The sequence below is a fragment of the Mustelus asterias genome, chromosome 27 (genome assembly GCF_964213995.1).
Source record: "Mustelus asterias chromosome 27, sMusAst1.hap1.1, whole genome shotgun sequence".
NCBI lineage: Eukaryota > Metazoa > Chordata > Chondrichthyes > Carcharhiniformes > Triakidae > Mustelus > Mustelus asterias.
Window position 1 is genome coordinate 1,461,943 of NC_135827.1, and position 121,469 is coordinate 1,583,411.

Below are 121,469 nucleotides of genomic sequence, written 5' to 3' on the forward strand. Positions count from 1 at the left end.
CAGTGCGGACACTGGGAGGTCAGTGCAGACACTGGGAGTTCAGTGCGGACACTGGGAGTTCAGTGCGGACACTGGGAGGTCAGTGCGGACACTGGGAGTTCAGTGCGGACACTGGGAGGTCAGTACGGACACTGGGAATTTGGCGCGCGGCATATTTCCCCCAACCCTCCAGTTTGAAAAGTTCCATTCCCGGTGAATCGCTTACACAGCAAACTCGAGATGATAAAATAACAGTATAGGTTTATTTTACAGACACAGAAAATGCAGGATGGGGTTTCACAACATCTGCCTGTTGGACATTCGCTAATTAATGGAGGGTTCAGGGAAAGGAAGGGGTGCAGGCGCAGAGCATGATAAAATACAAGCTACGGTTTTATATGAGTCTAAATCCTGAATCAAACCTCGAATGGAGTGTTCCCTCAGAGGGTCGATCATCTGATCCGCCTTTCCAGCAATGAGGACTTCCACAAAGGGAGAAGTTGAATTAATCTTGAGGACATCATTCCCAACGTTTGAATCTTTGATGGTGAGGATGAGGACGCGGTGATTTTACCTGGACAGAGCTGCTGCCACCTGTTTGATGGTGAGATAATAGCAAACAAAGGCTGCTGCCTGCAGTCTTGTTGGTTTTCAGGGGACTCCAGATAAGATTCAGACAGCTCAAGTTTTAGTCATATGACTGTGTGGTTTTGGCTTGGCCTGTGAGAGCCCTGGTTCAAACCCATTGTGTTTGGGAACAGGTAATGCTTGAGGCAGTACCACATTGGAGATTAGTCATAAACAACTGCTTTTCCCCTTGGAGTCACAGCATTTCTGGTGACTGGAATTCTTCTTTAGAAATGTAATGAAGATTTGTGCAGCTCCAGGTGGGGTCTTTAGCATCTAGTTTACAGATAATAAGACTCTCCTGGTTTGTCAGCAGGTTAGAAATTCCTCTGGTGTGAGTCATGTCTCGTAAGGGGTAAAACCTTGTCCATTTTTAAAAATAAAAATGATAATTTTACAGAGTAGTCTAGTGAACATTGGTATGCATTTGTTTTACCAAACGGGACGCTCCTATTAAAAATACCTTTAGATAGGCAAGTTTTGAGATTGGGTTTCCTGAAAGCTGTGTGCAGTGTAACTGGATCCCGTCTTGTAGCTTTCACTGACGAGAAAGTGACCTCAGTGAAGGAGTCTTCACCTCACAATTGTTTTTTTTTGGGTAGGTCCAGTTGCGTAGAAACATAGAAAAACTACAGCACAAAAACAGGCCCTTCGGCCCCACAAGTTGTGCCGAACATATCCCTACCTTTTAGGCCTACCGATCACCCTCCATCCTATTAAGTCCCATGTACTCAGTTCTTGACCATCTAGTGGTGATTCCCAATGCGAATATTAGAAATATTTAGAAGGATGAAAATTATAAATGCAGCAGCTGCAGTTTCAGGCCAGGAAGGTTTGGGATAGGGGAGCGGAGACCCTCACTCACCTAATGAAGGAGCGGCGCTCCGAAAGCTCGTGATTCCAAATAAACCTGTTGGACTTTAACCTGGTGTTTGTGAGACTTCTTACTGGAGGGGAGTGGAGAAAGATGAAAATTTGGAACACTGTTTCAGATTATTACTGGGGTTTACTTTTGCCTTTTATCAGAAGTTAGGGCATTTATTTGAAAACAATAAGAATTCTGAGAATTTCCAGCCAGATTCTGAAAGTACTGAAAAAACATAAGGGGTGACAACATGTTCTTTACATAACACTGGAGTTCATGAAGTATGGAACCACGACAATAAATTAAACATCATTAAAGTGTTTGAACTGAAACAAAGATACGAGAAATCAAATCCTTCTGGAAGTTTCCTCGCTGCTGTACCTGTCCAGTGAAAGGTAATGCTGGCCTTCACACAGAGCTTAGCAAATTTTGAATTAAAAGGTGACAATATTTATTCGGAAAGGAAATGTATCAGTTTGTATGAGGATGAAACGGGTCACGGGTCTATTGACCAGGGATGGAACCACCACAAGGTTTGACCTTATGGAATGAAGCTCGAGATTCAGACGGTCTCCTGGCTGATTTTAACACCAGTTACATTTCTAGTTCACCCAGAATGTTACCATGATACAGACGTCAGACATCCAAGTTCTGTGCTGTTCCTGTACATCAGTTCCCAGTAGGCAGTGCCATGCCACTGCTGGATTATCCCTTCCGCTCATTCCCACTCCCTCCCCACAGCAATAAGAAATTTTGCAATAAAGCAGGTGATAAAGTTCACAGTTAAAAAGATTTGAGCCAAAATCATCAGCTTCTCAACATTGACTGAGGAAAGTGTGAGAGTTTCGCCTCACTCGCTATTCAATCCTCATCAGAGCTATGCAGCAGATGGACTTGTGAGTTCCTCTCCGAGCTCTTCAACTGCCCCAGCTCCATTACACCCGATCTCTTCGACTTTAGCTGGACGAGCCTGCAACACAGCAGAGAGAGCGGTATCGGGATGTGTGGAATAGCAAAGGTTAATGTGGGGCTGGACAACATAGAGTCACATGACAAGAGACCTGCACACACATGTTAGTAAGAAGTTTAACAACACCAGGTTAAAGTCCAACAGGTTTATTTGGTAGCAAAAGCCACACAAGCTTGGCTTCTTCTGTGGCTTTTGCTACCAAATAAACCTGTTGGACTTTAACCTGGTGTTGTTAAACTTCTTACTGTGTTTACCCCAGTCCAACGCCGGCATCTCCACATCACACATGTTAGGACATGGAGCAGACATGATCTAGAGATTTGTGTAGAAGTAAGCACGGAGTTAGCTCCGAATAAATAGGCTGGAAATTTGGGCAAAGAAATGGCAGATGGAGTTCAATCCTGATAAATGCGAAGTGATGCATTTTGGTAGAAATAATGTAGTGAGGAGCTTTACGATAAATGGCAGAACCATAAAGGGTGTAGATACGCAGAGGGACCTGGGTGTGCAAGTCCACAGATCCTTGAAGGTGATGACACAGGTGGAGAAGGTGGTGAAGAAGGCATATGGCATGCTTGCCTTTATAGGACGGGGCATAGAGTATAAAAGTTGGGGTCTGATGTTGCAGATGTATAGAACGTTGGTTCGGCCGCATTTGGAATACTGCGTCCAGTTCTGGTCGCCACACTACCAGAAGGACGTGGAGGCTTTGGAGAGAGTACAGAGGAGGTTTACCAGGATGTTACCTGGTATGGAGGGGCTTAGTTATGAGGAGAGATTGGGTAAACTGGGGTTGTTCTCCCTGGAAAGACGGAGGATGAGGGGAGACTTAATAGAGGTGTATAAAATTATGAAAGGCATAGATAGGGTGAACGGTGGGAAGCTTTCCCCCAAGTCGGTGGTGATGTTGACGAGGGGTCATAGGTTCAAGGTGAAGGGGGGGAGGTTTAACACAGATATCAGAAGGACATATTTTACACAGAGGGTGGTGGGGGCCTGGAATGCGCTGCCAGGCAAGGTGGTGGAGGCGGACACACTGGGAACGTTTAAGACTTATCTAGACAGCCATATAAACGGAGTGGGAATGGAGGGATACAAAAGAATGGTCTAGTTTGGATCAGGGAGCAGCACGGGCTTGGAGGGCCGAAAGGCCTGTTCCTGTGCTGTATTGTTCTTTGTTCTTTGTTCTTTGAATCTGCGCGACACCGTACATATTTAAATAATTATGTGTTACCAATAAACGGTTAATGTTCAACATTATCAGCCTCTGAATTCTGTGAAGCCTTACGTACAATATGGTGGCAGCGAGTGAAATCACTCAAAACCTCAAAGAAGCTGGAGCGGGATCCTGGAGTTCCCATAGCTCAGCAGCAGCTGCAAATTCCCTCCTTGCAGCAGCATTCTTCAGCTGAATGCCCTGGCTTCACACATTGGTGAGAAGTTTCCAAACTCTTAGCTATCAATTCAGCTGATATTTTGTGTAATTGAGAACAGAAACCCAGTTGTTGCGTCTTTTGAAGCCAGTTTCATCCAAACAGCAATTTCCACGGCCATTTGCAGAGTAAGGCTACGCTTGGTTAGCAAACATTTCTATATTGCCTCAGTTTGCAGACCAATCTGTCCCAAATTGTATCATTTAGCACATCCCCAAACTCACAATATTCTGCAAGTCTGTTTAACACAGACACAAATTGTGGAACTGACTCTCCCTCTTCTCGATTTCTTTGTGGGATCTGAAGTGCTTTGCAAGTCATAGGCCAAAAATGTGCTTGTGAATTACCTCTGATTTGTCCATGTTTTTGTACCTGGCTTCTTCAGTTGCACTAAACGTCTGAGGAGATTAAAAGTTTTTTCCCCCCATCAGGAACGGGGACACCCCAATATGTTCTGCTGTTTTGTTTGCCTGTGCAAAATAATCAAACCGCTCAGCATAGAAGCTCCATCGTTCCATATCTTCATCAAAAATGATTGCTAACCAAGAGTAGCCTTACTCTGAAAAGGGTCCTGGAAATTGCTGTTTCAATGGAACTGGCTGCAAAAGACACTCAGCAACTGAGTTTGAACCATAGAAAATTACAGCTCAGAAACAGGCCTTTTGGCCCTTCTTGTCTGTGCCGAACCATTTTATGCCTAGTCCCACTGACCTGCACTTGGACCATATCCCTCCACACCCCTCTCATCCATGAACCCGTCCAAGTTTTTCTTAAATGTTAAAAGTGACCCCGCATTTACCACTTTATCCGGCAGCTCATTCCACACTCCCACCACTCTCTGAGTGAAGAAGCCCCCCCTAATATTCCCTTTAAACTTTTCTCCTTTCACCCTTAACCCATGCCCTCTGGTTTTTTTCTCCCCTAGCCTCAGCGGAAAAAGTCTGCTTGCATTCACTCTATCTATACCCATCAAAATCTTATACACCTCTATCAAATCTCCCCTCAATCTTCTACGCTCCAGGGAATAAAGTCCCAACCTATTCAATCTCTCTCTGTAACTCAGCTTCTCAAGTCCCGGCAACATCCTTGTGAACCTTCTCTGCACTCTTTCAACCTTATTTACATCCTTCCTGTAACTAGGTGACCAAAACTGTACACAATACTCCAAATCTGGCCTCACCAATGCCTTATATAACCTTACCATAACACTCCAACTTTTATACTCGATACTCCGATTTATAAAGGCCAATGTACCAAAGGCACTCTTTACGACCCTATCCACCTGTGACGTCACTTTTAGGGAATTCTGTACCTGTATTCCCAGATCCCTCTGTTCAACTGCACTCTTCAGAGTCCTACCATTTACCCTGTACGTTCTACTTTGATTTGTCCTTCCAAAGTGCAATATCTCACACTTGTCTGCGTTAAATTCCATTTGCCATTTTTCAGCCCATTTTTCTAGTTGGTCCAAATCCCTCTGCAAGCTTTGAAAACCTTCCTCACTGTCCACTACACCTCCAATCTTTGTATCATCAGCAAACTTGCTGATCCAATTGACCACATTATCATCCAGATCATTGATATAGATGACAAACAACAATGGACCCAACACCGATCCCTGCGGCACACCACTAGTCACAGGCCTCCACTCAGAGAAGCAATCCTCCACAACCACTCTCTGGCTTCTTCCATTGAGCCAGTGTCTAATCCAATTTACTACCTCCCCATGTATACCCAGCGACTGAACCTTCCTAACTAACCTCCCATGATGGACCTTGTCAAAGGCCTTGCTGAAATCCAGGTAGACAACATCCACCGCCTTCCCTTCATCCACTTTCCTGGTAACCTCCTCGAAAAACTCTAATAGATTGGTCAAACATGACCTACCACGCACAAAGCCATGTTGACTCTCCCTAATAAGTCCCTGTCTATCCAAATATTTGTAGATCCTATCCCTTATCACACCTTCCAATAACTTGCCCACCACCGACGTCAAACTTACTGGCCTATAATTTCCCGGATTTCTTTTGGAACCTTTTTTAAACAACGGAACAACATGAGCCACCCTCCAATCATCCGGCACCTCCCCCGTGAATACTGACATTTTAAATATGTCTGCCAGGGCCCCTGCAAGTTCAACACTCGCTTCCCTCAAGGTCCGTGGGAATACGCTGTGCGGTCCTGGGGATTTATCCACTCTGATTTGCCTCAAGACAGCGAGCACCTCCTCCCCTTTAATCTGTAAAGGTTCCATGGCCTCCCTACCAGTTTGCCCTATTTCCGTAGACTCCATGCCCGTTTCCTCAGTAAATACGGATGCAAAAAAACCATTTAGTATCTCCCCCATCTCTTTTGGTTTGTGTTCTCAATTACACAAAATGTCGACTGAAATGACACTGAAGAGTTTCAAAACTCAACGCCAAGAACTCCCACCATTTCCTTCCTAACGGAGGTTCCCCGTTAGCAACTTTACAACATCTTTTCAGCAGCTACCTTGATTTTTTTTCTTTTAATCCAGGCAAGAACCCAAGCTTTATAAACCCACCCAGCCTCTCTCATTGCTCTGCAGATGATCGTTACTCATGTTCACCTCACCTTGAACAAGATTGTAACACATGGAGACTCAAACTAAGCTCTGCAAAAACAGTATCCAGCTCATTCCACCTTCACAATGCAAAAGCCAGTAATGAGCTCAGCATCCAAATGAGTGGCTGCAGGTTAAAGCACCACCCAACTTCCACCTGGACAAATGAATGGGAATCATTGGACACGACAAGCAAGTCCCTGCTCTCAAACCCAACCTGCCTGGTTTCAACCTTCTGAGGAAAGAGTGGTCCACCCTCAGCAGGTTCAGGACTGGCCACAGCCCCTGCCTGGCCAACCTCCACAGATGGAGCATCAATGCCAGCCCCTGTGTGCCTGTGGGGGAGAGTAAATTCTGCACCACATCATAGAAGAGTGTCCCATCCACAGACCCAGCGGAGGCCGGTCCGCACTCAACACAGCAGGACCGGAAGAAACTGCCTGGCTTAGGAACGTTGCATTCGCTAAATGAATAAAAGCTTTGTCTGTTACGTCCATAACACATATTGCAAAGAACTTTTCAAGTCTTCTTTTCCTGACTTTTGTGGTAATCCGCCACTCTGGTGGTGAGCAAGCTCCATTTGAAGTCCTCATCGCCAGTTTGTATGTTGCATATTTGAGAATTGATGCCAGGAGAGAGCACGGAGAGAGCACGGAGAGTGCACGGAGAGTGCACGGAGAGAGCACGGAGAGTGCACGGAGAGAGCACGGAGAGAGCACGGAGAGAGCACGGAGATTGCACGGAGAGAGTACGGAGAGTGCACGGAGCGAGCACGGAGAGAGCACGGAGAGTGCACGGAGCGAGCACGGAGAGAGCACGGAGAGAGCACGGAGAGAGCACGGAGAGAGCACGGAGATTGCACGGAGAGAGTACGGAGAGTGCACGGAGCGAGCACGGAGAGTGCACGGAGAGAGCACGGAGAGTGCACGGAGAGAGCACGGAGATTGCACGGAGAGAGTACGGAGAGTGCACGGAGAGAGCACGGAGATTGCACGGAGAGAGCACGGAGAGTGCACGGAGAGAGCACGGAGAGTGCACGGAGAGAGTACGGAGAGTGCACGGAGAGAGCACGGAGAGTGCACGGAGAGTGCACGGAGCGAGCACGGAGAGTGCACGGAGAGTGCACGGAGAGAGCACGGAGAGAGCACGGAGAGTGCACGGAGAGAGCACGGAGAGTGCACGGAGAGAGCACGGACAGTGCATGGAGCGAGCACGGAGAGAGCACGGAGAGAGCACGGAGCGAGCACGGAGAGAGCACGGAGAGTGCACGGAGAGTGCACGGAGAGTGCACGGAGAGAGCACAGAGAGAGCACGGAGAGTGCACGGAGAGAGCACAGAGAGTGCACGGAGAGAGCACAGAGAGAGCACGGAGAGAGCACGGAGAGAGCACGTAGAGAGCACGGAGAGAGCACGGAGAGTGCACGGAGAGAGCACGGAGAGTGCACGGAGAGTGCACGGAGAGTGCACGGAGAGAGCACGGAGAGAGCACGGAGAGTGCACGGAGAGTGCACGGAGAGAGCACGGAGAGAGCACGGAGAGTGCACGGAGAGAGCACGGAGAGTGCACGGAGAGTGCACGGAGAGAGCACGGAGAGAGCACGGAGAGAGCACGGAGAGAGCACGGAGAGAGCACGGAGAGAGCACGTAGAGAGCACGTAGAGAGCACGGAGAGAGCACGGAGAGAGCACGGAGAGAGCACGGAGAGAGCACGGAGAGAGCACGGAGAGAGCACGGAGAGTGCACGGAGAGTGCACGGAGAGAGCACGGAGAGAGCACGGAGAGAGCACGGAGAGAGCACGGAGCGAGCACGGAGAGAGCACGGAGAGTGCACGGAGAGTGCACGGAGAGAGCACAGAGAGTGCACGGAGAGAGCACGGAGAGAGCACGGAGAGAGCACGGAGCGAGCACGGAGAGAGCACGGAGAGTGCACGGAGAGTGCACGGAGAGAGTACGGAGAGAGCACGGAGCGAGCACGGAGCGAGCACGGAGAGAGCACGGAGAGAGCACGGAGCGAGCACGGAGAGAGCACGGAGAGTGCACAGAGAGTGCACGGAGAGAGCACGGAGAGAGCACGGAGAGAGCACGGAGAGCGCACGGAGAGAGCACGGAGAGAGCACGGAGAGAGCACGGAGAGAGCACGTAGAGAGCACGGAGAGTGCACGGAGAGTGCACGGAGAGAGCACGGAGAGAGCACGGAGAGAGCACGGAGAGAGCACGGAGAGAGCACGGAGACTGCTCGGATACAGTGAGCAGTAAAAGCATCACGGCGGAACCACACATCAACGGGTTCTCAGGCTGCAGAGTGTGAGCCCAGGCTACGGAGTGCAGGCCCAGGCTGCGGAGCACGGGCCCAGGCTGTGGAGCACGGGCCCAGGCTGCGGAGCACGGGCCCAGGCTGCGGAGCGCGGGTCCAGGCTGCGGAGCGTGGGCCCAGGCTACGGAGTGCAGGCCCAGGCTGTGGAGTGCGGGCCCAGGCTGCGGAGCGCGGGTCCAGGCTGCGGAGCGCGGGTCCAGGCTGCAGAGTGTGAGCCCAGGCTACGGAGTGCAGGCCCAGGCTGTGGGGCGCGGGTCCAGGCTGCGGAGCGTGGGCCCAGGCTGCGGAGCGCGGGCCCAGGCTGCGGAGCGTGGGCCTAGGCTGCGGAGCGCGGGTCCAGGCTGCGGAGCGTGGGCCCAGGCTGCGGAGCGTGGGCCCAGGCTGCGGAGCGTGGGCCCAGGCTGCGGAGCGCGGGTCCAGGCTGCGGAGCGTGGGCCCAGGCTGTGGAGTGCGGGCCCAGGCTGCGGAGTGCGGGTCCAGGCTGCAGTCTATGGGCCCAGTTCATTCATTTTCCAGGATTCGATGGACTCTGGAACAGTCCCTGCAGATTGGAGGGTAGCTAATGTCACTCCAATTTTCAAAAAGGGAGGCAGAGGGAAAACAGGGAATTATAGAGCAGTAAACTTAACATCGATTATAGAATCCTACAGTACAGAAAGAGGCCATTCGGCCCATCGAGTCTGCACCGACCACAATCCCACCCAGGCCCTATCCACATATCCCTACATATTTACCCACTAACCCCTCTAACCTATGCATCCCGGGACACTAAAGGGCAATTTAGAATGGCCAATCAACCTAACCCGCACATCTTTGGAATGTGGGAGGAAACCGGAGCACCCGGAGGAAACCCACGCAGACACAGGGAGAACGCGGGCTAATTGTTCCTTGTTTCTCGTTTCAAGGCTTCATTCTATGATCATCTTGCTGGTGCCAGTACAGAGCGAGACTGCGGATAGTTGGGAACCTGTCTCGGGGGCAGGGAATTCATATGGTGTTCGTGGAAGTGGAAATGACGGGTTGGGAAGCATTTTCCGATCAGGGCCATTGTGATCTCCTGGACTCGTTTCGATCGCCTCAGGGGGTCGGAGAGGAATTTCCCAGATTTTTTTTTTCCCCATATTGGCCCTGGGGTTTTTCACTCTGGGTTTTCGCCTCTCCCTGGAGATCACATGGTCTGGAATGGGGGGGTGGGGGTAAGTTAATAGGTTGTAATGAACAAAGCATCGTAGCTGTGAGGGACAGCTCGGTGGATAGGATATTGGTATGTAGATAGGCTGGAAAATTGGGCGGGGATCCTGGATTCAGGATTCAATCCTGGACCGGGGAGCGGCGCGGGCTTGGAGGGCCGAAGGGCCTGTTCCTGTGCTGTATTGTTCTTTGTTCTTCGTTCTTTGAACGCGCAAACTCCACACAGACAGTGACCCAAGCCGGGAATCGAACCCAGGTCTCTGGAGCTGTGAAAGTTCTTCAAAGAATTCCAGCAGATTTGTCAAGCATGATTTTCCCTTCATAAATCCACACTGACTCTGTCTGATCCTGTTACTGCTTTCTAAATGCTCTGCTATAAAGTCCTTGATAATGGATTTGAGAATTTTCCCCACCTCTGTAGAGAGAAAGAACATGTCTGTGCATTGTTGCCTTTTTCAACCAGAGAAAAGCCTGCGAGACAACCATTCCTTGGTTCTTTTCCTGTGGCAATGCCTTGACCAATCAGAATTGATCAACCTGGTTTGAGTTCAAACAAAAGCTTGGCGGTTAACTGTTCCCTGGTGCATTCTCAACAAGAACACCTCTGCCAATCAGAGTTCACTTGCCAAACAATCTCATGCAGCATGAATCGTTGCTCCCTTTGAAATTTGAGTATTCTTGCAAATGTGTCCTAATGAGTGCAGGACCAAAAGATTCAACAGTGTGTCTGTTTTTATCAGCAATCTAGTCACCTTAATTCTTTGTTTCCTTTCTGTCTTTATAGCAGAGCATTTAGAAAGCAGTAGCAGGATCAGACAGAGTCAGTGTGGATTTATGAAGGGAAAATCATGCTTGACAAATCTGCTGGAATTCTTTGAAGATGTAACTAGTGGAGTTGACAAGGGGGAGGCAGCCGATGTTGTGTGTTTGGACTTTCAGAAAGTGTTTGACAAAGTCTCGCACAAGAGATTATCGTGCAAGATTAAAGCGCATGGGATTGAGGGGTAGTATATTGAAATGGATAGAAAACTAATTGGCAAAGAGGAAATTAATGGGTAGGAATTAATGGGTGCTTTTCAAATTGGCAGGCAGTAACTAGTGGGGTGCCACAGGGATTGGTGCTGGGTCCCCAGCTATTCACAATATATATTAATGATTTGGATGAGGGAACAAAGTGTAACATCTCAAAGTTTGCAGATGATACCAAGTTGGGTGGGAGGGTGAACCGTGACGAGGATGCAGAGATCCTTCAGAATGATCTGGACAGGTTGGGTGAGTGGGCTAATCAATGGCAGATGCAGTATAATTTGGATAAATGTGAGGTTATTCACTTTGGAACCAAAAACAAGAAGGCAGATTCCAACTGAATGGGTGTAAATTGGGAGAGGGGAGTGCGCAGCGGGACCTGGGTGTCCTTGTGCACCAGTCACTGAAGGTAAGCATGCAGGTGCAGCAGGCGGTAAAGAAGGCAAATGGTATGTTGGCCTTCATTGCGAGAGGTTTCGAGTACAGGAGCAGGGATGTGTTGTTGCAATTATACAGGGCCTTGGTGAGGCCACACCTAGAGTATTGTGCGCAGTTTTGGCCTCCTTTTCTGAGGAAGGATGTTCTTGCTCTCAAGGGAGTGCAGCGAAGGTTTACAAGGCTGATTCTGGGGATGGCGGGACTGATTATGAGGAGAGATTGACTCGGTTAGGATTGTTTTCGCTGGAGTTCAGACGAATGAGGGGTGAATCTCATAAAGACTTATAAAATTCTAACAGGGTAGATGCAGGAAGGATGTTCCCGATGGTGGGGGAGTCCAGAACCAGGGGTCACAGACTGAGGATTCGGGGTAGACCATTTGGGGCGGAGGTGAGGAGACATTTCTTCACCCAGAGAATGGTGAGCCTGTGGAATTCATTACCACAGGAAGTAGTTGATGCCAAAACATTGAATGTATTCAAGAGGCGGCTTGGGGCGAATGGGATCAAAGGTTATGGGGAGAAAGCAGGATTGAGTTGGACGATCAGCCATGATCATGATGATCAGCAGAGCAGGCTCGAAACGTCGAATGGCCTCCTCCTCCTCCTATCTTCTGATATCTTGTGATTTATATAAATGATCTGGAAGAAGGTGTAACTGGGGTGATCAGTAAGTTTGCGGACGACACAAAACTGGCAGGACTTGCAGATAGTGAGGAACATTGTCAGAAGCTACAGAAGGATATAGATAGGCTGGAAATTTGGGCAAGGAAATGGCAGATGGAGTTCAATCCTGATAAATGCGAAGTGATGCATTTTGGTGGGAATAATGTAGGGAGGAGCTACACGATAAATGGAAGAACCATAAAGGGTGTAGAGACGCAGAGGGGCCTGGGTGTGCAAGTCCACAGATCTTTGAAGGTGACGTCACAGGTGGAGAAGGTGGTGAAGAAGGCATATGGCATGCTTGCCTTTATAGGACGGGGCATAGAGTATAAAAGTTGGGGTCTGATGTTGCAGATGTATAGAACGTTGGTTCGGCCGCATTTGGAATACTGCGTCCAGTTCTGGTCGCCGCACTACCAGAAGGACGTGGAGGCTTTGGAGAGAGTACAGAGGAGGTTTACCAGGATGTTGCCTGGTATGGAGGGGCTTGGTTATGAGGAGAGATTGGGGAAACTGGGGTTGTTCTCCTTGGAAAGACGGAGGATGAGGGGAGACTTAATAGAGGTGTATAAAATTATGAAAGGCATAGATAGGGTGAACGGTGGGAAGCTTTTCCCCGGGTCGGTGGTGACGTTCACGAGGGGTCATAGGTTCAAGGTGAAGGGGGGGAGGTTTAACACAGATATCAGAAGGACATATTTCACACAGAGGGTCGTGGGGGCCTGGAATGTGTTGCCGGGCAAGGTGGTGGAGGCGGACACACTGGGAACGTTTAAGACTTATCTAGACAGCTATATGAACGGAGTGGGAATGGAGGGATACAAAAGAGTGGTCTAGTTTGGAATTTTCCGATCGGGGCCATTGTGATCTCCTGGACTCGTTTCGATCGCCTCAGGGGGTCGGAGAGGAATTTCCCAGATTTTTTTTTCCCCATATTGGCCCTGGGGTTTTTCACTCTGGGTTTTCGCCTCTCCCTGGAGATCACATGGTCTGGAATGGGGGGGTGGGGGTGAGTTAATAGGTTGTAATGAACAAAGCATCGTAGCTGTGAGGGACAGCTCGGTGGATAGGATATTGGTATGTAGATAGAACATAGAACATAGAACATTACAGCGCAGAACAGGCCCTTCGGCCCACGATGTTGCACCGACCAGTTAAAAAAAAAAACTGTGACCCTCCAACCTAAACCAATTTCTTTTCGTCCATGAACCTATCTACGGATCTCTTAAACGCCCCCAAACTAGGCGCATTTACAACTGATGCTGGCAGGGCATTCCAATCCCTCACCACCCTCTGGGTAAAGAACCTACCCCTGACATCAGTTCTATAACTACCCCCCCTCAATTTAAAGCCATGCCCCCTCGTGCTGGATTTCTCCATCAGAGGAAAAAGGCTATCACTATCCACCCTATCTAAACCTCTAATCATCTTATATGTTTCAATAAGATCCCCTCTTAGCCGCCGCCTTTCCAGCGAAAACAATCCCAAATCCCTCAGCCTCTCCTCATAGGATCTCCCCTCCATACCAGGCAACATCCTGGTAAACCTCCTCTGCACCCTCTCCAAAGCCTCCACATCCTTCCTGTAATGTGGGGACCAGAACTGCACACAGTACAGATAGGCTGGAAAATTGGGCGGGGATCCTGGATTCAGGATTCAATCCTGGACCGGGGAGCGGCGCGGGCTTGGAGGGCCGAAGGGCCTGTTCCTGTGCTGTATTGTTCTTTGTTCTTTGTTCTTTGTTCTCTGTTTCTATAGGAGGCAGCAAAAGGCATCTGCACCATTAATTTCCACTCGAGAGACAATAAAGACTTCCCAAAGGTGTTTGAACGTATAGATCTGTCCACTGCAATGTGGATTAGCCCCAAATGAGCTCCTGACGGGTCAGAAACTCCCCAAGCTGCCGGAGAAACTAATCCCCGGGTTGGTAGTCAAGGAAGAATACAACGTTCAGTGTCGAGAGCAGTCCTACAGACAGAGGCAAGCTTTCACCTACAACAGGAGGCACTCCTAAACCTGTGCCCCAGTGATACCGAGCAATAAGGATCAGGGACTTTCAAAAGAGAGAGGGTCATCATCTGGAGAAAGGATGATCAACAAAGATCATACCTGATACCTACCCTGGGCAGGACTGGAGGGGGTCTCCTCCTCACCCCTCGAGGTGAGCCTCCGATTATACTGACATTTGGGTTTCCAGTCTCCTGTCACTGACACATTCGGTAGTTTGCGGTGTCGATGGTAGTCATGATGTGGAGATGCCGGCGTTGGACTGGGGTAAACACAGTAAGAAGTTTAACAACACCAGGTTAAAGTCCAACAGGTTTATTTGGTAGCAAAAGCCACACAAGCTTTCGGAGCTCTTAGCCCCTTCTTCAGGTGAGTGGGAATTCTGTTCACAAACAGAGCTTATAAAGACACAGACTCAATTTACATGAATAATGGTTGGAATGCGAATACTTACAACTAATCAAGTCTTTAAGAGACGAAACAATGTGAGTGGAGAGAGCATCAAAACAGGCTAAAAAGATGTGTATTGTCTCCAGACAAGACTTCCCAAAGGTGTTTGAACGTATAGATCTGTCTGGAGACAATACACATCTTTTTAGCCTGTCTTGATGCTCTCTCCACTCACATTGTTTCGTCTCTTAAAGACTTGATTAGTTGTAAGTATTTGCATTCCAACCATTATTCATGTAAATTGAGTCTGTGTCTTTATAAGCTCTGTTTGTGAACAGAATTCCCACTCACCTGAAGAAGGGTCTAAGAGCTCCGAAAGCTTGTGTGGCTTTTGCTACCAAATAAACCTGTTGGACTTTAACCTGGTGTTGTTAAACTTCTTACTGACACATTCAGCAGAAGTTGGGACCATTTTGAACCCATGACCGATATTTAACATTTTCACTCAGTATCATAGGGAGCAGAACGTGTGTTGATCTGGTGAAGCCTCGTATCTCAGTGCGTGTGTCAGATTAAACTCACCAGTACATCAGTGTGTAACTGATAACCAAGATAGTCAGGGCGATTGCAAAATGCCAGCAGAAGCACATTGTAGTAAACATGATATTTCCATGGTCAGTTTCATTCCACTTGGGTCCACCACTGGGAGGGTACAAGACAAAACCAATCTGAAAGAGAACAGACATTAAAACTTGACTTACTGTTAAACTTTTTTTCTTAGTGTCACAAGTAGGCTTACATTAACACTGCAATGAGGTTAATGTGAAAATCCCCGAGTCGCTACACTCCGGCACCTGTTCGGGTCCACTGAGGGAGAATTTAACATGGCCAATGCACCTCACCAGCACGTCTTTCAGACTGTGGGAGGATACTGGAGCACCCGGAGGAAACCCACGCAGACACGGGGAGGACGTGCAGACTCCGCATGGGCAGCGATCCAGGGCTGGAATTGAACCCGGGTCCCTGGCACTATGAGGCAGCAGTGCCACCGTGCCACCTGAAACTTCACTTGCACCCAGAAACTTCGGGCTGGGTTATTCCCTCCGTAAAAGACTGAATGGGGTGTGGATGGGACTGAAAGATTTGTGCTGTTGGCTGCTTCTGTCCCAGGGACACTTCTCCAGATGTGCGTCTGGGGGGTGGGGAATGGGGAGGGGGAGGGGGTGGGGAATGGGGAATGGGGGTGGAGGGGGGAGGGGGAAGGGGAGGGGGATGGTGGCGGGTGGAGGTGGGGGGTGGAGGTGGGGGGGAATGGGGGGTTGGAGGGGATGGGGGAGCAGGGTGGGGGGTTGGAGGGGGTGGGGGAGTGGGGTGGGGGGTGGAGGAGGAGGGGGAGGGGGAGGGGGAGTGGGGTGGGGGTGGGGAATGGGGGAGGGGGTGGGTTGAAGATACTTATTGCTCTATTGAGGCTTATTGTCAGAGGCTGACCTTTTCCAGCTGCTGTGGATCTGGGCCTGCTGCCTGGAGGAAGCCTCCATGTGGCTGAGCAAGGGGCCAACTCTCCGGCTTTGAGGTCTGGCCTCTTTGCCGATCCTTGGCTGTATCCGCAGCCTGGTCTCTGCAGCAGTGCCCTCTCATTGGTCCCCTGATCACTGAGGCCGCTTTTTAATTAAAAAATCCCTGAGAGGGGGGTGCTTCAAGATAGAGACTCCTCCCTCCCTCGCTCCCTCTCTCCCTCACTCCCTCTCTCCCTCACTCCCTCTCTCCCTCCCTCACTCGCTCCCTCCCTCCCTCGCTCCCTCTCTCCCTCACTCGCTCACTCCCAAACTCTCTCCTTCCCTTGCTCCCTCCTTGGCTCCCTTCTTCACTCCCTCCCCCTTCCATCATTACCTCCCTCGCTCCCACCTCGCTCTCTCCTTCCTCCCTTGCTCCGTCTCTCCCTCACTCACTCTCTCCCTCTCTCCCTTGCTCCCTCCCTCTCCCTCCCTCCCCCTCCCTCCCCCTCCCTCACTCCTTCCCTCGCTCCTGCCTTGCTTCCTCCCTCGCTCCCTCACTCGCTCGCTTCCTCCCTTGCTCCCTCCCTCTCTCCCTCCCTCCCTCGCTCCCTCCCTCCCTCCCTCTCTCCCTCCCTCACCCGCTCCCTCCCTCCCTCCCTCGCTCCCTCCCTCCCTCGCTCCCTCCCTCCCTCGCCCCCTCTTTCCCCGGCTCCCTCGCTCCCTCCCTCCCTCATCCCCTCTTTCCCCGGCTCCCTCGCTCCCTCGCTCCTTCCCCTGCAGGACACATCCTTTAAATCTGGAAGGAATCATGAGGAGAATCAGTCCATTCCCTCCTTCCCTATCCCACCGACATTGACTATTGGTCAATGAGACAAACCCACTGCCAGGTCTCTGTAGCCCACTGTGGTGAACCATAGATGGTGACCACTATGGGTACTTGTACATATGTTACTCTTGTTACTGTTGGGGTTAGGGTTTGGGTGTTCCACCTGTTATTATTGTTTATGTGGTACACTCCGTTCGGCTCCGCCTTCTTACAGGGGTATAAAGGTCACTGCTACTTCCGAGCAGTCTTTAGTCTGGGATAATATTGTTAAGTAGTGTGCTCCTATTTGTCGTGAATAAAAGCCTTTATTCCCGGGTACGTTCCAGCCTCCCGTGTGAATGAATCGTGCACCACCCACACAGTGTGGGGTTGTGACCCCCATTTAATCCCAGCATAAGGGTGGCAGACTGTCCCTGGAGTCAGAGAGGGGGGAGGAGAGGAGATGGGGAGGGGGAGGGGGAGATACTGACTTGCCAGAACCAGGTTCCCTGTAGGATTGCCAGACTGGCCCGGAACAGCTCAAGGATGATGTTATCGCGCAGAAACACCTCCAGCATTATGACTAACGAGCCTCCAAAGATGGCGGTGAGCAGGAGGGAGTGGATGTGCTGGTCCAGGGGGGGCCTGTTCTGGACGTGGAAATAAAAGAGGAAACCTGCAGAAAGAAAACCTCCATCAGTGACCAAACTCCCGTGGTTGGTGTGTCACCTGCCAATCACACACATGCTGATTTCTGTAACATGAACTACACGTGTTGGGTAAAGCTGTGACTGCCTTCCTTCCAATTCATTAGCCCTTGTTCCAAATACCTGATCCAGCTATTCCAGATTGAATGTGAACAGCCAGCGGTGGAAACAATGCTTTTCATTCTGGATCTGTGACTTTAACTGAACAGGTTGGGTAAGGTTTAAATGTGGATCTTTTGTCCTTGCTTTGAGAAATTGCTGTAATATCTCTGGAACACCCAGACAGGCAGAACTTTCCTCCTACACTCTGCCCATGAACTCCTGTCCACTGTCCCGGGTCAGGAGATGGAAGGATGGATCCTGTGGGATCACGGTTAACTGGAGCAAGTTGCTGCAGATGGAATTCTGCTGGTGTTCCTGGGAGTTGAAACAAAGTGGGAAAGAGGGTTTTGTTTATGCCTGGTGTGTGTGAGAGCCTGGAACATCAATGTTAATTGAGATTCAGGAGGACATTTCTAGACCTTCACAGGCTGGGGGTTAAGACAAGTTACACAGAATGGCAGAGATGAGAAGTGACATTTCTCATGGATTGGTTACTGAGAGTACCGTGTACACTAGTGTGTACACACTGTGTATACTATATATTGTCTACCCTGTTTACATAAATATTTGGACCCAGGAAGTAAAAATACAATTTCAAGGGTATTGAAGGAAGTGAGAATGGGAATTGCGGGGGTGCTGGACATAATCTTCCCCAGACTCAGGGGAGGTTCCAGAGCTCTGGGGAATTGCAAACGTTACGCTCTTGTTCAGAAAAAGTTGTACGGATAGGCCAGAAATTACAGAGCAGTCAGTTTAACATCAGTAGTGGGCAAGCTTCTAGAAACAATTACTCAGGATAGGACTTGTGGTCACTTGGAAAAATGTGGGTTGATTAGGAAGAGCCAGCATAGATATCTAAAGGAGAAAGTGTTCATCTAACTTGCTGGAGTTTTTTGAGAAGGTAACAGGGAAGATTGATGAGGGTAATGCTGTTAATGTGGTGGACATGGACCTCCAGAAGACACAACAGACACACAACAGAAGAGAAGAGTTATAGTTCATGGAATAAAAGGGACAGTAGAAATGGAGATACAAAATTTGCTGAATAATAGGAAGCAGAGAGTAATGGTCAGTGGGTATTTTTGGGCGGGAGGAAGGTTTGTAGTGAACTTCCCCAGGGGTCGGTATTGGGATCCTTACTTTTCCTGATATATATTAACGATCTAGATCTTGGTATGCAGGGGACAACTTCAAAGTTTGTGGATGACACAAACTTGGAAGTTTTGTAAACTGTGAGAAGGACAGAGTAGAATTTCAAAAGGACACAGACATGTTGGTGGAATGGGCAGATCGGTAGCAGATGAAGTTCATAGAATCAGAGCACGGTAGCACAGTGGTTAGCACTGCTGCTTCACAGCTCCAGGGACCTGGGTTCCATTCCCGGCTTGGGTCACTGTCTGTGTGGAGTTTTCACATTCTCCTCGTGTCTGCGTGGGTTTCCTCCGGGTGCTCCGGTTTCCTCCCACAGTCCAAAGATGTGCGGGTTAGGTTGATTGGCCATGCTAAATTGCCCCTTAGTGTCCTGAGATGCGTAGGTTGGAGGGATTAGTGGGTAAAATATGTAGGGATATGGGGGTAGGGCCTGGGTGGGATAGTGGTCGGTGCAGACTCGATGGGCCGGATGGCCTCTTTCTGTACTGTAGGGTTTCTATGAATCTCTGGTGCAGAAGGAGGCCATTCAGCCCATTGAGTCTGCACTGACCACAATTCCACCCAGGCCCTATCCCTGTAACCCCACACATTTACCCCGCTGGTCCCCCAACACTAAGGGGCAATTTAGCATGGCCAATCAACCTAACCCGCACATCTTTGGAGTGTGGGAGGAAACCGGAGCACCTGGAGGAAACCCACGCAGACACGAGGAGAATGTGCAAACTCCACACAGACAGTGACCCAAGGCTGGAATTGAACCGGGGTCCCTGGCGCTGTGAGGCAGCAGCGCTAACCACTGTGTCACTGTGGAGAAGTGTGAGGTGATGCATTTAGATAGGCAGGACATCGAAACTATATTAAACGATGGGTAATATTCCAAAAAGGGTGCAGGAGCAGAGGGACCTGAGTGTATATATATGTATAAATCATTGAAGGTGGCAGGACAGGTAGAGAGAGCAGTTACTCCACTGTGTGGAGTTTGCACATTCTCTTCGTGTCTGCGTGGGTTTTCTCCGGGTGCTCCAGTTTCCTCCCACAGTCCAAAGATGTGCGGGTTAGGTTGATTGGCCAGGTTAAAAATTGCCCCTTAGTGTCCTGAGATGTGTAGGTTAGAGGGATTAGCGGGTAAATATGTGGGGATATGGGGGTAGGGCCTGGGTGGGATGGTGGTTGGTGCAGACTCGATGGGCCGAATGGCCTCTTTCTGTACTGTAGGGTTTCTATGATTCTATGATAAGACATATAGTATTCTGGGCTTTATTAATAGGGGCACAGAGTACAAGAGCAAAGGAGTTATGCTGAACTTATAACTTAGACCTCAGCTGGAATACTGTGTACAGTTCTGGGTGCCACACTATAGGAAGGATGTGAACACATTGGAGAGAGTGCAGAAGAGGTTTACAAGAATGGTTCCAGGGATGAGAAACTTCAGTTATGCGGACAGAGTGGAGAGGTTGGGACTATTCTCCTTGGAGAGAAGAAGGCTAAGAGGAGATTTGATAGAGATGTTCAAAATCATGATGAGGCTGGACAGAGTAGATAGAGAGAAACTGTTCCTGCTCGTAAAATGATCGAGAGTGAGAGGACGCAGATTTAAGATGACTCGCAAAAGAAGCAAATGTGACGTGAGGAAAAATGTCACACAGCGAGTGGTTGGGGTCTGGAATGCTCTGCTGGAAGTGTGGTGGAGGCAGCTTCAATCGAGGTTCTATGATGATTTGAATAGACACAATGTGCAGGGGTACGGGGGAAAGACAGGGGAATGGCACTAAATCAGGATGCCCGTTTGGAGAGCCGGGGCAGATACGATGGGCCAAATGGCCTCCTTCTCCACCGTAACAATTCTGGTGATTCTGTGAGGATGTTGGACAGATAGTTAATACTGGGCAGGATTAGGAGTAATTGCAAGATTTGCACGATGGGTGTGTAATTGGGAATGAACTTCACTAAGGAACGGTGATGGGAGAAATGGAGAGGTACAGAGGAGTGAGTGAGTGAGTGAGTGGAGGAGCTCACAGTTACTGTTGGAGGAGAAAGTCACATTCTCAGTGACGAAGAAAGAATTTTAACTCCAGGAAAATTGGAGGTTCAATTGAACCCCCAAAACTGGACAGTGATTGGTTACTAACTGGACAATGATTGGTTACTAACTGGACAGTGATTGGTTGCTAACTGGACAATGATTGGTTACTAACTGGACAGTGATTGGTTACTAAGCGGACTGTGATTGGTTACTAAGCGGACTGTGATTGGTTACTAAGCGGACAGTGATTGGTTACTAAGCGGACTGTGATTGGTTACTAAGCGGACAGTGGTTGGTTACTAAGCGGACTGTGGTTGGTTACTAAGCGGACTGTGATTGGTTACTAAGCGGACAGTGGTTGGTTACTAAGCGGACAGTGGTTGGTTACTAAGCGGACTGTGATTGGTTACTAACTGGACAATGATTGGTTACTAACTGGACAGTGATTGGTTACTAAGCGGACAGTGGTTGGTTACTAACTGGACAGTGATTGGTTACTAACTGGACAGTGCTTGGTTACTAAGCGGACAGTGGTTGGTTACTAACTGGACAGTGATTGGTTGCTAAGCGGACTGTGATTGGTTACTAAGCGGACTGTGATTGGTTACTAAGCGGACAGTGGTTGGTTACTAACTGGACAATGATTGGTTACTAACTGGACAGTGATTGGTTACTAAGCGGACTGTGGTTGGTTACTAACTGGACAGTGATTGGTTACTAAGCGGACTGTGATTGGTTACTAAGCGGACTGTGATTGGTTACTAAGCGGACAGTGGTTGGTTACTAACTGGACAATGATTGGATACTGACTGGACAGTGATTGGTTACTAAGCGGACTGTGGTTGGTTACAAAGCGGACAGTGATTGGTTACTAAGCGGACTGTGATTGGTTACTAAGCGGACAGTGGTTGGTTACTAAGCGGACTGTGGTTGGTTACTAAGCGGACTGTGATTGGTTACTAAGCGGACAGTGGTTGGTTACTAAGCGGACTGTGATTGGTTACTAAGCGGACTGTGATTGGTTACTAAGCGGACAGTGGTTGGTTACTAAGCGGACAGTGGTTGGTTACTAAGCGGACTGTGGTTGGTTACTAAGCGGACTGTGATTGGTTACTAAGCGGACAGTGGTTGGTTACTAAGCGGACTGTGGTTGGTTACTAAGCGGACTGTGATTGGTTACTAAGCGGACAGTGGTTGGTTACTAACTGGACAATGATTGGTTACTAACTGGACAGTGATTGGTTACTAAGCGGACAGTGGTTGGTTACTAACTGGACAGTGATTGGTTACTAACTGGACAGTGCTTGGTTACTAAGCGGACAGTGGTTGGTTACTAACTGGACAGTGATTGGTTGCTAAGCGGACTGTGATTGGTTACTAAGCGGACTGTGATTGGTTACTAAGCGGACAGTGGTTGGTTACTAACTGGACAATGATTGGTTACTAAGCGGACAGTGGTTGGTTACTAAGCGGACAGTGGTTGGTTACTAAGCGGACTGTGGTTGGTTACTAAGCGGACTGTGATTGGTTACTAAGCGGACTGTGTTTGGTTACTAAGCGGACAGTGGTTGGTTACTAAGCGGACAGTGGTTGGTTACTAAGCGGACTGTGATTGGTTACTAAGCGGACAGTGGTTGGTTACTAAGCGGACAGTGGTTGATTACTAAGCGGACAGTGATTGGTTACTAAGCGGACTGTGATTGGTTACTAAGCGGACAGTGGTTGGTTACCAGGCGGACAGTGGTTGGTTACTAAGCGGACTGTGATTGCTTACTAAGCGGACAGTGGTTGGTTACTAAGCGGACAGTAGTTGGTTACTAAGCGGACAGTGGTTGGTTACTAAGCGGACTGTGATTGGTTACTAAGCGGACAGTGGTTGGTTACTAAGCGGACAGTGGTTGGTTACTAAGCGGACTGTGATTGGTTACTAAGCGGACTGTGTTTGGTTACTAAGCGGACAGTGGTTGGTTACTAAGCGGACAGTGGTTGGTTACTAAGCGGACTGTGATTGGTTACTAAGCGGACAGTGGTTGGTTACTAAGCGGACAGTGGTTGGTTACTAAGCGGACAGTGGTTGGATACTAAGCGGACAGTGGTTGGTTACTCAGCGGACTGTGATTGGTCACTAAGCGGACAGTGGTTGGTTACTAAGCGGACAGTGGTTGGTTACTAAGCGGACAGTGGTTGGTTACTAAGCGGACAGTGGTTGGTTACTAAGCGGACTGTGATTGGTTACTAAGCGGACAGTGGTTGGTTACCAGGCGGACAGTGGTTGGTTACTAAGCGGACTGTGATTGCTTACTAAGCGGACAGTGGTTGGTTACTAAGCGGACAGTGGTTGGTTACTAAGCGGACAGTGGTTGGTTACTAAGCGGACAGTAGTTGGTTACTAAGCGGACAGTGGTTGGTTACTAAGCGGACTGTGGTTGGTTACTAAGCGGACTGTGATTGGTTACTAAGCGGACAGTGGTTGGTTACTAAGCGGACTGTGATTGGTTACTAAGCGGACTGTGATTGGTTACTAAGCGGACTGTGATTGGTTACTAAGCGGACAGTGGTTGGTTACTAAGCGGACAGTGGTTGGTTACTAAGCGGACTGTGGTTGGTTACTAAGCGGACTGTGGTTGGTTACTAAGCGGACTGTGATTGGTTACTAAGCGGACAGTGGTTGGTTACTAAGCGGACTGTGATTGGTTACTAAGCGGACTGTGATTGGTTACTAAGCGGACTGTGATTGGTTACTAAGCGGACAGTGGTTGGTTACCAGGCGGACAGTGGTTGGTTACTAAGCGGACAGTGGTTGATTACTAAGCGGACAGTGATTGGTTACTAAGCGGACTGTGATTGCTTACTAAGCGGACAGTGGTTGGTTACTAAGCGGACAGTGGTTGGCTACTAAGCGGACTGTGATTGGTTACAAAGCGGACTGTGATTGGTTACTAAGCGGACAGTGGTTGGTTACTAAGCGGACTGTGATTGGTTACTAAGCGGACAGTGGTTGGTTACTAAGCGGACTGTGATTGGTTACTAAGCGGACTGTGATTGGTTACTAAGCGGACAGTGGTTGATTACTAAGCGGACAGTGATTGGTTACTAAGCGGACAGTGGTTGATTACTAAGCGGACAGTGGTTGGTTACTAAGCGGACTGTGGTTGGTTACTAAGCGGACTGTGATTGGTTACTAAGCGGACTGTGATTGGTTACTAAGCGGACAGTGGTTGGTTACTAAGCGGACTGTGATTGGTTACTAAGCGGACAGTGGTTGGTTACTAAGCGGACTGTGATTGGTTACTAAGCGGACAGTGGTTGGTTACTAAGCGGACTGTGATTGGTTACTAAGCGGACTGTGATTGGTTACTAAGCGGACAGTGGTTGGTTACTAAGCGGACTGTGATTGGTTACTAAGCGGACAGTGGTTGGTTACTAAGCGGACTGTGATTGGTTACTAAGCGGACTGTGATTGGTTACTAAGCGGACAGTGGTTGGCTACTAAGCGGACAGTGGTTGGTTACTAAGCGGACTGTGATTGCTTACTAAGCGGACAGTGGTTGGTTACTAAGCGGACTGTGATTGGTTACTAAGCGGACTGTGATTGGTTACTAAGCGGACAGTGGTTGGCTACTAAGCGGACTGTGATTGGTTACTAAGCGGACTGTGATTGGTTACTAAGCGGACAGTGGTTGGCTACTAAGCGGACTGTGATTGGTTACTAAGCGGACAGTGGTTGGTTACTAAGCGGACAGTGGTTGGCTACTAAGCGGACTGTGATTGGTTACTAAGCGGACTGTGATTGCTTACTAAGCGGACTGTGATTGGTTACTAAGCGGACTGTGCTTGGTTACTAAGCGGACTGTGATTGGTTACTAAGCGGACTGTGGTTGGTTACTAAGCGGACTGTGATTGGTTACTAAGCGGACTGTGATTGGTTACTAAGCGGACTGTGATTGGTTACTAAGCGGACTGTGGTTGGTTACTAAGCGGACTGTGATTGGTTACTAAGCGGACTGTGGTTGGTTACTAAGCGGACTGTGATTGGTTACTAAGCGGACTGTGATTGGTTACTAAGCGGACTGTGGTTGGTTACTAAGCGGACTGTGATTGGTTACTAAGCGGACAGTGGTTGGCTACTAAGCGGACAGTGGTTGGTTACTAAGCGGACTGTGATTGGTTACTAAGCGGACTGTGCTTGGTTACTAAGCGGACTGTGATTGGTTACTAAGCGGACAGTGGTTGGTTACTAAGCGGACTGTGATTGGTTACTAAGCGGACTGTGCTTGGTTACTAAGCGGACAGTGGTTGGTTACTAAGCGGACAGTGGTTGGTTACTAAGCGGACTGTGATTGGTTACTAAGCGGACTGTGCTTGGTTACTAAGCGGACAGTGGTTGGTTACTAAGCGGACAGTGGTTGGTTACTCAGCGGACTGTGATTGGTTACTAAGCGGACTGTGATTGGTTACTAAGCGGACAGTGGTTGGTTACTAAGCGGACTGTGATTGGTTACTAAGCGGACAGTGGTTGGTTACTAAGCGGACTGTGATTGGTTACTAAGCGGACAGTGGTTGGTTACTAAGCGGACTGTGATTGGTTACTAAGCGGACAGTGGTTGGTTACTAAGCGGACAGTGGTTGGTTACTAAGCGGACTGTGATTGGTTACTAAGCGGACAGTGGTTGGTTACTAAGCGGACAGTGGTTGGTTACTAAGCGCACAGTGGTTGGTTACTAAGCGGACAGTGGTTGGTTACTAAGCGGACTGTGATTGGTTACTAAGCGGACAGTGGTTGGTTACTAAGCGGACTGTGGTTGGTTACTAAGCGGACAGTGGTTGGTTACTAAGCGGACAGTGGTTGGTTACTAAGCGGACAGTGGTTGGTTACTAAGCGGACAGTGGTTGGTTACTAAGCGGACAGTGGTTGGTTACTAAGCGCACAGTGGTTGGTTACTAAGCGGACAGTGGTTGGTTACTAAGCGGACTGTGATTGGTTACTAAGCGGACAGTGGTTGGTTACTAAGCGGACAGTGGTTGGTTACTAAGCGCACAGTGGTTGGTTACTAAGCGGACTGTGATTGGTTACTAAGCGGACAGTGGTTGGTTACTAAGCGGACTGTGGTTGGTTACTAAGCGGACAGTGGTTGGTTACTAAGCGGACAGTGGTTGGTTACTAAGCGGACAGTGGTTGGTTACTAAGCGGACAGTGGTTGGTTACTAAGCGGACAGTGGTTGGTTACTAAGCGCACAGTGGTTGGTTACTAAGCGGACAGTGGTTGGTTACTAAGCGGACTGTGATTGGTTACTAAGCGGACAGTGGTTGGTTACTAAGCGGACAGTGGTTGGTTACTAAGCGCACAGTGGTTGGTTACTAAGCGGACTGTGATTGGTTACTAAGCGGACAGTGATTGGTTACTAAGCGGACTGTGGTTGGTTACTAAGCGGACAGTGGTTGGTTACTAAGCGGACAGTGGTTGGTTACTAAGCGGACTGTGATTGGTTACTAAGCGGACAGTGGTTGGTTACTAAGCGGACTGTGGTTGGTTACTAAGCGGACTGTGGTTGGTTACTAAGCGAACTGTGATTGGTTACTAAGCGGACAGTGGTTGGTTACTAAGCGGACTGTGATTGGTTACTAAGCGGACTGTGGTTGGTTACTAAGCGGACAGTGGTTGGTTACTAAGCGGACAGTGATTGGTTACTAAGCGGACAGTGGTTGGTTACTAAGCGGACAGTGGTTGGTTACTAAGCGGACTGTGATTGGTTACTAAGCGGACAGTGATTGGTTACTAAGCGGACTGTGGTTGGTTACTAAGCGGACAGTGGTTGGTTACTAAGCGGACAGTGGTTGGTTACTAAGCGGACTGTGATTGGTTACTAAGCGGACAGTGGTTGGTTACTAAGCGGACTGTGGTTGGTTACTAAGCGGACTGTGGTTGGTTACTAAGCGAACTGTGATTGGTTACTAAGCGGACAGTGGTTGGTTACTAAGCGGACAGTGGTTGGTTACTAAGCGGACAGTGGTTGGTTACTAAGCGGACAGTGGTTGGTTACTAAGCGGACAGTGGTTGGTTACTAAGCGGACAGTGGTTGGTTACTAAGCGGACTGTGATTGGTTACTAAGCGGACAGTGGTTGGTTACTAAGCGGACAGTGGTTGGTTACTAAGCGGACAGTGGTTGGTTACTAAGCGGACAGTGGTTGGTTACTAAGCGGACAGTGGTTGGTTACTAAGCGGACAGTGGTTGGTTACTAAGCGGACTGTGATTGGTTACTAAGCGGACAGTGGTTGGTTACTAAGCGGACAGTGGTTGGTTACTAAGCGGACAGTGGTTGGTTACTAAGCGGACAGTGGTTGGTTACTAAGCGGACAGTGGTTGGTTACTAAGCGGACTGTGATTGGTTACTAAGCGGACAGTGGTTGGTTACTAAGCGGACAGTGGTTGGTTACTAAGCGGACAGTGGTTGGTTACTAAGCGGACAGTGGTTGGTTACTAAGCGGACTGTGATTGGTTACTGTTCAGAAGAGTCACCAACAGCTCAAGAACCTCCAGGTAACTGGGAAAGTGACAGAGTGTGTGGAGGGAAGGGATCATTGCGGAGGAGTGGGGCAGTGTGGGGGAAGGGGGGAAGTGATGGGGAGGGTGGAGTGCTTAAGATTATTTATTACTCACAGGTAGGCTTACATTAACACTGCAATGAAGTTATTGTGAAATACCCTAGTTGCCACAGTCCAGCACCTGTTCGGGTACGCTGAAGGAGAATTTAGCATGGCCATTGCTAAAGGGGGAGGGGGGTCGGTGCGGGGGGGAGGTTGTCGGGGTGGGGGAGGGGATTGGTGGGGGGGGAGGGGGTTGGTGCGGGGGTGAGGGGGTCGGTGCGGAGGGAGGGGGTCGGCGTGGGGGGAGGGGGTCGGCGCAGGGGGGAGGGGGTCGGCGCGGGGGTGAGGGGGTCGGTGCGGGGGAGGGGGTCGGTGCGGGGGAAGGGGGTTGATGCGGGGAGAGGGGGTCGGTGCCGGGCGCGGGGGTCGGTGCGGGGGGGAGGGTGTCGGAACGGGGGGGGGAGGGGGTCGGTGCGGGGGGAGGGGGTCGGCGTGGGGGGAGGGGGTCGGTGCGGGGGGGACGGTGTCGGTGCGGGGGAGAGGGGGTCGGTGCGGGGGAGGTGGTCGGTGCGGGGGGGAGGGAGTCGGTGTGGGGGGAGGGGGTCGGTGCGGTGGGGGGAGGGTGTTGGTGCGGGGGGAGGGGGCCGGTGCGGGGGGGAGGGTGTCGGAGCGGGGGGGAGGGGGTCGGTGCGGGGGGGGGGGGAGGGGGTCGGTGCGGGGGGGGGAGGGGGTCGGTGTGGGGGGAGGGGGTCGGCGCGGGGGGGAGGGTGTCGGAGCGGGGGGGGGAGGGGGTCGGTGCGGGGGGAGGGGGGAGGCGTGGGGGGAGGGGGTCGGCGCGGGGGGGAGGGTGTCGGAGCGGGGGGAGGGGGTCGGTGCGGGGGGAGGGGGTCGGCGTGGGGGGAGGGGGGAGGGGGTCGGCGCAGGGGGAGGGGGTCGGTGCGGGAGGAGGGGGTCGGCGTGGGGGGAGGGGGTCGGCGCGGGGGGAGGGGGTCGGTGCGGGAGGAGGGGGTCGGTGCGGGGGGAGGGGGTCGGCGTGGGGGGAGGGGGTCGGCGCGGGGGGAGGGGGTCGGTGCGGGAGGAAGGGGTCGGTGCGGGGGGGGGGTCGGCGTGGGGGGAGGGGGTCGGCGCAGGGGGAGGGGGTCGGTGCGGGAGGAGGGGGTCGGCGTGGGGGGAGGGGGTCGGCGCGGGGGGAGGGGGTCGGTGCGGGAGGAGGGGGTCGGTGCGGGGGGAAGGTTGTCGGGGTGGGGGAGGGGATTGGTGGGGGGGGAGGGTGTCGGAGCGGGGGGGGAGGGGGTCGGTGCGGGGGGAGGGGGTCGGCGTGGGGGGAGGGGGTCGGCGCGGGGGGGAGGGTGTCGGAGCGGGGGGGTGGGTGTCGGAGCGGGGGGGGAGGGGGTCGGTGCGGGGGGAGGGGGTCGGCGTGGGGGGAGGGGGTCGGCGCGGGGGGAGGGGGTCGGTGCGGGAGGAGGGGGTCGGTGCGGGTGGGAGGGGGTCGGTGCGGGTGGGAGGGGGTCGGTGCGGGGGGAGGGGGTCGGCGTGGGGGGAGGGGGTCGGCGCGGGGGGAGGGGGTCGGTGCGGGGGGAGGGGGTCGGCGTGGGGGGAGGGGGACGGCGCGGGGGGGAGGGTGTCGGAGCGGGGGGGTGGGTGTCGGAGCGGGGGGGAGGGGGTCGGCGCGGGGGGGGGGGTCGGCGTGGGGGGAGGGGGTCAGCGCGGGGGGAGGGGGTCGGTGCGGGAGGAGGGGGTCGGTGCGGGAGGAGGGGGTCGGTGCGGGTGGGAGGGGGTCGGTGCGGGGGGAGGGGGTCGGCGTGGGGGGAGGGGGTCGGCGCGGGGGGGAGGGGGTCGGTGCGGGGGGAGGGGGTCGGCGTGGGGGGAGGGGGTCGGCGCGGGGGGGAGGGTGTCGGAGCGGGGGGGTGGGTGTCGGAGCGGGGTGGGAGGGGGTCGGTGCGGGGGGAGGTGGTCGGCGTGGGGGGAGGGGGTCGGTGCGGGAGGAGGGGGTCGGCGCGGGGGTGAGGGGGTCGGTGCGGGTGGGAGGGGGTCGGTGCGGGGAAGGGGGTCGGTGCGGGGGAGGGAGGGTGTCGGTGCGGGGGGTAGGGGGTCGGTGCGGGGGGGGGAGGGGGTCGGTGTGGGGGGGGAGGGGGGAGGGGGTCGGTGCGGGGGTGAGGGGGTCGGCGCGGGGGGGGTGGGTGTCGGCGTGGGGGTTAGTGGGTCGGTGCGGGTGGGAGGGGGTCGGCGCGGGGGGGTGGGGGTCGGCGTCGGGGTTATGGGGTCGGTGTGGGTGGGAGGGGGTCGGCGCGGGAGGGAGGGGTCGGTGTAGGGGGTCGGTGCGGGGGAGGGGTTCGGTGCGGGGGAGGGGGTCGGTGCGGGGGAGGGGGTCGGGGCGGGGTAAGGTGGCGGTGCGGGGGAGGGGGTCGGTGCGGGGGAGGGGGTCGGTGCGGGGGGGAGGGTCGGTGCAGGGGAGGGGGTCGGTGCGGGGGAGGGGGTCGGTGCGGGGGAGGGGGTCGGTGCGGGGGAGGGGGTCGGTGCGGGGGAGGGGGTCGGTGCGGGGGAGGGGGTCGGTGCGGGGGAGGGGGTCGGTGCGGGGGAGGGGGTCGGTGCGGGGGGGAGGGTCGGTGCGGGGGAGGGGGTCGGTGCGGGGGGAGGGTCGGTGCGGGGGAGGGGGTCGGTGCGGGGGAGGGGGTCGGTGCGGGGGGGAGGGTCGGTGCGGGGGAGGGGGTCGGTGCGGGGGAGGGGGTCGGTGTGGGGGAGGGGGTCGGTGCGGGGGGGGAGGGTCGGTGCGGGGGAGGGGGTCGGTGTGGGGGAGGGGGTCGGTGCGGGGGAGGGGGTCGGTGCGGGGGGAGGGTCGGTGCGGGGGAGGGGGTCGGTGCGGGGGAGGGGGTCGGTGCGGGGGAGGGGGTCGGTGCGGGGGAGGGGGGTCGGTGCGGGGGGAGGGTCGGTGCGGGGGAGGGGGTCGGTGCGGGGGAGGGGGTCGGTGCGGGGGGAGGGTCGGTGCGGGGGAGGGGGTCGGTGCGAGGGATGGGGTCGATGCGGGGGAGGGGGTCGGTGCGGGGGAGGGGGTCGGTGTGGGGGAGGGGGTCGGTGCGGGGGGGAGGGTCGGTGCGGCGGAGGGGGTCGGTGCGCTGGAGGGGGTCGGTGTGGGGGAGGGGGTCGGTGCGGGGGGAGGGTCGGTGCGGGGGGAGGGTCGGTGCGGGGGAGGGGGTCGGTGCGGGGGAGGGGGTCGGTGCGGGGGAGGGGGTCGGTGCGGGGGAGGGGGTCGGTGTGGGGGAGGGGGTCGGTGCGGGGGGGAGGGGGTCGGCGCGGGGGGAGGGGGGTCGGTGCGGGGGAGGGGGTCGGTGCGGGGGGAGGGGGGTCGGTGCGGGGGAGGGGGTCGGTGCGGGGGAGGGGGTCGGTGCGGGGGAGGGGGTCGGTGCGGGGGAGGGGGTTGGTGCGGGGGGGAGGGGGTCGATGTGGGCGAGGGGGTCGGTGCGGGGGAGGGGGTCGATGCGGGCGAGGGGGTCGGTGCGGGGGGAGGGGGGTCGGTGCGGGGGGAGGGGGGTCGGTGCGGGGGAGGGGGTCGGTGCGGGGGAGGGGGTCGGTGCGGGGGAGGGGGTCGGTGCGGGGGAGGGGGTCGGTGCGGGGGGGGGGGTCGATGCGGGCGAGGGGGTCGGTGCGGGGGAGGGGGTTGGTGCGGGGGAGGGGGTCGGTGCGGGGGGGAGGGTCGGTGCAGGGGGGAGGGTCGGCGCGGGGGAGGGGGTCGGTGCGGGGGAGGGGGTCGATGCGGGGGAGGGTGGCGGTGTGGTGGGGGGAGGAGGTTGGTGTGGGGGGAGGGGGTCGGTGCGGGGGAGGGGGTCGGTGCGGGGGAGGGGGTCGGTGCGGGGGAGGGGGTCGGTGCGGGGGAGGGGGTCGGTGCGGGGGAGGGGGTCGGTGCGGGGGAGGGGGTCGGTGCGGGGGAGGGGGTCGGTGCGGGGGAGGGGGTCGGTGCGGGGGGGACGGTCGGTGCGGGGGAGGGGGTCGGTGCGGGGGAGGGGGTCGGTGCGGGGGAGGGGGTCGGTGCGGGGGAAGGGGTCGGTGCGGGGGAGGGGGTCGGTGCGGGGGGGAGGGTCGGTGCGGGGGAGGGGGTCGGTGCGGGGGAGGGGGTCGGTGTGGGGGAGGGGGTCGGTGCGGGGGGGAGGGTCGGTGCGGGGGCGGGGGTCGGTGCGGGGGAGGGGGTCGGTGTGGGGGAGGGGGTCGGTGCGGGGGAGGGGGTCGGTGCGGGGGGAGGGTCGGTGCGGGGGAGGGGGTCGGTGCGGGGGAGGGGGTCGGTGCGGGGGAGGGGGTCGGTGCGGGGGAGGGGGGTCGGTGCGGGGGGAGGGTCGGTGCGGGGGAGGGGGTCGGTGCGGGGGAGGGGGTCGGTGCGGGGGGAGGGTCGGTGCGGGGGAGGGGGTCGGTGCGGGGGATGGGGTCGATGCGGGGGAGGGGGTCGGTGCGGGGGAGGGGGTCGGTGTGGGGGAGGGGGTCGGTGCGGGGGGGAGGGTCGGTGCGGGGGAGGGGGTCGGTGCGCTGGAGGGGGTCGGTGTGGGGGAGGGGGTCGGTGCGGGGGAGGGTCGGTGCGGGGGGAGGGTCGGTGCGGGGGAGGGGGTCGGTGCGGGGGAGGGGGTCGGTGCGGGGGAGGGGGTCGGTGCGGGGGAGGGGGTCGGTGTGGGGGAGGGGGTCGGTGCGGGGGGGAGGGGGTCGGCGCGGGGGGAGGGGGGTCGGTGCGGGGGAGTGGGTCGGTGCGGGGGGAGGGGGGTCGGTGCGGGGGAGGGGGTCGGTGCGGGGGAGGGGGTCGGTGCGGGGGAGGGGGTCGGTGCGGGGGAGGGGGTTGGTGCGGGGGGGAGGGGGTCGATGTGGGCGAGGGGGTCGGTGCGGGGGAGGGGGTCGATGCGGGCGAGGGGGTCGGTGCGGGGGGAGGGGGTCGGTGCGGGGGAGGGGGTCGGTGCGGGGGAGGGGGTCGGTGCGGGGGAGGGGGTCGGTGCGGGGGAGGGGGTTGGTGCGGGGGGGGGGGTCGATGCGGGCGAGGGGGTCGGTGCTGGGGGAGGGGGTTGGTGCGGGGGAGGGGATCGGTGCGGGGGGGAGGGTCGGTGCAGGGGGGAGGGTCGGCGCGGGGGAGGGGGTCGGTGCGGGGGAGGGGGTCGGTGCGGGGGGGAGGGGGTCGGTGCGGGGGGGGAGGGGGTCGATGCGGGGAGGGGGTCAGTGCGGGGGGGAGGGGGTCAGCGCGGGGGGAGGGTGGCGGTGTGGTGGGGGGAGGAGGTTGGTGTGGGGGGAAGGGGGTCAGTGTGAGAGTGGTGGTCAGATTAACGTGTTACCCTGGACACAATACTGACATTGTGTGTTGGTGTGTAACATGGAGAGAGTGCCGGGTTTGTGTCGCGTGCTGTGTCGAGCCGGCGATGCACGAAGCCACTCACCCTCATTAAAGACAGCCAGTGAAAGCAGCAGGCGGTCAAAGCCAATGGGGATCCTGCGTGTGGAGTGTGTGAGGATGTCCACAATGCCAGACATGGTGAAGAACAGGTACATGGTGCTGTGCTGCCAGTTCATCAGCTTCACCCAGGACCCCCCGTCCTCACTCAGCAGGTGCAGGTGCGGTCCGTCAGGCACAAACTGCTCAGCCAGAATTCCTAGAAATAAAACCCTCCGAGATTCACCAAGTTAACCATGGAACACCTTCACTGTGAGCAGAGAGTGCTCTGGCATTCTCACTCTGGGGAGAAGCCAAGGCTGTTTCAGTATGTCAGTGTGTGTGTCCGTGTGTGTCCGTGTGTGTCCGTGTCCATGTATGTCCGTGTGTGTGTCCGTGTGTGTGTCCGTGTGTGTGTGTCCGTATGTGTGTGTGTGTCCGTGTGTGTGTGTGTCCGTGTGTGTGTGTCCGTGTGTGTGTCCGTGTATGTGTGTCCGTATGTGTGTGTGTGTCCGTGTGTGTGTGTGTGTGTGTGTGTGTGTGTCCGTGTGTGTGCCAGTGACTGTGCATGTCTGTCAGTGTGTGTGTGTGTGTGTGTGTGTGTGTGTGAGAGAGTGTTTGTGTGTGTTTGTTAGTGTGTTGGTGTGTGTGTGTGTGTTTGTTAGTGTGTCGGTGTGTGTGTGTTAGTGTGTCGGTGTGTGTGTGTGTTTGTTAGTGTGTCGGTGTGCGTGTGTTAGTGTGTCGGTGTGTGTGTGTGTGTGTGTTTGTTAGTGTGTCGGTGTGTGTATGTTAGTGTGTCGGTGTGTGTGTGTGTGTGTTTGTTAGTGTGTCGGTGTGTGTGTGTTGGTGTGTCGGTGTGTGTGTGTGTGTTTGTTAGTGTGTCGGTGTGTGTGTGTTAGTGTGTCGGTGTGTGCGTGTGTGTTTGTTAGTGTGTCGGTGTGTGTGTGTTAGTGTGTCGGTGTGTGTGTGTTAGTGTGTCGGTGTGTGTGTGTGTGTGTTTGTTAGTGTGTCGGTGTGTGTGTGTTAGTGTGTCGGTGTGTGTGTGTTAGTGTGTCGGTGTGTGTGTGTGTTAGTGTGTCGGTGTGTGTGTGTGTTAGTGTGTCGGTGTGTGTGTGTTAGTGTGTCGGTGTGTGTGTGTGTGTGTTTGTTAGTGTGTCGGTGTGTGTGTGTTAGTGTGTCGGTGTGTGTGTGTCGGTGTGTGTGTGTGTTAGTGTGTCGGTGTGTGTGTGTGTTAGTGTTTCGGTGTGTGTGTGTGTTAGTGTGTCGGTGTGTGTGTGTGTTAGTGTGTCGGTGTGTGTGTGTTAGTGTTTCGGTGTGTGTGTGTTAGTGTGTCGGTGTGTGTGTGTGTTAGTGTGTCGGTGTGTGTGTGTGTTAGTGTGTCGGTGTGTGTGTGTGTGTGTTAGTGTGTCGGTGTGTGTGTGTGTTAGTGTGTCGGTGTGTGTGTGTGTGTGTTAGTGTGTCGGTGTGTGTGTGTGTTAGTGTGTCGGTGTGTGTGTGTGTGTGTGTTAGTGTGTCGGTGTGTGTGTGTGTTAGTGTGTCGGTGTGTGTGTGTGTGTGTTAGTGTGTCGGTGTGTGTGTGTGTCTCTGGTACATTGCAGCTTTCTCACGATCACATCAGGCAGTAAACGATGCTGGAAGGTCTCGAGTACTCACCCACCAGAGCGAACACAGTTTTGACGATCCCCTCAGCGATTTCCACTCGCTCAAAGCACAGTCGCGATGACTTATTCTTCTTCATTAAGAATTTGAGTGGATACTTTGCTGACCACCAGAGACCAAAGAGCAGGAAGAAGCTGCCAGGTAGGGCATGTCCTTTGAAATTTGCCATGGCTGAATTGGATTCGAACCCTGTGCAGAAACATTTCAAAACTCTGCTCACTGTAACAGTCCAGAGCTGAATTCTATCTTTTCACTGTGTCCACTTCTGAGGTTAGTCATCAATAATAACAACATTCATTTGTATAGCACCTTAACACAGTAACATGACAAAACACCCCGAGGTGCTTCACCATAAAATCTTGTCTCACAAATTTGATTGAGTTTTTGAAGGGGTAACCAAGAAGGTAGATGAGGGCAGGGCAGTTGATGTTATCTCCATGGACTTTAGCAAGCTCTTTGACAGGGTACCGCATAGTAGGTTGTTGCATAAGATTAAATCTAACGGGATCCAGGGTGAGGTATCTAAATGGATACAAAATTGGCTTCTTTCCAGTACAGTAAGAAGTTTAACAACACCAGGTTAAAGTCCAACAGGTTTATTTGGTAGCAAAAGCCACACAAGCTTTCGAGGCTCTGAGCCCCTTCTTCAGGTGAGTGGGAATTCTGTTCACAAACAGAACTTATAAGACACAGACTCAATTTACATGAATAATGGTTGGAATGCGAATACTTACAACTAATCCAGTCTTTAAGAAACAAAACAATGGGAGTGGAGAGAGCATCAAGACAGGCTAAAAAGATGTGTATTGTCTCCAGACAAGACAGCCAGTGAAACTCTGCAGGTCCACGCAACTGTGGGAGTTACAAATAGTGTGACATAAATTCTGATTCTAGGATCGCATGATAAAGACTCAGGAGGAAAAAAGCAGAAATATTTATGTGAAATAGTGTGACATAAACCCAATATCCCGGTTGAGGCCGTCCTTGTGTGTGCGGAACCTGGCTATCAGTTTCTGCTCCGCGACTCTGCGCTGTCGTGTGTCGCGAAGGCCGCCTTGGAGAACGCTTACCCGAATATCAGAGGCCGAATGCCCGTGACCGCTGAAGTGCTCCCCAACAGGAAGAGAACAGTCTTGCCTGGTGATTGTCGAGCGGTGTTCATTCATCCGTTGTCGCAGCGTCTGCATAGTTTCCCCAATGTACCATGCCTCGGGACATCCTTTCTTGCAGCGTATCAGGTAGACAACGTTGGCCGAGTTGCAAGAGTATGTACCGTGTACCTGGTGGATGGTGTTCTCACGTGAGATGATGGCATCTGTGTCGATGATCCGGCACGTCTTGCAGAGGTTGCTGTGGCAGGGTTGTGTGGTGTCTTGGTCACTGTTCTCCTGAAGGCTGGGTAGTTTGCTGCGGACAATGGTCTGTTTGAGGTTGTGCGGTTGTTTGAAGGCAAGAAGTGGGGGTGTGGGGATGGCCTTGACATGTATGCCCAAGCCGTCAGGAGGTGCGTCAACACCAAATTCATCAGCCGCACTCACAAGACAGCCCCGAACATCACCCAAGCACAACGTAACGCCATCCACGCTCTCAAGACCAACCGCAACATTGTCATCAAACCAGCAGACAAAGGAGGGGCCATCGTCCTACTGAACAGAACGGATTACTGCAAAGAAGTGTACCGACAACTCAACAACGAGGAACACTACAGACAGTTACCTGCAGATCCGACCAAAGAACACACCCGTCAACTCAACACTCTGATCAAGACCTTTGATCCGGACCTTCAGAACACCCTCCGTGCTCTCATCCCACGTACTCCCCGCGTTGGAGATCTCTACTGCCTCCCGAAGATACACAAGGCAAACACACCCGGCCGTCCCATCGTATCGGGCAATGGGACCCTGTGCGAGAACCTCTCCGGCTATGTCGAGGGCATCCTGAAACCCATTGTACAAAGAACCCCCAGCTTTTGTCGCGACACGACGGACTTCCTACAGAAACTCGGCACACATGGAGCAGTTGAACCAGGAGCGCTCCTCGTCACAATGGATGTCTCAGCACTCTACACCAGCATCCCCCATGACGATGGCATTGCTGCAACGGCCTCAGTGCTCAGCGCCAACAACTGCCAGTTTCCAGATGCAATTTTACATCTCATCCGCTTCATCCTGGACCACAATATCTTCACCTTCAACAACCAGTTCTTCATCCAGACACACGGAACAGCCATGGGGACCAAATTTGCACCTCAATATGCCAACATCTTCATGCACAGGTTCGAACAAGACTTCTTCACCGCACGGGACCTTCAACCGGTGCTATACACTAGATACATCGATGACATTTTCTTCCTTTGGACTCATGGTGAACAATCACTGAAACAACTCTATGATGACATCAACAAGTTCCATCCCACCATCAGGCTCACCATAGACTACTCTCCGGAATCGGTTGCATTCTTGGACACGCGCATCTCCATTAAGGACGGTCACCTCAGCACCTCACTGTACCGCAAGCCCACGGATAACCTCACGATGCTCCACTTCTCCAGCTTCCACCCTAAACACGTTAAAGAAGCCATCCCCTACGGACAAGCCCTCCGTATACACAGGATCTGCTCGGATGAGGAGGATCGCAACAGACACCTCCAGACGCTGAAAGATGCCCTCATAAGAACAGGATATGGCGCTAGACTCATTGATCAACAGTTCCAACGCGCCACAGCGAAAAACCGCACCGACCTCCTCAGAAGACAAACACGGGACACAGTGGACAGAGTACCCTTCGTTGTCCAGTACTTCCCCGGAGCGGAGAAGCTACGGCATCTCCTCCGGAGCCTTCAACATGTCATTGATGAAGACGAACATCTCGCCAAGGCCATCCCCACACCCCCACTTCTTGCCTTCAAACAACCGCACAACCTCAAACAGATCATTGTCCGCAGCAAACTACCCAGCCTTCAGGAGAACAGTGACCAAGACACCACACAACCCTGCCACAGCAACCTCTGCAAGACGTGCCGGATCATCGACACAGATGCCATCATCTCACGTGAGAACACCATCCACCAGGTACACGGTACATACTCTTGCAACTCGGCCAACGTTGTCTACCTGATACGCTGCAAGAAAGGATGTCCCGAGGCATGGTACATTGGGGAAACTATGCAGACGCTGCGACAACGGATGAATGAACACCGCTCGACAATCACCAGGCAAGACTGTTCTCTTCCTGTTGGGGAGCACTTCAGCGGTCACGGGCATTCGGCCTCTGATATTCGGGTAAGCGTTCTCCAAGGCGGCCTTCGCGACACACGACAGCGCAGAGTCGCGGAGCAGAAACTGATAGCCAGGTTCCGCACACACAAGGACGGCCTCAACCGGGATATTGGGTTTATGTCACACTATTTCACATAAATATTTCTGCTTTTTTCCTCCTGAGTCTTTATCATGCGATCCTAGAATCAGAATTTATGTCACACTATTTGTAACTCCCACAGTTGCGTGGACCTGCAGAGTTTCACTGGCTGTCTTGTCTGGAGACAATACACATCTTTTTAGCCTGTCTTGATGCTCTCTCCACTCCCATTGTTTTGTTTCTTAAAGACTGGATTAGTTGTAAGTATTCGCATTCCAACCATTATTCATGTAAATTGAGTCTGTGTCTTATAAGTTCTGTTTGTGAACAGAATTCCCACTCACCTGAAGAAGGGGCTCAGAGCCTCGAAAGCTTGTGTGGCTTTTGCTACCAAATAAACCTGTTGGACTTTAACCTGGTGTTGTTAAACTTCTTACTGTGTTTACCCCAGTCCAACGCCGGCATCTCCACATCATTCTTTCCAGTAGCCAGAGGGTGGTTGTAGAGAGTTGTTTTTCAAACTGGAGGCCTGTGACCAGCGGTGTGCCTCAGGGATCAGTGCTGGGTCCACTGTTATTTGTCATTTATATTAATGATTTGGATGAGAATATAGGAGGCATCGTTAGTAAGTTTGCAGATGACACCAAGATTGGTGGCATAGTGGACAGTGAAGAAAGTTATCTCAGATTGCAACGGGATCTTGATCAATTGGACCAGTGGGCTGACAAATGGCAGATGGAGTTTAATTTGGATAAATGCAAGGTGACAGGGAGGTGTTGGTCGGTTAAAGGAACAGACCAGACAGGGAGGTGTTGGTCGGTTAAAGGAACAGACCAGACAGGGAGGTGTTGGTCGGTTAAAGGAACCGACCAGACAGGGAGGTGTTGGTCGGTTAAAGGAACCGTGGTGCACGAAAGCTGTGCGGGATCTAGTCGAGAAGAAAAGGAAAGCGTACAAAAGGCTCAGAGAGCTTGGCGAAGATAGGGATTTAGAAGAGTATACGGCTTGTAGGAAGGGACTAAAGAAGGAAATTAGGGGAGCCAGAAGGGGTCACGAGAAGGACCTGGCAGGTAGGATTAAGGAGAACCCTAAGGCGTTCTATAAATATGTGAAGAGTAAAAGGATGAGACGTGACGGAATAGGGCCTATAAAAGGTGAAGGCGGGAAAGTCTGTACGGAACCAGTAGAAATGGCAGAGGTGCTCACTGAGTATTTTGCTTCGGTTTTCACAGAGGAGAAGGACCTGGGTGGATGTACTGCGGGCGTGCGGTGGACTGAAAGGATTGAGTCTGTGGACTTTAAGAAAGAGGTTGTGCTGGAATCTTTGAATGGCATCAAGATAGATAAGTCGCCGGGTCCGGATGGGATGTACCCCAGGTTACTGTGGGAGGCGAGGGAAGAGGTTGCAGAGCCTCTGGCGATGATCTTTGCGCGTCGATGGAGACGGGAGAGGTGCCGGAGGATTGGAGGATTGCGGATGTGGTTCCTATTTTCAAGAAGGGGAATAGGGATAGCCCAGGAAATTACCGACTGGTGAGTCCAACCTCAGTGGTTGGTAAACTGATGGAGAAGATCCTGAGGGACAGGATATATGAGCATTTAGAGAGGTTTAGTATGCTCAAGAATACTCAGCATGGCTTTGTCAAAGGCAGATCGTGCCTTACGAGCCTGGTGGAGTTCTTCGAAAATGTGACTAAACACATTGACGAAGGGAAGGCGGTAGATGTGGTTTATATGGATTTTAGCAAGGCGTTCGATAAGGTCCCCCATGCAAGGCTTCTAGAAAAAGTGAGAGGGCATGGGATCCAAGGGGCTGCTGCCTGGTGGATCCAGAACTGGCTTGCCCAAAGGAGGCAGAGAGTGGGTATAGATGGGTCTTTTTCTAAATGGAGGTCGGTCACCAGTGGTGTGCCCCAGGGATCTGTTCTGGGACCCTTGCTGTTTGTCATTTTCATAAATGACCTGGATGAGGAAGCGGAGGGATGGGTTGGTACGTTTGCCGATGACACGAAGGTTGGTGGGGTTGTGGATAGTCTGGAGGGATGTCAGAAGTTACAGAGGGACATAGATAGGATGCAAGACTGGGCGGACAAGTGGCAGATGGACTTCAACCCAGATAAATGCGTCGTGGTCCATTTTGGCAGGTCAAATGGGATGAAGGAGTACAATATAAAGGGAAAGACTCTTAGTACTGTAGAGGATCAGAAGGACCTTAGGGTCCGGGTCCATAGGACTTTGAAATCGGCCCCGCAGGTGGAGGAGGTGGTTAAGAAGGCGTATGGTGTGCTGGCCTTTATCAATCGAGGGATTGAGTTTAGGAGTCCGGGGATAATGATGCAGCTATATAAGACCCTCGTCAGACCCCACTTGGAGTACTGTGCTCAGTTCTGGTCGCCTCACTATAGGAAGGATGTGGAAAAGATTGAAAGGGTGCAGAGGAGATTTACAAGGATGTTGCCTGGATTGAGTGGCATGCCTTATGAGGATAGGCTGAGGGAGCTCGGGCTTTTCTCCTTGGAGAGACGAAGGATGAGAGGAGACCTAATAGAGGTATATAAGATGTTGAGAGGCATAGATCGGGTGGACTCTCAGAGGCTTTTTCCCAGGATGGAAATGTCTGCTACGAGAGGACACAGGTTTAGGGGGGTAGGTACAGGGGAGATGTTAGGGGTAAGTTTTTCACACAGAGGGTGGTGGGCGAGTGGAATCGGCTGCCGTCAGTGGTGGTGGAGGCGAACTCAATAGGGTCTTTTAAGAGACTCCTGGATGAGTACATGGAGCGTAATAGGATGGAGGGTTATAGGTAGGTCTAGAAGGTAGGGATGTGTTCGGCACAACTTGTGGGCCAAAGGGCCTGTTTGTGCTGTAGTTTTTCTATGTTCTATGATGCATTTTGGTAGATTGAACCAGGGCAGGACTTACTCAGTTAATAAGAACATAAGAAATAGGAGCAGGAGTAGGCCATCTGGCCCTTCGAGCCTGCCCCGCCGTTCAACAAGATCATGGCTGATCTGAAGCGAATCAGTTCCACTTACCCGCCTGCTCCCCATATCCCCTAATTCCCTTATCGATCAGAAAACTATCTACCCGTGATTTAAACATATTCAACGAGGAAGCCTCCACCACTTCAATGGGCAGAGAATTCCAGAGATTCACTACCCTCTGAGAGAAGAAGTTCCCCCTCAACTCTGTTCTGAACCGGCCCCCCCTTATTTTGAGGCTGTGCCCTCTAGTTCTGGTTTCCCTTCTAAGTGGAAAGAATCTCTCCACCTCTACCCTATCCAGCCCCTTCATTATCTTATATGTCTCTATAAGATCAACCCTCATCCTTCTAAACTCCAACGAGTACAGACCCAATCTGTTTAATCTCTCCTCATAAGCTACACCCCTCATCTCCGGTATCAACCTGGTGAACCTTCTCTGCACTCCCTCCAAGGCCAATATATCCTTTCGCAAATAAGGGGACCAAAATTGCACACAGTACTCCAGTTGCGGCCTCACCAGTGCCTTGTACAGTTGCAGCAAGACCTCCCTGCTTTTATATTCTATCCCCCTCGCGATAAAGGCCAACATTCCATTCGCCTTCTTGATCACCTGCTGCACCTGCAGACTGAGTTTTTGCGATTCGTGCACAAGGACCCCCAGGTCCCTCTGCACAGTCGCACGATGTAATTTTTCTCCATTTAAATAATATTCCAATTTACTATTATTTCTTCCCAAGTGGATAACCTCACATTTGCTAACGTTATATTCCATCTGCCAGATCCTCGCCCACTCGCTCAGCCTATCCAAATCTCTCTGCAGACTTTCCGCGTCCTCCACGCAATTCGCTTTCCCACTCACCTTCGTGTCATCAGCAAACTTGAATACCCTACATTCAGTCCCCTCCTCCAGATCATCTATGTAAATGGTAAACAATTGAGGCCCCAGCACCGATCCCTGCGGCACGCCACTGGTCACCAACTGCCAACCAGAAAAGCACCCATTTATCCCAACTCTCTGCTTCCTGTTAGATAGCCAATCCCCAATCCACGCCAACACCTTACCCCTAACTCCGTGTACCCCAATCTTCTGCAGCAACCTTTTGTGAGGCACCTTATCGAACGCCTTCTGGAAATCTAAAAACACCACATCCACCGGTTCTCCTCTGTCAACCACACTAGTGACATCTTCATAAAAGTCCAGTAGATTCGTCAAACACGACTTTCCCTTCATGAATCCATGCTGCGTCTGCTTGATCTAACCATTCTTATTCAGGTGCTCTGTTATTTCCTCTTTAATAATGGACTCTAGCATCTTCCCAACTACGGACGTTAAGCTAACCGGCCTATAGTTACCCGCCTTTTGTCTACTTCCTTTTTTAAACAGCGGCGTAACAGTAGCTGTTTTCCAGTCAGCCGGCACTACCCCAGAGTCCAGCGAATTTTGATAAATTACTACTAACGCATCTGCTATTACCTCAGCCATTGGGCATTGGGGAGAGTTACAGAACAAAGAGATCTAGGGGTTCATGTTCATAGCTCCTTGAAAGTGGAGTCACAGGTGGACAGAGTAGTGAAGAAGGCATTTAGCATGCTTGGTTTCATTGGTCAGAACATTGAATACAGGAGTTGGGACGTCTTGTTGAAGTTGTACAAGACATTGGCAAGGCCACACTTGGAATACTGTGTGCAATTCTGGTCACCCTATTATAGAAAGAATATTATTAAACTAGAAAGAGTGCAGAAAAGATTTACTAGGATGCTACCGGGACTTAATGGTTTGAGTTATAAGGAGAGGCTGGATAGAGTGGGACTTTTTTCTCTGGAGCGTAGAAGGCTGAGGGGTGACCTTATAGAGGTTTATAAAATAATGAGGGGATAGATCAGCTAGATAGTCAATATGTTTTCCCAAAGATAGGAGAGTCTAAAACTAGAGGGCATAGGTTTAAGGTGAGAGGGAAGAGATACAAAAGTGTCCAGAGGGGCAATTGTTTCACGCACAGGATGGTGAGTGTCTGGAACAATATGCCAGAGGTAGTAGTAGAGGCGGGTACAATTTTGTCTTATAAAAAGCATTTAGACAGTTACATGGGTAAGATGGGTATAGAGGGATATGGGCCAAATGCGGGCAATTGGGATTAGCTTAGGGGTTTAAAAATAAAGGGCAGCATGGACAAGTTGGGCCGAAGGGCCTGTTTCCATGCTGTAAACGTCTATGACTCTATAAGACTATCAGAAATCGGAACAGGAGAGGCCATTCAGCTCTTCAAGCTGCTCTGCCATTTAATGAGATCATGGGTGATCTGACACTCACTAAGTTCACTTTCTTATCTCCGTAACCTTTAATTCCCCGACTGATAAAACCTATCGATCTCAGCCTTGAAAATTGTGCAAGGTCTCAGCCTCCATCGCTTCCTGGGGTAAAGAATTCCAAAGAATCAGCACTCTCTGAGAAATTCTTCCTCAAATCCGTCTTAAATCAGCTCCCTCTTATTCTGCGACTGTGCCCTCTGGTCCTACACACTCTCCTAAGTGGAAACATCCTCCCAACATTTACCCTATCTAATCCCCTAAGAATCTTATATGTCTCAATCGTATCACCTCTCATTCTTCTGAACTGCAAGGAGTACAAACCCAACCTGTTTAATCTGCCTGTGTCTGCGTGGGTTTCCTCCGGGTGCTCTGGTTTCCTCCCACAGTCCAAATATGTGCAGGTTAGGTGGATTGACCAATACTAAATTGCCCCTTAGTGTCCCGGGATGTGTAGGTTAGTGAGATTAATGGGGCAAATGCATGGGATTACGGGGACAGGGTAAAGGACTCTGTTGGAGAGTCGGTGCAGACTCGATGAGCCAAATGGCCTCCTTCTGCACTGTAGAAATTCTATTCTATTCTATGGACCTGTCAATATTTCTGTAAACTATTTATACCCTCCTTATAATCTGCCTTTCCTCCCACATTTGCATCATCCACAAATGTGGCCACAGTGCACAATGTTCCTTCATTAATATATATTGTGAAAAGAGCTGTGGTCCCAGCACTGATCCCTGTGCCAATCCACTGGTTAGTGCCCTTTAAGCTGAGAAAGACACCCTCCCGCTTATCGCTACTCACTGCTTCCTGTTCGTTGGCCAATTCTCTATCCATGCACAAATATTACCTCCAACACCACGAGCTCCGATCTTGCACAGTAGACTTTTGTGTGACACCCTGTCAAATGTCTGTTGAAAATCCAAATATACAACATTGACTGGTTCTCTTCTATCTACTCTGGGTGATACCTCCTCACAGAACTCGAGTAAATTTGTCAGGCATGATTTCCCCTTTATGAAACCACGCTGACTCTGCTTGATCAGATTATGACTTTCCAAATGCACTGCTGTTATCTCCTTGATGATCAATTCTGGTGGTTTTCCAATAACTGAAGTTAGACGAGTTGGCCAGTGATTCCCTAAATTTTGCCTCTTTCCCTTTTTGAACAAGAATACAACATTGGCAGTTTTCCAATCCTGTGGCACAGTTCCAGAATCTAAGGATTTCTGGAAAGTGACTACCAATGCATCCACGATCTCTATAGATAGCAACTTGTTAAAGATCCTGGGGTGAAAACCATCAGCTCCAGGGAATTTGTCAGCTTTTAACCTCATTAGTCTGCCTAAAACTAATTCTCTGGTGATGGTGACTATTTAATTCTCCCCCATGTTTACTGTTACTGGGATGTTTGTAGTATCACCTACAGCAAAGACTGATGTAAAATATCGATTTAACTCCTCTGGCGTTTCCTTGTTCTGATGTGGAGATGCCGGCGTTGGACTGGGGTGAACACAGTAAGGAGTCTAACAACACCAGGTTAAAGTCCAACAGGTTTATTTGGTAGCAAAAGCCACTAGCTTTCGGAACAGGCTGTCCCTTTGTCAGGTGGGTGGGAGTTCTGATCACAAACAGGGCACAAAGACACAAACTCAATTTACATGAATAATGATTGGAATGTGAGTCTTTACAGCTAATCAAGTCTTAAAGGTACAGACAATGTGAATGGAGGGAGCATTAAGCACAGGTTAAAGAGATGTGTATTGTCTCCAGACAGGACAGTTCGTGAGATTTTGCACATCCAGGCAGGTTGTGGGGGTTACAGATAGTGTGACATGAACCCAAGATCCCGGTTGAGGCCATCCTCATGTGTGCGGAACTTGGCTATCAGTCTCTGCTCAGTGACTCTGCGCTGTCGTGTGTCGTGAAGGCCGCCTTGGAGAACGCTTACCCGGAGATCAGAGGCTGAATGCCCATGACCGCTGAAGTGCTCTTCCTGTTGGGGAGCACTTCAGTGCTCACGGGTGGCACGGTAGCACAGTGGTTAGCACTGCTGCTTCACAGCTCCAGGGACCTGGGTTCGATTCCCGGCTTGGGTCACTGTCTGTGTGGAGTTTGCACATTCTCCTCATGTCTGCGTGGGTTTCCTCTGGGGGCTCCGGTTTCCTCTCACAGTCCAAAGATGTGCGGGTTAGGTTGATTGGCCATGCTAAAATTGCCCCTTAGTGCCCTGAGATGCGTAGGTTAGAGGGATTAGCGGGTAAAATATGCAGGGATATGGGGGTAGGGCCTGGGTGGGATTGCGGTCGGTGCAGACTCGATGGGCCGAATAGCCTCCTTCTGTACTGTAGGGTTTCTATGATTTCTTATCTATGCCTCACATAATTTTGTATACCTCTATCAGATCCCCCCTCAGCCTCCTCTGCTCCAGGGAAAACAAACCCAGCCTATCCAGTCTCTCCTCATAGCCGAAACTTTCCATCGCAGGCAACATCCTGGTGAATCTCCTCTACACCCTCTCCTGTGCAGTCATGTCCTTCTGATAGTGTGGCATTTCCACTAGCATAATAAATATGAAAACTTCCGATTAGTAATATAGTTACCAAAATTGTGCTTTATTGTTGTGGAATTAAATTGCAGAGTTTTAACTGATTCCCTTAAATAAACAATCAACTTGCAAACTCAAGAGCGAAGTGCCCTGGGACAGACCTCACCTCATCAGGACCAGGAATCTGGCTCAACATTAACCTCATACCGAAACTCCCTTCATTCCTTCAGAGCCGAACAAATCCCTGTGGCTCAGGATTGAATCCACTCATCGACAGAGCACTGAGAGCCACTGGCCAGAAAGAGTTCTAGAAATTCACAACCCAGTGTGGCAACTACTCGCCAGCTCAGTCTTGACTGGCTGATCCCTGAGACAATGACCTTTTATTTTAGATTCTCAGCCAATGGAAATATCCTCTCAGCTTCCATCCTGTCAAATGTGCAAAGAATTTTATACATTGAGGTGAGATTTTCTAAACTCCAGTTTCTTTTAAACTTGTAAGTTATAAATAATGAGAGGACAATCCTCAGATCCAGGGATCAATCGAGTGATTTTTGTAAGTATATCCACCCTTCGGGGAGGAGACCAAAACTGCCCACACAACTCCAGATGTGATCTCATTAAAGCCCTAAATATTGCAGTTAGACTCTCCTACTGATATATTCCAACCCCTTTCAAATAAATATTAGCAACTATTAGTCTTGCAAAGATATCCTATTTCCATTGAGTTTAACGTTTATTTGTTAGTGTCACAAGTAGGCTTACATTAACACAGCAATGAAGTTACTGTGAAAATCCCCGAGTCGCCACACTCCGGCGCCTTTTCGGGTTCACTGAGGTAGAATTTAGCATGGCCAATGCACCTAACCAGCACATTTTTCGGACTGTGGGAGGAAACCCACGCAGACACGGGGAGAACACGCAGACTCCGCACAGACAGTGACAAGCCGGGAATGGAACCCGGGTCGCTGGCGCTGTGAGGCAGCAGTGCTAACCCTCTTGTGGTTGTGATAGTAACTAATCTCTGGGAATCTTCATCCAACTCCAGCTGCTGGCAGCTGTGACTAAGGTGTAATTTGTTATATTTTAAACCCTAGTTTGACGTAGAGGTTCTCAATTCTCGGAATTGGGTATCTGTCCATCTGAGCTCCTGTAATGACTGTTAATTTATAACCTCCACAAATTAGGGTTTAAAATATAACAAATCGGTTACGGTTTTGGGACGAGTGAGAGCGGGAAATCCCAGCCAGAGTTTTCCGAGTTGATAATTTAGTCATGATCAGAAATTTTGCAGCTGGACCGATGTGGGTGCCTGGAAAGATTGTGGAAAGAACAGGATTAGTCTCCTGTGTTGTAGAAATACAAAATCGTCATGTCAAGAAACATATAAACCACTGGAGAAGGAGAGCTGGGCCTGATCCGGGGGATTTACAGGTGATCCGTGCAGTCGATCCGGCTTCACCAGTGCTGGATACAGGGATCCCAGTTGTAAGTGTGGTATCGGAGCAACCAGCGATTTCTGTTGCTGTGGAGACAGCAGCGACAGAGAAGGGTGAAGGATCCCGACCCCGGGCTGATGAGTTTACCTTTCGCAAGAGCCTGTTCAGATCCCATCATTTCCTGAGGAGAGTAACACCGGATTGAGATGTTTAACCAGGGTCTGGAAATCTCCGGACCAAATGAATTTGTGAGAAGTATTTCCTGGGGTATTCCTGATGTCTTGTTGAGTTGTGCAGGCCTATGTTTAATGATGTTCCTTTCATAGTGAGTTCAGGAGTTGCGGGGGTGGGGTGGGGTGGGGCGGGGGTGGGGGGGGGTGGGGGAAGGAGTATGGTAGCGTGGCCCCTTTAAGAGGGCGATCCCTGAGGACCATGTGATCGGGCTGGACCCTATGGAGCGGCAGCATGGGAAGCTGAGCCAATCGGGTAAGCGCACGCACCTTGGGTTGGGGAGGAACCTCAGTCAGAATGAGGGAGGGGAGTAGTCGTGTATTTAATTCTGTCAGACACTTGCTTGTAAATATCTAACTATCGTTGACAATGCATCCTTTATAACCTAAAGCCACAACGAGTTACCTTGGAAGTTATTACACTAAATACGCTGCATCCATTGGCTCCCTTTTATCTAACCTCATTAATTACGCCCTCAAAAAACAAATGACTCATCACAGGGATTTCCTTTTGGAAAGCCACGGTGACTGTATACTCACAATCTGATTTTCCAAATTACTGCTACCACTTCCTTAACACTCGCATGTTTCACAACAATGTTTTCTTTCCTGCTGGGGTCAGGCTGACATTCTACGCTCTGTTTCTGGACAACAGCTTGACATTTGCCACTCTCCAATCCGTCAGGATCATTCCACAAGCCAGGGAATTCTGGAAGATCAAAACCAATGGATCCACTTTCTCTGTGGCCACCTCTATTAAAACGCTAGGATACAGGCATCAGCTCCAGGGGATCTGTAATTTTTTCCAATTCTTTCCCTTTTATTACTTTAAGTTCCTTAGTCTCAGTTGGTTCGAATGTGTCCAACTATTTCCAAACACAAAATATTTATTCAGTGGCCCTTCCCCATTGTAATTTCTCCTGCCTTTGTTTCTATGGATCTGGCTTTAGTTTTTCTACACACTTTAGGAAGCTTTTAATACCCCATTTTTAAAATATTTCTTGCTAGTTTACATTCAAATTATATTTTCCCCTCTTTAACAAATTCTTGGCCATCCTTTGGTGATCTTAATTTTCAGATTTATTAATCTTTTAGCAACACTGTAGATGAGTTCCTCACACGGTGTGCCCTAGGCCCAATCATCTTCAGCTGCTTCATCAATGACCTTCCCTCTACCTTAAGGTCAGAAGCGGGGATGTTCGCTGATGATTGCACAATGTTCAGCACCATTCGCGACTCCTCAGATACTGAAGCAGTCCGTGTCCAAATGCCGGCAAGATTTGGACAATATCCAAGCTTGGGCTGACAAGTGGCAGTAACATTCGCGCCACACAAATGTCAGGTAATGACCATCTCCAACAGGAGACACTCTAACCATCACCCCTTGATATTCAATGACATTAGCATCGCTGAATCCCCCACTTCAACAGCCTGGGGGGTTACCATTGATCAGAAATTGAACTGGACTAGCCACATAAATGCGCTGGCTACCAGGGCAGGTCAAAGGCTCGGAATCCTGCAGCAAGTAACTCACCTCCTGACTCCCCAAAGCCTGTCCACCATATAAGGCACAAGTCAGGAGTGTGATGGAATACTCCCCACTTGTCTGGATGGGTGCAGCTCCAACAAAACTCAAAGAGTTTGACACCATCCAGGACAAAGCAGCCCGCATGATTGCTACCCCATCCACAAACATTCAATCCCTCCACCAGTGGCAGCAGTGTGTACCATCTTCAAGATGCACTGCAGGAACTCTCCAAGGTTCCTTTGGCAGCACCTACCAAATCCACAACCACTACCATCTAGAAGGGCAAGAGCAGCAGATAGACAGGAACACCAGCACCTGGAGGTTCTCCTCAAGGTAACTCACCTGGAAATATATCGCCATTCCTTCACTGTCGCTGGATCAAATCCTGGAATTCCCTCCCTAACAGCACTATGGATGTACCTACACCTTAAGGACTGCAGCAGTTCAAGAAGGCAGCTCACCACCACTTTCTGAAGGGGAAAAAAGCTTGGGTAATAAACGCTGGTCGAGCCAGCGACACCCACATCCCATGAATGAATTTAAGAAAGTTTTTCTAGTTAGCCTTGTCTACCATTTTTTCAGCGGAGCTTGTTCAAGATAATTCCTTGAGAATTATTATTTCTTTAAATCTTTGCATTGCTTATCATTCTTTTACTCAATCTATCTCAGCCAACTCACTCCTCATGCCCCTGTAATTAGCTTTGTTTTAATTTAAGACCCTAGATTCGGACTTAAACACATCCTTCTGAAAGTTAACATCAGATAAAACTCTGGAAAGATTATGAATGAATCGAGCTGATTGTGGATTCAGCTCCTCAGCGACCCTCTTCCCACCAATCAGCATTTCACTGTGACTGCACAGAATGTATCGTGATTACATCACCACACGTTAATTGCATGGACTGAGGTAAGAACCTCTTCCCCTCTCACATTCCATTCACAAGCTGAACTGTTCCATTTGTAAATTAAAGCTATCTTTATCATATAATTAGGCAGCTTTTCAACATTTAATTTTATCTTAATTAATAATCAGTGGAAAAAAGTTTATGTACTCAAGTACGTATACCCTCCCTGCTGAAAATGTGTATCCACATACACATACCCCCCACTGCGAACACATGTATACTCACACACATATACCCTCCCTGCTGAAAATGTGTATCCACATACACATACCCCCCACTGCGAACACATGTATACTCACACACATATACCCTCCCTGCTGAAAATGTGTATCCACATACACATACCCCCCACTGCGAACACATGTATACTCACACACATATACCCTCCCTGCTGACCACATGTGTACTCACGTACGTATACTCTCCCTACTGACCGTATGTGTACTCACATATGTATTCTCTCCCCACTGACCGGATGTGTACTTACACATGTATACCCTCCCTGCTGTTGCTGTCCTGCAGCCAATAACTCAAAGGGCTTCAATTTACTTTGTACGGAATTCTTGTTTCCATTTCTTTTGACTAAATTAATTATTGTTCTAATTTCTGAATCAAAAGAAAGCTGGTGGAGTTGATAAACTTACAGCGACTCAAAATACTTAAATACTTTAATACTTTTAGTTCCTTGTTCTGTTTGGTTCAATAACCTTTGGTTCACACATTTGTGTGAAACCCTGTGCAGGTTTTGACAGACAGGCTTCCCACACCAAACACACACTCTCCACGCTGCAAACTTACCAATTTCTATCGAGTTTATTGAACTTTGGTGTATTTCCCGTCCTCTCCGATCTGTTACCTTCCTCGCAGCACTCCAGATCCACCCAAGTTTCACAATAACAGGTGTAAGTTCCACCTGTTTCCCAGGCACGGAGGTTGGGTGTTACATTGCCACTCCCCGAGGCCAGTCTGATAGAACATCACCACCTTTTGGATCTGGCTGGCATGACAGCAGCTCCGTCTTAAAGTGGAACTCCAGCCAGTACATTCGCATTCACTCATTGGAATTCAGAAGAATGAGGGGAGATCTTATAGAAACATATAAGATTATGAAGGGAATAGATAAGATAGAAGCAGGGAAGTTGTTTCCACTGGCGGGTGAAACCAGAACTAGGGGGCATGGCCTCAAAATAAGGGGGAGCAGATTTAGGACTGAGTTGAGGAGGAACTTCTTCACACAAAGGGTTGTGAATCTGTGGAATTCCCTGCCCAGTGAAGCAGTTGAGGCTACCTCATTGAATGTTTTTAAGGCAAGGATAGATAAATTTTTGAACAGTAAAGGAATTAAGGGTTATGGTGAGCGGGCGGGTAAGTGGAGCTGAGTCCACGAAAAGATCAGCCATGATCTTATTGAATGGCGGAGCAGGCTCGAGGGGCCAGATGGCCTACTCCTGCTCCTAGTTCTTATGTTCACTCACCCAGAGTGGCTCCATCATGTTATCCAACCGAATCTTTAGCAAATCACTTTTTTTCTCTACTATCTCACTCAGGATTAATAATCTTTGTCAGGGAATTCACTTTGGCACCTTCTTTAATTTGTTCATTGTAGAATGATAGAAGCTGCGAAAGGGTGGTCCATCGTGCCCTGTCTCAGCTCTTTGTTTTCCCCGGGCATCTATAATTTTTTCTCTTCATCTCTTAATCCAATTCCAAAGTCTGTGACTCTGTCCACCACATAGCTTTCTGCAGTATTCTCCTCACATTTGGTTGTCTCTAAGTCACCATCCTCCTCTGCCTTTTCACAATGACAGGCAAACAGTGGTGCTCACTAACAGAACCCTGCGTGGAGACTGGGGCTGTATCATTGCAGGAACTCTTCCTCACCTGGGACTATGGTGAATCTACAGAGAGCCGGTAGGATTCAAACCAAAATCACTCCAGCTTCAGTTTCTAGATGGTGTTTGTGTGTGCAATCACTTAGAACAACGAACAAAGAAAATTCCAGCACAGGAACAGGCCCTTCGGCCCTCCAATCCTGCACCGACCTTGCTGCCCTACCCTTCCGGGGACCATATCTCTCTATTCCCATCCTATTCATGGATTTGTCAAGGCGCCCCTTAAAAGTCACTATCGCATCTGCTTCCACTATCTCCCCCGGCAACGAGTTCCAGGCACCCATCACCCTCTGTGTAAAATATCTGCCTCGTACATTGATGCGCGATTAAATCACTCGGGAGGCTGGATCGTACCCGGGAAATAAAGGCTTTTATTAGTAACAAGAATGGAGCATACTGCTTAACAATACAATCCCAGACTAAAGGGTCACTAGGCAGTGCAGTGACCTTTATACTCCTACAGGTAGGTGGAGCCAACTGGAGTGTACCACAGAACAATACCAACAGGTAGAACACCCCAACCCTAACCCCAACAGTGACAACAGTAACATATGTACAAGTACCCATAGTGCTGACCATCTATGGTTCAGTACCCAGAGTGGTAACCATCTATGGTTCACCACATGCATCTCCTTTAAACCTTGTCCCTCACACCTTAAACCTGTGCCCCCTAGTAATTGACTCTTCCACCCTGGGAAAAAGCTTCTGACTATCCACTCTGTCCATGCCTCTCATAATCTTGTAGACTTCTATCAGATCTCCCCTCAACCTCCATTGTTCCAGTGAGAACAAACCAAGTTTCTCCAACTTCTCCTCATAGCTGATGCCCTCCATACCAGGCAACATCCTGGTAAATCTTTTCTGTACCCCCTCCAAAGCCTCCACATCCTTCTGGTAGTGTGGCGACCAGAATGAACACTATATTCCAAGTGCAGCTAACTAAGGTTCTATAAAGCTGCAACATGAATTGCCAATTTTTAAACTCAATACCCCAGCCGATGAAGGCAAGCATGCCGTATGCCTTCTTGACTACTTTCTCCACCTGCATTGCCATTTTCAGCGACCTGTGTACCTGTACACCCAGATCCCTTTGCCTATCAATACTCTTAAGGGTTCTGCCATTTACTGTATATTTCCTATTTGTATTAGACCTTCCAAAATGCATTACCTCACATCTGCCACCTCTCTGCCAAGTCTTCAACGATCTATATCCTGTTGTATCCTCTGATGGTCCTCATCACTATCCGCAAATCCGCCAACCTTTGTGTCGTCTGCAAACTTACTAATCAGTCCAGTTACAAATCATTTATATATATTACAAACAGCAAAGGTCCCAGCACTGATCCCTGAGGGATGCCACTTGTCACAGCTCTCCATTCAGAAACGCACCCTCCCAATGTTACCCTCTGTCTTCTTTGACCGAGCCAGTTTTGTATCCACCTTGCCAGCTCACCTCTGATCCCATGCGACTTCACCTTCTGCACCAGTCTGCCGTGAGGGAACTTGTAGACAACATCCACTGCCCTACCTTCATCAATCATCTTCGTCACTTCCTCAAAAAACTCGGTCAAGTTAGTGAGACACGACCTCCCCTTCACAAAACCATGTTGCCTCTCACTAATACGTCCACTTATTTCCAAGTGGGAATAAAATCCTGTCGCGAAGAATCCTCTCCAATACTTTCCCTACCACTGATGTAAGGCTCACCAGCCTGTAATTATCTGGATTATTCTTGCTAAAAGGAACAACATTGGCTATTCTCCAATCCTCTGGGACCTCCTCCCCTGTAACAGTGAGGATACAAAGATATCTCTCAAGTCCCCAGCAATTTCCTCCCTTGCCTCTCTCAGTATTCTGGGGTATATCCCATCAGGCCCTGGGGACTTGTCTACCTTAATGTTTCTCAAGAAACCCAATAACTTCTCCTCCTTTTTGATCTCAACATGACTCAAACTATCTCCACATCCTTTCCCAGACTCATCATCCACCAAGTCCTTCTCTTTGGTGAATACTGACGCAAAGTACTCATTTAATACCTCGCCCATTTCCTCTGGCTCCACACATAGATTCCCTCCCTTGTCCTTGAGTGGGCAAACCCTCTCCCTGGCTACCCTCTTGCTCTTTATATATGTATAAAAAGCTTTGGGATTTTCCTTAATCCTGTGGCCAAGGCTTTTTCGTGACGTCTTTTAGCCCTCCTTACTCCTGTTTTTCTACTTTCCTTGTATTCCACACTTGCTTCGTGTGTTCCCAGCCTCCTAGCTTTGACAAATGCTTCATTTTTCTCTTTGACTAGGCTCACAATATCTCCCATTATCCAAGGCTCCCAAAACTTGCCACACTTATCCTTCATCCTTACAGGGATGTGCCAGTCCTGAATCCCTATCAATTTACACTTGAAAGCATCCCACATGCCAGATGTTGATTTGCCCTCAAACATCTGCCCCCAATCTACATTCTTCAGTTCCTTCCTAATATTGTTGTAATTAGCCTCCCCCCAATTTAGCACCTTAACTTGAGGACTACACTTATCTTTATCCATCAGTACATCAACACTTACTGAATTGTGGTCACTATTCCTGAACTGCTCCCCTACTGAAACATCATTCCCCAAAACCAGGTTTGCATTTGTCAAAGCTAGGAAGCTGGGAACACACGAAGCAAGTGTGGAATACAAGGAAAGTAAAAAGAAACTTAAGCAAGGAGTAAGGAGGGCTAAAAGGGGTCACGAAAAAGCATTGGCCAGCAGGATTAAGGAAAATCCCAAGGCTTTTTATACATATGTATAGAGCAAGAGGGTAGCCAGGGAGAGGATTGGTCCACTCAAGGACAAGGGAGGGAATCTATGCGTGGAGCCAGAGGAAATGGGTGAGGTATTAAATGAGTACTTTGCGTCAGTATTCACCAAAGAGAACTGGTGGATGATGAGTCTGGGAAAGGATGTGTAGGTAGCTTGAGCCATGTTGAGATCAAAAAGGAGGAGGTATTGGGGTTCTTGAGAAACATCAAGGCAGACAAGTCTCCAGGGCCTGATGGGATATACCCCAGAATACTGAGACAGGCAAGGGAGGAAATTGCTGGGGCCTTGAGAGAAATCTTTGTATAGAAGAAATCATAGAAATCATAGAAACCCTACAGTGCAGAAGGAGGCCATTCGGCCCATCGAGTCTGCACCGACCACAATCCCACCCAGGCCCTCCCAGGAGAAGTATCCTCACTGGCTACAGGGGAGGTCCCAGAGGATTGGAGAATAGCTAATGTTGTTCCTTTGTTTAAGAAGGGTAGCAAGAATAATCCAGATAATTATAGGCCGGTGAGTCTTACATCAGTGGTAGGGAAATTATTGGAGAGGATTCTTCGAGACAGGATTTATTCCCACTTGAAAATAAGTGGACGTATTAATGCGAGGCAACGTGGTTTTGTGAAGGGGAGGTCGTGTCTCACGAACTTGATCAAGTTTTTTGAGGAAGTGACGAAGATGATTGATGAGAGTAGGGGAATGGATGTTGTCTACATGGATTTCAGTAAGGCCTTTGACAAGGTCCCTCATGGCAGGCTGGTGCAGAAGGTGAAGTCGCATGGGATCAGAGGTGAGCTGGCAAGGTGGATACAAAACTGGCTCGGTCAAAGAAGACAGAGGGTAACATTGGGAGGGTGCGTTTCTGAATGGAGGGCTGTGACAAGTGGCATCCATGATGTGGAGATGCCGGCGTTGGACTGGGGCCTGGTGTTGTTAAACTTCTTACAAGTGGCATCCCTCAGGGATCAGTGCTGGGACCTTTGCTGTTTGTAATATATATAAATGATTTAGAGGAAAATGTAACTGGATTGATTAGTGAGTTTGCGGACAATACAAAGGTTGGTGGATTTGCGGATCGTGATGAGGACCATCAGAGGATACAGCAGGATATAGATCAGTTGGAGACTTGGGCGGAGAGATGGCAGATGGAGTTTAATCCGGACAAATGTGAGGTAATGCATTTTGGAAGGTCTAATACAGATAGGAAATATACAGTAAATGGCAGAACCCTTAGGAGTATTGATAGGCAAAGGGATCTAGCTGTACAGGTACACAGGTCACTGAAAGTGACAACGCAGGTTGAGAAGGCAGTCAAGAAGGCATACGGCATGCTTGCCTTCATCGGCTGGAGCATTGAGTTTAAAAATTGGCAAGTCATGTTCTAACTTTATAGAACCTTAGTTAGGCCGCACTTGGAATATAGTGTTCAATTCTGGTCGCTACACTACCAGAAGGATGTGGAGCCTTTGGAGAGGGTACAGAAAAGATTTACCAGGATGTTGCCAGGTATGGAGGGCATTAGCTATGAGGAGAGGTTGGAGAAACTTGGTTTGTTCTCACTGGAACGACGGAGGTTGAGGGGCGACCTGATAGAAGTCTACAAGATTATGAGAGGCATGGACAGAGTGGATAGTCAGGAGCTTTTTCCCAGGGTGGAAGAGTCAATGACTAGGGGGCACAGGTTTAAGGTGTGAGGGGCAAGGTTTAAAGGAGATGTACGAGACAGATTTTTTACACAGAGAGTAGTGGGTGCCTGGAACTCATTGCCGTGGAAGCGGATACGGTAGTGACTTTTAAGGGGCGTCTTGACAAATCCATGAATAGGATGGGAATAGAGGGATATGGTCCCCGGAAGCATCAGGGGTTTTAGTTCAGTCGGGCAGCATGGTCGGTGCAGGCTTGGAGGGCTGAAGGGCCTGTTCCTGTGCTGTAATTTTCTTTGTTCTTTGTTCAGGTCCAGTATGGCTCATTCCCTAGTTGGACTATCTGCATATTGTTTCAAGAAGCCCTCCTGGATGCTCCTTACAAACTCTGCCCTATCCACGCCCCTAGCACTAAGTGAGTCCCAGTCAATATAGGGGAAGTTAAAATCTCCCACCACAACAACCCTGTTACTTTTACACCTTGCCAAAATTCACCTACATATCTGTTACATATGGATGATATTGGAATAGTGTAGGTTAGATGGGCTTTGGATTGGTTTCACTGGTCGGCGCAACATCGAGGGCCGAAGGGCCTGTACTGCGCTGTAATGTTCTATGTTCCACTATCTCCCGCTGGCAGTTGGGTTGCCTATAGTAAACCCCCAACATTGCGACTAATCCTTCCTATTCCTGAGCTCTACCCATATTGCCTCGCTGTATGAGCTCTCCGAGGTGTCCTCCTGCAGCATAGCTGTGATATTCTCAATCTGAGCTCCAGGTCATTGTCGACTCCTTCATGAAGCAAATAGGAAAATGGGTCTTCCGCTAAACATCTAGAAACCAAGGTCCTCTTCCAACTTGCTACCCCAGCACAACAGCTCCCTCAGTTGATGAATTCGATGAGAGGATTCTGGAAAATGTCACCCATTTTCATTACCTTGGGAGCCTCTTCTTGATGAAGGCAGACAGGCAACAAAATTCATCGTCGCCTTCAGTGTGCCAGCTCAGCCTTCAACTGACTGAGGAAAAGAGTGTTTGAGGACCAGAGTCTCAAATCAGAGACTAAGGTCATGGTTCACAAGGCAACAGTCATTCCCGTGCTTCTGTCTTGCTTCAGAGAATTAGATAACCAACAGCCGGCACCTCAAAGCACCGGAGAAGTTCCACCAGCCGGATCCTCCAAATCCAGTGACAAGAAAGATTGTCCAACAACAGCATCCTCTCCCAGGCCAACATGCCCAGCATTGAGGCGCTAATCACTCAAAACCAGCTCCAATGTATGGGACATGTTGCTTGTATGATTGACACCAAACTCCTGAAGTAACTACTTTACTCAGAACTCAGTCATAGCAGGAGACTCCCAGGAGGACATCTTTAGGGATGTCAGCAAAACATCACTGAAGACGTCAAACATCCCCATTGAATCATGGGAGGTCATGCATTTAAGGAGGTCAAACAGTTATAGGGAATAGCCAATAAATGTGAATATGCTAAGAAGAGTTAGATGAAATGAGAGATCTTGGTGTACAAGTACACCGGTCCCTAAAGGCAGCAGTGTTCAAGTAGACAAGGTTATAAAGAAGGCACATAGAATGCTCTCCTTCATTGGCAGAGGGATAGAATATAAAAGTAAGGATATAATATTGGAATTGTATAAAACACTGGTGAGGCCACAACTGGAATATTGCGTGCAGTTCTGGTCACCCTATTACAGGAAGGATGTAATTGGTCTGGAGAGAGTGCAGAGGAGGGTTACAAGAATGTTCATGATGTGGACATGCCGGCGTTGGACTGGGGTAAGCACAGTAAGAAGTCTCACAACACCAGGTTAAAGTCCAACAGGTTTATTTGGTAGCAAATACCATAAGCTTTCGGAGCAGAGCTCCATCTGACGAAGGAGCTCTGCTCCGAAAGCTTATGGTATTTGCTACCAAATAAACCTGTTGGACTTTAACCTGGTGTTGTGAGACTTCTTACTGTACAAGAATGTTGCCAGGGCTGGAAAAGTGTAGCTATGAGGAGAGATTGGATAGGTTGGGTTTAGTTTCCTTGGAACAGAGAAGACTGAGGGGTGACATGATTGAGGTGTGCAAAATTATCAGGGGAAGAGATGGAATGGACAGGATAAAATTGTTTCCCTTGGGGGAGAATTCTGGAACCAGTAAACATTGATTTCAGATAAGTGGCAGAAGATGTAGAGGGGACATGAGGAAGAATGTTTTTGCACAGAGGGTGATGGGTGTCTGGAATTCACTGCCCGAGTTGGTGGTGGAGGCAGAGACCCTAAACTCTTTTTAAAAAAAATACCTGGATTTGCACCTTAAGTGCTGTAAGCTACAGGGCTCTGGGCCAGGTGCAGGAAACAGGGATTAGAACGGGCACCTGGATGTCCTTGGGCTGGCATGGGCAAAATGGGCTGAATGGCCTCCTTCTGTGCTATATCTTTTCTGTGGTTGTACGGAATGGTGAACTATTATGGGAAATTTATTCCGAATCTTTCTACAGTGTTGGCACCTCTACACACACTGCTCAATAAACACCAGAATATTGGAGGGAGAAAGAAGCCTTTGAACAGGTTAAACTGCCATTGCCGTCATCCACTCTCTTAGGACCAGAGAATCCTACAGAGAGGCTCATTTTAGTTCATTCTGACCCCATTAAACAGCATCATTCTTACCTGTCAGGTGTCTCCTGTGGAATCGGAGCGGCTTTATCGCATAAGTTGGAAGATGATGCAGAAAGGCCTATCGCCTACACCTCGAGGACTCTGATCAATGCTTAAAAAGCTTACTGTCATCGAAAAAGAGGCATTCGCCAACATTTCCGGAGTGAATAAGGTCCATCAGTGCATTTAGGGACAGCATTTCACAATAGTAACTGACTGCAATCCCTATTGGGCCTATTTAAGGAGGAGATGGCCATTCCTCCCAGAGCTTCACTGAGGGTCCAATGCTGTGAGGATACTTTTCAACACAGGCCAGGCACACACATTTCAAACACGGACACCTTCCTCTACCAAGAGCACACCCCCCTCCTTGGGTACCACAGGAAGCTGTCCTTACTCTAAACCTTCTGCCCGTGTTGGTGCCACAGCTCAAGTTTTGGACCCAGTAAGACCCCATATTATCTGGAGTTAAACACGTGACCCTCCATGGCTGGCATTATGATAACATTGGATAACAATTCCAACCCTTCCAGATAAGAAAAGATGAGTTAAATTGTGAGAATGGCGTATTATAACGGGGAACAAGGGGGCTATTCCCACTCCCACTGGAAAATGATTCTGTGTTTGAAATCTACTTGTTGCATAATATTGTGAATAGTTCAGTTGTTATTGAAATTTGTTAATCGGGAACATAAGGGGGGAGGGATGTGGTAATGTGCGTCTTTAAAGGAAAAGCTTTCAAAGGATCATGTGACTTGTTCAGCCAATCAGATCGGAGAATTTGAATCCTGGAGCTGAGCCTTGGTGTTTCCTGCAGTTAGGAGTCGGGAGTGTGGAGTACGGTAACCTTTATATCGCTCTCTGTACACAGTTACTCACCTTAATAAACTGTTCAGCATCAGTCCACTTGGTTGTCGCTCAACTTGCAAGATTGTGCTACATCATTAATGTTGCAGTTCTATTGAAAGGCCATTAAGTTAAAATGTTCACTCTATCTCCTGCTTGCTGAATTGCTGAGAATTTCAGCTTTTTTCTGTTTTTATATCACTTTTCCAGAAGCCACATTAATTATCCGGGATAGTTTGTTTCTTTCTGTTGTATCAGGATTGAGACGGTCAATAGCCATTCCTGGATGGGGGGGGCTGTCACAAAGTTACACTCAGGAACACACAGCAGAACATGCTTTTCAGAGAGCCCCACCGTGTGGACATGCCTAATACAGAGCTTCACCATGTGGACATGCCTATCAGAGAGCCCCACCGTGTGGACATGCCTAATACAGAGCTTCACCATGTGGACATGCCTGTCAGAGAGCCCCACCGTGTGGACATGCCTAATACAGAGCTTCACCATGTGGACATGCCTAATACAGAGCCCCACCATGTGGACATGCCTAATACAGAGCTTCACCATGTGGACATGCCTAATACAGAGCTTCACCATGTGGACATGCCTAATACAGAGCTTCACCATGTGGACATGCCTAATACAGAGCCCCACCGTGTGGACATGCCTAATACAGAGCTCCACCGTGTGGACATGCCTAATACAGAGCTTCACCATGTGGACATGCCTAATACAGAGCCCCACCATGTGGACATGCCTAATACAGAGCTCCACCGTGTGGACATGCCTAATACAGAGCTCCACCGTGTGGACATGCCTAATACAGAGCTCCACCGTGTGGGCATGCCTAATACAGAGCTCCACCGCGTGGACATGCCTAATACAGAGCTCCACCGTGTGGGCATGCCTAATACAGAGCCCCACCGTGTGGACATGCGTAATACAGAGCTCCACCGTGTGGGCATGCCTAATACAGAGCCCCACTGTGTGGACATGCATAATACAGAGCCCCACCGTGTGGACATGCCTAATACAGAGCCCCACCGTGTGGACATGCGTAATACAGAGCCCCACCGTGTGGACATGCCTAATACAGAGCTCCACCGTGTGGGCATGCCTAATACAGAGCTTCACCATGTGGACATGCCTAATACAGAGCTCCACCACGTGGACATGCGTAATACAGAGCTCCACCGTGTGGGCATGCCTAATACAGAGCTTCACCATGTGGACATGCGTAATACAGAGCTCCACCGTGTGGGCATGCCTAATACAGAGCCCCACTGTGTGGACATGCATAATACAGAGCCCCACCGTGTGGACATGCCTAATACAGAGCCCCACCGTGTGGACATGCGTAATACAGAGCCCCACCGTGTGGACATGCCTAATACAGAGCTCCACCGTGTGGGCATGCCTAATACAGAGCTCCACCGTGTGGGCATGCCTAATACAGAGCTCCACCGTGTGGACATGCCTAATACAGAGCTTCACCATGTGGACATGCCTAATACAGAGCTCCACCACGTGGACATGCGTAATACAGAGCTCCACCGTGTGGGCATGCCTAATACAGAGCTTCACCATGTGGACATGCCTATCAGAGAGCCCCACCGTGTGGACATGCCTAATACAGAGCTTCACCATGTGGACATGCCTAATACAGAGCCCCACCGTGTGGACATGCCTAATACAGAGCTTCACCATGTGGACATGCCTAATACAGAGCTTCACCATGTGGACATGCCTAATACAGAGCCCCACCGTGTGGACATGCCTAATACAGAGCTCCACCGTGTGGACATGCCTAATACAGAGCTCCACCGTGTGGACATGCCTAATACAGAGCCCCACCATGTGGACATGCCTAATACAGAGCTCCACCGTGTGGACATGCCTAATACAGAGCTCCACCGTGTGGACATGCCTAATACAGAGCTCCACCGTGTGGACATGCCTAATACAGAGCTCCACCGTGTGGACATGCCTAATACAGAGCTCCACCGTGTGGGCATGCCTAATACAGAGCTCCACCGCGTGGACATGCCTAATACAGAGCTCCACCGTGTGGGCATGCCTAATACAGAGCCCCACCGTGTGGACATGCGTAATACAGAGCTCCACCGTGTGGGCATGCCTAATACAGAGCCCCACTGTGTGGACATGCATAATACAGAGCCCCACCGTGTGGACATGCCTAATACAGAGCCCCACCGTGTGGACATGCGTAATACAGAGCCCCACCGTGTGGACATGCCTAATACAGAGCTCCACCGTGTGGGCATGCCTAATACAGAGCTTCACCATGTGGACATGCCTAATACAGAGCTCCACCACGTGGACATGCGTAATACAGAGCTCCACCGTGTGGGCATGCCTAATACAGAGCTTCACCATGTGGACATGCGTAATACAGAGCTCCACCGTGTGGGCATGCCTAATACAGAGCCCCACCGTGTGGACATGCCTAATACAGAGCCCCACCGTGTGGACATGCCTAATACAGAGCTCCACCGTGTGGGCATGCCTAATACAGAGCTCCACCGTGTGGGCATGCCTAATACAGAGCTTCACCGTGTGGGCATGCCTAATACAGAGCTCCACCGTGTGGGCATGCGTAATACAGAGCCCCACCGTGTGGACATGCCTAATACAGAGCTCCACCGTGTGGGCATGCCTAATACAGAGCTCCACCGTGTGGGCATGCCTAATACAGAGCTCCACCGTGTGGACATGCCTAATACAGAGCTTCACCATGTGGACATGCCTAATACAGAGCTCCACCACGTGGACATGCGTAATACAGAGCTCCACCGTGTGGGCATGCCTAATACAGAGCTTCACCATGTGGACATGCCTATCAGAGAGCCCCACCGTGTGGACATGCCTAATACAGAGCTTCACCATGTGGACATGCCTAATACAGAGCTCCACCGTGTGGGCATGCCTAATACAGAGCCCCACCGTGTGGACATGCCTAATACAGAGCTCCACCGTGTGGGCATGCCTAATACAGAGCTCCACCACATGGACATGCGTAATACAGAGCTCCACCGCGTGGACATGCCTAATACAGAGCTCCACCGTGTGGGCATGCCTAATACAGAGCTTCACCATGTGGACATGCCTAATACAGAGTTCCACCGTGTGGGCATGCCTAATACAGAGCTCCACCACATGGACATGCGTAATACAGAGCTCCACCGCGTGGACATGCCTAATACAGAGCTCCACCGTGTGGGCATGCCTAATACAGAGTTCCACCGTGTTGAGGACTTTGGTTTTGCCTTCACAAAGCAGGACAGCAATGTACCAGAAATGTTGGGAACATAGGATTTAGCCAGAGGGAGGAACTGAAGGAAACCAGTATTAGTGGAGAAATGGTGCTCGGGAAATTACTGGGACTGAAGGCTGATAAATCTCCAGGGCCTGATAGTCTAAACCCCAGAGTACGTAAGGAAGTGGCTCCAGAAATAGTGGATGCATTGATGGTCATCTTCCAGGATTCTATAAACTCTGGAACACTCCCTGCAGATTGGAGGGTAGCGAATGTAACCCCACTATTTAACAAGGGAAGTAGAGAGAAAATGGAACGATAACCAGTAAGGCTGACAGCAATAATGGGGAAAATTCTAGAATCCGTTATCAAAGATTTTATAACAAAACACTTGGAAATCAGTGGCAGGATTGGACAGAGTCAGCATGGATTTATAAAAGGGAAATCATGCTGGACAAGTCTACTGGAATTATTTGAGGATGTAACTAGTAGAGTTGATGAGGGGAGCCAGTGGATATGGTTTATTTGGGTTTTCAGAAGGCTTTCGACAAAGTCCCACATTAGAGATTGTTATGTAAAATTACAGCGCATGGGATTGTAGGTAGTGTATTGAGATGGATAGAAAATAGGTTGGCAGGCAGGAAACAAGAGTAGGGACAAAGTATTTTTCCAAGTGGCAGGCAGTGACTAGTGGGGTACTGCAGGGAACAGTGCTGGACCCCAGTTATTCACAATATATATTCATGATTTAGATAAGGAAATTAAATGATATCTCCACATTTGCAGATGACACAAAGCTGGGTGGGAGGGTGAGCTGTAGGATGATGCAGAGATGTTTCAGTGTGATTTGGACAAGTTGAGTGAGTGGACAAATATATAGCAGATGCAGTATAATGTGGATAAATGTGAGGTTATCCACTTTGGTAGCAAAAACAGGAAGGCAGATTATTATCTAAATTCGAAGCGTGAATGTGCAGTGGGACCTGGGTGTCCTTGTGCACCAGTCACTGAAGGTCAGTATGCAGGTGCAGCAGGCGGTAAAGAAGGCAAATGGTATGTTGGCCTTCACAGCGAGAGGATTCGAGTGCAGGAGCGGGAATGTCTTGCTGCAATCACACAGGGCCTTGGTGAGGCCACACCTGGAATATTGTGTACAGTTTTATTGTCTTTATCTGAGGAAGGATGTTCTTGCTCTGGAGGGAGTGCAGCGAAGGTTTACCAGGCTGATTCCTGGGATGGCAGGACTGATGTATGAGGAGAGATTGAGTTGGTTTGGATTATATTTTCTGGAGTTTGGAAGACTGAGGGGGGATCGTGTAGAAAGCTATAAAATTCTAACCGGACTAGCCAGGATAGATGCAGGAAGGATGTTCCCGATGGTGGGGGTGTCCAGAACCAGGGGTCACAGTCTGAGGATACAGGGTAGCCTATTTAGGAATGAGATGAGGAAAACTTTCTTCACCCAGAGAGTGATCAGCCTGTGGAATTCACTACCACAGAAAGTAGTTGCAGTCAAAACATTGTATGTTTTCAAGATATAGTTCTTGGGGTTAAAGGGATCAAAGGATATGGGGGGAAAGCAGGAATAGGCTATTGAGTCAGATGATCAGCCATGATTGTAACGAATGGCGGAGCAGGCTCAAAGTGCTCTTATTGTCTAACTTTCCATATTTCTATGACATACCCACGGTCCCACCACAGAGTTCCATAAGACCATATGACAGAGGAGCAGAATTAGGCCACTCGGCCCATCGAGTCTGCTCCGCCATTCAATCATGGCTAATATTTTTCTCCTCCCTATTCTGCTGCTTTTTCCCCTTAACCCCTGATCTACTCACTAATCAAGAACCTATCTATCTCTGTCTTAAAGACACTCAATGACCCGGCCTCCACCACCTTCTGCGGCAAACAGGTTCCACAGATTCACCACTCTCTGGCTGAAGAAATTCCTCCTCATCTCTGTTTTAAAGGATTGTCCCTTTAGCCTGAGGTTGTGCCCTCTGGTTCGAGTTTTTCCTACTCGTGGAAACATCCTCTCCACGTCCACTGATTCCAGGCCTTGCAGTATCCTGTAAGTTTCAATAAGATCCCCCCTCATCCTTCTAAACTCTAACAACTACAGACTCAGAGTCCTCAACTGTTCCTCATACGACAAGCTCCTCATTCCAGGGATCATTCTTGTGAACCTCTTCTGGACCTTTTCCAAGGCCAGTACATCCTTCCTTAGATATGGGACCCAAAACTGCTCACAATGCTCCAAATGGGGTTTGACCAGAGCCTTGTATAGCCTCAGAAGTCCATCCCTGCTCTTGTACTCTCGCCCTCTCGACATGAATGCTAACATTGCATTTGCCTTCCCAACTGCCGACTGAACCTGAACGTTAACCTTAAGAGAATTTTGAACAAAGGCTCCCAAGTCCCTTTGTATGCTTTTTCCTTTGCTTTGATGCTGTCCTTGACTTCCCTCATCAGGCATGGATGCCTCGTCCTCCCCTTAGCATGTTTCCTCCTCCTTGGGATGAATTTCAGTTGTGCCTCCCGAATAACCCCCAAAAACTCCTGCCATTGCTGTTCCACTGTCTTCCCTGCTAGTCTCCCTTTCCAATCAACTCTGGCCAGCTCCTCCCTCATGTCTTTGTAGTTACCTTTATTTAACTGTAATACCATTACATCTGATTCCAGCTTCTCCCTCTCAAACTGCAGGGTAAATTCTATCATATTGTGGTCACTGCTCCCTAAGGGTTCCTTCACCTTAAGTTCCCTAATCAAGTCTGCCTCATTACACATCACCAAATCCAGAATTGCCTGTTCCCTAGTAGGCTCTGTCACAAGCTGCTCCAAAAAACCATCTCTTAGCCATTCATCGAACATAGAACAGTACAGCACAGAACAGGCCCTTCGGCCCACGATGTTGTGCCGAGCTTTATTTGAAACCAAGATCAAGCTATCCCACTCCCTATCATCCTGGTGTGCTCCATGTGCCTATCCAATAACCGCTTAGATGTTCCTAAAGTGTCTGACTCCACTATCACTGCAGGCAGTCCATTCCACACCCCAACCACTCTCTGCGTAAAGAACCTACTTATAGACATTGTGACATTCCACAAATTCCTTTCCTTGGGATCCACTACCTACCTGATTTACCCAGTCCACTTGCATATTGAAGTCCCCCATGATTATTGCAATATATGCCTCTTCTATCTCCACAGTGTAGACATTCTTGCCAGAGATCTGGACAATGTGGACATTATTTCTGCAGAGCTCCACAGCCTGGACATGTCTACCAGCAAGCTTCCCCATGTGGAGAGACCCACAACAGAGCTCCACAATGTGGACATGCCTACCACAGACCTCCATGGTGTAGACATCCTTACCAGAGGCAGGACAATGTGGACATTCTTTCCACAGAGCTCCACAGTGTGGACATGTCTATCATGGAGCTCCAGCATGTGGACAACACAAACATGGAGCTCCTCAGTGTGGATATGCTAAACACAGGTCTCCAATGCAGACATCCTTACCACAGAGCCCCACCATGTGCAAGTTCCTAGCACAGAGTTCCACAGTGTGGACAAACTATCAAGGGACTTCCACGGCATTGAGATCCCCACCACAGAACTCATTGTGTCGACAGCCCTACCACAGAACTCCATTGTTTGGACAGCCCTATCACAGAGCTCCATAGGGGAGGCAATGGCCTAGTGGTATTATCGCTAGACTATTAATGGGCGGCACGGTAGCACAGTGGTTAGCACTGCTGCTTCACAGCTCCAGGGACCTGGGTTCGATTCCCAGCTTGGGTCACTGTCTGTGTGGAGTTTGCACATTCTCCTCGTGTCTGCGTGGGTTTCCTCCGGGTGCTCCGGTTTCCTCCCACAGTCCAAAGATGTGCGGGTTAGGTTGATTGGCCAGGTTAAAATTGCCCCTTAGTGTCCTGGGATGCGTAGATTAGAGGGATTAGCGGGTAAAATATGTAGGGATATGGGGGTAGGGCCTGGGTGGGATTGTGGTCGGTGCAGACTCGATGGGCCGAATGGCCTCTTTCTGTACTGTAGGGTTTCTATGATTTCTGTGATTGATGTTCTGGGGACCCGGATTCGAATCCCGCCACGGCAGCTGGTGGAATTTAAATTCAATAATAATATCTGGAATTAAGAGTCTACTGATGACCATGAAACCATTGTCGATTGTCGGAAAAACACATCTGATTCACTAATGTCCTTTAGGGAAGGAAATCTACCGTCCTTACCTGGTCTGACTTGTGACTCCAGAGCCAAGCAATGTGGTTGACTCTCAACTGCTCTCTGAAATGGCCAATCAAGCCTCTCAGTTCAAGAGCAACTACGGATGGGCAATAAATACTGGCCAGCCAGCGACACCCATGTCCCATGAGTGAATATAAAAAAATTATGCTTACCAGAGTGCTCCACCATGCCTCATGCCTACCACAAGTGTGTGGACATCTTTACCACAGAGCTCCTCACAAAGTCAGAAATAATCATGGACAAATCAGATCCATTCCAGCTCCTGAACCACCTCACAGTCCTATTGCATCAAGGACGGGATCCCAGATGCAACGAGGAGCCAAGAATGACAATCCTACAAACCATAGTGAATGATTAAAGACATGTCCAGACAAAGTTACTGTTGCAGGATGTGGCGATACCAGCAGATTACCACCAGGTTTTATAGACTCATAGAAACATTCGTATGGGTCACTAAACATGAACAAATATTGTGAACAATAGTGCTTCTTTGGAAGAGGGGAAGAGTATTTAAAAAGAAAGGGGGAATGTTGTAATTTGCCTATAATGGATAGCAGAATGTCATCACCAGTGAGGAAGTGTGTCATGTGATCCAGTTTCAGCTTCACTTTTGTTTTTAAGCAGAGCACACGCAGACGGATCTGCTGCTTCAAGCCTCATAGCCATGTATAACTTTCCCTGTGCCCGGAATTAATAAATGAACCATAACATATTTACCTAATCCTTTCTGGGTTATTGGTGCTTGTATATCATTACAATACACAATACATCTGCCATTCTACTCACCATTTCTCCCACTTCCTCTTCCCTCTCTGAGCCTAATTCCTAATTTTCTGAGCTAAGATCCTTTTTTATCAGGCCTCCACCTATTCCATTCTCTCTGTCTTTCTGATACATCACCTACCTGGAATATTTAGGCTGGAATGTTACTGCCACGCACGCTGGTGGGATTTTCCCATCTCACTCCAGTGAATGGAGGTTTGGCTGGGCTCCAAATTCCCTGACCTCACTGCAGCGGGAGCGTGGTGTGAACAGCTGGTAAGATTGCATCCTTAGTCTCCAATATTTCTCACTCTACAATCGCTTCACTATTAGATAAATAAGCCGGGATTCTCCCCAAAAAATTCTAAGTTTACAACTTGTGGAAAAATGGGAGTAAATCCCACCGTATTTTTTATCATAATTTCCAGAATGAATCTCCGACACCCTGTGCATCACAGAGTGCCCTAGCAGGATTTGCTCTGGAAATCTGATGGCGGGGCCCATTCCCACCCAGGAGGCCGCCAGCAGAGTGCTGAGTGGGCCACTGCGCATGTGGGACTGGGATAGACTGGGGGAGTGGGACTGGGATAGATTGGGGGACTGGGATACTGGGATAGACTGGGGGAGTGGGACTGGGATAGACTGGAGTTGTGGGACTGGGATAGACTGGGGGGGTGGGACTGGGATAGACTGGGTGAGTGGGACTGGGACAGACTGGGGGAGTGGGACTGGGATAGATTGGGGGAGTGGGACTGGGATAGACTAGGGGAGTGGTATTGGATAGACTGGAGTTGTGGGACTGGGAGAGAAGGACTGAGATGCTGAAATAGATTTGAGGAGAGTGACTGAGATACAGGAATGAACTTGGGGGATGTGGGATGATCTGGCTGGCTCTTCAAAAGAACCTGTGCCAATTCAATGGGCCGAATAGCCTCTTTCTGTGCTGTTTCCCAGACACTCATCTACAAAGAGCTCATAGAACTGGGAGACTTTGTGTCAGTGAGCTACTGTTTCGTCACTAGAAATAGAATCACAGAATCCCTACAGTGCGGAATCAGGCCATTTGGCCCATCAGGTCTGAACCGCCCCTCCGACAACAATCCCACCCAGGCCCTTTCCCCGTAACCCCACATATTTACCCTGCTAATCCCTCTAACCTACATGTCCTGGGACACTAAGAGGCAATTTAACATGGGCAGTGCACCTCATCCACACATCTTTGGACTGTGTGAGGAAACCGGAGCACCCAGAGGAAACCCATGGGATTTAGGGATGAATGCTTACAAAATGATAGAAATTTACATGATGCTTAAAAGTGAGCGAGTTCAATCTGAAGGCAGAGTGTTTGAGTTGAATAAAGGAAATTATGAAGGCATGAGGGACATTTTGGCTCAGGTGGATTGGGAAAATACATGAAAAGGTATGATTATGGATAGACAATGGACTGGACAATGGTCTTCAAAAAACTATTACATATCATACAGCACTGATACATTCCTTCAAGCTGCAAACACCCCAAAAAAGTCAGTCAACCATGGCTGCCAAAGGAAATAAGGATTGTATAAGATTAAAAGAAAGGCTGATAAAGATGCCAGAAATAGTGATAAACCTGAAGATTGGGAGACTTTTAGAATACAGCAAAGGAAGGCCAAGAAACTGATAAAGAAAGGGAGAATAGAATATGAACACAATCTAGCAAAAACATATAAACAGACCGTAAAAACTTCTATAGATGTGTAAAAATGAAAAGAAAACATTTGACTAAGACAAATGTGGGTCCATTACAGGCAGAGTCAGGAGAATTCATAATGGGGAATAGAGAAATGGCTAAATGATTACTTGGGTCTGTTTTCACTCAGGAAAATACAGGAAATCTCCCAGATGTAGCCTTGGGAGAATGTGGAGCTGAAGGAGATTATAATTAGTAAGAAGGCTGTATTGGAGTCCCAGGACCTAATACTCTACATTCCAGAGTTTTGAAAGAGGTTGCTATGGAGATAGTGGATGCATTGGTGATTATCTTCCAAAATTCTGTAGATTCTGGAATGGCTTCTGAAGGATTGGAAGGTAACAAATGTTACCCCCACTGTTTAACAAGGGAGGGCGAGAGAACTGGGAACGACAGACCTGTTAGCCTGATATTAAGGTAGGGAAAATGTTGGAATATATTATAAAGGATATGATAAATAGACACTTGGATAATCATGATCGAAATGGACATTGTCAGCCTGGATTTACAAATGGGACATCATGTTTGACAAATTTGTTGGAGTTTCTTGAGGATGTTACTCACAAAACTGACAAATGAACAAAGTATATCTGGACTTTCAGAAGCATTTGATAAAGTTCCCCACAGAATAGAAGCTTGGTTAGACCACACCTGGAGTACCGTGGGCTGTTTTAGTCCCCTCACCTCAGAAAGGATACTATTGTCATAGAGGGCGTGTAACAAAGGCTCACCAGACTAGTTCTGGGGATGGTGGGCCTGTCCTATGAAGAGAGATTGGAGAAGCTGGGTCTGTAGTCTCGAGTTTTGCAGAATGAGAGGTGATCTCATTGAAATCTACAATATTCTTAAAGGAATAGACAGAGTAAATGCGAGTAAGATGCTTCCCCTGGTTCTGGACTCCCCAACCAGGGGACACAATTTCAAAATAAGGGGGAAGCCACTTAGTACCGATATGAGGAGAAATGTCTTTATACAGAGTGTTGTGAATCTTTGGAATTCTCTACCCCAGCGGGCTGTGGAAACTCAGTCACTGAGTGTGTTTAAAGCAGAGATTGATAGATTTCTGATTCACAATAATGTGAAGGGTTTTGGGTAAAAGATATGGAAGTGTCCGATCAGCCATGATTATATTAAATAGTGGAGCAGGCAGGATGGGCTGAATGGCCTCCTCCACTTCCGGTGATTCACCAGGACACTGGTTACAGCCCAGTTTAAGTGGAGCCCATCCCAATGGAGGTGTCTTCCCTGTTTGCTGAATATTGGTGCCAGTGCGACATGTTGGAAACTGCTTCGTCCCACACCAGCAGTGCCGGATTTCGGCATAAGCTAAACAAGCTACAGTTTAGGGCCTCACAATCCGCAGGGGCCTCACAAAATTTCAGAAGGTTTACAATGAAGGGAACATTTAAGAGCGGATACCGGAAAAGAAAAAGAAAGCACCAGTTTGAAGAGCAACTCAAAAAATTACCAAAAGTTGACAGTTACTTTACTCCAGAAACAGATAAAATTATTTTAAAAATTACATTTAAGTATTGTTTCCAGGGTATACTATATTATAATCTATGAGAGAGATGAAGCCAGCCAAATGATAAATATGTAACCAGTAAATGCATTCATTTGAAAATAATTTGTATTTTTCACTTTCAATACCTCGCTATTAAATAATTAAAAGGCATAATTATGTTTTCAATGTTTTTGTGGCGACCCAAGGTCCTGTTTTGGGATGCACCTTTGTGAGACCTTTTGGTGTAACTTTTTAACAAGGGGCCTCCAAGCTTTATACAGCTTCGGGCCTCACCAAGTCTAAATCCGGCACTGCTCACCAGTCTTTGTGACATGCATTCAGCTCTTTGGTCCACTTGACCCGATGCCAATTTAGACGTGGCCCAGGTAGTAATCCAGAGATTAGGACTATTGTAATCCCCTTCACTCATTTAGATTGGAGATTTCCTGATGTGAGGGAACACAGTGAAGAGGCTCGAGGGGCTGGAGTTCCTCTCCTTCAGAATAAGAAAGTTCAGGAGAGCTTTGAGAAAGGTGTTTACATCACGCACGGCTCAGATAGGATCAATAAGGAGAAATGGGTGAAGCGTCAGTAACGGGAATGTACTGAGTGAAGAGGATTGGCTATTGGAACCAGACACAACACGAGGGAAACAGTTGTTAACGAATGGTTAGGATTTGGAATGTACCGCTTGAAGTAGATATGGATTCAATCAATACTTTCCAGAGGAAATTAGAGAAATAATCAGCAAAAACTTGCAGGAATATGGGATAGACTGGGGGAGTGGGACTGGGATAGACTGGGGGAGTGGGACTGGGATAGACTGGGGGAGTGGGACTGGGATAGACTGGGGGAGTGGGACTGGGATAGACTGGGGGAGTGGGACTGGGATAGACTGGGGGAGTGGGACTGGGATAGACTGGGGGAGTGGGACTGGGATAGACTGGGGGACTGGGATACTGGGATAGACTGGGGGAGTGGGATACTGGGATAGACTGGGGGAGTGGGACTGGGATAGATTGGGGGAGTGGGACTGGGATAGATTGGGGGAGTGGGACTGGGATAGATTGGGGGAGTGGGACTGGGATACTGGGATAGACTGGGGGAGTGGGACTGGGATAGACTGGGGGCGTGGGACTGGGATAGACTGGGGGAGTGGGACTGGGATAGACTGGGGGAGTGGGACTGGGATAGACTGGGGGAGTGGGACTGGGATAGACTGGGGGACTGGGATACTGGGATAGACTGGGGGAGTGGGACTGGGATAGACTGGGGGAGTGGGACTGGGATAGAGTGGGGGAGTGGGACTGGGATAGACTGGGGGAGTGGGACTGGGATAGACTGGGGGAGTGGGACTGGGATGCTGGGATAGACTGGAGTTGTGGGACTGGGATATACTGGGGGAGTGGGACTGGGATAGACTGGGGGAGTGGGACTGGGATAGACTGGGGGATTGGGACTGGGATACTGGGATAGACTGGGGGCGTGGGACTGGGATAGAGTGGGGGAGTGGGACTGGGATAGACTGGGGGAGTTGGACTGGGATAGACTGGGGGAGTGGGACTGGGATAGACTGGGGGAGTGGGACTGGGATACTGGGATAGACTGGGGGAATGGGACTGGGATAGACTGGGGGAGTGGGACTGGGATAGACTGGGGGAGTTGGACTGGGATACTGGGATAGACTGGAGTTGTGGGACTGGGATAGACTGGGGGAGTGGGACTGCGATACACTGGGGGAGTTGGACTGGGATACTGGGATAGACTGGAGTTGTGGGACTGGGGTAGACTGGGGGAGTGGGACTGGGATAGACTGGGGGAGTGGGACTGGGATAGACTGGGGGAGTGGGACTGGGATAGACTGGGGGAGTGGGACTGGGATACTGGGATAGACTGGAGTTGTGGGACTGGGATAGACTGGGGGAGTGGGACTGGGATAGAGTGGGGGAGTGGGACTGGGATAGACTGGGGGAGTGGGACTGGGATAGACTGGGGGAGTGGGACTGGGATGCTGGGATAGACTGGAGTTGTGGGACTGGGATATACTGGGGGAGTGGGACTGGGATAGACTGGGGGAGTGGGACTGGGATAGACTGGGGGATTGGGACTGGGATACTGGGATAGACTGGGGGCGTGGGACTGGGATAGAGTGGGGGAGTGGGACTGGGATAGACTGGGGGAGTTGGACTGGGATAGACTGGGGGAGTGGGACTGGGATAGACTGGGGGAGTGGGACTGGGATACTGGGATAGACTGGGGGAATGGGACTGGGATAGACTGGGGGATTGGGACTGGGATAGACTGGGGGAGTTGGACTGGGATACTGGGATAGACTGGAGTTGTGGGACTGGGATAGACTGGGGGAGTGGGACTGCGATACACTGGGGGAGTTGGACTGGGATACTGGGATAGACTGGAGTTGTGGGACTGGGGTAGACTGGGGGAGTGGGACTGGGATAGACTGGGGGAGTGGGACTGGGATAGACTGGGGGAGTGGGACTGGGATAAACTGGGGGAGTTGGATTGGGATAGACTCGGTGACTGGGACTGGGATCGATTAGGGGAGTGGGACTGGGATAGATTGGGGGAGTGGGATAGGGATAGACTGGGGGAGCCGGACGTGGTAGACTTGGGGAGTGGGACTGGGATACTGGGGTTGACTGGAGTTGTGGGGTTGGGATGGACTGGGGGAGTGCGACTGGGATAGATTGGAGTTGTGGGACTGGGAGAGTGAGATGTTGGAATAGATGAGGGAAGAGTGACTGAAATACAGGGATAAACTTGGAGAATGTGGGATGATCTGGCTGACTCTTCAAAAGGGCCTGTGCCAATTCAATGGGCCGAATAGCCTCTTTCTGTTCTGTCCTGTTCTAAGATTCTAAGATAAGGGCGGCACGGTAGCACGGTGGTTAGCACTGCTGCTTCACAGCTCCAGGGACCTGGGTTTGATTCCCGGCTCGGGTCACTGTCTGTGTGGAGTTTGCACATTCTCCTCGTGTCTGCGTGGGTTTCCTCCGGGTGCTCCGGTTTCCTCCCACAGTCCAAAGATGTGCGGGTTAGGTTGATTAGCCATGCTAAAATTGCCCCTTAGTGTCCTGAGATGTGTAGGTTAGAGGGATTAGCAGGTGAATATGGGGGTAGGGCCTGGGTGGGATTGTGGTCGGTACAGACTCGATGGGCCGAATGGCCTCTTTCTGCACTGTCGGGTTTCTATGATTCTAACATTCACTCCCTTTAGCTCAGTTTGCTGGACGGCTGGTTAGTGATGCTGAGCAATGCCAGCAGCGTAGGTTCAATTCCCGAACCGGCTGAGGTTACTCCCGGAAGGCCCCACCTCAGCAACCTTGTCCCTCGCCTGGGGTGTGGTGACCCTCAGGTTAAATCACCACCAGTCACAGCCTCTGGCCATCTGGGACAATGGTGACTTGACCTTTACCTGTTTGATACCAGAGTAATCCATAGCTGTGAGATATTTCCCAGACACTCATCTACAAAGATCCAATAGAACTGGGAGACTTTGTGTCAGTGAGCTACTGTTTAGTCACTATAGAAATAGAATCACAGAATCCCTACAGTGCGGAATCAGGCCATTTGGCCCATCAAGTCTGCACCGACTCTCCGACAACAATCCCACCCAGGCCCTATCCCCGTAACCCCATATATTTAGCCCGCTAATCTCCCTAACCTAAACATCCTGGGACACGAAAGGGCAATTTAGCATGGTAAGAAGTTTAACAACACCAGGTTAAAGTCCAACAGGTTTATTTGGTAGCAAAAGCCACACAAGCTTTCGGAGCTCTTAGCCCCTTCTTCAGGTGAGTGGGAATTCTGTTCACAAACAGAGCTTATAAAGACACAGACTCAATTTACATGAATAATGGTTGGAATGCCAATACTTACAACTAATCAAGTCTTTAAGAGACAAAACAATGTGAGTGGAGAGAGCATCAAGACAGGCTAAAAAGATGTGTATTGTCTCCAGACAAGACAGCCAGTGAAACTCTGCAGGTCCACGCAACTGTGGGAGTTACAAATAGTGTGACATGAACCCAATATCCCGGTTGAGGCCGTCCTCGTGTGTGCGGAACTTGGTTATCAGTTTCTGCTCAGCGACTCTGCGCTGTCGTGTATCGCGAAGGCCGCCTTGGAGAACGCTTACCCGAATATCAGAGGCCGAATGCCCGTGATTTAGCATGGCCAGTGCACCTAACCTGCTCATCTTTGGACTATGGGAGGAAACTGGAGCGCCCAGAGGAAACTCACACAGACACTAGGAGAAATTGCAGACTCCACACAGACAGTGACCCAAGCTGGGAATTGAACCCTGGGCCCTGGCGCTGTGAGGCAGCAGTGCTAACCATTGTACCGCCGTGCCATGCCACTAGATGGCTGTATGAGCACAGACACTGATTCATCTCCATTCCACAGAATGTGTGCGTCACAACTGTCAGCTGTCAGAGCTGAAATCAGACAATTGCACTGATTTCCTGAATGTCCTTCATCAGGAGGATTCAGTAAGGATAAAACAAGCAATACTCTGTGCCCTTCACTGAAACAATAAGTCTCTTAATTCTTCTGACCCCATTTTCCAATTCCCAGTTACCCAACAACTGGCCGGTCTTTCAACGTAACATTTCCGCACCTACCAATCTGCTCAACAACACCCTCACTTCCTCCTCTGACAGCCCCCCAGCTCCCTGTCACAGTCATCTTCAACGTGTATCTCGTTTCTCTCCGGCTCCCTCCTGCCCTCTCATAGAATCATAAAATCCCTACAGTGCTGAAGGAGGCCATTCGGCCCATCGAGTCTGCACCGGCCACAATCCCACCCAGGCCCTATCCCCATAACCCCTCGCATTTACCCTAGCTAGTCGCCCTGACATTAAGGGGCAATTCAGCATGGCTAATCCACCTAACCCGCACATCTTTTGGACTGTGGGAGGAAACCGGAGCACCCGGAGGAAACCCACGCAGACACGAGGAGAATGTGCAAACTCCACACAGACAGTGACCCAAGCTGGGAATCGAACCCAGGTCCCTGGCGCTGTGAGGCAGCAGTGCTAGCTACTGTGCTGCCTGCCCTCTCTGAGCTGGTATGAGAACCAATTCTCCATTCACCCAAATCCCACCAAACTGTGGACTGCCCCACTGCCCTCTCTGGCTCCCACATTCACGGATATTCTTCACGGTTCTCTCTCCTCAGCTTCTGTCCTTTTTGCCAAACCTGGAGTCCTCACCTCACCTCACCCAGCCTTTGATACCCTGTCCTTGTAAATTCCCGCATTCCCCTCCCATTCCTCTCCGTCAACACGCTGCCTCTCTCTAATCTGTTACTATTTCCCAGAACTCCATCTTCAAAACCCTCCAGTCTCCCAGGAACTTATCAAAGTTACAAATGACATTCTGCGTGACTTTGACAAAGGTGAACTCTCCCCCTCGTCCTTCTCGAGTCTTTGATACAGTTGACTGCACCATCCTGGTCCGATATCTCAGCACTGTCTCCCAGCTGGGTGGGACTGCTCTTCCATTGCTCTCTCCCAGATCATTGCCATGGGATTAGCTGCTATGGCTTCTCTTCCTGCTCCTACACCACTTTCCCAGGTGTCCCCGGGATCTATCCTTGTCCTCACTCGGGTTCTCATGTACACACTGGCCCTGAGTGATATCTCTGTAGATTCCACACTGACAATGTCCAGCTCCCCCTTGATGCCTTCTCTTGCCCCGTGCCACTGTCTCAAAGTTGTCAGATATCCAGTACTGGATGAGCAGAAAATTCCTCCAATAAAATATTGGGAAGACTGAATCCACTGACTTCAGTTCTTTCCCAAACTCTATTCCCAGTTATTGACAGCACTCAGACCACTGATTTCATCCCAATCTGATCTCGGCCACTGTGGAAATATCACTCATTCCTCCGTTACCTCTAGTAATGGCTCCAAAAGCTTTCCAACTTCCAACCCCCCAGAAACTGAGGCCATTCAGATCTCTGCTGCCTATACCTTTAGCCTGCAATAATCTTCCTAAAGCTCTTCACCTCCCTTCCCTTCATCTCTGTGTGGCTGTGTCAGGGTTTGCTCCTGTGGACCACCTTGGGATCTTTTACAATGTGTTGTGTAAATATAACTTACTGGAGTCATAGAGTTATCAAGGTTTACAGCATGGAAACAGGCCATTCGGCCCAACTTGTCCATGCCGCCCTTTTTTTAAACCACTAAGCTAGTCCCAATTGCTCGCATTTGGCCCATATCCCTCTATAGGGCGGCACGGTAGCACAGTGGTTAGCACTGCTGCTTCACAGCTCCAGGGACCTGGGTTAGATTCCCGGCTCGGGTCACTGTCTGTGTGGAGTTTGCACATTCTCCTCGTGTCTGCGTGGGTTTCCTCCGGGTGCTCCGGTTTCCTCCCACAGTCCAAAGATGTGTGGGTTAGGTTGATTGGCCAGGTTAAAAATTGCCCCTTAGAGTCCTGAAATGCGTAGGTTAGAGGGATTAGCGGGTAAATATGTGGGGGTAGGGCCTGGGTGGGATTGTGGTCGGTGCAGACTCGATGGGCCGAACGGCCTCCTTCTGCACTGTAGGGTTTCTATGATACCCATCTTACCCATGTAACTATCTAAACGCTTTTTAAAAGACAAAATTGTACCCGCCTCTACTACTACCTCTGGCAGCTTGTTCCAGACACACCAGCCTCTGCGTGAAAAAATTGTCCCTCTGGACCCTTTTGTATCTCTCCCCTCTCACCTTAAACCTATGCCCTCTAGTTTTAGACTCCCCTACCTTTGGGAAAAGATATTGACTATCCAGCTGATCGATGCCCCTCATTATTTTATAGGCCTCTATATTGTTCTGATGTTTATTAATGAGGCAATAGTTCCTGAACATTCTCATTCACTGACACAGACAGAAACAGCCCATTCAGCCTGACAGGCCCATCTTTCTGCTCCACATCAGCCTCTTTCTACCTGACACAATCTCACCCGATCAGCACAATTCCTTTCTCTCCTTTCCTTCTCCTTTAATGTATCTGCATTATTCACTTCGCCACTCGCTGTGTTAGTGACTCTCACATTCTCACCACTCTCTGCCTCAGGAAGAATGTTGTCCCCTTGTTCAAGAAGGGGAGTAGGGACAACCCTGGTAATTATAGACCGGTGAGCCTTACTTCTGTTGTGGGCAAAGTATTGGAAAGGATTATAAGAGATAGGATTTATAATCACCTGGAAAGGAATAATTTGATTAGGGATAGTCAGCATGGTTTTGTGAAGGGTAGGTCGTGCCTCACAAACCTTATTGAGTTCTTTGAGAAGGTGACCAAAGAGGTGGATGAGGGTAAAGCGGTTGATGTGGTGTATATGGATTTCAGCAAAGTGTTTGATAAGGTTCCCCATGGTAAGCTTTTGCAGAAAATACGGACACATGAGATTGAGGGTGATTTAGTGGTTTGGATCAGGAATTGGCTAGCTGTAAGAAAACAGAGGGTGGTGGTTGATGGGAAATATTCATCCTGGAGTTCAGTTATTAGTGGTGTACCGCAAGGATCTGTTTTGGGGCCACTGCTGTTTGTCATTTTTATAAATGACCTGGATGAGGGCGTAGAAGGATGGATTAGTAAATTTGCAGATGACACTAAAGTCGGTGGAGTTGTAGACAGTGCGGAGGGAAGTGGTAGGTTACAGAGGGACATAAATAAGCTGCAGAGCTGGGCTGAGAGGTGGCAAATGGAGTTTAATGTGGAAAAGTGTGAGGTGATTCACTTTGGAAGGAGTAACAGGAATACAGAGTACTGGGCTAATGGTAAGATACTTGGTAGTGTGGATGAACAGAGGGATCTGGGTGTCCATGTGCATAGATCCCTGAAAGTTGGCACTCAGGTTGATAGGGTTGTTAAGAAGGCGTACGGAGTGTTAGCTTTTATTGGTAGAGGGATTGAGTTTTGGAGCCAGGAGGTCATGCTGCAACTGTACAAAACTCTGGTGCGGCCGCATTTGGAGTATTGCGTACAGTTCTGGTCGCCGTATTATAGGAAAGATGTGGAAGCGTTGGAAAGGGTGCAGAGGAGATTTACCAGGATGTTGCCTGGTATGGTGGGAAAATCGTATGAGGAAAGGCTGAGGGATTTGAGGTTGTTTTCGTTAGAGAGAAGAAGGTTAAGAGGTGACTTAATAGAGGCATACAAGATGATCAGAGGATTAGATAGGGTGGATAGTGAGAGCCTTTTTCCTCGTATGGTGATGGCTAACACAAGGGGACATAGCTTTAAATTGAGGGGTGAGAGATATAGGACAGATGTTAGAGGTAGGTTCTTTACTCAGAGAGTAGTAAGGGCGTGGAATGCCCTGCCTGCAGCAGTGGTGGACTTGTCAACGTTGAGAGCGTTCGAATGGTTATTGGATAAACATATGGATGATATTGGAATAGTGTAGATTAGAGGGGCTTTAGATTGGTTTCACTGGTCAGCACAACATCGAGGGCCGAAGGGCCTGTACTGCGCTGTAATGTTCTATGTTCTATGATTTCCCCAAATTCCCGACTGGATTTATTAGCGACTGTCTCACATTCATGTCCTGGTCTTGTCTACAAGTGAAATTACCTTCTCTCCATTTACCCTCTGAAACCTGAACCCCTCGATCAGCTCACTCTGCAGTCCCCTCTCTTTAGTGATGGGTAAACCCCTCGCAGTTCTGCTATCCTCATTTTGAACCTTTCCAAGTGTCTCTCTGTCCCATTTGTATCTGCCCTTTCCTGCCTTTCCCCATCCATTGCCACTGCTTGGACAAGGACGTGGATTGGGGAGAGTGATGTGTCTGACTTCATTCCCACGTTGGGCGAGTTTTCAAACTGATCCACTGTTAGCGAGGAGCTGCCAAAACTGAGGAATGTATCTGAAACAAAGCACCTGGCCAGAAGCCCGGCTGAAGTGTGTGTGTGTAATGGTGAAGTTATTGAAAGATGCGGGTTCAGTCTTGTCCCGTTGTGTGGATTCTGTGAGATCCAGCGGCTCACGGGGAATTGGAGTGCTGACTGATTTAATCCATGGAAAAAGACTGGGACCGTCCAGCTGCTGGATTGGGGAGAAAAACTATTCCAGCAATTGTTTGAGAGTGCCCTCTGTCACTCGAAGGGGCAGATCAGGCGAAGGCTGAGCCTCTGGAATCATCCCACCAGTGACTGCGACATTAAACAGGGAAAGAATTGGACAGGATAGTCAGGAGTAGGTGTGTTTATATTCTCAGAGTGAGGTTGTGTGGAAACCAGCGCTCCTGTGTTCCCGATGATGTGAACTATCAGCAGCTTTTCAAAGCTATCAGACTTTCTCCAAACTGTTAAATGTTCTGTGAAATGATTTGCTGTCATTAAAAGCTTAGCCGGGCACAAGGTCTGTGACGCCGCCAGCCTCTATTAATAATGATAAGTGCGGGCAACAGATGCACGTTGTTTGGATGGGAAACGCTTCGCTAATGAGCAGGATTTTTGTTGGAGGGAAGAGTTGGGAACAGAATTTACTCAGCATCTAATTTCAGTCTTCAGTTGTGCAATCTGAGCAAGCAGCAGCAGTTAATGTTCTTTCAGATAGACCGCACCAGTCAAATCAGCTGGGGCTTTGGCATTTAGCAATCTGGGAGATCAGAGGGGGAGCGACGCCACGGAGCTGCCCTGGGGCAAACACCCCCAGAGTCAGAGAGCAGGCAGCTGACACAAGTCTGTGGCATCGCGGGCGAGTCATTGGGACAGGAGGGCAGAAGGAAGAGTGGAGAAGCGATAGGCCGGAGGGTTCAATAGGGAGGGGTGCGCAGACAGGCGTTTCTGTGGCTCCAGGATGTAACACTGCCTCTCTGGTGCCTGGGTCAAGGATCTCACTGAGCGGCTACAGGACATTCGTACACAGGGCAACACAGTCCCAGGTCATAGTCCATATTGCTACCAGTGGCAGAGAGAGGAAGAGCGGTCAGGTCATGAAAGCAGATTTTAGAGAGAGTTAGAAAAGAGATGAAAAGGCAGGCCTTCAGAGACAGTAATCTCACGATAACTCCCAGTGCCACGCGCTAGTGAGTGGGCAGCACGGTGGCACAGTGGTTAGCACTGCTAACTCACAGTGCCAGGGACCTGGGTTCGCTTCCCGGCTTGGGTCACTGTCTGTGTGGAATTTACACATTCTCCCTGTGTGGGTTTCCTCCGGGTGCTCCGGTTTCCTCCCACGCTCCAAAGATGTGCAGGTTAGGTGGATTGGCCATGCTAAATTGTCCCTTGGTGTCCCAGGATGTGTGGGTTTGGGGATTAGCAGGGTAAATATGTTTGGTTGGTGCAGACCTGATGGGCCAAATGGCCTCCTTCCTCACCATGGGGATTCCATGATACTAGGAAAAGGAAGAGATAGCAAATGAATATGTGGCTGGAGAGATGATGCAGGGGCACGGGCTTGAGATTTCTGGGGCATTGGAATTGGTTCTGGGGCAGATGGGGCCTGGACCTTAGTAGGACTGGAACCAATCCCCTCACAGGGAGATTTGCTTGTGCATTTGGGGATGGTTTAAGTTGGCTTGGTAAGGGAATGGGAACCCGAGAGCGAACTCAGAGAGTAGCACAGTGGTTCGCACTGGCCTCACAATGCCAGGGACCCGGGTTCGATTCCCGGCTTGGGTCACTGTGTGTGTGGAGTTTGCACATTCTCCTCGTGTCTGTGTGGGTTTCCTCCGGGTGCTCTGGTTTCCTCCCACAGTCCAAAGATGTGCGGGTTAGGTGGATTGGCCATGATAAATTGCCCCTTTGTGTCAGGGGAACCAGCAGGGTAAATAGATGGGGTTATGGGGATAGGGCCTGGGTGGGATTGTGGTTGGTGCAGACTCGATGGGCCAAATGCCCCCTTCTGCAGTGTATGATTCTATGATTCAGTCCCTCATAAAGAACAAAGAACAGTACAGCACAGGAAACAGGCCCTTCGGCCCTCCAAGCCTGTGCCGCTCATTGGTCCAACTAGACCAATCGTTTGTATCCCTCCATTCCCAGACTGCTCATGTGACTATCCAGGTAAGTCTTAAACGATGCCAGCATGTCTGTGTAAAAAACGTCCCTCTGATATCTTAGTTATACCTCACCCCTCTCACGTTGAGCCCGTGACCCCTCGTGATCGTCACCTCCGACCTGGGAAAAAGCTTCCCACTGTTCACCCTATCATAATTTTGTACACCTCTATTAGGTCTCCCCTCATTCTTCGTCTTTCCAGGGAGAACAACCCCAGTTTACCCAATCTCTCCTCATAGCTAAGACCCTCCATACCAGGCAACATCCTGGTAAACCTTCTCTGCACCCTCTCTAAAGCCTCCACGTCCTTCTGGTAGTGCGGCGACCAGAACTGGACGCAGTATTCCAAATGTGGCCTAACCAGCGTTCTATACAGCTGCATCATCAGACTCCAGCTTTTATACTCTATACCACGTCCTATAAAGGCAAGCATACCATATGCCTTCTTCACCACCTTCTCCACCTGTGTTGCCACCTTCAAGGATTTGTGGACTTGCACACCTCGATCCCTCTGTGTTTCTATACTCCTGATGACTCTGCCATTTATTGTATAAGTCCCCCCTACATTAGTTCTTCCAAAATGCATCACTTCGCATTTATCTGGATTAAATTCCATCTGCCACCTCTCCGCCCAATTTTCCAGCCTATCTATATCCTGCTGTATTGCCCGACAATGCTCATCACTATCCGCAAGTCCAGCTATCTTCGTGTCATCCACAAACTTGCTGATAACACCAGTTACACCTTCTTCCAAATCATTTATATATATCACAAATAGCAGAGGTCCCAGTACAGAGCCCTGCGGAACACCACTGGTCACAGACCTCCAGCCGGAAAAAGACCCTTCGATGGTTACCCTCTGTCTCCTGTGGCCAAACCAGTTTTCTACCCATCTAGCCACCTCTCCTTGTATCCCATGAGGCTTAACCTTCTTAACCAACCTGCCATGAGGGACTTTGTCAAATGCCTTACTGAAATCCATATAGAGGACATCCACGGCCCTTCCTTCGTCAACCGTTTTTGTCACTTCCTCAAAAAACTCCACCAAATTTGTAAGGCACGACCTCCCTCTTACAAAACTGTGCTGTCTGTCACTAATGAGATTGTTTCGTTCTAAATGTGCATACATCCTGTCTCTAAGAATCCTCTCCAACAACTTCCCTACCACGGACGTCAAGCTCACTGGCCTATAATTTCCCGGGTTATCCCTGCTACCCTTCTTAAATAACGGCACCACATTCGCTATCCTCCAATCCTCAGGGACCTCACCTGTGTCCAATGAAGAGACAAAGATTTCCGTCAGAGGCCCAGCAATTATATCTCTTGTCTCCCTGAGCAGTCTAGGATAGATGCCATCAGGCCCTTGGGAATTGTCAGTTTTAATGTTACCTAAGAAACCTAACAGAGGGAGGGGTTGACCCCGTTAGAGAGAATCTCCATTACAAGGGAGGAAGTGTTAGGTTTCTTAGGTAACATTAAAACTGACAATTCCCCAGGGCCTGATGGCATCTATCCTAGACTGCTCAGGGAGACAAGAGATATAACTGCTGGGCCTCTGACGGAAATCTTTGTCTCTTCATTGGACACAGGTGAGGTCCCTGAGGATAGCGAGTGTGGTACCGTTACTTAAGAAGGGTAGCAGGGATAACCCGGGAAATTATAGGCCAGTGAGCTTGACGTCCGTGGTAGGGAAGTTGTTGGAGAGGATTCTTAGAGACAGGATGTATGCGCATTTAGAACGGAACAATCTCATTAGTGACAGACAGCATGGTTTTGTAAGACAGAGGTCGTGCCTTACAAATTTGGTGGAGTTTTTTGAGGAAGTGACAAAAACGGTTGACGAAGAAAGGGCCGTGGATGTTGACTCCCAGTCAACAAGTCCCTCTCCTTTGTGAATACCGATGCAAAGTATTCATTTAGGATCTCCCCTATTCCCTTGGGTTCTAAGCATAATTCCCCTCCTTTGTCCCTGAGAGGTCCGACTTTTTGCTTGACAACTCTTTTGTTCCTAACATATGAATAAAATGCCTTAGGATTCTCCTTAATCCTGCCTGCCAAGAACATTTCGTGATTAAGCCTGTGTGTGCCAGACCTGTGGCAAACCTTCCCCAAATGTTTATACAACACATTTTAAATGATTATAATTTATCTTATTTCATACATTGTCATTACCATCATTTACATTGTTATGATTACATCATCACTACCTCATCTCCCCCTTCAAAGTCCTTGAATTCAAAGGTTCAGGCTGTCTGGAGGCCATATATCCCTTCAATATCCTGCTCACAGTGTCCGAGGAGTGGGACTGCGGGTTCCTCCTGTAGGTTTGGAGATTGTTCTGGTAATTGTGTAAGTTCCTCAATCTCTCTCCATTGCACAGTGCGGAGGGCAGGCTAAAGAGGAGGTAGAGACTCCTCCTGTTTCTCCTGACAGTGCCCACTGTGGTGCCAACCAGGTAGAAGTGAGGTTGGTCCTTGTTCTTTCTCTTTTTTATCTAGAACCATGTCACCTTTCTGTAATTGTGGCTAATGTCTGACGTGGCATCTTCTGTTGTAGGCGGAAGCTTGCTTCTGTCTGTGGGACTGCTCCCTTGTTTGGATCTCCTAGTAGTCCTTGGTTACTAGCCCCGGTAGGAGAGTTTTGGGCAGGATTGGAAGTTGTGTGTGAAGTTTCTTTCCCATTTGATGGGGACAGGCTGCATTGTGAAGAAGTGGATCTGTATGTGAGCAATGGTGTGGAGGTGCCCTTGTTCTTTTTTTAGGAGGGCTTTTACTTTATGGACTCCTCATTCAGCCTTCCCGTTTGACTGTGACTATCTGGGGGAGCTGGTCCGGTGGTGGAAGCTGGCTGTGGTGGCGGAGTGGATGAAGTATTCAATCAAAAACTCCGGCCTGTTATCAGACATGATTTCATCATCTCCACTTCATCTCCACTTTTCGGCATCTCCACTTCATCAGGGATGCCATGGCTCATAAACATCTCTTTCAATTACCATCTCTGTGGCAGTCCACATAGTTGCTTCATCTGGGGAAGCAGTCCACAATTATGGGGAATGATTTACTGCTGAAGATCCAGCCTCTCCCATGACCTGCTGAGGAATTATGTGAGGATGAGGAGCTCTCTTTGTTCCTGCCTGTATACCGCCCGCTGATCATCGGCAGGTCTCTTCTTGTCAGTTGGGAATATGCTCCCAGTTGTTCAAAGGGATTGACATTATGTTTTGTCAGAAGGCTCCCCCTGTGGTCTGTGACAGCGTGTCTGCTGTTGTCTGTTTTTTTTATCTTGGACATATATCATCTTGCAGACAAACTTCACGAGGACTCGTGATTATGGGAGGCATTTTTGCCAGCTTTCCCATTCAATTTGAGGGAGAGAGGACCAGTTCTAAGACTAGTATTTTCAACTTAAATAAGAGTAACTATGAGGACATGAAGACGGAGCTGGCTAAAGTGAAACTAGGAAATGGATAGATCAGTCGAGGCGTAAGGAATTTTCAGACTGCTCAGTAAAGATAAATTCCAGTGAAAAGTGTGTCCAGGGAAGGACAACATTACCCGTGTCTAACTGAAGAAGTTAAAGGAAAAGCATATATTCCCACAAAGGTGAGTGGCAGGTCAGAAGATTGGACAGAATATAAAGAACAGCACAGAGAACTAAAAGATTAATAAGGAGGGAGAAATGATGAGAGAAAGCTCACTGGGAATGAAGAAACAGAGAGTAAGAGGTCCTGCAGGTATTTTATACAGAAAAAAGTAAAGAGAACATTGGCCCCGAGAGAGTGAGTCTGGAGAAATGATAATGGAAAATAAGGACATGGTGAATGAATTGAACAAATATTGTGTGTCAGTCTTTACTGTGGAAAATACAAACACCATCCTAGAAATAATTGTGAATCACGAGGTGAAAGGGAGGAAGCAACTTAAGACTATTTAAATCACACCTCACATGTAGGCCAGACCAGGTAAGGACGGCAGATTTCCTTCCCTAAAGGACATTAGTGAACCAGATGGGTTTTTCTGACAATTGGCAATGATTTCATGGTCATCAGTAGATTCTTAATTCCAGATATTTTTATTGAATTCAAATTCCACCACCTGCCATGGCGGGATTCAAACCCGGGTCCTCAGAACATTAGCTGAGTTTCTGGATAATGCCACTCGGCCATCGGCTCCCCGATATAAACAGGTTGGGACTCTATTCATTGGAATTTAGAAGATTGAGAGGTGATCTCATTGAAACATATAGGGTTCTTAAGGGGTTCGACAGGGTAAATGCTGAGAGGATGTTTCCCCTCATGGGAAAGTCTACGACCAGAGGGCATTGTCTTAGAATGAAGGGGTGCCAATTTAAGACTGACATGAAGAGGAATTTCTTCTCTTGAATGGTTGTGAGTCTTTCAAACTCCTTGCCACAGAGAGGGGCAGATTCCTTGTTTTGATTTTACTTGATTTACTATTGTTTTGGGTATACAGTGAAAAGTATTGTTTCTTGTGCAATATACAGGCAAAACATCCCATTCATAGAGTACATAGGGGAGAAGGAGAGGGATAATATAATGTTACAGTCACAGGATGTAGAGAAAGATCAGCTTAATATAAGGTAGACTCAGTCAAAGGTCTGATGGCAGCAGGGAAGAAGCTGTTCTTGAGTCACTAGTATACAACCTCAGACATTTGTATCTTTTTCCTGATGGAAGAAGGTGGAAGAGAGAGTGTGTCCTATTGCAATGATCCTATTGCTTGGTGGAACAGGCTCCTATTTCCTATGGTCTTAATAATTTGAAATCTTGTAAAGATTTGCAAAGGTTAAATACAGAGTGGAGTGTAGATTTCCTCTACATAAAGGAAGTCCTTGTTATGAATAACTAGTTATGATTCCAGGTCTATTTCTATGAAATCTCAGATAGAAGGTGAAAATGATACATCAGCTCCAAATTTCCTTCAAAATTATACTTACGTCAGCCATCGTACTTTATTGAAAGGAGTTGTGATTTTAGTTCTCATTCTGCAGTGGAATGGGTTCACTGATGTCCAAATGTTTTAAATGAGATTTTGTGATAATGAGAATGTTTGTATGTCTGATTCTGGATCTGCTGCTACCTGAAGAAACCATTCTGCTGCATACGTCCATTCATTCAATATTCCATTGTGTTGGAGTCTCAGTAGAAGAATAAAGTCTGGTCGTTTACATCAGAATCTGCATATTTAAATACATGTTATTTTAAGGGTATTAGAAGTACAATAAGGACTGTCCCAAAGTTAAAGGTTGATCCCAGCACTCGTGTAGCAGTTCTTCCTGTCCAAGAGATTATTCCCATTCCCGGTGTAAGCTGTGAAACTTTCACAGTATCATCTAACCATTTTGGGATTTTATTAGCCTCCTGGAGTCTGGCTTCTGTGGAAACTCTGCTTGATTGGTCAAGCTCTCAGATTTTCTGATCCGTTTTTGCCAAGATAATTCTTTGTTCCCTCATATCGCTAATCGGTGTCTTTGTCAGTCCCAAATTCATTTTTGTTTCATTTGGAATTCAAATTGTGCTTCCTGTGGTAATTTTAAATTTGGCGAAATTAACCAAACCGAGTTTTCTTTTGGAGTCAATATCCAAGTTTCCGTAGTCCCCATGTACTTACACATATACAGCAGGGTACCACGTACATGTCTGTGTACATATACAGCAGAGTACTGAGTTGATCTTTTTTTGTTATTCATTTGTGGGACACAGGCGTCGCTGGCTGGGCCAGCATTTATTGCCCATCCCTAGTCGCCCTTGGAGGGCAGCTGAGAGTCATAGAACATAGAACATAGAACATTACAGCGCAGTACAGGCCCTTCGGCCCTCGATGTTGCGCCGACCAGTGAAACCAATCTAAAGCCCATCTAACCTACACTATTCCAATATCATCCATATGTTTATCCAATAACCATTTGAATGCTCTTAATGTTGACGAGTCCACTACTGCTGCAGGCAGGGCATTCCACGCCCTTACTACTCTCTGAGTAAAGAACCTACCTCTAACATCTGTCCTATATCTCTCACCCCTCAATTTAAAGCTATGTCCCCTCGTGTTAGCCATCACCATCTGAGGAAAAAGGCTCTCACTATCCACCCTATCTAATCCTCTGATCATCTTGTATGCCTCTATTAAGTCACCTCTTAACCTCTTCCCTCTAACGAAAACAACCTCAAGCCCCTCAGCCTTTCCTCATACGATTTTGCCACCATATCAGGCAACATCCTGGTAAATCTCCTCAACCACATTGCTGTGGCTCTGAAGTCACATGTAGGCCAGACCAGGTAAGGATGGCAGATTTCTTCCCTGAACGACATTAGTGAACCAGATGGTTTTTTTCGACAATGGTTAATTCCAGACATTTTTTATTATATTCAAATTTCACCATCAGCGGGATTCGAACCCGGGTCCCCAGAACATTTGCTGAGTTTCTGGATTAATAGTCTAGCGATAATACCACTAGGCCATTGCCTCCTCAATTGTCACATGTATTAGTATACAGTTAAAAGTATTGTTTCTTGCATGCTATACAAAGCATACCATTCGTTCATAGAGAGAGAAAGGAGAGAGTGCAGAATGTAGTGTTATAGTCATATACAGCAGAGTACATATACATGTCCTTGTTTTTATAGGAATATTACAATTTGTACCTTCTTCAGATGTGATTAAATATTTGCTTCCCATGGAATATTTCTCTGAAATTCTTTTGGTTTCAGAAATACATCAACCTTTCTTGATAAAAGCAAATTACTGCAGATGCTGGAATCTGAAACAAAAACAGAAAAACGCTGGAAATTCTTAGCAGGTCTGACAGCATCTGTGGAGAGAGAATAGAGCCAACGTTTCATGTCTAGATGACCCTACGTCAACCCTCCTTGGTCTGCTTCTGCTCTATAAGATCTTAACGCTCAGTGAATTTCACAATACTTTTTAATATTTTCTTTGCATCTTTCTATGATCTCCCATAATTTTGCCTTGTTTTGTTACCTACTATTTTCTGAATTAACAAATTATATGGTGTTTTGATTGTTACTAAAAATTGCAAACCTGCTTGTTGTGTAACCATTCCAAAGGAAATTGGCTCCGAGTATGCATACAGCAGAGTAGATGTACATGTATATTTACATATCCATGTCCTTGTGTTCATAAACCTCCACCTAGAATAATAATTTCACAGTAAAGCCAAAACTAGGACACACTTGTTTTTATATCAATGACCCCATGTAGTGTTTGATGCTTTTTAACTTTGTAAATTCAAGCAGAAGTTAGTAATTTACTGAGGGGGGTTGAATTTCTCCATCTGCTGTGGCGGGATTTGAACCTGGGTCCCCAGAGCATTGCCACTGGTCTCTGGATGACTTGTCCAGTGACAATACCACTGCTTCCCCGTCCATGGTGGGATCATGACTGGCATTGCTGGACCCTCATGAGCAGCTGATCTGGCTTGGGCTCTCTCAGCATTTAAAGCATTTCTGCAAGCGTAGAAAAGATCTCTCAGGATCGGAGATGTTTGTCGGGCAGCATCGATGTCACAGTTATCTACTGGGAGGATTGCTCATTGTCAGCCATAGACTCTTGGGCAAAGGCTCAAGAGCCTCTCAAGAACAGCTTCTTCCCTGCTGCCATCAGATTTTTGAATGGACCTACTTTATGTTAAGTTGATCTTTCTCTGCACCCTAGCTATGACTGTAACACTACACTCCTTCTTATGTACTGTATGTTTTGTCTGTATAGTGCGCAAGAAACAATACTTTTCACTGTATCCCAATACATGTGACAATAATAAATCAAATCATCCCTCACCATCGTAGAAAGGCATGAGATCCTTGTCCTATTTTAATATAGTGAGTTAGGGTCAGCATATCTGTTATACATGCAGGATATTGGGATAAAGGGTATAAAACAACATCATTTTGTCAGTATATTAGTACTGCTTTATCCATACTGTTGTACCTGGAACTCTGACAGTACCTCCATTGGATTTGCCTCCTTCAGTTATGAACATGTTCAGGTTCTGGTTGTGGAATCACATTTCATTCCCTGAAAAAACAGTCTACTGGGTTAGTAAATTGATGTATTTATTAGTCCTTGGCCCGGCTGTGCCAGAGTTTACTTATCAGGATCTTCCCTCAGCAAAGACTTGTATTTGAATATGAGTTCTAAAGGAATTCCTGTATGACTTATATATCGGCGGTAATTTACTTTAGCATGATTTGTAAATGTTATTTTACCTCAACTTCACGTTGGGCTTCAACTGTCAGAGTTCCACCATCTTTACCCCCAGTTATTAAACTCATTCAAACGTAATGTCACTCTCATTCCTCGACTGGGAGAGATTTTAACTCATTATAAGATTAAGTCAGTTATGCTAGAGATAGACTTGGCCGTAAAATGAAATGTACTTCCTCCCGGGATTATTTGGGCCTAAAGATTTCTCAGAGTAAGATATATTTACTCGGTGTATTATGGCAGAAATAATGCTTCTGATGTAACCTCAGTGCATAGAACTCCCTTTTGAAGAATTGTAGAGAAATTAACATCCTGAGATATATGATGCGAGTCTACAGCTATGTAATGGACGTACTGAACTTGAGATTGTGGAAAAAGCTTTTTGTCTTCACTGACAGGACACTTCACAATAGTACACGATAGGGAAATCATGCTTGACAAATCTATTGGAAATCTTTGAGGATATAACTAGTAGAGTTGTCCGAGGAGAACCAGTGGATGTGGTTTATTTAGACTTTCAGAAGACTTTCGACAAGGTCTCACATAACAGACTACTCTGTAAAGTTAAGGCACATGGGATTGATTTGATTTGATTTATTATTATCACATATATTAACATAGTGAAAAATATTGTTTCTTGCGCGCTATACAGACAAAACATACCGTTCACAGAGAAGGAAACGAGAGAGTGCAGAATGTAGTGTTACAGTCATAGCTAAGATGTAGAGAAAGATCAACTTAATGCGAGGTGGGTCCATTCAAAAGTCTGACAGCAGCAGGGAAGAAGCTGTTCTAGAGTCGGTTGATACGTGACCTCAGACTTTTGTATCTTTTTCCCGAAGGAAGAAGGTGGAAGAGAGAATGTCTGGGGTGCGTGCAGGTAATGTCTTGAGATGGATAGAAAGCTGGTTAGTAAATAGGAAGCAAAGAGTTGGCATAAATGGGTCTTTATCTGATTGGCAGTCAGTGACTAGTGGGGTTCCGCTAGGACCCCAACTGTTCACATTATATATTAATGATTTGGAAGAGGGAACTGAATGTATTATCTCCAAATTTGCGGATGATACAAAGTTGGGTAGGAGGGTGAGCTGTGAGGAGGATTCAGAGATGCTTCAGCGTGATTTGGACAGACTAACTGTGTGGGCATCGGCATGGCAGATGCTGTAGAACGTGGATAAATGTGAGGTTATCCACTTTGGTAGCAATAATAGGAAGACAGATTATTACTTAACGGGTGTAAATTGAGAGAGGTGGAAACTCAGCGAGACCTTGGAGTCCTTGTGCATCAGTCGCTGAAAGTAAGCGCGCAGCTACAGCAGGAAGTAAAGTAGGCAAATGGTATGCTAGCCTTCATAGCGAGAGGATTTGAGTATAGGGATGTTTTGCTGCAATTGTATAGAGTGTTGGTGAGACTACACCGGGAGTATTGTGTGCAGTTTTGGGTATCCTTATCTGCTTGCTATAAAGGGTGTACAGTGAAGGTTTATCAGACTGAATCATGGGTTGGCAGGTCTGTCATGTGAGGAGAGATTAAGTCAGTTAGGATTATATTCATGAGTTAAGAGTGAGATCTCACAAAAACTTATAAAATTCTAATAGGGTTAGACAGGGTAGATTCAGAAAGAATGTTCCCAATGGTGGGAGGAGTCCAGAACTAGGAGTCAGAGTTCGAGGATAAGGGCTAAACCTTTTAGAACTGAGGTGAGGGGAAATTTCTTCACCCAGAGGGTGGTGAATGTGTAGAATTCACTCCCACAGAAAGTAGTTGAGACCAAAACATTGTCTGATTTCAAGAAATTAGATATAGCTTGAGGTAATAAAAGGATCAAGGGATGTGGGGGAGGAGGGGGGGAGGGGAAGAGGGGGATCGGTATATTGTATTTGATGATCAGCCAAGATCGAAATGAATGTTGGAGCAGGCTCGAAGGGCTGAATGGCCTACTCCTGCTTCTAGTTTCTATCTACCAATACAACAACAACTTATTCTGTATGAGAAGAGATTTGTTAGCAAATGGACTCTGATTGGTAGAGGTGTTGCCATGGAAATTGTAGTAGCAACATGAGTGGTATTTGTCACTAACAGATGGTGCCATCAAACTGAAGAAACAATCTGCCCATCGCACCTGTGAATAAGGTGGGATGTGAATCTCAGTGTCAGTCTGATGCTAAGTGTGTCCCAAAGACTGGTGATCATATCAAGCAGCATGTTGTTAGGATGTTAACTGGTGAGCAAACTGAATCCCAGAGGGAAACCCGGCCGTAAGTGCGGAGAAGGTTCACCAGGTTGATACCGGAGATGAGGGGTGTAGATTATGAGGAGAGATTGAGCAGATTAGGTTTGTACTCATTGGAGTTTAGAAGGCTGAGGGGTGATCTTATCGAGGCATATAAGATAATGAAGGGGCTGGATAGGGTAGGAGTGGAGAGATTCTTTCCACTTAGAAAGGAAACCAGAACTAGAGGGCACAGCCTCAAAATAAAGGGGGGTCAGTTTAGGACAAAGTTGAGGAGGAACTTCTTCTCTCAGAGGGTGGTGAATCTCTGGAATTCTCTGCCCACTGAAGTGGTGGAGGCTACCTCGTTGAATATGTTTAAATCACGGATAGATGGAGTCCTGATCGGTAAGGGAATTAAGGGTTATGGGGAGCAGGCGGGTAAGTGGTACTGATCCACTTCAGATCAGCCATGATCTTATTGAATGGCGGGGCAGGCTCGAGGGGTTAGATGGCCTACTCCTGCTCCTATTTCTTATGTTCTTATAACCCCTTTTCCTGTATTCTGAAAATGAGAAGGAAAAGTACTGATTTCAGACTTCTGAAGGTTTTCTGTGTTTCCGTGTGCACGGTGTTGTATAATGTTGTCACTTTGGGAAAGATTCTGGGCGGGATTCTCCAGCCTCCCAGCCGCGTGTTTCCCACCAGCGGGAGGTGGTGCATTGTTTGCGAGCGGCGAGATTCCTTGGTCACGCTGCTGTCAATTGAAATTTCCACTGACATCAGCGCACTCCGGCAGGACTGGAGAATTCCGGACTCTAATTTTTCATTAAATCCGTAACACATTCACATGATTCAGAAAGCAGCAGGTCGTTGGATAGTCAGAGATTTCAGTAAGCCTCAGTTGCCGTGATACATTGTCCTATTCTACAGCATACACCAGCTTACAGCAGAAAGCCATGTTGCAGAGTTTAGCGACAGGAGGGATCACTACAAGGCATTCTGTGCAAAACCCTCAAGCTTGACGACAAAGGGAATCATCTGGGAAACAGGAAGAGTTCATTAATGCAACAATTCAGAACACTTGGACACCCAATATCTCACTGAAGTAACCAGCACCAAAACTGTGAACATTGCTCCAAGTGTGATATAGCAGGGATGTATGGAAACTGGAACACTGTACGTGGTCCAATCGAGGATCTGGTGATCACAACTGTGCTGCAGACACAATATATAGAAAACTGATCTCTGCATCAAGTGTGGTCTAACCAGGGTATGTGGAGGCCAGAACTGTGCACAATGTGAACACCCCAACTTATATATTGTGTTGTGAACGTTCGTGTTTGTAAAATGCAAAGAGTTGTAAAATTTCATGGCTCTGTCAGAAAAGGTAGTTTTTTTCATGTTCTGAAGAGTTGTAGGTCCAAACAGTATACAGAGTGAAACATCATATCACCAGCCGAGGCAGTGATGCTGCCAAGGCAACAGGTTGTTTTTGAAGTCTGCCCAATCAGTTTAAACTGGGCTTTTGAATAGCAGCAGCCTATCAGATTTGAATTTGGTGTTTTGATAACCTGTAAACCAATTATATTGTGGGGATTTTGGTATGTCATCAGGGGTTTAAGAATCAGCTCCAGAGAGCCAGACAGACCATAAGACATAGCAACAGAATTAGGCCACTCGGCCCATTGAGTCTTCTCCGCCATTCAGTCATGGTTGATATTTTTCTCATCCCCATTCTCCTGCCTTTTCCCCATAACCCCTGCTCCTCTTATTCATCAAGAACATATCTATCTCTGTCTTAAAGACACTCAATGACCCGGCCTCCACAGCCTACTGCGACAAAGAGTTCCCTTTAGCCTGAGGTTGTGTCCTCTGGTTTTAGTTTTTCCTACTAGTGGAAACATTCTCTCCACATCCACTCTATCCAGGCCTCACAATACCCTGTAAGTTTCAATAAGATCCCCCCTCGTCCTTCTAAATCCAATGAGTACAGACCCAGAGTCCTCAACCATTCCTCATAGCAACTGCAACAGCTCACAGCTAGAACATAGAACATAGAACAGTACAGCACAGAACAGGCCCTTCGGCCCACGATGTTGTGCCGAGCTTTATCTGAAACCAAGATCAAGCTATCCCACTCCCTATCATCCTGGTGTGCTCCATGTGCCTATCCAATAACCGCTTAAATGTTCCTAAAGTGTCTGACTCCGCTATCACTGCAGGCAGTCCATTCCACACCCCAACCACTCTCTGCGTAAAGAACCTACCTCTGATATCCTTCCTGTATCTCCCACCGCGAACCCTATAGTTATGCCCCCTTGTAATAGCTCCATCCACCCGAGGAAATAGTCTTTGAACGTTCACTCTATCTATCCCCTTAAAGCTCTGTCAGCCTCAGAGACACAGCCAGCAACTGTCTGCCAGCGTAACAGCCACATTTATGTCTTAAAAGAAAACCTCATCTCAATTGCAAAGGTACCAACAAAAGATAGTGAAGACAGAAGAAGTCAGCAAAGAAGACAGAAGATTCCAGAAGCTTAAAATTCTATTTTTTTGTTAATGTGGGAATTGTAATTATCTAAACAGCATTCCATTAGAATAGTGCTTTATTCAGTTTGTCAATAATTTAATTAAGCGGAAACTCCCGCCAGAGGTCAACAGACCTGTGCATGATCTGTGTCTCGCCCACTACGATTTCCGTGGTGGGCGGGACAGTACAATTCTGGTCAAAATGTCCAATTTAAAAAAAAAAGGTCAAAGCTAAGATTGATAGATTCCTATTTGGAAAGGGTTTGAAAGTTTATGGAACCATGATGTGCTGATGGATTGAAGACACAAACCAGCCATGGTACAACTGAATGATAACACAGACTAATGAGGTGGAATGGGCTCCTCCTCTTTCAATGTTTTTATAGATTGTTAACTGAGAGCTGTACTTACCTTGGAGACAGAGCTTTGATGTTAAGGTTGGGCCTTACCAGCAATAGAAAAACCAAATAGCAAGAACAGTAATTTAATAATTTTCCACTGATCTTGAAACCATCCAACGATTCAGACTCCACCGCGCTATGGGGCAGCGAGTTCCAAAAATTCACCACCCTCTGCGAGAAGTAGTTCCTCCTCATCTCAGTTTTAAATCTACTGCCTCGCAACCTATACCTGTGACTTCTTGTTTGAGATTGCCCCATAAGAGGAAACATTCGGTCTACATTTACTTTCAATCCCTTTTAGTATTTTATATACCTCGATCAGATCTCCTCTCATCCTTCTAAACTCCAGCGTGTACAAGTCCAAACTGTTTAATCTCTCCTCTTACGTCAACCCCTTCGTCCCTGGAATTGATCTGGTGAACCTCCTCTGAACTGCCTCCAATGCCACCACATCCTTCCTCAAATAAGGGGACCAAAACTGGACACAAACTCCAGATGTGGTCTCACCAACATCCTATACAATTGCAACAATACTTCTCTACATGGTGATTGGTCCCACCTTAGAGAACTTGCTTTTAATTGGCCTAACTGAGACTAACAGAAACTGCAATCCAAGTCTTAAAATGGTACCCAATCTGTTAATCAGCAAAGAGATTGTTCTGTGTAATGCTTGTAATGGTGAAAGTTAATGGAATTCTTCACCATGTTTAAAGTATGAATCATTCTGCAGAAAATGGGCCATTTGGCCCATCATATCTCTGATGGCTCTTTGAAAGAGTTACTGAATTATGCTGAATCAATCCATCAATCAATGTGTTTCTACTGGTTACGGAAACTCCCATCTTTGAAAATATCCCACGACCATTATTGGAAGAAGATGTGGAGAGATCCCCTGGGACCAGTATTTTTCCTTGATCAGTAAAACAAATTATCCGGTCTATATCCCACTGACTATTGTGGAAACTTGAAACATGGATGGCGCTTCAACAGTAACTCATTGCCTGCTCTGACCGCTGGGACAACCTAGGGCTGTGAAAGTGCTCTCGGTCATTCTCTCTTTTGGTCTTTATATTTCCAGCCACCATTCTCTGCTCTCTCTCACCCTCCCTCTCTGCCACACTCACTCTCTCTTTCCCTCTCACTATCTGTTTCCCCATTATTTTCTCTTGCTCTGTCTCACTCTGCATCTCTTGTTCACTGCTGTGTCTGCTCTTTCCTCCCTCTCCTTTCGTCCTGTTTCTCTCTCACCACGCCTTCTCTATCGCACAGATGGTTAAATGTAAGTCGGTTTTAGATTGTTAAATATTTGCCTCCGAGGTGGAGCTGCCCGATCCCCAGTCACTGTCCTGTCTGACACCCTTCAGGAAGATGTGAGGAATGTGGATTGTGCTGCAAAGGTTTGGCTGTTCAAGACATCACAATCCTGCAATTGCTTCATGATGATATAATGTCCTGAGTGGGAGACCCAGAAGAGAGCCTTCAAAATCTAGACCAGGATCCAGCAAGGCTGTGAGATTGCCCTCACATGATTGATAATCTTCCTGACAAGTTGCTATTCACTGCTTCAAAGCTCAACTAACTGGTAACAAATACTGCCCAAGTCATCTCCATATGGAAACTATAAATATACCATAAATATACACGATCTGCAACTTGTTGGTGGCTGCTCAGTCGTTGTCCACTCTGCACCAGGTTTGTACATCTCTTCAATTACAAGAAACTTGGCCGATTCTTCAATGTTACCAAAACAAAACTCATATCACCCTTCAGGGAGTAGTCTTGCCCCGCTGCAGGGATAGAGCCAGTTATTTGGCTGATTAGTTATCTGGTTCGGTTATCTAATTATCTGGTTAGGTTATTTAGTTATCTAGTTATCTGGTTGGGTTATTTAGTTATCTGGGTAGGTTATTTAGTTTGGTTATTGAATTATTTGGTGAGCGTTTCAGTTGCAGTAGGGCTACAGTGGGGGGATAAAACCAAATTGTGATGCCACAGGAAGCTAGTAGGTTGATTGGCCGGTAAGTGCTTGGTGCAAGGGGCAGTGTGTGAAAACCAGGTGAAGAAGGGAAAGGGTTAATGTTTTTTGTACTCAATGTATTTTGTACCTAAAAGGTTGAACTTTGTATCTGGAATGTATCACAAACCTAACGTTTCCTTATGGCGAGTCATCCCTTTTTTATATTGCTCCTGGTAGTAGCATAAGCCATTTGTTCATGTCTTTCATCTTTTACTTTAGTATAAGCCATTTGTTCATGGTTCTCTCGCTTGTTTATATCATTCTGATAAAACAGACAGTTGAATATAGATGTTAGGAGGCTTTCCCGGAGGCTTGTCTGTGATTTAAGCAGAGGAAGCAGCCACCAAATGGTAGAGTGCGAGAATGGCCGTTTGAAGGAGAACTCCCACTGGGACAGTTGCACTCAGTCACTCAGTCACTTCAAAGGAAACGCTGCGGGAAGAGCAGGGGACCAGAGATGACACCTTGACTGCAACGACCAGAAGAATTGTGCTTTATGACCCAAGGATACCAGATGGTTTCTAACCATGATCCAAAGACTATCAGAAGCTGTTAAAGGAACTATAATTTACGATCAAGGACTGTTAACTGGACTTTGCTTCATGACTTGTATTGGGAACCCTGATGTATAAATATCCACGTTTCTTGTGTTCAGTGAGAACTTTGGCTTCCGCTTTCAAGGGGTCAAGTTCTCCCATAAGCTTATGAAAATAAAGCCTGACTGTATTTTTGACTCATATCAGCCTATAGAGGTATAATTTCCGACTTCAGTTTTGGTGCCGAAACCCGGGACAAAAAAACCCCGGATCTGTTTGTGGGACTCTGTTTGCAGGCCCAGGTTGAATGGCCACAACCTGTGTACTGGAATAGAGTTCTGAACCTAATAGGGTGAGTCAAACTACAGTGGGCTGAGCACATGTGGTGAGTGTGTGTGAGAGTGAAAGACATCTGAGCTGAACACATGCGGACAAGGAGGCATTTGTCTGTTATGGATTCTCAAGTGAGTGTAAAGACTGGAGAAAAGTTGCCTGAGATGTGATGTTCAGACGTGAGTGAGAAAGAAACTGTTTGTGTGAGAGAGAAACTGTCTGAGTGATCACTGGAATAGTGTAAGCTTAATAGTGTAAGCGGTGGTACGGAGGGATTTGATCACCCCTGACAGGTAACACCGGACTCTGATAAGAGCGACCTAGGAGTGGGAGAGTGAGAAGGGAGAATAGAAGGCTCCAAGTGGTGAGTATAAAACTTATCTGTATTATGGCGGGATCACAAGTACAAGGACAGTGGGGACTTCCGGAATCCCTGATAAATCTGATAAATGAGTGTATGACTGAGAGGAACAAATTCATTAAACAGATGAGCAAAGGGGGGTGGAACTTATCCTACCCTCTGGGCCAACAGCATAAGTGGTTGGGTAAAGAAAAGAGAAACATGACAAAGAAAATAGGAGTATTGTTAATACATCAGTTAGCTGGACTAATTGAGCAAGTCGTTGCCTCTACTCAAAAGTGGAGTGAGGATAAAGAAAGGATTAGGGAGTTAGAATGCAGAGTAAGGGAACTGGAGAAACAAAACCAAGTATTAGAAGAAAAGCTATGGAGAGGGGAAACCATTCCTCTACCTCCTTATGAGTCCATACAACAGGAACTAAACACTCTTCCAGAGGAATGGGACGTCCTAGAACACAACTTAGTGCCAGTAACCCAAGGGGGAACAGATTTTCAGCCAAAAGTAAATTATGAACCTTTCACCCTGGGTGAGAGGCAGCAGATAATGGTTTCCCTGGGTAAATTACAACCTAGAAGCGCAAACACTAAATTCTGGGAAGAATTAGACACAATTTGGGTAGGACACCTATTACACCTGAGAAACGTACACCAGCTGGTAAGGGCAGCCTGTCCAGCGGATAAGTGGAGACAGGTAGCAGGTGGACTCGCCACTCCTCCAGCACAGGATTATAGTGGGGGACGGTGGACACATGCAGTCGCCCTAACATCAGAGATAGATGCCCAACAGACACCCTTCGCCCAGTTTAAAGTAGAAATTCTGAGAGTATTAGGGAATGCTCCCACTAACTGGAGCAGAATGACCACAACGAAACAGCTAAAAGGGGCTTCTGAATGTGGGGGATGGTTGTTCCAGGTACATCAGGAGTGCTCTGGACAAGGAAACCCAGGTCAAGGGGATCGAGCGTTCATCCAGGCTTTTAAGGATGAATTCTTTAGTGTTCACCAAAACCTCCTTGAAATGGGAATTCTCAGTACCCCGAACTATGATGAGTTGGTAGAATGGGCTAATGGCATACCTGGAGGTGGATAGGAGAGATCTTAGTTTTTGTATTTCAGTGTGTTTGTGTGATGTGGTTTCTAGTCGAATGTAGGTGGTTGTTGTTGTATTAAATTGAGAGCAGGAATTGTTGAAACCTTTGTTCTTGTGGAGTGTTTATTGCGGGTAATAAATGACCTTAGTTTAGCCTCAGGAATGCTGGGGAGGTGTGAAGACTGTTAAAGATTAAAGTGATAAGATTTCTTGCATTTACTTCTGTTTTGAGTTTTAATTATAGTTTGGAAGAAAGAAGAATAAAAGTGACTGTCTTAATCCAAGTTCTGTATTCTTTTAAATGTTTTACTTACATCTCAGTTTAAGATGTTAAGTTTGAATGAGTGGTGGAAGCTTCCATGTGTGTCTGTGTGTGTTTAACAGAGTTGTTTGTTTTGATGTGATTTTACAACTGTGGGTTTGATACAGAGTTTGAATAAAATTAGAAGATAAATTGAAGTTTCAAAATCAAAGTACATAATTTGAAGTTGGAAATAGCCAATTTGAATTTTGAATAAACCTGTGTTTGAATTTTGTTAAGAAAGGATTTAAACCTTGGAGGGAACCATGTGCTCTCTCCTTTGTCTTAAAGTGAAAATTATGAGAGAGTTAGTTGAGAAATTGGGAGAAGAAATTAAGTAATTTTATGGAAAAGTAGATAAGCAAGAACAAAAGAATGTGGTAAATGTACTGTCTATGAGTCAGTTTAAAATATTTTAAGTTAAGTGAAATGAATTGTAATTCTGCTTATTTCACGTTCCAGCAGGAGATTAATCAAGTAAATCTTAGTTGCCAATGCAAATTGCCCTTACAAATGTCTGATAGTTTAATATTCTGTAACTGGTTAAAATTATGTACTGCCGTTGGAATTTTATGTGCTATCTATTGTTCAAAGTTTGCCAAATATTGAGCACTGTCAAGCTTAAAATCTAGCCAGTTAAAATCAAACCAAAAGGTTTCCGATTAATTAACTAGTGTGTATTGTACCTACTTTGGTTTTGATTTGGCGCCTGTTGTTTTCCTCGCCATACAAATGATTAAACTAGAGATAATGTCGGGGTACATTATATAAAGATTGGAGCTGTATGGTATGTGATTTTAATGGGGAATGCGATGTTTTTTGATGAGATTATATACAAGTGAATGGATGTCCAACTACAGCCAAAAAACCAGTTTAAAGTGTTATTTAATTCACACTAAGCTTTCTATGGAAGGGGGTGTGTAGTTAACTGTATAATGTACTAGCTAAAGCCATACAGATATCGGGGAAATTGTGGACAGAGATATTGCCCACTATATTGATGAGATTAAGAATTACCACAAACCGGACAACCGGATTAACCCCTTATGAAATTAATGACAGAATGGGCGATGATGTAGGTTCACTAAAAGATGAATTCAGGAGATATGTTTTGGAACTAAGCACCCAACTTAAAGGCTTGCGCAAATTAGTAAAAGACAATCCGGAACAAAGAAACACAGAGAGAGAGAGAGCTTGAAATGCTCCCTGACGGGCGGGAAGTTGCGTCCAAGTAAAAGCACTACTTGACAAACCTGGGTTCGCCCCTCAATGGGAGGGCCCCTATAAAGTTAAAATTGTGTAGTGTGCTTAATTCACAGATATGCGAGATGGTTGACCTCCAAGCAAGCTGAACGGGTTCGCGGGCAGTGGCGCGCGGGCGGTATAGCCTTTGGACCATTGTATAACGGTCGCGCGGGTTATTAGTTAAGTGATAGGATGATTTTCTTGCTGCTTCTCACGACCTTTGCCCTGCTAGTTACGGAGGGGAAGTATAGATGGAATTGTGTAGACTTGAGGATAGAGCATCGCAAGCATGTAACGATGGCTCTGTCTATTGTAACCTTCCGACACATGGAATAAGTCCCTGGGAGGTAACCCGTAGGGACCGCTGCTTGGGATTCCTTAACCATGCCATGTTGCTAACTTTGTTGGAGGGGCGAGGTGATTGGGGTCTCCCATGCATGTAATGTGGTGTAACTGGAATTTTTGGTGTTTAACTGAGGGACCGGGATGAATCTGTACCTGGCAACAGTAGAGGGCTCGGGAGGATGTGTACATCAACACGAGATTTGGTCGATCCAAGCAATCATTGTACCAATCCTCTAAAATCAGGCCCCATCACATGAACACTTTCATGTATATGTCTCACTTGTATGTATTGCAGTCAAAATGTTGAGCAAGTGCTGGGTCTGCTCACATATTCCCATGCATGAAGGAAAGGGGGGAAAGTCCTTTATTCCCTATCCCTTTGTCAACTCCGGGAATAGTAGAGGGGATTTCGAATTAGAATGGAACCCACGATGGGACAAGGAAAGTGACATTTAAAAAAAAAACCCCATCAGGCATGTTGTGAAAACCCAACAAGGGGGATCTATCTGCTTGGTAAGAAACGGAACCATACTTATTGGCCGTAGCTACTGGACCCAGCAGATTAATGTCACCAGTGATGCCTGGGCTTTGGCGCAACAGATTACAATCCATTGCCCCACTGCTGATGTCCTGGTCAGCCTCTCCTCTACTTATATGAGCAGCATGACTGCATATAACGGTACCTGTTGTGTCTGTGGAAACAATGCCGACCCATGGCTTCCTTGGGATTGGGTAGGATCGTGTTATTTAGTATATGTGGTACCCTATATTCACCATTACACCGACTTACGGGACCACCCCGAGATACACCTGCTTAGGACTAAGCGAGCCATTACTGAGACAGAAACGGTTCTTTATGATAGCTTTCCCACTTTATGGGACAGCAAAAGCAGCTCAGGAGCTTATACATATGGCCTCGACCTTGGAGAGAATTGCAAATGAAACTAGAGACAGGTTCGAGGAGGTGAGCACAGCCTTCTCTGAAGTATCAGCCGAGGTTGTAGCTATCCGGACTGTTGCTTTATAGAACCGATTGACACTTGATTATGTGTTGGCTTTCCAGGGAGGAACGTGCGCTATAATTGAATCCGAATGCTGCACGTATATCCCAGATGTTTCGGAAAATATAACTCGTTTGGCAGATCATATCAAACGAGTGACGATGACAATACAAGGTGAAGGGAGCCAATATCATAATTATAACCCTCCGGGATCGCTGGGGCAATGGTTCAGGTCGTGGGAATCATATCTGATGCACAGGTTAATTGTATTAATTGTCGTTGTTATCGCATGTTGTATTTGTATGGCATTATTGAACGCTTGTTGGAAAACGGTAACAGCCCGAATTATGCCGAGTGCAAGTGTACAGGCAGAAGGGACAGACTTCCTGATGAAGGAGGTAGGCCCATATGTATTGGTAACATTTGGCTCTGAGTTGGTCATGGGGCCATGTTTGCACTTGGCCTCTGACCAAAGGGGGGATTGAAGAAGGGAAAGGGTTAATGTTTTTTGTACTCAATGTATTTTGTACCTAAAAGGTTGAACTTTGTATCTGGAATGTATCACAAACCTAACGTTTCCTTATGGCGAGTCATCCCTTTTTTATATTGCTCCTGGTAGTAGCATAAGCCATTTGTTCATGTCTTTCATCTTTTACTTTAGTATAAGCCATTTGTTCATGGTTCTCTCGCTTGTTTATATCATTCTGATAAAACAGACAGTTGAATATAGATGTTAGGAGGCTTTCCCGGAGGCTTGTCTGTGATTTAAGCAGAGGAAGCAGCCACCAAATGGTAGAGTGCGAGAATGGCCGTTTGAAGGAGAACTCCCACTGGGACAGTTGCACTCAGTCACTCAGTCACTTCAAAGGAAACGCTGCGGGAAGAGCAGGGGACCAGAGATGACACCTTGACTGCAACGACCAGAAGAATTGTGCTTTATGACCCAAGGATACCAGATGGTTTCTAACCATGATCCAAAGACTATCAGAAGCTGTTAAAGGAACTATAATTTACGATCAAGGACTGTTAACTGGACTTTGCTTCATGACTTGTATTGGGAACCCTGATGTATAAATATCCACGTTTCTTGTGTTCAGTGAGAACTTTGGCTTCCGCTTTCAAGGGGTCAAGTTCTCCCATAAGCTTATGAAAATAAAGCCTGACTGTATTTTTGACTCATATCAGCCTATAGAGGTATAATTTCCGACTTCACCAGGCATTTGGGATAAAGGAAAGGATGGAGTCCTGCAATTCAAATTTAAGGAACTAGGTGGACAATTAGCAAGTAGGAGCTCAAATGTAGTACAAAGAACAAAGAACAAAGAACAATACAGCACAGGAACAGGCCCTTCGGCCCTCCAAGCCCGCGCCGCTCCCCGGTCCAGGATTGAATCTTGAATCCAGGATCCCCGCCCAATTTTCCAGCCTATCTACATCCTAATATCCTATCCACCGAGCTGTCCCTCACAGCTACGATGCTTTGTTCATCACAACCTATTAACTCACCCCCACCCCCCCATTCCAGACCATGTGATCTCCAGGGAGAAGCGAAAACCCAGAGTGAAAACCCCAGGGCCAATATGGGGAAAAAAAAAATCTGGGAAATTCCTCTCCGACCCCCTGAGGCGATCGAAACGAGTCCAGGAGATCACACTGGCCCTGGTCGGAAAATGCTTCCCAACCCTATTCATTTCCACTTCTGCTTTAGGAACACCATCTGAATTCCCTGCCCCCGAGACAGGTTCCCAACTATCCGCAGTCTCGCTCTGTACTGGCACCAGCAAGATGATCATAGAATGAAGCCTTGAAACGAGAAACAAGGAACAATTAGCCCGCGCCGCTCCCTGGTCCAAACTAGACCACTCTTTTGTATCCCTCCATTCCCACTCCGTTCATATAGCTGTCTAGATAAGTCTTAAACGTTCCCAAGTAATCTCCAGATTGCTCCCAGTGCCTCGTGAAAGTAAGTACAGAAATAGGAGGATAAGGCAGATGACTGTGTGGCTGGAAAGATGGTGCAGGAGGGAGGGTTTTAGATTCCTGGGACACTGGCACTGGCTCCGGGGAGATGGCACCTGTACAAGCCAGATGGATTGCATCTGAACAGAGCTGCTTTTCCTGATATATATTAATGATCCAGATCTCAACGTGCACGGGACAATTTCAAATTTTGTGGATGACACAAAACTTGGAAGTTTTGTAAACTGCAAAGAGAACAGTGTAGAATTTCAAAAGGACATAGACAAGTTGGTGGAGTGGACAGATACACAGCAGATGAAGGGATCAGTGCTGGAACCTTTGCTGTTTGTAATATATATATAAATGATTTAGAGGAAAATGTAACTGGTTTGATTAGTAAGTTGGCGGACGACACAAAGGTTGGTAGATTTATGGATAGTGATGAGGACCATCAGAGGATACAACAGGATATAGATCGGTTGGAGACTTGGGCGGAGAGATGGCAGATGGAGTTTAATCCGGACAAATGTGAGGTAATGCATTTTGGAAGGTCTAATACAGATAGGAAATATACAGTAAATGGCAGAACCCTGAGGAGTATTGATAGGCAAAGGGATCTGGGTGTACAGGTACACAGGTCACTGAAAGGTGGAGAAGGTAGTCAAGAAGGCATACGGCATGCTTGCCTTCATTGGCTGGGACATTGAGTTTAAAAATTGGCAAGTCATGTTGCAGCTTTCTCGAACCTTAGTTTGGCCGCACTTGGAATATAGTGTTCAATCCTGGTCGCCACACTACCAGAAGGATGTGAAGGCTTTGGAGAGGGTACAGAAAAGATTTACCAGGGTGTTGCCTGGTATGGAGGGCATTAGCTATGAGGAGAGGTTGGAGAAACTTGGTTTGTTCTCACTGGAACGACGGAGGTCGAGGGGCGACCTGATAGAAGTCTACATGATTATGAGAGGCATGGACAGAGTGGATAGTCAAAAGCTTTTTCCCAGGGTGGAAGAGTTCAGTCGGGCAGCATGGTCGGTGCAGGCATGGAGGGCTGAAGGGCCTGTTCCTGTGCTGTAATTTTCTTTGATCTTTGAAGCTCAATGTGGAAAAATGTGAGGTGATCCATGTTGGCAGGAAGAACATGGAGAGACAACATAAAATAAGGGGGGCAATTTTAAAGGGGCACGGGAGCTGGGTGGAGCTGAGTTTAACTGTGCATGGATCATTGAAAGTGGCAGGAAAGGTGGGGAGAGCAGTTAATAAAGCATGTAGCATTCTGGGATTTATTAATAGGGACATAGAGCACAACAGCAAGGAGGTTATGCTGAATTTATAACTTAAACCTCAGCTGGAATACTGTGTACAGTTCCGGGTGCCACACTATTGGAAGGATGTGAACACATTGGAGAGAGTGCGGAGATGTTCAAAATCATGTCGGCGTTGGGAAAATTAGATAGGGAGAAACTGTTCCTGCGCACAAATGGATCAAGAATGGAAGGAAACAGGTTTAAGGTGATTTGCAAAACAAGGAGATGTGATGTGGGAAGAAAATGGTTGGGGTGTGGAAGGCACTGCCTGGAAGCATGGTGGAGATTCAATCGGGGCATTCAGGCGGGCATTAGATGATTACTTGAATAGAAACAATGTACATGGATACGGGAATGGAATTAAGTCATGATGCTCATTTGGAGAGCCAGTACAGATGTGATGGGCCAAATGGCCTCCTTCTGTGCCATAACATAGAAACAAGGAGCAGGCCATTTGGCCCTTCAAGCCTGCTTCACCATTCAATACGATCATGGCTGATCCTCAATCTCAATGCCATATTCCCACTTTCTCCCCACACCCATTGATGCCATTAAAATCGAAAGCCTTGTTCTTGAATATGTTCAGCGACCTGGCCTCCAAAGCCTTCTGTGGTAGACAATTCTACAGATTCAGACCCTTTGAGTGAAGAAATCTTTCCTCATCTCAGTCTTAAATGGTCTTCCCCATATCCTGTGACTGTGTCCCCTGGTTCTAGATTCTCCACATCATGACTACCATCGACGCCGCACTCCACATCTAGATTCCCCAACCAGAGAAAATGTCCTCCCTGCATCTAGTCAGTCCAGCCCTGTTCGAATTTTATACGTTTCAATCCAATCCCCTCTCCTCCTTCTGAACTCCAGTGAATACAGACCCAATTGAACCAATTTCTCCTCACAGGAGGGTCCCGCTAACCCCTGTATCGGCCTAGTGAACATTCACTCCACTCCCTCTAGGGCAAAGGAGACCAAAACTCCACACAATACTCCAGGTGTGGACTCACCACAATTCTGTGGTACCAACCCAAACTCGGTGAAGAAAATATTCCACCCTCCACACGTTAAAGCAGGCACTATAGATTATGTTGAGTATTTCTCATACATTGGCTGCCACCTCTCTCAAGTGGCCACAACTGATGAGGAATCCTACGCTCGTCGGCACGGTAGCACAGTGGTTAGCACTGCTGCTTCACAGCTCCAGGGTCCCGGGTTCGATTCCCGGCTCGGGTCACTGTCTGTGTGGAGTTTGCACATTCTCCTCGTGTCTGCGTGGGTTTCCTCCGGGTGCTCCGGTTTCCTCCCACAGTCCAAAGATGTGCGGGTTAGGTTGATTGGCCAGGTTAAAAATTGCCCCTTAGAGTCCTGAGATGCGTAGGTGAGCGGGATTAGCGGGTAAAATATGTGGGGGTGGGATTGTGGTCGGTGCAGACTCGATGGGCCGAATGGCCTCCTTCTGCACTGTAGGGATTCTATGATTCTATGATACCTGCTCAGCCTTCTACAAGCTATGGCAGTGAGTTCTTGACAACAAAGACCTCCATAATTCAACAAAACCTCTCATGTACAGAGCAGTTGTTGTCGCCATGCTCCTATGCTGCAGCAAGATCCGGACTGTATCAGTGATACACAAGAGCACTGGAGAAGACAGCTCCATATGGATTCAAATAAAACTCCTTCAAAAGTAACTTTGATGAACGGGACACTCTGGGTAGCCAAAAGGGCAGGGCAAAGAAAATCCTTCAAAGACAGAGGCCCTCCTTGATGAAAAGCAGTATTGATGTTAATGACTGGGAGGATCCAGATGTTGCTCAAAATGGCGCCAATTTGTCCTTCCAATCTACACCATGCTTTGAGTCACAACATTGTAATATTTTGGCAGAGTAGGAAAGAAAAGCAAGAATGTCCTGCATTGCGGTTCCCATTACCTCATTAGACCATCCTGCCCCATGTGCGCAAAAAATTCCCACTTGAATCATAGAATCATACGGTGCAGAAGAGGCCTTCAGCCCATCGAGTCCACACGGACACATTATAAACACCTGAACTTCCACCTAATCCCATCTGCCAGCACTTGGCCCATAGCCCTGAATGTTATGATGTGCCAAGTGCTCATCCAGATACTTTTTAAAGGATGTGAGACAACCCACCTCCACCACCCTCCCAGGCAGCGCATTCCAGACCATCACCACCCTCTGGTCAAAAAAGTTTTCCTCACATTCCGCCCTAAACCTCCTACCCCTCACCTTGAACTTATGTCCCCTCGTGACTGACCCTTCAAACAATGGGAACAGCTGCTCCTTATCCACTCTATCCATGTCTCTCGATCTTATGCCCCCTGATCAGGGCACCCCTCAGTCTTCTCTGCTCCAACGAAAACAACCCAAGCCTATCCAATCTCTTTTCATAACTTAAATGTTCCATCCCAGCAGCATCCTGGTGAATTTCCGCTGCACCCTCTCCAGTGCAATTCCCCGAATGTGGCGACCAGAACTGCACACAGTGCTCTAGTTGTGACCTCGCTGTGCTGGGCCCCCTATTATTCGTCATTTATAGAAATGACAATGGTGACTATGAGGGGGGTAGGATTAGTAAGTTTGCAGATGACACAAAGATTAGATGGGTGGTTAACAGTGAGGTGAAGTGTCTTAGGCTACAAGAAGACATAGAGGGAATGGGCAGAAAAGTGGCAGATGGAATTTAACCCTGCTTTTGTAATCTATGCCTCGCTTGATAAAGGTAAGTGGCCCAGATGTCTTTTTCACCACCCTACTCACATGCCTTTCCGCTTTCAGAAATCTGTGGACAAACATGCCAAGGTCCCTTCGTTCCACAGAACTTCCTAGTGTCCTACCATTCATTGAGTACTTTCTTGTCAAATTACTCCTTCCAAAGTGTATCACCTCACACTTTTCAGGGTTAAATTCCATCTGCCACTTTTCTGCCCATTCTGTCCATATCTTCTTGTAGCCTAAGACACTTCACCTCACTGTTAACCACCCGTCCAATCTTTGTGTCATCTGCAAACTTACTAATCCTACCCCCCTCATAGTCACCATTGTCATTTCTATAAATGACGAATAATAGGGGGCCCAACACAGGTCCCTGTGGTACGCCACTGGACACTGGCTTCCAGTCACTAAAGCAGCCTTCTGTCATCACCCTCTATCTCCTACATTGAGCCAATTTTGAATCCACTTTATCAAATTACCCCGTATCCCCTGTGAATTTAACGTCTTTACAAGTCTCCCATGTGGGTCCTTGTCAAAAGCTTTGCTGAAATCCATATAAACTACATCAACTGCACCACCCTCGCCTACACACCTGGTCACCTCCTCAAAAAATTCAATAACATTTGTTAGGCATGACCTCCCTCTGACGAAGCCATGCTGACTATCCCTGATCAAGCCTTGCCTCTCCAAGTAGAGATAGATTCTCTCCTTCAGAATTATCTCCAATCTTTCGCCACCACTGATGTGAGACTCACTGATCTGTAGTTCCCTGGTTTATCTCTACTTTAATAGCGGAACCACATCAGCTGTTCACCAGCCGTCTGGCACTTCCTCCGTGGCCAGAGAGGAATTGAAAATTTGGGTCAGAGCCTCTGCAATCTCATCCCTTGCCTCCCACAGCAGCCGAGGGCACAATTCATCCAGACCTGGAGATTTATTCACTTTTAAGGCTGCCTCCACATTTACTCTGTCAATTTGCTCAAGAACCTCACAGTCTCTCTCCCTGAATTCCATATCATCGTCCTCATTCTCTTGGGTGAAGACCAATAGTTCCTATTGGCCCGTTCAGCCAATAGGAACGTGTCAGAAACTGGCGACCCTGGGGAGACCTCGGCCTCAAGTCGAGGGTAAGAGGGGGAATGGTGACTGGGTCTTGCTATGAGTAAGCTATGGACGGCAGAGTTGTTGACACGGTTACAGATAGTGCAATTGGATTGAGCAATGGTAGAAAGCTTAAGTTGGTAATTGAAAACTCTGTGAGTTAAACGGAGTTGAGTTCCCATTACCTCAACGTGTGATGGAGAATATATTGAGCAGAATGGATTCTCTGACATAGTTGAACACTGATGTTTGGTTTGCAAGACCTGACCCAAAAAGGATTGTGTATTTAACAGCTGCGCACTAATCATCAGAGCTGTAAGAATTATTCTTGAAACAATATTTCAAATCCCAGCCGTAATAGCAGAGATCTGCTGCTGAATGTTAATTGGACCGGCTCCCATGGGCTGTCCATTCTGCCGAGACATTGGTGAGTATCGGACAGCTGTGGACAGGGTCCTGCCACGTCCACATTGTTTTAAGTGAGGGTTTTAAATAAACATGAAACAATAGAGACAACTGCAGCAGCACATCACAGCCTGCCCTTTTCTGGGGCTGTAACTGGAGCCATTTGAAGGTGATTAGCTGGACAATGGTATCAGAGAAATTACTCAGCTTGCTGACACTAATTAAACCTCAGAGGACCAGTGGACGCAGGCTTAACAAAAGTACAAATAAAGCCCACTCCACTAAAAATAATCTACTGAACAATCAGCTTCACATTGTTAAGTATCAAGTCTACCGGCTGTTGTGACTCTATCTTGGCCGTGAAACAGGAATCGCACTCCTCCCTCCCAAACTGGACACAGGGCCATTATTGGCTTATGTTCAAATCCTTTTGTCCACAAATATCACAAATTCGTCAAGATATTCACATTAAAATGACACAATGATTTGTTCCGCTGATTTTCAAATGAAGGAATATTTGGTGTGTTCTTAATTCTGTTTGTGGTATTTACCATTCTTGTTCCGTACATTATAACAGTGACTACCTTTCTAAAGTATTTCAATGGCTGCAGAATGCTTTGTCCAATTCCCTACCTGAAGGTTCACATTCAATCTGAGATCTGTTACTATCCTTCTCGTTATTTGAGACATTTCAAACGGGTTCTATTTCTGCAAACATGAAATTCTGCCCAATAAACCCAAGTCCAGGCCATTACATATCAAAGAGAGTAATGTTGTACACTTGCCTCTAATCTGAAAAATAAATGTTCATCATTAATCTCTGGTTTCTGTCCTTCAGTCAATTTTGACCCCTTACTGCATCGCCCTTTCAATCTAATGGACCAGACTTTTACTAAAGTGATCCTTTCAGCATCTTTTGAAAGTTCCTGAATATATTATTAACTTAATCTGCATAAAAACTCTCCCTCACAAATCAAGGAATTCAATCAATTTAGTCCAACACTGTTCTTTCACATAGCTGTACTGGCTCTCAATCATTCTCCAACTCACTCATCCTGACGCTCTGACAATGAACTCCATGAACCCATGATTCCGATCGAACTCAGTGAGTACAAGAAGCCAGATCTTTATCTGGACACAGAGGGATATTTCGGTGGGTGAATGCGGTCACATTTTGAATTCTTTTGACGAGGAAGTCCAATTTTCTAGCTTATTCATGACCTTGTGTCGTTTTCTTGGGCCAGGAAGGCCTAGAGTTAAAAACCCTACAACCGATTTGGAGGTTTCTCAAATGGGAGATGGAAATGGGATTGGTGCAGGGAGAGGGTTGGGGTGGTGTCCATTCAAAGCACATTAGGTTTGAGAGATTGTGAAAAAAATGGACAGTGCGCTGAGGAGTCTGGAACATTCAGAAAAGTAAGTGTAAAGAATTTTGACACCTTCAGATATCACTGTTAGATAGTGTATTGTAATGATTTATCATAGGGATGTGTTCTGCAAAAGGAAGGTGACCCTTACAGTGGTCAGCATTGTGCAGGTGTTCACAAGATATCCAACAGCTGGATCAAATCTACATTTTATTTGAAGTCCTACCAGTCCATCAACAATCTGCTCCTTCGGTGCAACCTATACCCAACGAGGGTGACTCTCACAAGGACTTTCTCAATGGAGAAAGTACCATAATGCAGTGAAAAATGTTTTAAAATGTCCTTCAGTGTGATTTGAACAGAGGGGGAGCACTTGAAACAAACCTAACCACCTGATACCATCCATTGAATAAAATCCCTATAGTGCACAATGAGGCCATTCGGCTCACCGAGACTGCCGTGACTCTTCAATAGAGCGTCCCACCTAGGCCCGCATATTTACCCCACTAAACTACACATCTTGGTACACTAAGGGGCAATTTAGCATGGCCAGTCCATCTCAACTGCACATCTTTGGACTGTGGGAGGAAACTGGAGCAGCCAGAGGAAACCCATGCAGATATGGGGAGAATGCGCAAACTCCACACAGTCAACCAAAGCTGGAAATGAACCGAGGTCCCTGGCACTGTGAGGCAGCAGTGCTGACCACTGTGAGGCAGCAGTGCTGACCACTGTGAGGCAGCAGTGCTGACCACTGTGAGGCAGCAGTGCTGACCACTGTGCTGCCCATTGATTGACAGACATTCTGCTTTGAAATTGAAATGAGCATTTTCTCTTCTTTTCCATCTGATAGCGTACTCTATTAGTTGCACAGCTGGTGCTATTATGAATGCTTGGCTGAGTTTCAAGTGCTAATGGGTTTCAGCATAGATGGTGTTACATGCGTTTGAGAAGGAATGACAGTTTTAGGAGGCTGTAATAACAGATTGTTCCTTAAAAATGGTTTCTGGTTTGTTGACACAAGCTAATAGAATTATAAATATTGCATGTGGTTTACAGGGCAGAATGCATTTCTTCTCAGTTTTAATGATAAGTGTTTTTGATGGACACTTTTATCAGGTGGTGAGTGTTCTACCTTTTACCTAAGGAATGTAAACTATTTTCCACTAATATTAGATGGAATCTGAGCACGATGCGCAGTGAGTACTGGGTGAATAGTAATGCAGGATACATGGAGGTGCCTGGAGCAGGCATGGGGTGGCAGCAGGATGGGTGGAGAAGTGGGATGGGGGTGGGGGGGGGGATGAGGGATGAGGTTTAGGGGGTTACTAAGAACCAAAGCTGGCTTTTTCACCAGCCTCCCTCCGCAGTCACATTCCTCCCTCTCTGGTTTGTGCTTGCAAACTGCTCTGAGTGTAAAAATCCCTGTGAGAAGAGACAAAACTGCCTGGTAAAGTCACACAGCAGTTGGCAATCCAGTTTGTGAGCTACGACAGGACCTAACCTACAAAACGTGCTCCCAAGAGGAAAATCCAACCCCTGTCTCTCTGCTGAGCTCAGTGGATTCACAGACTGTGCTGACGTCAATAATGCCACGGTCTGTACTTGTGAATGGAATGTGGCATCATTGGCACGGCCAGTGTTTATTGCTCATCTCCGATTGGTCTGAGTAACAGAGTGGTGAACCAGCTTCTGTAACGACTCCATTCAGCAAATTAAACCCGCAGCATTTTGACACGATGCTGATGTCCTCAGTGTGAAGACAGGACGCTTCCCCCACAACAACCGTGATGATCACAGCTCACAATCCTGCCATGGACAAACACATCTGCGGTCGGAGACTAAACACGTCACAATAGTTACTTCTGTTCTGGCTGCTGGTCCCGCCCCGCGCTCACACAGCGACCCCGCCCCCGCCCCGCGCTCACACAGCGACCCCGCCCCCGCCCCGCGCTCACACAGCGACCTCGCCCCCGCCCCGCGCTCACACAGCGACCCCGCCCCGCGCTCACACAGCGACCCCGCCCCCGCCCCTGCCCCGCGCTCACAGCGACCCCGCCCCGCGCTCACACAGCGACCCCGCCCCCGCCTCGCGCTCACACAGCGACCCCGCCCCCGCCTCGCGCTCACACAGCGACCCCGCCCCCGCCTCGCGCTCACACAGCGACCCCGCCCCCGCCCCGCGCTCACACAGCGACCCCGCCCCCGCCTCGCGCTCACACAGCGACCCCGCCCCCGCCCCGCGCTCACACAGCGACCCCGGCCCGCGCTCACACAGCGACCCCGGCCCCGCCCCCGTACTCACACAGCGACCCCGGCCCCGCCCCACACTCACACAGTGACCCCGCCCCCCGCCCCGCGCTCACACAGCGACCCCGGCCCCACCCCGCGCTCACACAGTGACCCCAACCCCGCCCCGCGCTCACACAGCGACCCTGACCCCGGCCCCGCCCCGCGCTCACACAGCGACCCCAACCCCGCCCCGCGCTCACACAGCGACCCCGGCCCCGCCCCACACTCACACAGTGACCCCGCCCCGCGCTCACACAGCGACCCCGGACCCACCCCGCGCTCACACAGTGACCCCAACCCCGCCCCGCGCTCACACAGCGACCCCGACCCCGGCCCGCGCTCACACAGCGAACCCAACCCCGCCCCGCGCTCACACAGCGACCCCAACCCCGCCCCGCGCTCACACAGCGACCCCAACCCCGCCCCGCGCTCACACAGTGACCCCGGCCCCGCCCCACGCTCACACAGCGACCCCGGCCCCGCCCCGCGCTCACACAGTGACCCCGGCCCCGCCCCGCACTCACACAGCGACCCCGGCCCCGCCCCGCACTCACACAGCGACCCCGGCCCCGCCCCGCACTCACACAGCGACCCCGGCCCCCCCCGCGCTCACACAGCGACCCCGGCCCCCCCCCGCGCTCACACAGCGACCCCGGCCCCGCCCCGCACTCACACAGCGACCCCGGCCCCGCCCCCGCGCTCACACAGCGACCCCGGCCCCCCCCGCGCTCACACAGCGACCCCGGCCCCGCCCCCGCGCTCACACAGCGACCCCGCCCCCCGCGCTCACACAGCGACCCCGGCCCCGCCCCGCCCCGCGCTCACACAGTGACCCCGGCCCCGCCCACGCTCACACAGCGACCCCGCCCCGCGCTCACACAGCCACCCCGGCCCCGCCCCGCGCTCACACAGCGACCCCGGCCCCGCCCCGCGCTCACACAGCGACCCCGGCCCCGCCCCACGCTCACACAGCGACCCCGCCCCACGCTCACACAGCGACCCCGCCCCGCGCTCACACAGCGACCCCGCCCCGCGCTCACACAGCCACCCCGGCCCCCGCCCCGCGCTCACACAGCGACCCCGGCCCCCGCCCCGCGCTCACACAGCGACCCCGGCCCCGCCCCACGCTCACACAGCGACCCCGGCCCCGCCCCCGCCCCGCGCTCACACAGCGACCCCGGCCCCCCCCCCGCACTCACACAGCGACCCCGGCCCCCCCCCGCACTCACACAGCGACCCCGGCCCCGCCCCACGCTCACACAGTGACCCCGGCCCCCCCCCGCACTCACACAGCGACCCCGGCCCCGCCCCACGCTCACACAGCGACCCCGCCCCGCGCTCACACAGTGACCCCGGCCCCCGCCCCGCGCTCACACAGCGACCCCGGCCCCGCCCCACGCTCACACAGCGACCCCGGCCCCGCCCCACGCTCACACAGCGACCCCGGCCCCGCCCACGCTCACACAGTGACCCCGCCCCCGCCCCGCTCTCACACAGCGACCCCGGCCCCGCCCCGCACTCACACAGTGACCCCGGCCCCGCCCCGCGCTCACACAGTGACCCCGGCCCCGCCCCGCACTCACACAGTGACCCCGCCCCCCGCCCCCCGCCCCGCGCTCACACAGCGACCCCGGCCCCGCCCCGCGCTCACACAGCGACCCCGCCCCGCGCTCACACAGCGACCCCGGCCCGCCCCGCGCTCACACAGCGACCCCGGCCCGCCCCGCGCTCACACAGCGACCCCGGCCCGCCCCGCGCTCACACAGCGACCCCGGCCCCGCCCCGCGCTCACACAGTGACCCCGCCCCGCACTCACACAGCGACCCCGGCCCGCCCCGCGCTCACACAGCGACCCCGGCCCCGCCCCGCGCTCACACAGCGACCCCGGCCCCGCCCCGCGCTCACACAGTGACCCCGGCCCCGCCCCCGTACTCACACAGCGACCCCGGCCCCGCCCCGCGCTCACACAGTGACCCCGGCCCCGCACCCGCGCTCACACAGTGACCCCGGCCCCGCCCCGCGCTCACACAGTGACCCCGGCCCCGCCCCCGTACTCACACAGCGACCCCGGCCCCGCCCCGCGCTCACACAGTGACCCCGGCCCCGCCCCCGCGCTCACACAGTGACCCCGGCCCCGCCCCCGCGCTCACACAGCGACCCCGGCCCCGCCCCGCGCTCACACAGCGACCCCGGCCCCGCCCCGCGCTCACACAGCGACCCCGGCACCGCCCCGCGCTCACACAGCGACCCCGGCCCCGCCCCGCTCTCACACAGCGACCCCGGCCCCGCCCCGCGCTCACACAGCGACCCCGGCCCCGCCCCGCGCTCACACAGCGACCCCGGCCCCGCCCCGCACTCACACAGTGACCCCGGCCCCGCCCCGCGCTCACACAGTGACCCCGGCCCCGCCCTCAGTGACCCCGACCCCGCCCCCGCCCCGCGCTCACAGTGACCCCGGCCCCGCCCCGCGCTCACAGTGACCCCGGCCCCGCCCCGCACTCACACAGCGACCCCGGCCCCGCCCCACACTCACACAGTGACCCCGCCCCGCCCCACACTCACACAGTGACCCCGCCCCGCCCCGCGCTCACACAGTGACCCCGCCCCGCCCCGCGCTCACACAGCGACCCCGGCCCCGCCCCGCGCTCACACAGCGACCCCGCCCCCGCCTCGCGCTCACACAGCGACCCCGGCCCCGCCCCGCACTCACACAGTGACCCCGGCCCCGCCCCGCGCTCACACAGCGACCCCGGCCCCGCCCCGCACTCACACAGCGACCCCGCCCCGCGCTCACACAGTGACACCGACCCCGCCCCACGCTCACACAGTGACCCCGGCCCCGCCCCCGTACTCACACAGCGACCCCGGCCCCGCCCCACACTGACACAGTGACCCCGCCCCCCGCCCCGCACTCACACAGCGACCCCGGCCCCACCCCGCGCTCACACAGTGACCCCAACCCCGCCCCGCGCTCACACAGCGACCCCGACCCCGGCCCCGCCCCGCGCTCACACAGCGACCCCAACCCCGCCCCGCGCTCACACAGCGACCCCAACCCCGCCCCGCGCTCACACAGCGACCCCAACCCCGCTCCGCGCTCACACAGCGACCCCGGCCCCGCCCCGCGCTCACACAGTGACCCCGGCCCGCGCTCACACAGTGACCCCAGCCCGCGCTCACACAGTGACCCCGGCCCGCGCTCACACAGCATCCCCGGCCCGCGCTCACACAGCGACCCCGGCCCGCGCTCACACAGTGACCCCGGCCCGCGCTCACACAGCGACCCCGGCCCGCGCTCACACAGCGACCCCGGCCAGCGCTCACACAGCGACCCCGGCCCGCGCTCACACAGTGACCCCGGCCCGCGCTCACACAGTGACCCTGGCCCGCGCTCACACACAGACTCCTGCCCGCGCTCACACAACGACCCCGGCCCGCGCTCACACAGCGACCCCGGCCCGCGCTCACACAGCGACCCCGGCCCGCGCTCACACAGCGACCCCGGCCCGCGCTCACACAGCGACCCCGGCCCCGCCCCGCGCTCACACAGCGACCCCGGCCCGCGCTCACACAGTGACCCCGGCCCGCGCTCACACAGCGACCCTGCACCGCGCTCACACATCGACCCCGGCCCCGCCCCGCGCTCACACAGTGACCCCGGCCCGCGCTCACACAGAGACTCCTGCCCGCGCTCACAAAGCGACCCCGGCCCGCGCTCTCACAGCGACCCCGGCCCGCGCTCACACAGCAACCCCGGCCCGCGCTCACACAGCGACCCCGCCCCCCCGCCCCGCGCTCACACAGCGACCCCGCCCCCTGCCCCGCCCCGCGCTCACACAGCGACCCCGGCCCCGCCCCGCGCTCACACAGCGACCCCGGCCCCGCCCCCGCCCCGCGCTCACACAGCGACCCCGACCCCGGCCCCGCGCTCACACAGCGACCCCGACCCCGGCCCCGCCCCGCGCTCACACAGCGACCCTGGCCCCGCCCCCGCCCCGCGCTCACACAGCGACCCCGCCCCCGCCCCGCGCTCACACAGCGACCCCACCCCCCCGCCCCGCGCTCACACAGCGACCCCGCCCCGCGCTCACACAGCGACCCCGCCCCCCCGCCCCGCGCTCACACAGCGACTCCGACCCCAGCCCCGCCCCGCGCTCACACAGCGACCTCGGCCCTCGCCCCGCACTCACACAGTGACCCCGGCCCCGCGCTCACACAGCGACCCCGGCCCCGCCCCGCACTCACACAGCGACCCCGCCCCCGCCCCGCACTCACACAGCGACCCCGGCCCCACCCCGCGCTCACACAGCGACCCCGGCCCCCCCCCGCGCTCACACAGCGACCCCGGCCCCCCCCCGCACTCACACAGCGACCCCGGCCCCGCCCCACGCTCACACAGTGACCCCGGCCCCGCCCCACGCTCACACAGCGACCCCGGCCCCGCCCCGCGCTCACACAGTGACCCCGGCCCCGCCCCGCACTCACACAGCGACCCCGGCCCCGCCCCGCACTCACACAGCGACCCCGGCCCCGCCCCGCACTCACACAGCGACCCCGGCCCCCCCCCGCGCTCACACAGCGACCCCGGCCCCGCCCCGCACTCACACAGCGACCCCGGCCCCCCCCGCGCTCACACAGCGACCCCGGCCCCGCCCCGCGCTCACACAGCGACCCCGGCCCCCCCCCGCGCTCACACAGCGACCCCGGCCCCGCCCCGCCCCGCGCTCACACAGTGACCCCGGCCCCGCCCCACGCTCACACAGCGACCCCGCCCCGCGCTCACACAGCCACCCCGGCCCCCGCCCCGCGCTCACACAGCGACCCCGGCCCCGCCCCGCGCTCACACAGCGACCCCGGCCCCGCCCCACGCTCACACAGCGACCCCGCCCCACGCTCACACAGCGACCCCGCCCCGCGCTCACACAGCGACCCCGCCCCGCGCTCACACAGCCACCCCGGCCCCCGCCCCGCGCTCACACAGCGACCCCGGCCCCCGCCCCGCGCTCACACAGCGACCCCGGCCCCGCCCCACGCTCACACAGCGACCCCGGCCCCGCCCCCGCCCCGCGCTCACACAGCGACCCCGGCCCCCCCCCGCACTCACACAGTGACCCCGGCCCCGCCCCGCGCTCACACAGCGACCCCGGCCCCGCCCCACGCTCACACAGTGACCCCGGCCCCCCCCCGCACTCACACAGCGACCCCGGCCCCGCCCCACGCTCACACAGCGACCCCGCCCCGCGCTCACACAGTGACCCCGGCCCCCGCCCCGCGCTCACACAGCGACCCCGGCCCCCCCCCGCACTCACACAGCGACCCCGGCCCCGCCCCACGCTCACACAGTGACCCCGGCCCCGCCCCGCACTCACACAGTGACCCCGGCCCCGCCCCGCGCTCACACAGCGACCCCGGCCCCGCCCCACGCTCACACAGCGACCCCGGCCCCGCCCCACGCTCACACAGCGACCCCGGCCCCGCCCCACGCTCACACAGTGACCCCGCCCCCGCCCCGCTCTCACACAGCGACCCCGGCCCCGCCCCGCACTCACACAGTGACCCCGGCCCCGCCCCACGCTCACACAGTGACCCCGGCCCCGCCCCGCGCTCACACAGTGACCCCGGCCCCGCCCCGCACTCACACAGTGACCCCGCCCCCCGCCCCCCGCCCCGCGCTCACACAGCGACCCCGGCCCCACCCCGCGCTCACACAGTGACCCCAACCCCGCCCCGCGCTCACACAGCGACCACGACCCCGGCCCCGCCCCGCGCTCACACAGCGACCCCAACCCCGCCCCGCGCTCACAAAGCGACCCCAACCCCGCCCGCGCTCACACAGCGACCCCAACCCCGCCCCGCGCTCACACAGCGACCCCGCCCCGCGCTCACACAGCGACCCCGGCCCCGCCCCGCGCTCACACAGCGACCCCGGCCCGCGCTCACACAGCGACCCCGGCCCGCGCTCACACAGTGACCCCGGCCCCGCGCTCACACAGTGACCCCGACCCGCGCTCACACAGTGACCCCGGCCCCGCGCTCACACAGTGACCCCGGCCCCGCGCTCACACAGTGACCCCGGCCCCGCCCCGCACTCACACAGCGACCCCGGCCCCGCCCCGCGCTCACACAGTGACCCCGCCCCCGCGCTCACACAGCGACCCCGGCCCCGCCCCGCGCTCACACAGTGACCCCGGCCCCGCCCCGCACTCACACAGCGACCCCGGCCCCGCCCCGCACTCACACAGTGACCCCGACCCCGCCCCGCACTCACACAGCGACCCCGGCCCCGCCCCGCACTCACACAGCGACCCCGGCCCGCCCCGCACTCACACAGCGACCCCGGCCCCGCCCCCGCCCCGCGCTCACACTGTGACCCCGCCCCGCCCCGCACTCACACAGCGACCCCGGCCCCGCCCCCGCCCCGCGCTCACAGTGACCCCGGCCCCGCCCCACGCTCACACAGTGACCCCGCCCCGCACTCACACAGCGACCCCGGCCCCGCCCACGCTCACACAGTGACCCCGGCCCCGCCCCGCGCTCACACAGCGACCCCGGCCCCGCCCCGTGCTCACACAGTGACCCCGGCCCCGCCCCGCGCTCACACAGTGACCCCGCCCCCCCCCCCCCCGCGCTCACACAGTGACCCCGGCCCCGCCCCGCGCTCACACAGCGACCCCGGCCCCGCCCCGCGCTCACACAGCGACCCCGCCCCGCGCTCACACAGCCACCCCGCCCCCCCCCCCGCGCTCACACAGTGACCCCGGCCCCGCCCCACGCTCACACAGCGACCCCGGCCCCGCCCCGCGCTCACACAGCGACCCCGCCCCGCGCTCACACAGCCACCCCGGCCCCGCCCCGCGCTCACACAGCGACCCCGCCCCGCGCTCACACAGCCACCCCGGCCCCGCCCCGCGCTCACACAGCCACCCCGGCCCCGCCCCGCGCTCACACAGTGACCCTGGCCCCGCCCCGCGCTCACACAGTGACCCCGGCCCCGCCCCGCACTCACACAGCGACCCCGGCCCCGCCCCCGCCCCGCGCTCACACAGTGACCCCGGCCCCGCCCCGCACTCACACAGCGACCCCGGCCCCGCCCCGCACTCACACAGTGACCCCGGCCCCGCCCCGCACTCACACAGTGACCCCGGCCCCGCCCCCGCCCCGCGCTCACACAGTGACCCCGGCCCCGCCCCGCGCTCACACAGTGACCCCGGCCCCGCCCCGCACTCACACAGCGACCCCGGCCCCCCCCCGCACTCACACAGTGACCCCGGCCCCGCCCCCGCCCCGCACTCACACAGCGACCCCGGCCCCCCCCGCACTCACACAGTGACCCCGGCCCCCCCCCGCACTCACACAGTGACCCCGGCCCCGCCCCCGCTCCGCACTCACACAGCGACCCCGGCCCCCCCCCGCACTCACACAGCGACCCCGGCCCCCCCCCGCACTCACACAGTGACCCCGGCCCCGCCCCCGCCCCGCACTCACACAGTGACCCCGGCCCCGCCCCGCACTCACACAGCGACCCCGGCCCCCCCCCGCACTCACACAGTGACCCCGGCCCCGCCCCCGCCCCGCACTCACACAGCG

At 50.5% G+C, this 121,469-nt stretch overlaps 1 protein-coding gene across 1 annotated transcript; it reads right to left on the minus strand.

Annotated features, from left to right (window-relative positions):
- Window positions 1-220: 220 nt before the first annotated feature.
- tmem45b (transmembrane protein 45B) lies at window positions 221-50,655 on the minus strand. The gene is made up of 6 exons (XM_078199238.1): window positions 50,509-50,655; window positions 34,407-34,601; window positions 32,761-32,973; window positions 17,281-17,465; window positions 15,071-15,216; window positions 221-2,441 (listed from the first exon to the last, which is right to left on the minus strand). The coding sequence occupies exons 2-6, from the start codon at window positions 34,579-34,581 to the stop codon at window positions 2,333-2,335; spliced, it is 828 nt and encodes a 275-aa protein (XP_078055364.1). The 5' UTR covers window positions 34,582-34,601; window positions 50,509-50,655; the 3' UTR covers window positions 221-2,332.
- Between the last annotated feature and the right edge of the window lie 70,814 nt (window positions 50,656-121,469).

What these genes read in the sequence shown, in the direction of transcription:
- tmem45b (XM_078199238.1), bottom strand. Translation starts at nt 34,581, where the DNA reads ATGGCAAATTTCAAAGGACATGCCCTACCTGGCAGCTTCTTCCTGCTC. An exon ending in AACTGTGTTCGCTCTGGTGG is followed by an intron (nt 32,974 to 34,406) that starts GTGAGTACTCGA and finishes TTTTATTTCTAG; the next exon opens with GAATTCTGGCTGAGCAGTTT. An exon ending in ACTGGCTGTCTTTAATGAGG is followed by an intron (nt 17,466 to 32,760) that starts GTGAGTGGCTTC and finishes TTCTTTCTGCAG; the next exon opens with GTTTCCTCTTTTATTTCCAC.